Source organism: Channa argus, chromosome 2 (genome assembly GCF_033026475.1).
Source record: "Channa argus isolate prfri chromosome 2, Channa argus male v1.0, whole genome shotgun sequence".
NCBI lineage: Eukaryota > Metazoa > Chordata > Actinopteri > Anabantiformes > Channidae > Channa > Channa argus.
Window position 1 is genome coordinate 10,760,646 of NC_090198.1, and position 131,272 is coordinate 10,891,917.

General features: G+C 39.0%; 1 protein-coding gene across 5 annotated transcripts; it reads right to left on the reverse strand.

Annotated features, from left to right (window-relative positions):
• Positions 1 to 1,265: 1,265 nt before the first annotated feature.
• insyn1 (inhibitory synaptic factor 1) lies at positions 1,266 to 53,727 on the reverse strand. 5 transcript variants are annotated; one of them, XM_067495307.1, is made up of 4 exons: positions 53,530 to 53,727; positions 52,880 to 53,436; positions 51,006 to 52,715; positions 1,266 to 8,948 (listed from the first exon to the last, which is right to left on the reverse strand). In XM_067495307.1, the coding sequence occupies exons 3-4, from the start codon at positions 51,147 to 51,149 to the stop codon at positions 8,130 to 8,132; spliced, it is 963 nt and encodes a 320-aa protein (XP_067351408.1). In that variant the 5' UTR covers positions 51,150 to 52,715; positions 52,880 to 53,436; positions 53,530 to 53,727; the 3' UTR covers positions 1,266 to 8,129. The 5 variants fall into 5 exon arrangements, with proteins under 5 accessions (XP_067351408.1, XP_067351406.1, XP_067351407.1 ...); XM_067495305.1 differs by having other exon boundaries at positions 51,006 to 52,637; positions 53,139 to 53,727; XM_067495306.1 differs by having other exon boundaries at positions 53,139 to 53,727.
• Positions 53,728 to 131,272: the final 77,545 nt, after the last annotated feature.

A 131,272-nucleotide genomic window follows, 5' to 3' on the forward strand; every position in this document is an offset into this window, starting at 1 on the left:
TACATATAGTTTTATGTCCCTCTGGAAATGACACATTGCTACAGCTGGCTGCTTAGCTCTGTGCAAGATGGAAGATGGTAAATCTGGACCGAAGACTGCAAAGACACAAAGTCTGACATTTGAGAGATTTACACTTTACATGCTCTTAAAGTCCTAGTCCAACACAAAGGATTCCAGAAACCCCTGCCAGATTGCCAGACACCAGGCCAGCAAATCCCCCACACAGCTATTTAACGGCTGTGCTTTCTAGGCTTTATAGCCAATGCTGATGCACCGAGGCCACAAGCAAAAGAGAACACTGATTGACCACTTGGACAAGGCTGTAACTTAAAACTTCGGCCTGATTGCTTTATCCAAGTTGCATTATAGGCCTTTGTTGCCTCAGGATCCATTTTAAGCGATAAACACTGATTTTTATTTGTAATGTAACTCTACTAAGCATACTATATCCTATATTAGCTTTTACTTAATACTACTTTTAGAGTAATATATATTAATAGGAAGAAATGGATTTATCACTGTATTTATTTTACATTGTGGAAACTGCACACTGAAAGTCTTCATAGGTTCATTTGAATTTGGTGAAGTGAGACTTGACCTTGACAGTCCAAATTATACTTATACAAACTGTCTTATAATTATCTCGTTTTAATGCCATCTTTGATCTTTCTTTCAATATGACAAATACCTGAGTAGACCAGATCTGACCACATACATTAGCTGATCATATGGCATATCATAATAATCACAGCAGGATAAAGTTTTTGAAAATCAGTAACCTATAGAAATGATTCCCGTTAAACTATGAATTATTGTGGTTTTACTTAATTCTATAAAATGACAATGAATTGCAAATGGGTTCACAGATTTTAAATTGACTCAAATTATCTTTCTGCCTGTCACCCGTTTGGCTACATAACATTTTATCGTGGGTACAGGGCATGAAAACACATGAACTATATTTCTTTGAAGCATATAAACAAGTCATTTTAGAAATTAGTTTCTGCATTTTTACATTTGTATTTAAGACCTTATTTTATCGCTGCTTGGTATTTGATAGCTCATCAGGCTCTCTATTTTTACTGCCAAAAGTTGGCTGTGTGAAGATGCCCACTACTGACTGTTAGTGACACCGTCAGCCAGCCAACAGCACTCAGATTGAAGAAGTATGTTATATACATATGTATACATTTATCAGGACTTATTAGGACTGATGGTTAAAAGATTCACAGATTTTAAACATTTAACAATGTGAACAAGAAATGCTTGTTGTCAAAGTTTTACACCTCAGTACATAAATATTTTTTATAAAGTGAACATTTTTATTATGTTTTGTAATTGCAACAAATACTTTAATTGATATGACAGTAGTACAGAACTTTTTGATTGGCTGTGACTGGAAACTATAACAAGCCTTGATCAGTTTTTGAAATTGTGCAGATATTTTTGTCACTCTAACTAATTATGTGTTAAACCTTAAGAAAAGCACTGGAGTTTTAATTAATTTGTGTTTATGCCTCCTGTTTCTTTGAAGCACCTGACTTAATGAAATCCCACAGCTATTAATCTTTTGACTTACCTCTGAGCTACTTTGTCAGCAAGCCACCGTGAGAGTGCAAACCAAGCCTGACATATGACTAATTGCAGTCATTTGAGAATGATCACTGCTGTAATGTATTGGAAATGCACAGCAGAATAACACGACAATCAGGCAACCCACTCTGTCTGCTGACCCACTTTAAAGAAAGTCTAAGGAGAAACCTTGTAAACCACTGGAAAACCTCTACTTATCTGAACAAGGTACTGTAAGTACAATAGTAATAATTGCATCGAGACTTTTTCTTACTATTGATCAGTGTGATTTTTGCAAGAAGTTCTAAGGACAGGGCCCAATCCATGGCACAGTCCGTCATCTGGTGCTGCAGTGTAACCAAAGTCCCGATCATTCCCCTTCACTCTATTTCATAGTGCAGTTTTAAAAGAATGACTCTTACCTGTCCTTGGCACCTTGCGAGTTGCTGTGTGTCTGATGAAGACCTCAGTCACAGCCTTCTGGGCTAGAGTGGAGAGCTCATTAGAGCCAGTGGAGACAAGTGCATAGGAACAAATGAACAGAGAAGAGTGTCCATGTGTGAGAGAGACACAGAGAGAGATTACAGGGTGTAGGCTGTGGAGAAAGTAGTAAATATGACTGATGGGGGAAATCCCCTTGTAAGGTGAACTACGGGGCACGTCGGGACTTGCATTGTACATTGTACCTGTCTTATCATCATTTACTTCTTATTTGTTGGTCTTACTAAACTGTCAGCAATTCCCTGCCTTCTTGGCCTTTACCTGTAAAATGCCATGGAAATGCTGACGTGCTGCCATACTGGAGCTGTCGGGAAAGTACTGCTGCCTTTTCTTTCACTTCTGCCATGTATTTTAAGAGTTTGATGTATGCACAATACACCATTTACAGTCCTGTCCAAACGTTTTGGAACAGCAGGGCCAGGTCATTTGTGTTGACTGTACAATGAAGATGTTTGCGTTCAAGATGAATAATTGTAAATATGAGACTAGTGTTTTAAATTTTAGCTTTCCTTTGATGGTACAGTCAGATCACCCAAATTTCAAGTAAGCAAAGCTAGTGGAACATGAAGCATGTTTAAATAAATAAAACTGTGGTTGCATATTCAAGGTTTGTAAAAACGTCATCAAGACTGTGACTCTTTGACATCACCAAATTGTTATTGTCACTGATGTCCAGGCTTTTATGCCAGTGTCTCTGAGTTGTTGTTTTTTGTTGGGGTGTTATCCCTTCAGTCTCCTCATTAGCATGTTAAGTGCATCTTAAATATAGTTAAGGTCTGGAGATTGACTTGGTCAGTCCAAAATGTGTGGCTCATCTTCGTGTAAATTTCAGTCTAGCTTTACTATCCTTACTGCTGATGTTTGCATTTTTTGGGATGGCCCTAATAATTCGGCCCTTAAAGCCTTCTTCAAATGGTATTGTTGATACCCTCACACCTCATCTGTGAAGGTTGTTGGTACTGTGGATGGTGTAGGGGTCTTTCTTCAATGTTCCCACAATGTTCCTGTCATCAACTGTTATTTATCTTTGCCTGTGCTCAGGACACTAGTGTTTTTAGTGTATATCAACTACAAAAGATTTGGCCTTGCCATTCCAATATTTTTCAAGGGAACTTCTCAATTCCAATCTGCCTTTCAAAGACAAATTAATTTAACAGAGATTTTGACAAATTGACTCTTACAAGGAACCAGGAGTAATGCATTTTTCCTGATCGTGCAGTTCTCTGAAACACGTTTTATCAAATTCTGCAGTTTATGTAAGTAATGTTTCCTATAATTGTGTATTTTTCTGGACCATTCAATTGGCTCTTCGTGTATTTCTTGCTCAGCTGAGCATGTTATTACACACATCACTTGTGTGTAAGATAACGCGGCATGCAACAAGGCTACATTTCTAAGGTGGTTCAATTTGAGAGCTTGTTTCATTTCAGCTGCAATTATTTCTCTTACTGTTTCTCTTTTTGCACTCCTTTGCCTTGCTTAGTCATGCCACATTTTCATTAGTTCGCATCGAAAAATGTTCTAGTTGTCAGTCAGACAATGTGCTGAAAATTGTAACCTTTTATCTTGCAACAAGAAATTGTATCCATGTGTTACTTTTAGCTTTTTTAGAAGATACAAATTTTAAGATTGAAAAATATTAGCCCTTACATTCTCACAGTTAGTTTTACGTACCTATGGCTGCTAAAGGGAGTTTGCCACATTAAAGTTGTGTGACCTAATTTGGACAAATTCAGAATAGTAGTCAAAAATCAAGTTTATGTACTATTTTACTGTATGTCCAGTATCTAAATAGTAATTTGGTAGCTTCAGCCTATTAATAACTATTTTCTTTTTCTTTGTTTTGTTTGCTCAATCACAATGTCATAGTTTATATGAAAGTGACAAGGTTCTCATTACCTTTAATTACTGTAAGCCAAGTCATTCAGAGGCGGTGTTGGGTCCCAGGAACAGGTCAAACCACCCACACACAGCCACAGGCCCTGTCCTTCATCACCTGTGAAGGTGTAATCTTATCTGCAGCTGTTGCATGGCCCTTCATTAATCACTCCTCCAGCCCAGTCAAATGGTGACTCATGGTTGATATGGCCTTGTCCAGCCATCCCTCAGGTGCTGGAAGGTTCCCTTTGGCTGGATTGCCCACAATGCAGAATAGATCCTGTGGCTGATTGTCACCAGTGTCTGCGTTTGCATACAAACAATTGTTTCCTCTACGTTGGGTGCACATTTTACCATATTAACGTGTGCCACCCGTCTGGGTGCCTGAAGTTCAACCCATTATTCTGCTTCTGTTGATCTTGCCTCTGGTACTATGTGCTCTTTTTTTCATTGTGTGACCTGAGTACTATAAAGTTTTGATCAGTGACACAAAGCTTTCAGTTTTTGACCAAAACCGAGACACTAAATTTTTATCCCATCTCTTGGTGAACTCAATTTTAAGATGTGCAGTGATAGAAATATCACAAATGGGAAGAGGTGTCTACACTTTAAGGGGTTGCAGGTAGGAGAAGGAGTTACGAGATGGAATAGAAATAGTTTGTTCTTGTAATGGCAGGATAAAAATGGCACAAAGATAAAACACATCAACTCTAGGTAGCCCCGGCCGTTAGCCAATCCATAGTAATCAGTGAGACTGTATTGAGCTCTCCGCTTCATGGACCCTTACAAGCAGGAGAGAAAGCACAGATCTATCATTGCTTTTCCTCTGTTCACAGATAAAAGCAAGGGGCAGTTAGAGTGAAGTGTGCTAATTATATATGAGGTGTGAGTAAGCAGGGGGTTAGGGAAGTATATATTTCTGTGTCTTTTTTTGAAGTGTTTTTGCTCCACACTCAACTTATGTGGGATGACTTATCAGTTACTTAACACAGAGTGTCCTACTGGCCATGAGTAGAGGATTGATCAGCGATATGAACTAATACATGCCCACTGGTGATGTCAAAACGCAGATGGCGTGGCTCACTTTGCAGCCTCCAAAAAGATTTAGTTTAATCTTGTCTTATGGACAAGTCTGGCCAAATGACTTCTAGGGGGATGTGCAGTGTCTGTTTGTATTGATTTCCATTAATTGCTGTGACACAAAAATGTGAAATTAAGCATGAGGTGATATATAATTCAGAAAATATCACTTTTCCACTCCCATCAAGTGCAGACACAAAGACTATGAACATATAGATCAAAGACACACACTTGTACGCACATACAAGCAGAACATCTGTTTTGTACTCAGTGGTATCTCAAAATGATCTTACTGGTATGCACATGATTTGGCATCGCTGTGTGGAGGTTTTCATAACCTTTGGATGCCTCCCATCCTTGTCCTACAGAGAACCGAGGACAAAGCTCTGCCCTATTAGAAATGAATAATGAGCCTGTTGGCAAAAGAGACGTTGCTAATGTTTTGCCCAAATATCTCAGATCTGTCCTCAATGATAATGTATTCAGCACCAGTGCCTTATATTTGAAGGGGTGATTTCATCAAAGATATGATTTATAAAATCTTTAGACTGGAAAATGGAAGGAAAAACTATCCTCTCACATTGAAATGTCTGGCAGGTGTATTGGCATCACAATAAGGACTTAGTTTGTTTTCCTGTAATTGATGCTTTTCCTGTGTGGCCGTATAGCTTTGTGTGTTTATGCTAATGGCTCTGATGACCTGTTGGTCCCCAATCTAGCAGGGAAATGGCAGCCAGTGCTTTCGGGAGTGAGCCATTGATCTTTCTTCAGGGACTCTTTCTTCACAGGTACATAAACTGAGCCAGAGCAAGACAAAAGAAATGTTAAAAACTGAAAAAAGTAAGAAAATAAATAAAATCACCAAATTACTCCTGCATATGCATGTGTTGCACATCAGCTTCAGGCTAATTGATGCTTGTGCAGCATCTACCAAGCTACTTGGTAAAAGTGCTCACTCTGCTTCTCCTATATTGGACTCTAGAGGTTTGATGCTGCCTAAACAGCACAGCTGTAATTCCCCTAAGCAGTGCACTTTTCAATAAATGTTATGTATGAACAAACAAAAACAAAGTGGTGGGCTGGCAAAGATGTGGTTCTACAGAACACACCATGACCTATATCACGGTGCTCAGTTGTAGTAGATTGGGCACTATCCAATCCATGATTTAGGGAAAGAATCACTGAGAAACTCTAGTTCAGTCACCAGTGCTGGTATCATCAAATCACAAATAGTCAGTAGAATCAGCAGGATTTGGTAATTGGTTAACTGTAAAGCTGGTTTTAATACACTGCTTTTATTCAACATGCACAACTATGTGCATTGCAATAGGATATAAATTGTCTAAGAGATGCTACCTTATCCTGCTGTTATGAAATATGTCCATATATGCTAGTTTACAATAGCATATTTTCAATTTCCTTTATTAGTATAAAGTTGTGGATGTTGCTTTGACCAGTTGTTGATCATTTCATGACATACTATCTGCTGACAAAACTTGTCTTATCTATGTGATTTACTAATAAATGATAAATTTACTTGTTAGTTGTAGTAAAAAGAAAAACACACATACAAAGTATGTGATTTGGAGATAAAAACAAGATAGCTTGCATATGTATTTTACTGCATATGAAGAGGAAACCATTACACTGCCTGCCTCACTGCAAAAACAAATTGACCAAACTCCCAATAAGAAGGAAGCATTAAATATGTTAGAGTAAGAAAGAGTTCCATTCTATGTAAATAAATAAGATGCTTCGGCCATTTCTTCCTAAGCCCACATTAGGTGATCAGAGGCACAAAGGTCAGCTTCACAGGAGTCAGCAAAGATTTTCCTCTTTCACACTATGGCATTTTACTTTTCAAACCGAAAACCACCCCCCCACAACATTAGGAAAGTAAGGATGTGGCGACCAGCGGAGCAGGCTCACAAAGCCAATCCCCAGGGTAGATTATTGCTTGGTAAAAAAAATCTTTTAACAGGAACACTTTTTTTCCCCACCATTAGCGCTCACTTCTGGACACACATTTTTCTAAATGTCAGTTCTTTAGGGCCACAGTTCTAATTTTTGTTCCACTCAGTGTAAATAAATAGGTCTGACTGTGAGTTTTTGTTCACAGATCCCAGGGGAGTGGCATGCATGCTCAGCAGAGAGACCTCTCACTGCAACCTCCCTCTAACATATTGATCAGGAATGGCTATTGGCGTTAGCCCTGTGAATAAAACGCTGCTCTGCTCAGTTCAACCCCCACTGTGCGACCGAATGGAGAGATAAAACCTTTAGCACTTTTTTTGTGATCTGCTATTTGGCTCGAATCCTGAGTCTAATGACGTCACCACCAGGCACAGAGGAAGTGAAAATGTCACTTTTGTGGACCACGCATTCTAAAATTACTTTGTGTATCTGTTTTTCTGTCTGTCACTCTAATGTTCTAGCCTATATGCAGCAGACCAAGTAGAGATCACAGTGAGATGATTTATAAAATCAAGAGCAGGTAAATAGTGTTTTCTGGCTGTGCGCTCAAAGTTATTTGTTGACATCAAAGAGAGGAAGAGGCTTGACATGTAGATATACATTTCTCTGCTGAAAGCATTAATCCCCTTGACATTTAAAATAACAGGAACATGAAACAAGACAATGTTTATACAGATTCAGATTACAGAAAGTGAAGTGTTTTGTATCCACATTATGGAACAAGTTTTTTTTTTTTTTGTGAATTATATCATTGTATGACAAGGAGAACCTTTTCAAATTCTTCATACTTCACTTCCAGTGTTGAACTCTATTAAAAATTATTGTTTTTGTAATCTTTGTCAATGTCTTACATGATTTCATGGGTAATCCATTCACTGAATCTTTGAAAATTAGAACAGGCACAAACCTTTTGGTCTACTGGTAAGTTTGATCCTAATGATCTGCTTTGCTTCATGTCACTGTGTTTTCCCTGAGCCTCAGAATGACTTTAGTCGAGTGATTTCCCATATATCATTTATTTATTTAGTAATTAATTTACTTGGGTATTAATCTATGAGCTATGTCTTTAATATTAAATAATGCACAGTCCTCTTCATGGGATTTATGATAAACGTAGGGCTTTCTCAGTGGTCCTTCGTTTTCTGTTTGTTTGGAATATAGGGCAGTACAGTTTGAGTGCTCTTGTCAGAGACAGTTTGTGTGCTGCTATTTCGTAACAGTTTTTTGCGGCAGCTGGGGTTTAAGAGACCTTTCCTGGGTAGTGTGTGTGCTCCTGTCATCCCCTTCACTGGCGAGGAGATGTACAAAGGGTCCAGACAGTTATGAAGGAGTGAGTGCTCAGAGGAAGAACGTTTGGGTGCAACTGAACTGGCCAGGAGGCTGGGCTCAGTATCGTTATCTGGTGTAGCATAGCCACTCTTGTCCTCCTGTAACTCCTCTTGCTCCTCCTCATCATCATCGTCACAGCACAATGCATGGTACAGAATTTTGTCACTGAAACGGACTCTCTCCCTTGTGCCAGAGGTACGGGAAGTCTTGTGGCTGTGCGTGGAGCTGCTGGCCTCCTCGCTGGATGAATCTGGGGTAATGATGTGGGGTCCGTTGGGGATGGGCAGCCCGCCATTCATCTGGGAGTAGACCGAGGCAGTGGTGGGCGGCTGGCTGGGGGCCTGTGTCTGGGTCGGGATGGTCCCGCGGCCCAGCTCTGGTCGTAGATCTCCGGGCTGTTCACCAGCTCTGCGGGCTGCAGCGCCAGCGGCCTCCAGATAGCTGCAAAACTCCCAGCTATCAGAAAGCACATCTGCATTGAGGAAGTCGAGCCTGAATGCCTCTCCCAAACCCCGCTCACTGCTGGATGTGCTGCTGGCTGTGGCCACCGTCCAGTCATCTGGCTCCAGGTCAAAATCAAAGTCGGACGTTAGTTTATCGATCTGACCCACCACCTTCAATAGAAAGGAGAGAGTACAGGAGTGAGGAACAGAAGAGCTAATGTAAAGAGAAGCAAACTTTAGGCTAAGATTGGAATAGAAAGCAGTGTGTGAGAACTGGCACTTATGTGCGTTGATTGCTCCGTGGTCAACCACTTTGGTCAAGAGAAATACTGTATCTTTAACACCAAAGTGATGATTTGCCAGTCACATTCCTCTCAGATTAAATGGGAAAAACTTGTGATCATGATCCATGTGACTTTTCACCTAACACAATAGTCTGTTCTGTTTTTTTACTTTTGCACATGCAAAACTGTGAAATAAACTTAGTGAACCAAACTTACTTTGTTATAAATCTCAGTTGTGACAGTTTACCTAATGCTGCATTACATTGAATTTCCAGATGTTTTACAGCCTACTGGTTTGCCCCCCCACAGGCATGTTAAACAAAAGCAAAAATGTATACACAGCTGCTAATTGATCTTGCGTTTGCCATTACAGCTTGAAATTACACTACCTTTTATCCATAAATCCTTAATTGTTTGTTCATTGTATTAAAAGTGTTTTTGTTCCTGCCAAAGTCTCTGACTGACAGATGTTGTAAATGAGCTTTATGCTACATGAAAACAAAATTATATGAGGGTGTAGCATTGAAGACGTGTCACGACTCATCAAAGAGGCATATTTAGTTTTCTGAAAAGTTGAGAGACTACTACTGAAGACACCTTTTAGATGAATGGTGAAAGCTCCTCAGTGTCCTCAGTCTAGAGGCTGATTCATTTCGTCATATTTCTGCAGGATGAATGAGATGAATCTGCTCAGACACACTGTATAGATTTATTGTAAAATCACTTAACCTAGTGCTTTTGATGTTTGACCACTGATGTATATTTTAATGCAGTCAAACAAAAATAAATGTTAAAGTTTACCCACTTTGTAGACACGTATTACATAAATGGATTTCATTTATTGTTACCTAAAATTTATCATCAGTGCTTGTGTCATCAGCAGCCACAGTGTTGAGTGTTTGATGAATAGAAAACACTTCAGCTAAAATCACATTGGTTTGCTGACACCACCTAAAATCCATGCCCCCTATACTTGACATTTTAGCACCTTCAATCAGCATCCATTCATGTAGCTCGTAAATGATACATTTCCCCAAACTATTCTGCAATTAAGGCTAGTGGTTTGAACTCCACAAAGTTTTGTAGAACATGTGCAGTTGCGTTGGCAATGTAATTGCAGCTGTCTAGCACAGAAAGAGTAGTTTTAGCCTGAGATTTGTGGAACATGGTCCCGTCTTTTCCTGCCTTTGTAATTATGCACAGTGTTTGCTTCTTCCTGGCACTTACGACTACAAATGAGTGAGGTTGTATCAACAACAAAAGGTCTTATCCCTGCCTGTAAAACTAAAACCCTTATTCATTCTTTGTCTAACTTAGTGTCAGACTGAAAATGAAAACAAATTGATACAGAAATCTCAGGTGATCTGCAAGCAAAGTGCGGCAACTGATGCCCATGAGGTTGATAATCCCATGCATATATCACAACATAGATTTGCTCACTAAATGAATGAATCCAAAATATCTTATTTTACCTATAAACTTGTTTATACATTTTAAATGGAATTTACCTTTTGTATTATTATGTAGTAGGTGACTGGATGACCTCATGTTACTGCATTCCTGTTACTATACAGCTCCTCAGTCTTTACAGTACATCGTAAAAGAGAGATTGTGTGCTGTAAATTTAAACCACCTGCATTTGAATCTGGCTATGTATGTCTTCATACTTGATATTGGCTCATCAATCAGTGAGCCGCTCTACAGTTCTGTCAGTTGTGGCATTGTACACCACTTCGGTACCTGGACTGTGATTCTCTGTTGGCAGACTGCCCAGAGGGAATTTAGCTGTATGAATCTTCTAATCCTTGAATTACTCAACCTGTTTGCTGGGTGATTTGCTTTTTATTCATGGAGTTGTTCATGTAAGATGTTTCTTAGGGCTAGAGGAGACAGAATAGATTGGTTTACTTGATTAAGTTGAGCTTGAGGAACTACATTTAAAAATTGAGTTAAAAAATGTCCACTCATATGGATTAGACAAGCCTGCACAACGTATTTAACACCTTTTAATGCACAACATAGATCAAAAATGATCTGCATTGACTTTCAATATAGTTTTATCAATGGTTAAATATTTTATTACCTGTAACATTTTTTAATATTATATCATTATGTACGAGATAATCAATTAATTTGATTCTTTTATTATAATTTTATAAGTCATTATATACATTTTACCATCTTGTTATTTCGAAAATAATTAATTGCACATCTGACTAAACTTTGCAGACATGGAACAATAATAATAGCAGCGGCTTTCGGCTTGTCCCTTCAGGGGTCGCCACAGCGGAACGTTTTCCGTGCGAACGTGGGATTTGATCCTGTGGCATTCCACATCCCAACCCCAACTCTACCCATTGAGCCACCAGGCCCCCAGTAATAATAACAACAACAACAAAACCCCTATAACTTGTATTCTTGTGTTGTTGTGTCATCATTGATACATAGATCAAACAGTGAACAACTTCAGAGTGCCTACTGGCACAACATCAGAGGCATGAGACTGCTGCGCTATATTTGCTCACTAGCCTGCCCCGTTACACTTCTGTTGATAAATGTAGCACTTCATTCATTCCAAAAATATGTTGCAGCACGATACAATCCAAGCATTAACTACAGTATGTTCCCCACAAAAGCTTTTTGATATTTAAAGCCCCACAGGCCACCAGCTAGCTTAGTAAAACACCACAGGTTGAGACGTATTTGGCTATAACACAGTAGGTCAGGTGACCACAGTAAGGAAACGTATACATATTTTATTATCCCATCCATAATAATCATGGACACGTTTTCAAAATGGAGGTAAAATATGATAAAACTTGACAATTTGTCCCACAGTTATGTTAGGTCGGCTTTATAATACATTAAACTGTCACCACCCGAGGAGAAAATTGCAATAGAAATAATTCTTGATTACAAAAATAGGTAAATATGTTGACGTTCCTATAAAATTCTATTGAGACAACATACGAGAAATTATTGACGTGTATTGTGTATTTTAAAGTAAAAATGTGATAACCTAAAAGTTAAGTCATCTTCAAGTCATCTTGAATATAGTGACTTGTATTTCAAACTGAACACAAACATACAGAGCTGTATTAAAGATGGGTAACCAGAAATGCAACAATTGCTTTAAAATAGTCAAACATTACCTAATGCTGCTGTTTCTCTGCAGTGGATAATGATCCTGCTTATGTGCATTAAAATGCACTTTGGAGTGTAAGCTGTGCTAACAGTGAGCTGTGCCAGCTTCAACTGCTGCTTAGCCTGACCCCTGCCTGCGGTATGTAGGCTAATTTAGCTTGATAACTCTCTCAGCTTGAACGGTTCTTTCTAGGTCACAATGCAGCACATGCTCTATGCAGCAACATTAAACACAAATCTCTGATTTTTACATCCAGTAAGAGAATGTGTGATGAAGGAGCTATAGTGTGAATTGGAACAGCAGATTGCTTTTGCACAAAGGATGAATGAACACATCAGGAATAAGCCATTAACTGTTTGCACAGTGTGTTTGAAATAGAAAATGCATTATGAAATTCCACAAGAGTCAAAAATAGGAGGCAAAAGTAATTATGAGACTTTACTATGAAACATTCCTCGTCATTATCGGTACAACAGCGGAGAATATGACAATTGTCTCTTCAAGTCTCTACATTAAGTCACATACTGCTACTATGCTGTAACAGGTAAGAGTGGAAAATTAAACACTGCAAGAGCAAACAAGCTGACACCAGTGCTTATTACCTATTCAATAAACCGCTTCTTTTGGCTCTGCCAGTGCTTAATGATCCTGTGCATGTGCATGAGCTTCGGTAACAGAGTTACATGTTGGAATTGACTGAAATCCCCTTGACAGTGGGTATGATAATTTTTATCAATGTCCAGAATGTAGGTCTTTTGATTTCTGTGTTTACCTAAAATTTAAAAGTTTGAACATGCAGCTTAATGCTGTGAGAAATCTCTGGAGTCGAGCTGTATATCCCCCATGGACTTTATGGCACTGTCACTCTACAGAGTTTATGGCACAGTGATGGCAAATCCCTGTGACTGAAAAGACTCCATTTGCAACACAGTCAAATAGCAAGATAAATTCTGCCATGAATTTTACTACTTTTACAAGTTAAAATTCCAATTATAAAATTAAAAACTAAAAAATTCTAATCTTGTAAAAGTAGAATCTACAGTATGACAGAGGTGCTGTGTTCAATTGCATTAGATAGTGCAGTTATACCTAATAAGTTGGCCAGTGAGTGTATAATATACTAATAGGGGATTGAGTTTAACTTTAGGCTTCAGTTTTCTCCTAATGTCCTCACTGATAACTTACTTACTTTCATAACTGTAAGTGCTGCTTAATTGAAGCTACTGAAAAGTATTAGTGCAAGGGGATGGTTTAACAACATATGGTTAGCAATAAATACATATTTTTTTATCAGCACTATTTAAGATTGATGTTTATTGCCAAGCTACCACTAAGCTGATGTTTCTATTGTACATATTGAGAAATAAGTGCTATAGTCATTTTTTTTCAGTGTACACTATAAGCTGGCAGCCACTAGTCAACTGTGGTCACAGCACCTGATCAACACACAGTTCAGTCATTCCAGCGTTCTCAGATGTACTTTAAAAGAGGCTGCCTCAGCAGCATCAGGCGAGGGTTTATTACTGTACCTCTACACCTGTCTGAGATGATTGGACTGGGTAATTGAGGGTCAGAGTGAAAGAGGGCACTTGAAGCCTTGTTTGTGGCAGAAGGGTACAGTGATGGAAACACAGGTAACAATAATCTAGCACAGAGTGATGGTCAGTAATATAAAAACTCTGAAGAGCCTCTTCTCAGGCAGAGTGGTGATTTGGGAAATAGATTCAGTACTGTCCAGTATCATTATACGAGTCCTCTCTAATATTCAGCTCTACCCGGTATCATGATGCATTTATCATTAGTCAGTATCTATTCCTTTTTCCCCCAATTGAACACCTGTCTTCTGTTAATGATAATTGAAAATGTACTAGGACATTAGTAAAGCAATAAGAAGGTTTAATTGTTGATGAAACACAAAGACTGAGGTCAAAGTCGGCAAGAAGAAAAGTTTGGGTGCAAAATTGTCTGTAATGAGGAGAAGAATATTCCAAGTCCTCCTGCCTTTACGCCCATACCCTATAGGCCATTCATCCTCACCCTCTCACATGTCCAACAGGAGCATTTGTTGAAAAAGAGCCCCCGTGTGTTGAAATCTCACTATTTTGCCACCCGGCATGACGTGTGATGTGGCCGGTTACAATCACAGTAGTTCCTCTCTGGACTTTAACTTTCCTATGTTGTCCTGCTGATCCACCCTAACTTCTTCCTGATGTGTGTCTAAATACTAAGTGACAGTCTTATGTTCACTACACCCGCTAGACGTCTCCCAACAGTAATGCGTTTTGTTGCTTTTGACCACTGGTACTAATGACCTTTGTAGTCGAATGTCTCCAGATTATAGCCTTTGATAATTATCGTGTTTCAATCACTCTTAATCTGTAAAAGTTTTTTATTCATTTAGTTATTTTTACATTTTTTTTTACCTTTGTTGCACCAGGATAACCTCTTGTTTTCAAGGGTGTTATTGAGTTTAACCATGTTTAACGGGGATAGCTTATTTTGTTGAGCACTTTACAGTACATAACATCTTTGTTAACTGTGTAGTACAGTAAATACACAGATTGCAATGCTTTACAAGTCTTTTACAGTGCATGCTAGGGATGTGAAAGTGAATCGTTAACATGTTTTTAGTGATGCAGCTGAAAGGATTTATTTTTTTTCAAGGCTGTATTACATATTCTAGTATTTATCAGAAAATTAAAAAAAAAAAGCAGCTCAGAAATATGGCATCTGTAGCTTTGCTGTTGGTACATATGTAAAAAATACATCAGGTGTGAGTTACAAAAAATAAATAAGACATAACGCCCACAGGGTTCATTTGAAATGCATAACTGTATGAGTGAATTTTCTAAGGATTGCTTCATTACTCTGTGTTCAAGTGGCCGCTCTCCATCTGTTTCTGTGCCACCCATTCTTCCGGAGTCATTTGTAGCGCTGACTGAGTGAAGTTTGCAGTCCTTGTTTGTTAATTATGCAGCACTCAGTGCCTTGCATAGCTTTGCTTGTTCATGGGAAAATCTGAAATGTGTTCAGTGGAGCCATTCAGACATATCTAAGTGTTATTTCTTTCTCAACATGTCACACAAGATTTCCAGCCTACCCCTGTGCTGTACTTCCAGTGCTGCAAGTGGCTTATGCCAGTTAGGAAGCCTCAGCAATTATCAAAATGGCCTTTCATGCTGGCATCTTAAGTAAAACTTGGAAAAATATTGTTTTAAAGCATTAAGTCCCCGCTGTTTTGCAGTTTTTTCTTACTCTGTGCCCAATGCTTACATCCCCACTTTGTAATTCTCCTCAAGATGTGAAGAAAGGAGCATCCAAGCCCCTCACATTGTGGTAATACTTTTTAACCTTTTCAGAAGAAGCTAATTGAAGAACACATTTATTGTATTTACAAGAAATAGAAAACACTATCTAGTGACTAGTAAATCTGTGCAACAGACATCTTATTCACTACTGGATGAAACAGCCTTCATTTTGAATTTCTTGTTACATACCTGCAGTAATATTGCCTAGCTGTTTGTGAAGAACATGCTGAATATTCTATATCCTTCACATTGTCACAAGCATTGTTGCCTTTAAAGGCCAAATTACACAAACACTTACGGCAGTATTGCAGAGCAGCATATTTAAACATATTTTGCTAAAAGTATGTATTTAGAACAAGCTGAGCACATAGAGGCAGGGTTCAAATATAGTTGAAGATGTACTTCAGTTTCACGTTAAAATTCCATTTCCCAAACAAAATCAAAGAGGAATACATGCAACACGTATACCTTAATTATATATACTTTAATTTTTCTTTTTCTTTTTTATTACTTTTTTATATTTCATTAACATTCCATCATTTAGTACAACTCAGTTCATATTTCCAGTTCTGAATATTTAAAAAAAAAAAAATTAAAGAGTGAAACCAAATGAGAATTCAAAGGAAGGTAAATATTTTTACACAAGAAATACAATAGCTCAACAAATAATAGCTGCATTTTCCTATTCTCAAACATTTTTTGCTCTTGACATAGCAGATTCCCATTGTGACTTTACATTTTCAATAATTCCACTTTTATTTGTATTTTTGCTGTGACCTCTTCACTGTTTTATGTCGTGGTGTTGCCATAGAATTGTAATCTTTTGTTTTTTCATAACAGAAAAAAAAGAAATACCGTTAAAAGACTTAATTGTCATCATTTGATTTTAGAAATTCAGTTTTAAAAATATATAACTTTTTATCAAAATTGTATCTAATATAGGTTTAACCTTCTTTAATAATCAAAGCTTTAGAAATAGGAGAAAAGGTTGATAGGCACTCTCTCTAATGGTACAATGAATTTCCTACATTTTTCTACACCTTTGCTATAACTGGACCACTGCCCTTCTGATCCCTCATTATCATCTTTGGCCACTTTTTGTGCAAGTTGCACAGATATTCACTACTTTAGTATTGTTGAGTTTGGTATTTTACATGATTTATTTGCTCTCTGCATAGGACTGTATGTAACATTATATTTCATTGAGAGTAACTTGTCAATGGGTTCCTGCAGCAAAGTCAGACTAACTATTGTTTGCTTATTTTACTAGTCAAGTATATTGAGTGTGGTTGTGATTTTAGTGCAGTAGTTGACTCTGCAAAAGACCAATGAGTCAGTGGGCAGGCAACATTGCAGAGAAGCCAAGGGGACCTGATTTAGGTCAGGCCATCTTGACTGGTGCGATGTGTTGCGTGGTGTTGGCACAGGGATGAAGTGTACTTTGAAGTGTTTGCTGGAAGCATTTGGTGTAATTACCCTGTCATGAGAGGGGCTATAAGCCTGAGACTTCATTAGGCACATGCCTCCTGCTTTTTCATCTTTTCTCAAAAAAAACACTCATCTTTATGGAGGCCTTAAAGTGCTAAACAACGCTGTGATGAGCGTCGGGCCAATACCTCCTGACATCTCACTAATCAAAAGCATCATTACAAACTTCACTGCATAATGGGCCTCATTTATCCCTTTGGGGCGTTAGAAGAGGTGGGCTTCTCCAGTCCTTGAGGCCTGTGATATCAAACACTTCCTTTGCCAAATTTAGGTCATTAGACTGGGCAAACTCATTTACCCGCTGCATGGCAAATTTGGAAGGTTTATACTGTTATCGTGGAGAGGGTTATGGGTTGTAAAATCAGTGAGGGAACAAGATGGAAAGCCTGTCGTCTTGCAACAGGGAGGCAGCAGATGCAGCATGCGTTGGTGCTGGCAGGGCACACTGATCATTTATTGAGGTTCTCCTTCATTGCTTCTATCCGTGTTGAGAGGCCCAGCACTGGTAATAACCAGAAAAAGATGGTAGTTCCACTCTGTGGGGCTCCTCAGTCCGTCTGCTTCTCTGAGATAGCACCCGGATTAGGTCTGAGTACAGGCAGGTCAAGCTGGTCACATGCAAGGAAGAACGGTGTGCATGTGAGCACAGCCAGGCAACACTACAACAGATGTGATAATGACATGGTTGAGTTATCATTAATAGCCATGTCTTTGTTCAGAAGGCTAGTGAAGATCTAAAGTCATCATAGTTTGTCACAGCAAATGTGTATGTGGTGTGTTTGGGGAGTGAACAAAAAGGGAAGAATACAACGTTGCAGGAACCAACTAAGCCCACTGCAACAATAAATCCCTCATCCTGATTCTTCTCACAGCCAGTTTATCTACAGGACAAACCAGTAACTAGATAACAGCAAGCTTACCTCATAAAAATAAAACACACAGTGCAGTTCTATACCTATGTTTATCCCATTCAATGGTGATAACTAAAGCTGCAACAATGTTAGTCCATCAGAAATATCACACTATAATTTATTAAAATATATTTCGTGGCATTTTAAAGCATGTTCACATCTCATGCCATGTTTGGCAAAGCAAAGCAAAAGCTTTAGGTGCAATAAGAGTCTATTTCACTTTTCACATATTAATAAATGGCCACTGTGTTACACATGCCACATGCAATGAATGGCTCATGTTCACAGAGAAACAAAAGTGTTCAGTTCAAAACCATTGGGTACGGTATTATTTCAGTTTTTATTTGTCTGATCATGCATATTTGTTTAAAAGACAACACACAGCTAGATTGGTTAAAACGGGAGCACGTCAGATGTGCGATGTGCATCTCAAAAAAGGGGCTAGTAAGCTTTTGGCGCAGCATTACAGTAGGTTGTTTATTGGCCCTGTATTAAAATCATGATAAAAAACAATTGTTTTTTTTTGTTTGTTTGTTTTTTTTTATACATCTCCCCTTGATTTTTTGGAAATGGGCATTTAAGGCCTGTTTAATCGGGCACATGTAAATGTCGAGAGTCACGTGCAAATATAGTCACCTTTCTTTGTCATAACACTTAACAATCACTTGTAAAAAAACTTTTGAATATTTTAGGTGTAGTTAATAAGGTTAGTTAATCAGGCATAACCCATGACAGCGTCTAACTGTCAGTTCAGTTGCTGAAATAACTGTACAATAATGTCAATAAGTGATAGTTACTGTCATTATTTATTTAGTTGGAGTAGATCACAGTCAGTAAAAGAAGTTATTGTTTTCTTGCTGGGCTGTATGTGTCTGACATTTGTATTTCGTGTTGTCAAATGTCTATAATGTCATTGTGTGTAAAGCAAGTAGCAACTACACTTGCTCTGTAGTGGGGAAGGGCCTAAAGCAACAGTTTCTAAAGCTGCAAGATGTTAGCTGCTAGGAAATGCTTGACTACACTGCTGAAAGTAGTAAAAGCCTCAAGTCAGTAAAAAGAGTTGTATTTCTTCATGTATTTCAAAGAGCCTGCAGGAGTTTGTTTTGCATAATGAGTCCTTACTATAACATTATTTAATACATTTTTTGATCAGAAGTTAAAAAAAGGTCAAGACATGTATAAATCCGTATAATAATTAATGAGAAATTATATTAGTGTAAATGACACAGTATACAGCACCAATTCCAAAAATGTTGAGACATCTCAACTTTTGTAAGATGTGTGCCATCAAATTCAAGTCATCAAGTCAAGTGCTCCACAGAACGCCACAGGAGATACTTTCTCCAAGTGGCCATTAAACTGTTCAACTCATCCCCCTTCTGTAAAGAGGGAGGGGGACTAAATGGTCCAAACAGACAAATAGTATTGTTTTTATTTCATTTATTATTTTTATTTAATTTATGTTTACTTGATTATAGTCTTGGTTTGGTGGAAGCTTTTTCCTTACTTTTCTACGTTTCACGTGGAGAGCAGCTGTAACAAGGCAACACAATTTCCGTGTGTTAATAAAGTTGTTTGAATCTTGAAAAATGAGCTAATATTTTATTTTTAACATCTGATATGTTGTTTATATTATATAGTGAATAAAATATGGGTTGATGAGATTTGCATTCTGTTTTTATTTACGTTTTATGCTTTTTTTGGAATCGGTTTTGTAATTGCAAAGTACCACCACCAGCCCCCACATACCCCCAACATAACAACATAATAGTTGTTCATACTTAACATACTTAATTAGTTGCACATACCAATAAAATATTTCCATGTTTTTCCATTGAGATCTCATTGTACAACATCCAGTTTGACTACAACATTAATGCGATTTCTTTTTTAGCTTAGACACACACGTCACTTAATGTTAGAGAAGGGTTGCGTTCTGTCCTATTCAATAAAACTTAAGGTTTTATAGACACATTGTGTTTATTTAACCTCTACTAAATCACAGTCTTTTTTTAAACTTAACCAAAGTGCCTTTGTTTCCCAAACCTTTCAACATATGGGACAGTCATGCATTGCATTCAACCTATGTACCTTCTTCCAACTTTGTTTCCACTGATTAATTTAAAAAACAACATTGCATTGACTTGCCATCTTGTGCATTTAATTCTTTTGCAACTGTCTTTTCTGTTTTAAACACTTAAGGCTACATTTCATTGCTGCTCACTGTTGTCAGACCACAGCTTTGGATGAAGTGTCCAGACTGAGAGAGCAGCTGCTAACCCTACTACATTATATTAACACAGGGCATGCAATCAAAATGCCGCTGGTATTTCTAGGTTTTCCTGGCCTGCAGAAGTTATCTTAATTATAGTTTGCTCCCATTTTCTTTTATTGCCTGAACTCATATATAATTTCCCTCCTAATATATCTGGTTCTGCTAAACTGAATTGAATACATGGGGCTAATTTATTCTTATTTCAACCACCTCGCTGCTGTTTTATGGCAGTAGTGATAGACCTGAGGAATATATGTGTAGCTAATTCTACTTCGTTTTTTGTCTTTTCCCTCGACTTTCTCAGTCAGTGTTTACAGCAATATTATTCTTTATGAATTATGTCACAGCATGCTGTGTAGTATGTTAAGGGCTTAATATACAATGGCAGAAAAAAAAGATTTGTGTGGACTGGTATTTTCAGCCCCTTTGCTTCCTGCTCCACTGCAATACTCTCCATAATACTCTTATTATTCTGAAAATATATGGCCAAAAAGCAATGCATTTAATCAAGAATGCAAAATGTTTTTTTGCTTTAAAACCTCAGCTGATAGTAACACAGCACATACCATGTTCATTATTTTACTTTCTGTGACAGTGACCCGCTCTCTCCATTTCACAACAAACCCTGAGATCTTTGTCGATCTTCTATTAAATGAGTTAGCAAGCAAGAGCCTAGGAAGCCTTATACTTGGGGTTCAGTAACACAAGTTAAACCTAGAATAGTTTAATACTGTCAAAGACCATCCAGGCTTATTCAAGGCTCAGTGATGTGTTTATTCTGGAATGCCTCTTTTCACACTTTTATTGCACTAAGTACTTACTTGGAGCTACTCTGTTAGCGTGAAGAGATCTCCTGTGACCTCTCATCAACAAAGCATTTTCGCCTTCAGGCATGTGACTGTGACTCACTGTCTGGAGGAGTGTGCTGTTTAAAATAAGCACTTTATTTTACCTTACCACGGTAATGGATATGATATGATATCTCTGATTAACAGTGATGCATCATCCCAAGGCATTTTCTTTCTTTTAAACAGACGGTAAATTGTACTCAATTTTAAAAAAAAAGGCAAAAGTGTCCCACATCCTTCACTCAAAAAATATAAATTTCCACAATTAATCTAGAACAGATAGAAAACAAGAGAATCCTAAGTATAAAAGACTTTAGGACATAAAAATCTGTTGCTGCTCTATGAAAAATAACTGAAAAATTGACATTTAATTTGTGTACTTGTGAATTGTTTCAGCTTATAAAGCCAAATGAGGCTTATTTGTTGTGGCGCTAGCAGTTATGTACCAGAAAATGTGCCCAAATCTCTGTGAAATCACTCTGGCTTGTTCACAGTGTTGTTCTTGCACTCAGGTGGATCAGATCAGGGATTGTGTTGTCTTGATGGCAATTCGATTTTTGACTTCTGCCATCTATATAATATATAAAAATAGTATCGTGCACATAATATATATGTATCTGGATAAGGATAAGCTTTGACTGGTCTCCTTTCACAGCAAGCTTTTCATGCTGTCCCCTGTCCACAACAACATTAACACCACCAGCGTGTTTTAATGTTGTGTCTGATCTGTGTACATACTGTATGTACACATATGGATATGAACAGATTTTCATCTCACAGCCTCAGATGAGGACGCTTCCCAAATTGTCAAACATTGACGGATATTAGTTCATTAGTTCATACAATGGAAACTTTAAATACCTACATACTATACAATAAAAACATTACACATGTTTTACTTCCCTACTATAATAAATGGGTACAACATAGTGGATAATGAATCATTCATCATTAAAGTGCGTCTCACACTGGAGTTGGAGACACTGGGGAAGTCCTGTGTCTTGCTGTACCATTCAACCACCCTAACCAGCTCCCAAAGCCAACTTTTGTCTCAATATATTAGGTTATTGCTTTAGATGTCAAATATTGATGCCCCATTGTACTTGACTGACAGCCCAGTGCATCTCATACCAACACAAAGGGGTACCTTTAGTGTCAATATGTAAAGCCAAAAGCCTTGACAAAGTGGCCACTTTTTGAAACCTTGGGAATGAGATTGGGCTGCATGTGACCATCACGGTGTGGGCATAATATACTATACATAGAATAAATGTAAGGGATGCTCCCATTGTCACATTCAAACTAGATGTGCCTTTTTAAAGAAATTTAAATACATTGCCCAGTTTGACTGAAACAGCAGTCTAAATGGTTTTAGGCAGTTAAAAGTTAAAACCTATTTAATTTACTAGTTTAGCTCTTCATACTGTAAATTACATTCTTGACTAATATTGATGGCTGTAGAAAATTTAGGACACCGATTAAGGTGTCTTATCTGTTATTTTCTATTTTTTTTACATGCTGACTAGAGGTATAAATATTACATGAAACTTAGATACAGATTTATTTCAATATCATTTAGTATTTGGATTTTCTTTTTTCCCCCCAAATTTGGATATTAGTAAATGCAAACTACAGAATATCTTCCAGCACACTCTGATATGTAATATATTTATCAATTGAGGTTTGTGTGTGTGTGTGTGTGTGGGTGTGTGTAAGGGGGCGAGGGGGCCACTCTCCCTGAACTACCCGAACACCTCACATAGAGCTGCTTAAAAAACAAAGATTACCCACATTTTGTTTTGTTCCTGATCACACTTTGCCTGTGGACCTGCAGCTTTGGAAAGAAGAAGATGCTATGAGTTGTCTCTATCATCTAGACCCCACACGCTAAGGGAAATGATCCAGTTACAGTCCAATTACAGTAAGAAAAGAGGAAGTGTCCACTTCAAGTACCATCCTGACTTTAAGATACAGATACATTTTTAATTAGCTCTGTGATTAGCTTACTGATACTCACCTGTCACAAAACATTTGGCTTAAGTTGCTCTGCAAAAAAAACTGTGTCATGGACAGCCAAAACTACCAAAGTCATGTCTATATAGACTACGATAAGTTGAAAATGTAATTATTAAGACAGGACCATCTCTGGGCTTGGTTACACCTTTTATGTGTCTCCACATATCTCTTTTAATTTACATCTCCACCATCTACCACAGGGAGGTCTTTTTTTACACAGTAATGTGTTCTCAGACAGTAGCCTTATGTGATACGCGAAACTTTCTGCAATTTATGCTTACATATATCATACAAACTCAGCATAGATGACATAAATATTTTTAGCCGGAGTTTAAAGTAATATTATTTAAAAGTAATTTGAAACCATCTCGCTTGAATAAGCAACATGTTATTAGTGATTTAATGAGAAAGCATTTGTTATTACTGGTTATCTGTCATATGGCTTTTTTGCAGAATTATTTTGCTGAGGTTTGCAAAATGTGTTCAGGTACTGGTACCTCATCTGGTTTATGCTTGTCGTGGACAGATGACTAAGAAAGGTTTTAATATTCCGTATATTTTATGATGGTGAATTTTTGACATACTCATAAATGTGAGTAAACACATTGTTAAAGCAACAATTAAGACATTGTTGTAGTTGATATTTATGGTAAGTGTCTAACTTATAAAATTGGACATGTGCTACCACCATAATTTTGTCTTCCAGGTTTGGAAGTATGAATTGAAGTGCTAATTGTGATACTTTTGCACAAAAAATTTGCAATTGTTTGACCAGTTTCTCATTTAATTAGCAGCATGAGGGATTCCCACAGCTGTAACAGCATATGGCAAGAAAACGGGAGGGGTTGACAGTAAACCCTGTCAATCCATTTGGTTTTCAGACATGGAAGAAGAAAAGAACTAATAATCAAATGAGGTACTGCCAGAGTCTTGAATATTACATGACTAGTTTTACCAAAACACATGAACCCTAAAGTTTAATACTGAGTTCAGTGTCTTGGAGGAGCTGAGGATCAAACAAGCAGTAGTGGACAACATACTCTACCTCCTAAACCATGGCTACCTCAACATGTTAGAATTCTCAGTTACTGCAATCAGCAGAGGCAACCGCAGTCACAAAGGTTCATGACACCCACACATAAGGTTATTGGAAGTGAAAAGAATGATCTGGAGTGATGGCTTGCTTCCCTCCTTCCCCACCACCACACTGAAGTAGGCCACAGACATTGGCACATCTTGCTCTTCTACTTCTTTTTCTCGAAACAATTTATCATTGCTTCGGGGTTCTGCCATTTCTATCTGTGGCAATCTGCAGGGCCGTCGCCTCAGAGAGTGACAAAACCTGTCACAGTGCGTCACTTTCACTCTCTGTCTGGCAAGCGGCAGGCCATCTTTGAGTCTACGGCACCTTTATCAGATATGGCAGTTCCTAAAGCTCTGCCTATAACAGCAGGCAAGTCAGAGGAGAGGAGCCGGTGACTTTAGAGAGACCTATTTGCAAACAAAATCACTGGGAGACATTCCCCACAAGGCACCATCTGGCTGCCGCACATACCTACCGGCATCACTCCCTCACCATCGCCGGCTTCTCTATTTATAGACGCTCTCCTGTCCACCCACCCACCCACACACTGCATCTTGTAAAACAGCAGCAAAATGTAGCAAATTGAAGAATCTCCTTCAGGCATTCAATCATCAGCGTGGCAGATGTCAACTCATCCCCCTGTAATGTGTGGATAACATCTTCATAACAAGTTTGCCGTCGCTAACAATAGAAATTAACAATCAGCCAACTCCTTGCCAGAACTCGTAGGGATAGGGAGACCTGGAACGACCTTTGTCATTATCTGAGCCCGTTTCATATTTTTAGCTTGGCCGTGTTTGACTAACTAGTGATATGAGCTAGAAAGTACCTCATAAAGTAGTAGAAAGAAAAACCCTAATGTGAGGTAAAACATACTGCAGGGGCTGGTGGGGGCATATGGTGAGGGTATTGGATGTGATCTAATCTTTGTGTAATCCCAAGCACAATTTGTGATGATGGGGGATGTCAGCCGTCAACCACCAGTGGGCAGAGTTGTCAATAAAGCAATTAGTCTCTCATCTCTGAGGGGAGTTGGCTGAATTCTGATCATTGATATCACGTTATTGAACAAGCATTCCCCAGCGAGGGAGTGATATTGAGAGCTCTAACACGGAACACAGGCGTGCACTTGCAAGCTAGTCAGGCATTTGCAGGCATTTTGATAAGGTCCACTGTGACTATATTTTGAATGCTTAAAAAACCCTCACACCAATGCACTACTATGACTGCAATGCTCAAATGCCACATACTGTATAATTAAACTTAAAGCCACAATATGAAACTTAAGCTACCACTTACTTAATTCTCAAAATGAATCCACAGTGCTCCACCCAGCTGACTTTTTTCAGTGAAATAGCTATTTATTACTTATTATAAAAGTAAAATGAACTTGAATGCACCAAAATGTTTTGATCAAACAGAAATTAGCTAAATTCTCTCATTGGTGAGTGTCACTCACCAACTTTTAGAAGTACTTTAGAAGAATTTTTCTGCATAGGTGCCAGGCATCTCTTACATTAGCATGTTTGGGAGCATTTTTCTCCAAAAAAAACTATCAAACAAAATTGACAGATGATTAATGAGGCGAAGTCTTTAAGATACCACCATGCAAACGCGTTGCCAATGCAAGTAAACACATGTTCTCCTTTCTTAAGTATCCTCCCTCGATTGAGTGCTGTAAGCTTTATTCACTTAAGAGCAATAATGAACTTTCATAAAATTCCAATGTAAAATACAGTCTTTGAATTTGAAATTAGTATTCCTTATTCAGTTATCCTGGCATAGTTCTCCACTAAGAAGCTGTAACAGTCACTATCCATCTCATTGTGGGTGTGGGTGAGTGGGTGGGTGAGTGTGTGTGTGCGAGGTTGGGGAAGGGGGGAATTTCATCAGCTATCTTCTTGAAAGAACAATTAGCCAATGTGCAGGGATCATCTGCTTTAATTACATATTGAAATATTACTCATAAGCTCAAAAACATATTGATTACCTCCTTGAAATTTGCAGAGAATACCTATATTTTCCCCTCAGTGCAAGACCACTACGTATTTCCTTCTCAACAAGTCTCTAGATTTGCATTTGCTTGTGTGTGTGTGTGTGTGTGTGTGTGTGTGTGTGTGTGTGTGTGTGTGCCTGTGTCTTGATAATTATATGTTGCAGAGTTGGCAGGGAAACATGGCGATGTGTGTGAGGAAACGCTACCTCACACACAAGCTATTCCACGAAGAGGAGCCTGGTAAATTAATCTCATTATTGTGAGAGAGAAAAAAAATCTTTTTTAATTAGGGCAATATTTTTGTTCAGTACTCTTATTTTATTTTTTCTACTGGGGGTGGTGTCCAGATAACGGTGTATGGTTTCAGCATGCATAATTACCAAAAAAAAAAAAACACAAAAAACCACAATAAAACTGGACAGCATAGGATAAGGTTGAGATACTATAGATGTAGATGTAAAGATGAAGCATGTGGTGACTAGTGTAATTCATCCATCCATCAGATTTTCTCTTATCTGCCTCATTTTGCTGCGCAAAATAAATAAATAAACAAATAAAAACACCTGCAATTCCGAGGAACATTAAAAAGGCCAATTACTACAGACAAATAAGATATGTACAGTGAAGGTGAAGGACAGGAAATTTTCCATCTTTGTCTTCTCACTTCATCTCTTGCAAGTCACACTTTAAATTGCCAGTCCATAAACAGTGAGGCTATTGTATTGTGCTTTTGACGCAAGCTTAGAATGAAGAACGTATATGTATTGCTTCTTAGGACCACATTCATCTTTTGAATACCGTTGGTATTAGTACGGAAGAGGAGGTTTGAAGCCGGCACAACCTGTAATTAGTAGGGTGAGGTATAGTACGGGAAATTCATCGAAGTATCCAGGGAACATTTGTGAGGATTTCTGCAACTGAGCTCCCCACGCTTCTTTGTCTTTACCTGCCCCTTACTGCGACCCTCTCTCTTTGCTCTGTGTGCAGCCAGCCTGCAAATCGTCTCCACTAAACCAACTGTATGCTTTTATGCAAGTGTGGATGATGCTATAACCAGTTTTTGCTAAGACACCTTCTGATGCAAGCTTCTTGCTTTTCACACACTATTCGGCATGGTTCCTGGAAACATTTGAAAAGGGGCTACATTAATAATCCATGGATTCTGAGTCCATGTGTGAATGCAGCACCAACCTACAAGTGCAAGTCCTTAGTTGGCCACTGTTTTGACACCTTTCAGGGTGTCTCCCTCTCTCTCTCTAGCAGCCGAGCTTTGATTGATGACAACAAAAGTAGTGGTGAAATCTGAAGGCTGGATAGAGAGATAAGTGACTGGCTGAGAATGACTCAGTCTGTAGCAGAGAGTCGGACTGCTGCAGCCTCCAGGAAGAGCGTGAGACAGGAGTGCAGGATTGAGAGCAGGGAAGGGAGAAGGTATCACAGGGTAAATGAGGCCTCACAGTTTGGTAGTGCATATAGCTTCATCATCCATGTTTGGGAGGCAAACATGACTGGGGTAATGTTGCTTTATTTGAGAAGAGAAACATCACCGACAGCCATAGTAATGTGACCAAACACAAAGTGGGGCCTCATCAACAGCGCTTTATCTAATCAATCCACAGTGGGAAGACACACAAACAGCATGCACTCACACAGGAACACACATCCACAGTAAGCACGCACAGTACTACAGTATGTGCACTCACACTCCCAAACACACAGCCAATGTCATATTTTCTGGCAGATACTCATACACCCACGGAAACACGCATCAATCATCAGCTCTTTTTTTCTCCTCCCAAATAAAAACACACTGTCGTACACACACAGTGGATACATGCACTGTACATCTCACGCTAAATCAATCTGACTGCCGAGCTCGTGCTATTTTGATATTGATAGGAAACAGTGATTATTGTGATGGCAGCTTGTATGTCTAACCTCTGAGTTAGAGTTTTATTTATAGCCTAACAGTAACGCTTAATAATGGGTACCACATCTGACTGCATCTCTGGCACCCTCACGCAAATTCATTCTCCTGTGACCTTGGCTGTTTATATGGTGAATCTACACGGACGCGGACAAACAAGGTGATCAGGTCGGTCACAGCAAATCAAAATACCCACCCCCACATCCCACCTCCTGTGCAGCCATCATTCAAGCTTCTTTTTTTTTTTCTTTTTTTTTTTTAATTATAAGGTGATGACTGCCAGTGATGTCAGAGTGGCGGTGGGTGCAGTGTTGACACTGGCATTGGGGGCTTTGGTGTGTTCTCCCTCTTTAAATAGCCCCAGATCTAATTTGCAGACAACAGCAGAGTTCTGACAGATCCTGCCTCGGTGCCTCCTCCCACTAGGTGACACATTCTTTATTTATTTTTCCTTTCCTCCGCTCTGGTATTCACTCCATGGAGCACTGGTCCCTCAAGCTATTGTCAGTTCCGTTCTTCTTCCATGTCTGAAAAACCAAATGGATTTACATGGTTTACTGTCAGCCCCTCCCTTTTTCTGGCCTTATGAATGTGGCAAAGTCTTCTATTTCTACTTTTTTATTTGCACACTCTCCATCCCTTTATATCTTGGTCTCTCTCTCAATGTTGGCCTATGCTGTTGAGACTCTAGATTTACTTTGTGTAAGCCTGTTTCATTGGTGACATCCTAACTTGTCTTGGCTTGTGTACAATATACTGCAATACTTTGTGTTTTTCTTCTAAAGTTTAAACGCCACTCGAACAGTTATGACTATTTCAGAGATAGTAAATCTGACTTATTTAAATATTTAACAATCATTAACTAGTTGGCGTGAGAGAAACATAAAATAAATGCTGTTGTATGAGGCTCTCATTGCAAGAAAAACAAGAGAGTTGGTTAATCAAGCCTAGAAGTTAGCCCAAAACATATTTTTATATAGCAAACCCCACTATGCTGTGGTTAGTTTTTATGACATGAGCAAAACAGAAAGTCAGGTGACGCTATTATAGAGCAAAAGGTTCTATGTTACCTACATAGAACCAAGGTCTGAGTAAATGGAAGGTTTATAATTATAACCTTGGCTTCACCCACCTATTCAGAAATGTTAGATACCTGTCACACATAATGTGTACTCCATTAATCCATCCATTGGGCAACACAGCTCTATGGCACAGATGGAGATGCTGATCCAGTACATGAGATTCAATTTTGTTTTTAGCCTTTGTATGGTGACTGTTGACAATAAGATTTATTTAGAAAATTACCCAAATTATCCTTGAACAAAAAAGGACCTTTAACCAATGCTGAAATGGTATTAATCTTCTTAAAAGCAAAACTATGAAGTTTCCTAAATCTAACACGATGTCTACAAAGGAAGTGCATCAGCTGTGTTTTCTCACGCAACCAATACACAGAATTATAATATTAACTCCGAATTGTATGGGACAGTTTTACACAGAATTAAATAGTTTTTTTAACCCACTTTAATATGACTCAGGCATCATGTCTTTGCCTTAATTTGGATTTTCAGACTTCAACTTTCAGTGAATATAATCTTTAGTAAATACACATGCACGCACACACACACACTTTATAGGCTTTATAGAACCTTTTCTGATATCTATGAATAGTTTTCCTAAAGTCTGACACTCACAATTTTCACTCACTATTATTAAATCCTGACAATTTTCAGCTTGTGACTAAATCGTTCGGGCCACAAGTAACACTGCACCAACAGAATATTTCAAAGTCTAATCCCGAGGCAATCTCATCATGCGTTGGCTTGCGGTCTCAATGTAAAAGCCGTGAACACCATTTCCCTGCACACCATGCTGACGAGTCTGGAAATTAGCTTACATGTGATGCAGCACAATATCTCTTTACCATATTCTGTATTCTAGTGGAGGCAGCCACTGTGTGGACTGGGATGAAAAAGATGAAAACAAGGAATATAGTTTTACTTTACGCAACTGTGTGATGACACGGTGAAATCCATTTCTGTGAGATACTGTATTCTCTCGACCCTCCTCACTCCATGCACAATTAATTTGATACAAGCTAGAAGCATAAATCCTAGATGATTATGCTGAGTTCAGGACAACAGCAATGAATATTTTCATCTTCTCAGGACTCAAGAACAGCAGGAGACCGGGAAATTAGTTTTGTTGTATTATGTAGATGCCGGCCCATTCTGCAGCATCGACACGATTGTGTGTGTTTGTGTGTGTGTCTCTCTCTCTTTGCGTCCGTGTGTCGGGGGGTTAAAATTAAGACAAGTAAACATTGTTTCATAAGTTTTATATGTTTTCAATATTTAAAGCCAGTCCATGTTTTTGTCCATAGAAATATTTTAATGACTGTTCTGTCTAAGAGCTGGTTGCATAGCCTACAGGTGTTACTGTGTCTCTTGAGCGGTTATTCCATGAGGCGAGACTCTTTGGTAATGATCAAAAATGTAAATGTAATCTTAGCACCCTTCCTCCTCTCCACTCCTAAAACACAAACACAATTAAAACCACAGTCGTTCATGCTGGAAAGTGACCAGCTGTTCTGGGTTAATAGATGGGCTTGGCCAGACGTCTGCGAGGTGACCGCTAGCTGGCAGCCTGTTGGATAAGGTTGCAGATTGTAAGTGGACATGTACTTTGTTTCCCTCAGCGTGCTGTTGTCAGTGAAGATGATGAAGCACCCTGAATCTCCCTCCTCCGTCTTTAGCTCCCTCGTCTCGCCGTTATGCTAACCTTCCTAACCTTCTTTCTCACTCCAAGGCTGAAGCAAGTGTATTGCTGACACGTGGGTACCATCTCCCTGGCCCCCTGACTTCCAAAATCAGAGTGGAGTGTTTCAACTGACTAAGGGGACCTGAAGGACTAAGAAAGCATGATAATAAGATCCACAGAAAGGGGAAGAAGGACACAGCAGGAGGCAGGGCTCATGCCCTTTGATAACTCATGCCCCATCTCTCAAATTAACAAACCGTTGTCAGCAATATTTACTTGGCTGTGCCTTACTGTACTTTTACACACATGCTTTCAAACCAGCAGTTAAGTCAGTGCAGGCACAGATGTGATTCAAGTTGGCCTGAAATGACATTAAAAAGCATGCTAAAATATGTACATTGCTCTAAATATTCATCCAGTGTGTCCCGGTTACAGCTATTTTATTTTTTATTTTTTTATATTTCAGAACTGCTCTGCTTAGTGATTTCATTTATCTTCTCTCATTTCCAAAGTGAAAAAAGGAGAAAAGGAAAGTGAGCAGGATGGGGGTTGGTGTGCTCGGTCAGCCACAAATGCTACTCTGGCTTGTCCTGTAGTTTTGGAGTAGAGCCTTGTTATTGATGATGAAACAAGCAGTAAAAGTCCTACTGACTTATTGCCTCATAAGTAGCCAGAAAAGCTGCCCATGCAAGTAAAGAAGGTAAAATGAATTATCAATGCCTTATTGTACATTATTAAAAATCAAAGACTAGAACATGCTAATACTTGACTGACAGATGGTGTATATAGGAGCAACCATTAGATCACAAGTCTGTTTTATAATGTTATAAAAAGTTAGTCTGCATCAGCAATGCTGGTAAATATTGTAGTGAAAAGAAAAAAATGTACAGAATATTATGAAATATGAACAATTCAAAAACAAAAATGCTGATTTTTCCATGTTCAACTGAACTGTAAATAATGAATGTGAAAATACTGTACCTACTCAATAATTTAGATAGTCAAACAAATGACTCATTGGGCCATAAAAGTTTTCACTCTCTTTAATGCAAAATAGAAGGGAAAGAGTATGTGAGCAGGACAATAAATAATAGGTAATGTTTGCCGAGTCTCTGATGGATCCCATCAAAATGCATATGAAATATTCATTTAATGGGTCACACTTTATTTAGATAGTCCAGTGATGAAATTCAGCATTCCATTTAATGACTTTAATGTGTCACTAAAATGCGTTGGGGGTTTCAAATGCTGCTCATAACTGTGTGAGAAATAGTCAATATATATCTCTGGGCTACAGTTAAACTTGTGGTTGAGGCTACTTCAGTTGTACAGTGTCTTGAAGGCCTGAAAGCTTTAATACAGTAGAGATGGTAGAGGAAAACAGGAGTACAGCCTCTTGCAGCTCTCTCCTTGGCTTTGCACTGGCCTGATTAGTATTCTATCTGCAGAGCAGGACACTGGTCTAAATTTAACCGATAAAAAAATAAGGAACCACTTCCAACTAGGAGAGAGCAGTGCTGACGAGACCTGAACTGCTGCTTTAGCTGCTGGAGGACCAGTATTTGTGTTTTCTCACCTTCTGACCACAATTCCAACACCTGAGTAACAGTCTTGGGCCTGGCCTTTATTTGGGTGGTTCTAATGACATGCCTCATTGCTCCTGGCACAGTGAGGTACTGTACGGTTGGTCCACACGCACAACCGCACAGCCCTGCTTCTGTAATGGTGGGATCAACATAAATAAATCACATTTAATTATGCTGATAAAATGTTGCAGTCAAAAGTTATAGAGCTAGGATTTAAAGTTTTCACTGACTAAAAGCTGAAAAAACTAACAAAACAGGTGCTGTAACAATTCATTCAGAGGAAGCAAGGGACAGGCAGGCTATTCGAGACCATCATGCGCTTAGAAAACTGGGTGGTGTAAGGTGTTCTCTCCTTTTGGTCCTGCTGAGCACGTGGGTAGGAGACGTTTGAATAAGCTCGAACTAATTGATAAACTTATCAGCCACGGCCTGAAATCCTGATGGTGGACAGGGGTCAGCATGAGAACAGTTTAAAGCCTGGTATGAGCGACAGGTGTCAGAACACAGACTTCCTTCCACCACTCATTGGTACAACTTGGTTAGACCAGATATAAAAGCATCACAGTAGTCCCATCTGCTGGATTTTAAAGCGATAGTAAAAGATTATTCAAGGAATAAATGCACATAAATAGAAGAAAAAAGATGAATGTGGCTGATACCCAGTAATATGTCAATGCAGCAGAAGCTTTTAGTTCCTCACTTTTCCATTGTCACTCTGAACATGTCATTAAGTGTCCTCAGATAGCGAAGGCACATGCTCCTGCAATCACTGCAGTCCACCCAATTCATTAGCCTCCAGATACCCAGCACTGATCTCAAAAACTCACCGTTCAGCTCAGAGTAATGAAAGTGGCAATAAATGGATAGCTTTGGTTGGGAGAAGAGAAAGTGAAAAAAGTGTGCATCTGTCAATTAAATGACAGGGCGAGAGTGTGTGCTGTGAATTAAGAGAATCCGATGGCCTATTTTTCCTCTCTCATTGGAAATCATCATCCCTAAATACAGCAAGAGCAGACAAAAGGAAGGGAATCCAATAAAGTATGAAATGGATGGAAAATACAGCCACTGGTTTTCACAGAAGTTTACAGTGAGTTTGTCATCAGAAGAATTCTACACTGCTCCAAAATTAGGTCTGGCTGTTAGAAATTGTTTAGGCTGTGGTTCACCTGTCATCAAACAAATTATATTTCTAACTTCAACTTCCTATAACTGATTGTTGCTTTCTTCATTGTTTTCATTACTGTGCACATCACCTCCCACAACGTCCAACACTGTCTCCCGCAGTTCTGAGGCATGAAACCATTCAGATTTTTATTTTGACAATGCGGTCGGAGGGAGGGTAAAGAGTGGGTGGGTGGGATGACTGATGGCATTGTTCCTTGTGCCACCATGGCCTTTGCCTTCCTTTTCCTGAAACTTGTTTTTGCCTTTTAATGGCTCAATGCCCCTCAAAGAGATAATACCTCAGACAGCCTTTAATTGTTTGTTTTCTCTTTTCCTTTCTGTTCCTTGTTTAATTAAAGTAAATCAGGATGAAATGATGTGCTGCTATTATATTTGTCAATTCAAGATAAAGCACATGCGTATTGAGAGTTGTACATGATTAGAAAATTAAAATCTAATCTTAAGAATCTTCAGGGATCAGAGCCGAGACCATGTGAAGTCCGTTATCCTGAGAGAACATGCTGGCAGATTTGTTTCAGCACACCTCATTATAGTGCAAAACTATTGACATTGCAGGGCATTCCTTATTTATTTCTTTCCCCCAGAACGTAAGGCTTGGTTGCACCTGATTATGGTGCAGCTTCAACAGTGTTTTTTTATAAGCTACGTGTTCAATAAAGTTTTGTTTTCAAGTTATGGCTCTGCAATATAGTTTGTAATTCCTCAAGGATATTTACTGGTGCCCTAGAGTCAGAGATCAATAAGGTATCCTCTCTCTCTGTTAGCTAACCAAATAAACTAAAAAATGTTTTGTTTTGTTTTTGTTTAACTGCATATGGTTTCAATTATTTTGCCAGCAAGCTGCATGCAGGGTCCAGCTGAATGCTTATACAAATAGAACTACTATATGTAAGACATTACACATATTGGTGAAAGGAGTCAAAGCATGTAATTGATGGGAAACATTAGGAAAACCTGTGTTCACGAAGGCTAGTTTTGGGTGGATGCTACTCATTCTTTCTTCCTGAGCTTACACTTCTACATTTGCAGTGCTGCAGCTGGCAGACTGATGTGGGTTCAGATCTGTGTTGGGCTATTTTTCATGCTGAGTTTATCTAGTCGATTGACCACCAACAGCTACAGTACAGCCAGATTTAACTCTGTGTGCTACATGTTTCCTGAGTTGTTCTCCACACTCCAACCCCAAAGTCAACCGCCCGAGAGCCCTGTGGGGGTGGGGGCAGCAGTCCATCTACCTGCTATTAGACAAGGCCACAGCCAACCTGTCAATCAGGCAAGCACTGCAGGAATGTAATTCAGAGCATCAAACCCTGGGTGCCTCTCTTGTTATGCCAATGCAATTAGGCTGATAGGAGAGGTAATAGTGTCACCCTCCTCCAGGTGTCTGGACACACTGCATCTGGTCAAGTAGAGTAGAGGGCATTTGACAGAGTGCAAACTCTTAGAGGTGCATTTGTTCACAAGTGCCTCTAAATGCTCACATGTACAGGAGGTGTCAGAGCCGCAATTTTTTTCCACCATTTTTGCTGCAGGCATCAATTAGTGGAGTTAAAGAGCTTTGCGTGAGATTTATATTCACAGCTATATTATGGGAAAAGGTCACAAAGTCTTCTGCTTGTGTTAAAGAAGCCAGAATACCTTGCCTCTCTCAGTCTTTTATTTTATTTCTCTAGCGACACATCACTACCACATTGAGCACACTATTACACAATTTTTCTGAGCCTTAATGACAAAATAGATGTCATATGTTTATCTTTAGTTATTTAACACTCTGAAGTTCTAACACAGTGGCTAGGACACAGCTTGAACTGACAAATTCAGCTTTGTAAGGATAAAATGTCTTTATTTAGAAAAATCAAAGTGGGGCATCATAATGGCAACTTAGCTCTGAAGACAAAGCACTGTGGGACTTTCTCCTAAGCAAAAAGAGAGGGCACATTGATCTGAGCAGTTGTATGATAAGTATGGAAATGAGGTTTTCATTTACATAGAAAAAGTGGAGACATGCGACTAGAGATTACTCACAGCATTAGCAAGAGTTGCTTAATTGATTTAGTAATATTGTGCCTGACAACGCATAATTTTGTGCTTGTGTGTTCATGTTGTGGTGTCATGTTCAAGTTCCTAATGCACTTGAAAATTTGTTGACATTTATTGACATTCATGTTGTATTAAACATTTAGCTTGAGTGATGATAATTGAAAATATGTTTTAAAATGAACAATTAGGTATCGCTCTTGATCCCCCCCTTAATTTATAAACATGTATTGCTTTAAAGAGTGTGCGCCACAATACATTTAGCTACTCACAGCCCATTTAATATTGCCTCAATTTAGGTCATAGCAGATGTCATTGACTAAATGTAGACCAATGCTATTTTTGGTTGTTACAAATTACTCTGTAAAGCAATAGTGACAAGAGGCAGATGGTTCTGATGCGTGTTAGGGGCACAGGACTTGTGAAATTCAGCATTACTTAAAAATAAGTGAGTTCTGAAAAAAAGGGGGGGAAATACAAGCACACAGATGGAAGAAGAGAACTCTTTCATGCTCCTTTGTGAACCCTTGCAAATATGCTCTTGCTAACAGACACTAGTCAGCTCCCAGTGCAGATGCAGGAATGACAGGTGTTAAATAGCTAGACCCAGTTTTTTTATTGCCGTGCATCTGGACTGACTTGCAGCCACAGAATTATGGGATGAACTGCTGACCCTCTGGCTCACGCACCCCGAAGAGGAACACACTCCACCCCCCCACCCCCCCACCCCCCCCAAGGGCCTTGTGCATACAGCTCCAGCTCTGAAAAAGAACTGTTAACTGCAGGCCAAAAGATAAGCCTTCTCTCTGCGAGTCTTTTTTCCTTTTCACTGTCACTTTCTCTTTTCACTCTGCCTCCATCTCTTTTCCTCATTTTCCACATCATCTCTTGATTCTCTGTCTCTAAATATTTTCCCTACACACAGACACCCATACAAACCGCGGCAGACACTGGATGCCCTGCTGTGCTTTACCCTTGTCCTTTTGTTTTATGCTGACAGAAGTCTCCCCCCTCAAACCCAACAATGGATGACCTGTGTGTCTTCAACCTCACCTGACTCTGAAAGTACTGACTGTGGGTAAGGCAGTCCATCAAGCTGCCTTCTTTGCCAACACAAACAGCTGATTCCATGCGTTATTGTTAGAGCTATGACCTTGATGCCACTGTGAAGGTCATCATTTGCAGTGTCCTTTAGCTTCCTCTTTATGATGCTCTAAATATTGGGTTAAGTGATCCTGTATTTTGGCTTTTGGGCAAGTCATAATGCTATGCTCTGAAATGGTCACTGCAGTCATGATTAATCTTACATCCGTGGTAACACATTGCAACAAATATTGTAAAGTAATACTTTACAATACTAATAAACACTACACTGAATTCATTGACTACTTAAGAGCTTTACTGATATTCTAAGTACACATGCAGTACAAGATAAGAGTAAAGTTATTCTAGAAGTTGACAATGGCATGTGGCAGCTTTTCTGTTTCTCACACAAACTGCCCAAGTGTATTTGGACAAATATATATTTTTTATCTGTCCATTAAAACAACAACATCCATGGCCAACCAATAGGGGAATATTTCCCCTTGCTCTGCTACACCTGTAGTCTACTTGTTTGCAGCTTAAAATGACAAACAGCAGTTCAGATCACCTGTCGGGAAACTTCTATGGGCTGTATTCTATGATTTGAATTGACGACAGGAAAACAAAGTGTGTGTTCCGCGTCTTTGTGCTCTGCACATTGTTGAAAAACCGATTTCAACACTGCTGTCTGTGCCAAACATTGTCTATGTAAGTTAAGACATATCACTCTGTAACAACTCTGAACAACCAGTGGGCTACTGTAGTATTGGTCGGCCAATTAATCGAACAATCTTTGACATTTTTAAAAATCCCAGCTGTCATAGGTAAGAGGCAGGGTAAACCCTGGACAGGTCACCAGTCTATTTCAGGACCAACACAGAGAGACATACACAGACAGAGGACCATTTACACTCACGTTCACACCTTTCTTTGGATTGTGGAAGGAAACCAGAGTACCCTGAGGAAACCCACGCAAGCACGGGGAGAACATGCAAACTGCACACAGAAAGGCCACGGTCGGCCATAGTCCCGAAACCCTAACCTTCTATCTGTGAGGTGGCAGAGCTAACCGCTCTACTGTGCTACAAACAAGTATTATTATATATACAATTTTAGAAATAAATGAATTCTAATGTGGTTCTGAATTTGCTTAGTTTGCTCACTTAAATTGTGTATTTTAAATTACTTGAAATAATTTTGACATTGACAAACCCATAATGGTCAACCAGTACTCTGTAGTCCCAAAATCTCTCAAAGCAGAGTAACACTTATTCCCATTTAAATGTTCATATCATGTCAAGAAATCAATACATCTCTATCCTTTTTAAAGAAAGTACCTGTGCTAAAGTCAGTAGGCTGTAAAAATCTAAATAGAAACAATTAACATACAATCAATATTTGCACTATTTACATTAAGGATCCCCTCAGCTATTTAATAGCCGTTGCCCTCTTGACAGCTGACCCTGCTCCTGGTGATGGGTCTAAAGCAAAACCAAAAACTACCATTATGCTGCTGTCCTTTGTTGGAGAAACTATCCACTTATTAAAATGTACTTACATTATATAAATGTAACTTTTAAAATATTTTACTACTTCACACTTTTACAAAAGGACCCCACACCCTACATAATGTACAAGAATGGATTTACCAGCTCCTCCAGGAAGTGCAATAGAAACACATTTTTTAACAGTCTCCTGTAAATTCTGTGTGACCTTGCAATTTCAAACATCATAGAGACATTGTAACGTGTCACAATTTTTTAGATTAGCTCTCACAAAATCAGGCATTTTATGCCACACCAATCACAAAAACATCTATAAATTCCCGGACAGACTGATTTACTTAGGATATACATAAAATATATTCAATCACATTTGCAAGCACTGCAACAAAGTGTGTTACAGTAATTTCCTGAAAACAAACAAACAAGAATAATATGTGGTCACTGCCTGGGAACAGAAAACTGTGAGTCATAGTTAACTTGGTGACACTGGAGAGGCTTTACTGTTGAGCCATTTCATACTTTCCTTATCGCACGCAGCATGCAAATATAGATTCTGCTGTGTGTTGGACTGAATGTACTATCTACTAATACTATGCATACATGTACATTCCTTGCAGCTGTGCATGTGATTCAGCATGGACAAACATGAGCATATCTTCTGTAACGGATTAACAGTGCAAATTACTATTAACTAAGTTGGGTTTAATAGTTTTTTTTGTTACAAGCTCTACAGTGGCATGAGACTTGAAATCGGCCCACTTTGCTCCACCCAGCCCTCCGTCTCTCTCTCTGCCCCTGTAGTAGTAGTACAATAAGGTGGTAATAATTGTTGTTGGGATTAGGCAAACACGAACAGATCAGAACCCCTGTCATGATTTACTTGTTGATTAATTGTTGTAGTTGTGATGGTATTTCAGGGCATATACAGGTCTTGTGCTAACAAATGTCCCATCGTTATATGTTCTTTAATTCATCAATTTATTATCAAGTGGCAGCTTTAATGTTGTGGTAGACAAGTTTAAGCATGTAAAAAAATGTAATGGTGGGCATGATCAGCTGTTAGGGCACATCACAACATGTTGCATATATAAAAGTATGTCACTACTCAAATTTACTTTCAAAACTTGTTGTTTGATTGTATCATTTAATGCAGTGATATATTTGACATGTCTATGTGTTTAAGTTCTCAGACAGCCCTTAGAAATTAGAAAACTGGCCAAAAAGACTAAATGTAATTGCTGGCATGTTAACGTTTGAGGAAGCATGTAGCCACCTGACACTAGACACATCTTCCCATTATTGGAAAATGTAGCAAATACTATAGAAAGTAAACCATATTATAATTTCTCCTTATGGAAGAGTATGTGTAAATGTTTGACATGGCATCGCCATAAGGTTATTAACCTTCAGAGCTTCCCAAAAGGTGTTCATCAGTAAAATTATCAGTAAATCCATTTTATCCCAATCTGCTTTTTTGCATAATCATAATTAGGATATGTCACTCTAATCAGAACCTGCAGCACATGGTCCAACATAAGTGTGGTCCCATCCCTAGTTAATATCCTTGAAAATAACAGCAGAGCTGAAGTCTAATTATATGTTTCACCCTCATAGACCTTCGTGAATCATCTACTTTGCATAAAAGTCAGAAATATCTGACTTCATCATTCTTGGCCATAAACTGCCAACTGCACAAATGACTGCACCGATGACAAAAAATATTAATCACGCAAACAGTTTGTTGACACGTTCTCTCCCCCGTCTGCTCTTAGGTGTGTGTCTGAATAATTAGCCTGTCCTTTCTGCTGTGCCTCTTTCATCTTGCCCTGCCCTGCATTAGATGGTGCGTTGTCATGCTATTGACAATGACAGTGGTGGCAGCCATCCATGCCGAGCCACTAGCAGAGTGTGAGCTGCCAGTACAAGGCAATGAAAGGGAGAGGGAGATGGGGGACATTCCAGAAACATGGAGAGCTGTCTTCAAATGCAGTCGACATGGTTTAATTCTGTTGTTTTACATCTAGGATTCCTAGATTTTAAAGGTGCTGCCCTTTGCAGAGAATCACACTGACTGTGGTGAAACATGTACAAACATATAATTATGACAAAGGCCACTTATAATCAGCTGACTAGAAAGGGCTCTTCTTTCAAAAACAAGCTGAATTCATACTGAAAGTATAACTCATTATCATGGCTAGTTTATTCACCTGCAGCCTCAACACCTGCTCCACCAACGCTTATTGGCAGACACCTTGTCCATGTTGGACAGATGACTTCCTCTTGGGTATCATCCTAAATAATTTTACCACAGTCAGTTGAATTTGCAGGCCAATAACCTGCCATCTAGCCAAAACAACAACAAACAAAAAAAACACCCAACCCCCAGCATGCAAAGATGCTTTATGAGTGAACAGTGTTATGCCTCGTTACTGTTTCATTCAGCTATGTCGCAGTTTTATTTGGCTCATTTTGCACGTATAATTTTTGTAATTCATGGATTTAGTAGCTGTCACTTGCCAGGACTCACTGTTTTCTTGACAATTGGTAATCTCAGTGCCAGCTCAGTGTTAGGTGGCCAAACTGGTGTAAGGCTATGATATTCCAAAAAAAAAAAAATTACTTAAAGTTAAAAATCTTGCATAATTTTTCACATTTATTTCATAGAGATATGATCCGACACTTACTCTTACTATCTATTCATTATCTGCAACCACTTATCCTGTTTATGGTCATGGGGGGCTGGAGCCTATCCCAGCTGTCATAGGGTGAAAGGCGGGGTACTTACTGTATCTTAATATGTTAATATTTAGATATGTAATTAATTATGGACCCCTTCACCATTTGTGTCACTTGTGATGATGAAGTAACATTTGTACTAGTTAAATTTGCATCAAACATTAAGTTGATGAAAGATTTTTTTTTTTTACATTAATTTTGCCATATAAGTGTAAGGGGATGTAAATAATATATAATTTTAAATTTAGAAAAAAATGTCCATGTTTTAATTCCATCCATTATCTGTATCTGGGAAACCAGATGCTAACCACTCCACCACTGTGCTGACCTCATGTTTTATAAAATGAACAGTGCTTTGCCTGAGAAAGTTTTTATTTTTTTTATTTTACCTAAATGTTTACACAGGTAATTGTAATTTTATCACAGTAACAGTAGTACTATAAATTCAGGACTTTTACCACCTCCAGAGAACAGGAACAATTTTTTCTTCATTAGTAAGTTTTGGATCACTTACTGTAACTTAAAAACTGAGACTATCTGAAGGGTTTTGCAGTACGTTGGAACCTAACGAGTGAAGCAAAGCTGTATCAGAGCAAGAAGAGGGAGTGGTGGGCAAAGAGGATTATTTTGGAGTTTTGGAGCACTATCTTAAGTTGCATACTGTAGTTTTAATGTTGATAAACCTATAATGGATTATACCAGTATCATTGCATGTGAAATTAAAATCTTCGCTTGAATAAATTGTACAACCAAAAATAACAGGTCAAGTCAGGTCCACATCACAGATTATCTATGGCAACCTAGGCCAAACTCAGAGAGATCTCGTCCAAACTCAGGCAGAGTTTTTCTGTCTGAATATCTAAGTGTTCAGACAGACAAGCTCTGCACAATGCAAAGTAATTAATGACATTCAAATGTTAAATGAATCTCTGTCGATTTTGCATTAATTAGAAGGATTAGAAGCAAATCCCAGTAAGAGAATCCAATGTTGTGGCATTTCTAGAGTTTGGTTGCTTACATGGCAAGGTGCATTATCTTTGTATTACCTTATTATTCCCTCCAGGAGTCTGTGATCTTGGAATGAGAGACATTAGCTAATGCAAATTCAACCAATACCTGTATAATTTGCCAAAACTTATTATAATTCTCTGCAGTATTTCCTTTCAATTTTACAACTTTACAACTAAATTATTAAATGAATGAATTTTGACTTACTCATCTGCCAAAATTCATTTTAATTAGTAATTAATCACAAAGCATGTAATTGTTAGATTATTTGTTTTTATCGGTTGACAACCCTAATAAAGACATATATAAAATCATATAAAAATTTTACTGTGCCTGTAACTTTTTTCAACCTATGTCATTCTGCAGCTGAGATCTTTAAACCTTTTTGCAATGTAAAGAAGATCGTTACTTTGCTGTTGAGGTGTCTGGCCTTCAACACAATCAGAGAGGAGAACTTGGTTTTACTAATTTATAGACCCTAAAAAATTGTTTTTCATAGTTGTGTCTTATTAATTATGACCTCTTTGTATGTTTTTAGTATTATAATTTGTCTCGCGGAAATGTGCTTAAATAAAAACCAGATACATGACAGATGCATGTTATAAATGATCAGAGTCTATGCTAATGTATAACTCATGACAATTTCCTTATATAATCATTCAACATTTGTGTTTTGAGATAATATGGTCAGTACTTTAGTATGACAATGGATTTTCAGTGTGTGTCATCTACAAGCACAAATCAATTCGTGTGACTCTATAAGAGGATTTTTGTCATGTTTTACTTTAACAATTGCTTATTATAACAAATTACTAACTGATTTTAGACTTCTTTTTATTACAAGCCATTTGTTTGCTGCTTTAGCATTTTAATAAACCACATTCCCTGTATAAAAACAATTATAAAAAATCTTACATAAGTTAGTTGGAGGAGGAGCCACACCATATTTTATTATGAAATAGAAGTGATAAAATTAGGCCATAGTAGGAAACCAAAGAGCTGATAAGAAAAACTCCCAGTTTGTGGACTGGGCCTTTTTATAAGAATACTTATAATACCCTACAGTATACAGTACACACTTTTACACAAACACATGTATATGTACTTTACAAAGTACATTGTTTAGTTAGTATAGTATAATTCCTACTTTTCTCTTGCCTCCTTTTCAGTTTTTCCACACTATTCACTATAACAGACTCCTGCATAAGATCCAGAGACGTGATTCATACCGTATAACTTTTCATTCTCTTTTTAGCAACTTTCCACACCACGCACAACAAACTAACAGATGTGCTGTACTTTTTCCATGATTTACACATCAGAAATAGGAAATAGTTATAACAAAAAAAAAATTACTTACATGCTAAATGTTTGACATCATACACAATTTAATGTTTATCGAAATCCTTTAAAAGGCCTTTAAAATTAGCCTAAGGCCAGAAGGTCACCTGCTAAGTTGTGCACCATTTCATTTCTAAATATATTTCTGTGGGTTAAAGTTGCTTTAAAATCACTTTTGACAAATGTGTTGATTCATGATGCACAAAATAAAAGGAAGGACAAAAAAAAAGCCTCCCTATGATCCCTCAGCATAAAACAGTTCTAAAGATTGTAGCTGGATTAAGCTGCTACACTGGTGAGTGGGTTGGCCCTCACTGCCCTGAGCACTTTCACGGACTGTCGAAGTGGAAGAAAGGAAAACACATCATCAAAATCAGATCACATTATTAATTTGTAACATTATGCTTCGTGCCCATCGGTACTCTTGGTAAAAAAAATTGTACCCACACCTGGTAACAGAGACAGTCAGTCTGAAGGCCTAATGGAGAGCAAGCTGTCCCTCTGAGTACAGTATGCTTTGACACAATGAAATGATGTAGCTATTCTTAGAGGCTGCTTGTGCACTTCGATGGATGCCATTTTTCACACCATTAACTACAGCCTACTGGTTTTATTCACAGCACAGAGATAGGCCAAAACAATCCTAAACACGCCCACGAATGAGCACAATTGCAACAATTGATCTAAGCTGTTCCACCCAGTCTGTCGCAATCCTGAGCAGCAGGAGAAACCATTATGTCCGTCCACCCTTCATCCTCTCTCTCTCTTTCTCTCTTGCACACAGTCTTTGCTCTTCCTTTAACTCCTTTCTTCATCTGATTTAGGTCTATCCTTGCCTAGGGACAAGCAAAAGGGTCCGCGGCTGAAACAGAAAGTACAAACATGCATGGTGAAAACTCTCACTGCTTTATCTGTATCTAGCCCACAGTAGGCGTGTTAGTTGATAAAAATCAATGAGCACGACAAGTGCAATTTTTGGAGTGTGGAGTGTAAAGCCCTCATTACAGTCAATGCTGAGCGCAGGGTTCACGGGAGGGAGGCAGAGATCAAAGGGCCAGCTAATCCAATGGGTCTTACAGGCATGATGGGCTAGTCAATATGCTAGGCCTGCATCCTACAGAAGCTGGAGCTCCACAGCAGACTTAGGTAAAAGAGGCTCAGGGGAACGTTTCACATGGTGCAGTTTTATTCGCTTCACACTTCTCAAGGTTAGATGCTGCTAAAACCTTAACTCGTTGTTTACTATTGTGCCCTCCTGGCTCCGAGTTTACTCCGTTTTCTGTCCTCAGTAGTGCTTACTTTTCCATGGGGATGTAGGTATTACCCATTATTCTAATATTGTTCCCATTGCAAGCTATTTTCAGTAAATCAGCAGCTAAATGCACAGTGTTTAATATCCCCTGCTTTTATTAAAGCAACAGGGACCTATATGTGTATCCGATTATGTGTATGGTTCACCGTGATTTGTCTCCCAAACAAGAGCATGACTGTAGATTAACCTAAAAATGATCTGACATTCTACTTCAAATTGTGACACTGCGTTTCATCAGTCCTGAGAATAATTGAGCCTCTGATTTATTCCAAGAACTGACACATTTATGTGGAGTTCAGCTCGAGGCAGCAGCACAGGTGTGGAGATGGCAGGGAGTTCTGTATTCAGCGAAGAATAGATAAGGCTTGAGGTACCTTGTTCTTGTTGTTTTCCTGAGCAAAGAGAACTCCGCTGGAGGCATGCCACCAAGTTTAATTTAGGAATTTAATTTCCACACACAAAAGAGGTCAGGCAAGGAGGAACAAATTGACAGACACAGGAGGGTGGGTACTTGTCATTTCTTCCAAATGGCTTTTAATGAGAAGAAACCCTTTGGCCCAGGTTTGTCAGGTTGAAAGGTAATTTACTGTGTGACTGGGTAAGCTTTCAGCATTGGCCACTGAGTGTTGCCTGCGAGAACAGCTGGTTTGCATGTTCACAGGTTTGGGACTGGGCAAAAACCCTGCCTTAATCTAAAGTAAATTGTCCGGTGGAGACTAGGCTGAGCAATCCTCAATGGGAATGATTGGGCTGTGGTCAACTAGGCAGTGAACCCACAACGCTGGTGGCCAGAATGGTTACTTCGTGGGAAATGATCCAACAGGACACAGCTTTGCGACTTATTGTAATTTCTGACTGTAGGCTTTAATTTGCATAAACAGGGACAACCACAGTCACATTAGAAAAGTATGTGTTAGGATTAAGGGATTTTATTTACTTTATCATCAAGTGCACAAGGGCAATATCTAAGCTGTATTTTTAGTAAAAGTACAGCTTGTTTTCCTGAATTCTAAAACTATAAAATTACACATTATTTTTTTGAGATCAATTTCATAAATGGAGGACGAATCTGATATTTGCAAATACATGCAAATATTATATTATGTGCTTTTGGAGTGACCCATTTTTCCTAATACAGTATTATTCCAATGCCCTTAAATATCCCACAAAATATTCCTTGATAAGAGGATCAGCTATTTCAGGGAATGAGATTGTGTTTACCAGTATATATTATTCTACTCCCTCAGTGAAAGCACAAGTGATTTGAAGAGTCCCTCGTCATGGTTAAATGTTGAAGTGTTGTAGGCTCAGTCTTCTGTTTCCTGCCCTGCTCAGCTGCAGCAGCAGAATGAGGAGAGGATATGGCGACTGCAGAAAAAAAACTGCCCCTTTGATTTTGTTTTCGGTCTCCCTTGGGCTGCCTCTGCGTTTGGAAGAGATTTGGTTCAGTGCTCCGCAGTAGCTTCAGCCAAAAGGGATCGTGGATCCCCCTTGACGTGAATGTGTCATAACTGGTTTCTGTCTCGATCAGGAGACACCACTGGCTGACTCGCAGGCTGCTTGTTAGGCTGACTGATCTGGGGCCAGCTGTTTGGATACCTCACCATCCATGCAGGGCTTTAACTATGCAGCATTAAAGTGTATCTTGTGTTTGAAAGAGTACCGGGCGATGGCCTTTTTGATCAGATGGTTTGGGTAATGAATAGAAATTGAACAGATTACTCCATTTGTGCCACATGTGTATGAGTGAACCTATCGAGTACAAAGTAGTCTCCTCCATAAAAAAAACAAAAAGTGAGGTATGATAGTCCTGCTGCTGCTACACACAGGGGAGATCACTATGACTGCATTTTTCTGTAGATCAAAAACATACATGACACAGTTTCACAGATCCATTACATAATTCTGCATGATGGTCAGTGTAATTAATAAAGCTGTTGCTCAGTACGTCATTTCTATAAAGCTGACACAGTTTGCATCTGACACCAGAGATTTCTTGCTGCCTCTCTCCTCTCTCTTCATCCCTACTGTAACTCACTAGAAAAAGTAAGTCAGTCTCCAGCATTAGAATGATGATGTGCAGTCCGCTACCACAAGGCTGGACGATACAGGCCAGCATCCTGCAGCCACTGTACTCTGTTACTGATAATTGCTTTTTGTTCAGCTCATATTCACTTTCTCCTTTGGAGCTTTAATTTCACAATTTAAGATTGCCTCCCTGTGTCCATTTGTCTTGAGCTGAGCACAGACGGTCTGCATTGTCTGCTCATGGTGTACTTCTGAATACATTACCAATACCGACATGAAAACATTCCATCTTTCCTATTTGGGTCCTTATAAAGATGTGTAGCTCATTGCCAACCCCCGTCCCTGCTAGTTCAAAGCATTGCCTCTTCTCCCTGTCTTTCTTCCTTTGCTCCTTTATCCAGTTTACAAGTCTGTATCTGTGTTAAAACCCACATAGATGTTCTCTGACATTTGCATTTCCATAGTTACCATTTTTTTTAGTAATTAGGTTTGGGCAGAGAGAAGCACTCAACTTTCCAAATTTTTGTTTTGCAAAAAATGCAGCTGCCATTACTTCCCTTGTTTATCCTCAGACGTCCAAGTCCAAGGTTGATGTGATACCTAAATGAATTATTTCCTCTAGAGTTGCCACTCCTGCCAGTATTATTATAACAAATGGAGTAGTTTATCAGTATGTTGCCTTCCAATGTCCTTCCTTTACATCCTTTTCATTTTACTTGTCGCGAAGCCTGTAATGGGATTCACAAGTAAGACAGGCTGCATTCGACTGTAATAGGCTTTAGAAGGGAGGGAAAACTACATGCTTTGTGTTACATTTTTCTTTGACAATTAAAGGAGATTTACTGCCTGTACTAAATTGTACTGCAGCATAGATGGACAACACTGTTACTTTTATATGTTTCAGTTAAAAAGATCTCTATAATAACCCTGTTTTGTGTACACTTATAGAGACTTTGTAGTACACAGAATTGAGATTATACTCTCTGGTCACTCATTAGTAACATCTGTACAATCGTATGCAATCTATTACAGCAGCTCTGCCATGAATTCTACTTTTACATGGTTATAATTTCTCCCTTTTTAAGTTGAAACTATTAGAAATAGGTGGCCAAAACATTAAAACCATCTCTTAATTTAATCCACTCCAGCACAACTCCAACACACACTATGACCTCAATAAACATATACTTATAAGCTGAGAAATTGTGACCTTGTAAAAGCTGGGTTGCATTAGGTTGTACAGGTGAACCTTATGAAGTTTGAGTACGTAACATGGTAATGAAAGCACGGACATAAGTGCAAGGGAATTGAGTTTTAGTTCAGTTTAGTTTAATTTTATTTCTGTTGTGATCACTTATTTTCTGAGTATCTGTTCACCCCAATAGCAGTAAGAAAGCTGGCTTTGGAGTAGGTAGCCACATTGATTGGTTGGCAGTTGTGTGTGCAGATTTTAACAGATTTTAGATGACAACACACCTTCACACTTCCTGCATGTTATTGACCTTCAGATTGGCCAGTCATATACTGCTACATTGGCTGCTATGTCTATCCTGTGGATTAAAAATGTTTGCAGTTACAGGACCTCTGGACGAGGTAAAATCCCAAGCTAGCACTGGTGTGCTTGGGGACCGGAAGAGAAGAAAGGGTAAAAACTGCTGCATGCTGTATGGAAGGTTTCGGAGTCAGAGTCCTTAACTGGAAATTTCCTTAGTATTTATTATTTTATTAATTCATTACTGCACTTTTTTCAGGTTGTGTTCAGTGAATATAAGTTAAAATGTTGATGTACTGAATGCCACACCCTGGCCACATGGAAAAGAGGTTTCCAATTACATGACAGTGATTAAAGTTTAATGTTAGGTTTACCACATAACTGTGGTGCTCGCAGTCGGTCCAACCGTCTTCTACAACTGATTATCCAATTTTTTCCAGTATTTAGGATGTGAGTTGAGATGTTTAGCAGTGAGGACCCATGAGAGAATCTTTTTCAAACTACTATGCATTTATGAAATTAAAAGCCACTTTAGGGTCCAGCCAGTGGACGTGAATAAGTGGTCCTTATTATTATTTGAACCTGTTTTTCAGTTTAGGTCATCAGTATTCAGTTAATTAATATTGATAAAAAAGGCACTTGCTGGTGCTTGCTATAAGAAACCTAATACCACATGGAAGAAAACAACTAGTCATCTTAGATGGATTATTCTCCCATTTGAATGATCCTAAATTTGCAACTGTACACAGTGTTTGAAAAACATCCTACTCTGTGTTGAACTGCAGTTTTAGCAACAGGATGTGAGGTTCCCCACTGGCCTTGTTCAGCTTGGGCCTCGTCTAAGTAGCCACTTTGTGAATCCCAGTGTAAAATGTAGCTTATAATTTCCTAGACTCTAATGACCTATAAAAATGTGCAGATTATGTATTATTTAATGGCTGATGCATCAAGCCACGAAGACCAAATCTCTACATTTTAATTAAAGGTGCGAACCAAATAGTCTTAATGAAATTTAAACATAGGCAGGTTCTACTGCAGTGTGACTAATAATGGGTTGAAATTAAGTGATTTAATCCCTTCTTGGATTCGGCTTTTGACCAGTTCGCACAATGACTCTCTGTGTATTCTGAGCTATGAAAGCCGTACTGTGAAGTAAGTAAAGTAACCAGTAACCTCTTAATTTCCAGACAACGTTTTGCTCTAAGTGTCAGCTTTACCCTTCCAGAGCACAGCAGTATCTCCAGGTCCAGTTATTTATCTCACCACATTCACACAGCAATTCATCATTTATTTATGTGACAGTTGTTATCTATTGCGCTGGTCCTTTCATGTGACCAAGAAGGACATACTGTATTTTATGGAACATTAGGTTTTTGTACATCTGATGAGGCTACACTGATTCTCTTTTTTTATCTCCTTTTTCATACCCTCTGCAATCTCACAGGTCAGTTAATTGCAGGATATTGATACCAGCATTATGACTGTCACTGCAGCTATAATATGATTCCTTTGCTATTTCAATATGTGGGATTGCGCACTCCCAATAAAAAATTACATTTGAACCAGTGTGCAAGGCCTTCGCTAATGGGGTCTGGGATAAGAATGGTAATATGCGTTGGAGCTGGCAGAGGCACAGGCTGTGTTTTTGTTTATAAATAGCTCCAGCCAGCATTATTCCACTTGCAGTTGTCCCATAATCATCAATCACTCCCGCACGCAGGCAGCCTTCTCCTGCTAACCAGAGAGAAGGTGCACTGTGAGCTGTGCCCTTGCACCTCAAATTGTGCAAGTGCATAAAGTAGAGCGTAGTGAGTGGGACAGAGCTGGGAGTCAGGGAGACGCTGGTCACTCTGTCAAGGCACAGGTGATGGAGTGAGTTATGACACTTTACTGCACGGCTGTTCGAAACCCTCCTCCTCATTTAGGTCAACGCATGTGTCAACATGAAGTGTTTAGCCTTTTCAGGGCATTTAGAAACACACGTACACTCCTTCTGCGTCCCTGATCAGAAGTAGGTGGGAGGCTAATCATGTGATGTGCTGGGTGATGTGGGATGGGTTAGACACAGCTGTTTGCCGAGGTTTCATTTGTCTCTGTCGCTCTGTCTGCCTTTATCTCTCACTTTGCAAGAAGAGCTCACAGCTTAAGGGACACTGCAGGGGAAGATCCCAAAGAGATGATGATGAGGGCCATTTTGTACCCGCACACATGAACAGATGTACTCTGATTATCAGTCATCACACGGTTATTTAGTGCGTATACTGAGGTGAACGTAAGAATTCATGCACACATGCAGGGTCTCTCTTTGCTGAATCTTGTTTAAACTGTGTGCGGTATATGCAGACACACAAATCTCTGTGTTACCATGGCAGTTGCAAAAATACAGTGGGAATCCAGATGATCCTTAACAAAATGGTTATATAACTAGTGTGGCGCTAAGTCTTGTATCTTATCTAAGCCTGCCTCTGTGTTTCCTTTCAGCTTGGCTTTGCTGCTTTTCAGCTCCTCTTCACATATACTGTACCTCCCACAAGACACCACTGAAGACATGAAGGACATTTGTAATTGGTGATAGGTGGCTGTTCGATTGGAGAAGGAGACAGCCTCTGTCTGTGTGCTGTGTTCCCTTTCCACTGTGGTAGAACTATATTCTCTTGTTACAACAACAAAAAAGTGAGATCTCATCACTATCAAATCTTAATGAAAATCTCCATGCTGCGTAAAGAATTTTACACTTAGTTAAATTCAGCCTGCTTGAGGAGCACACCCACCTGGCCCCCCTATTCTCTCCCTTTCACTGTTTCATCCTTCCTCCGTCCCTCAATAAATCCCCCCGGAAGCTGAAACAAATGGAAGCTGATTTTGAACCTCACCTCCCGGAGTTCCTTGGCCACATCCTTAAGCTCTTTGAGAATGCCTTCCAGCTGGTCGATCACCATCTTCATGTGGCTGCGGATGCGTTCTCTCGGGCTGGGGGTCTCAGAGGTGTCCCGGGCCGGAGCTCTGCTGAGGGACATCCTTTACAAGGCGACGTGGGGCCAGTGGCCAACAGGCTGAGGGCGTGGGGGAGCCGAGTCGGGGTCCATGTCTTTGGCTACAAGGAGCCTCAGTGCTACTGATCCGAACAGGGGCCCCGGCCACGCAGGGAGACCTCAACATCTTAAAAGCACCTGGGCAGCCAAAACACCTTGCCTCGCCCACACACTCGGCACAGTGTCACACTCGGACATCCATGCCTTCTTATAGACACTTCCAAAAATGACGAGAAACTGAACATGGGAGAAGTCAAATGCAGTAAATCCATGGAAAAGGAAGAGGCAAAATACATGGGCTAAAGCTGGTATGAAACTCTTACATAATCATGTTGAACCAACTCATCTCATGTGTCAGTGTGTACATTGGAAATTGTTCCCAAGGAGATGCTATTTAAAACGCCTGTCTATACATGGACGAGGCTTTTTCCACATGTCCTGGATAATCCTTTTTTAGTTGTGGAGCACAGTGACACAATGACAGGCAAACATACAAAAGTGAAAGCAGAAAAAGGGGTTCATACTGTCTTAACCATTTATAGAGTTAAGCTATCTGACACAGAAAAAAAAATAAAACTTCCAGCAATGGCCCAATTTTCAAAATTATTGTTGTGTTCTACATTATTGGTGAACAGCACAGGCAAGAATTGCCTTCTAAATATAGTCCCGCAGTAAGGGCTACTGTCATTACAGAGAGAAAGGACAGATCCTGTTTAAAAAAGGGGTCTATTCCACTGTGCAGTGTGCCGTTTGCTCTTCCAGGAAAAATAGACTTCAGTTGAAACTCACATCAACGTAAATGGTAAATAAACTTTGCTTTACACCCATTTTCTTTGCAGATGATGACTTATTCACATTGTAAACGAGATAAATGAGACCAAGGTAGGTGTGAGTCTTTGCACGTCCAGTCCCACCCTCACCCCCCCACAGCAGGGTTTATTCCAGGTGGCGTGGGATCCAGATAAATGGATTTCTAAGCCAGGAGAACGTGACTTGTGATGAAGATTTGTGGAAGTAAAACAAAAAGAAACATGGTGCCGATGTGACACAGTTACAGGAAAGCTGGGGGGCGAGCAAGCACCTACTCCTGGAATTTGGGTGGCAGCTTGTCTTATGCAACTGCGCTCTTCAAGTCCTCTCACAGAACACTGACCCACAGCTGTCCACAGGGGTGTGCCCAAAAACCAAAGGAGCAGAAAGAGAAAAGGATTCTCTTCTTTCTTTCAGTTGTTGCTAAGGGAACCCGGTCTGCCTCCTTGTGCTGTGATTGGATAATTATTTTACTTCTTATCCGTGCAGTGTGTGTTTTCACTGTAGACTCTTTTCAGAGAGGCAGAAAGCTCCGTGCCATCCAGCAGGACTGGATAAATCCCATGAAAGCTTCCCAGAGGAGCCTGAGAGAACAAGCAGCTTCTCTCCAAATCCAGGGCGATGCCACTGCCACGGGATGCGTTGGCCAATCACACATGGCACCTGGACAGATGGGAAGGAAAGCAGTCACTTATTCTCTCATGTCTAAGGCTTCTCTCCTTTCAGTTCCTCCATTTGTCTCTACATCGTAGCAACATGTAAAGAGGAAACAACACAATTAAGGAAACTCCGAGATGGAGAGAAATGAACTGCGTTGACAATTTTGCTGTTAAATCTTGTTCAGGTGCACTTGTCTCACCTAAACACACACGCACGCACACACACCAGAACTCACTCCTACTCACCTTTCCTGTGCATCACTTTGCTGTTGCTATGCCCAGAGATCACTGTCCACGCACACCAGGATCATTCAAGCTACACACAGCCCTGCTGGTTCTTTAGCAGTCCCTCTGTCGCACGCACTAACATCTTTTCTTCTCGCCGCCTTGCTGTTCTGTCTTCCTCTCTTTTTCTTTCCGTCTCACAGACACATCCACACACTTTCTCCCTCTCTCTTCCTCAGATACACATGCACACACTTCTCTCCCTCCCTCTTCTACTTACTGTCTTGATATAGAGAGAAGCTTCTTTCAGCAGGGTTATTTCACTCTGAGGCTGTGGCTCATCAGAGGAGGGGGAGAAGTGGAGGATGAAGCTGTGGAGGAGGCGGAGGCATGAGGTTGGAACAATGAATGGCCCTGATAAAACTCTGAGAAGGGAAGGAAGAGGCTGAAGATGACTAAGAGCAGAATGGCAAGGAGTGGTCCTGCTCCAGATTGTGATGCCACCACGGCTGCCGCCGTCACTCAGATAACTGCGCTGCCAAAAACACGCCACCCGTCATCCCCCCGTCAGTGCACACCTGCATTGGGAGGAAGGAGATGGAACGGCTTAGCTGCTGCTGTAAAAAAAGGAGCTGTGTGATTCCTGTGACAGCCTGTCCTTCTCACTCTACCTGTTTTACATCTCTCTCTCTCTCTCTACCTCCTCTCTGTCACTCTTTCTCTTTCTCCTTTCCTGTCTCCTCTGCCCCTGCGCCCTCACTGTGTCCTCACTGACTGCCGGATGAAGTGAAGCTGATGCCAGAGTTTATCGTGGGGCTCAGGCTCCTGCCAGCACCACTCGGCTGTTCTGCACAGCTCTGAAGAGGAGGGGCTTGGGGGTTTAAAGGCACAGTGTATCACACAATCCCTACTCCTCCTCCTCTTCCTAACTCCTCTCCTGTCTCCTCCTCTCTGCTGGCGTCTTTACTCCCTCACTATCTCCTCTCACACTGCCTATCTAGCCTTTGTCACAGTTTTATCGAGGGTGTTATCTCTCTCTTAAATCAAGATGAAGTCTTTCTCTGCCGCCAGCCAAGCAGTCTCTAGGGATGGGGTGTCCAAAAATCCTGTGCTGTTACATCATTAATATACAAAGCAGGTTGGTGTTTGATGACCTCATCTGACTGAGAGACAGAAATAGGGAGGGAGGGCAAGCTTTACTTTTTCTCTTGCCCATCCTCTCCATCAGGATGTTTTTTTCCAACACATCCCTGCATCACCCAACCAGAGGCAATTTCTAATATGAAATTAGTTTTCTAAAGGAGATAATGTAACATTAAAGAAAATTCATAATGACAACTTCTTGAGCAATGCACGCCCGTTACCAGAGGGTTTTGGCAGATAGTGAACAGCCAGGGGCTCAGTGCATTCCTTAGCATAATTGTAAAGTGAAATGCAAAGTGGATTCAGGTTACGTGGATCTTTCATGAAGATGAATTTGTTCTGGGCTCCTCTGTGGTTTCCACTACTAGGATCACAGACGTTATGCTAATACTGTAAGGCTAATTGGGGGAATATTCAGCGGTATAATAAATTATCTTTTGCCTGCTATTGTTGATTACTAAATAATTGAATTTGGCTTTTAAAAAAGATAATATGGAAACGCTTCATATTCAGTATTATTGTTTTCTAAGTATACAGTCATGTTGTGTCATCCCAGGACTCATCAAAATTTTAGTATGTTGTCATATTTTTAAGTATGTTGTGGTTCTATGTGGGTTTGACTGCAATGGGATCCTATGCTTTTCTGTGCATTTACACATGGTTGGTGCAGTGCTGCAAAGACAAGATGCTTCTCACAAATTGCTCCCTGAAAGAAACAGGTGTTCTTGAGCATGTCATGAGCATGTTTCCTTTGTAGCTTCAGTACTTAGTCTCTCTGCACATATGGGAGGCTACCATCTTAGAACACAGCTTGCAACATTTATTTGTTTATTTTTGTCCTAGTTTTCTTTGTTATTTCTTGACACTGCAAAGTTTCTATTTTGCTTATATAACTTTGATATTTATGGTCTATTTAGGAGCTGTCCCTATAAGACATATATATGTATATATATGTATATATATGTATATATATATATATATATAATGTATGCTAAGTGACCTCTCAGAGGAAAGGTGCAGATAAGGGATTTATTTACTCAATTCTCACTCCAAAATTACAAAAGGAGTAAGTTAGTTACTCTTTAGTAAAAATGTTCATCAACAGAAATACCGAAAATATTCAAGGAGCATAAAGTGAATGCGAATCATGACTTTCAAATGACTCCCACACCAGATCGGTCGGGGCTAAGGGTTAACAGCGAATGCCACCGGTGCTGTTGACCTACAGGGTACCGGTGGAAATTGGACTACTGTTGGTCAAAGAAGGAGAGGAGGAAGGTGTGTTTGTAGGCAGAGAGAGAAGAGGAAAGCCAAGAATGTAGGACTGACAGTAGGGACTTTGAATGCTGGGACTATGACAGGGAAGGCTAGAGAGTTGATTGACATGATGCAGAGAAGGAAGGTGGACATACTGTGTGTCTAGGAGAGCAGGTGGAAAGATAGCAAGACTCGAAGCTTAGGAGCAGGGTTCAAGATGTTTTACCGTGGTGTGGATGGGAAGAGAAATGGATTAGGAGTTATCATGAAAAGAGGAGTTTGTGAGGAATATTCTAGAGGTGAAAAAGAGTATCAAATGGGTAGATGAGTCTGAAGCTGGAAATTGAAGGCGTGATGTTCAATGTTGTTAATGCCCCAAAGGTAGGATGTCAGTTGGAAAAGAAGGAGACATTCTGTAGGGAGTTAGATGAAGTGATTCAGAGCATCCCCAGAGGTGAGAGAGTGGTGATTGGTGCAGATTTCAGAGGACATGTAGGTGAAGTGAACAGGGGTGATGAGATCGTGATGGGCAGATTTAGTCTTCAGGACAGGAACGCAGAAGGACAGATGGTGGTACACTTTGCAAAGAGGATGGAAATGGCTGTAGTGAACACTTTCTTCCAGATGAGGTAGGAAAATAGGGTGACATGTAAGAGTGGAGTCAGAAACACTCAGGTGGACGACATCTTATGCCGACATTATAATCTGAAAGAGATCAGTGACTGTAAAGCATTGGTAGGGGAGAGTGTAGCCAGAGAACACAGGATGGTGGTGTGTAAAATTACTCTGCTGGTGAGGAAGATGAAGAGGACAAAGGCAGAGCAGAGGATGAAGTAGTGGAAGTTGAAAAAGGAAGAATGTCGTGTAGTTTTCAGGGAGGAGCTGAGACAGACTCTGGGTGCTTTGGAGGTGTTTCCATGACTGGATCACTACAGCTAATGTGATCATGGAGATAGGTAGGAGGGTACTTTGTGGGTCATTTAGAAAGAGGAAAGTGGACAAGGAGACTTGGTGGTGGAATGAGGAAGTTCAGGAGTGTATACAGAGAAAGAGGTTAGGAAGTAGCAAACAATTGGTAAGAGTGAAGTGAGGAGGACGCTGAAGAGGATGAAGAGTGGAAAGGCAGTTGGTCCTGATGACATACCTGTGGAGGAGAGGTGGCAGTAGAGTTTCTGACTAGTTTGTTTAACAAGATCTTGGAGAGTGAGAGGATGCCAGAGGACTGGAGGAGAAGTGTACTGGTGCCTATTTTTAAGAACAAGGGGGATGTGCAGAGCTGTGGCAACTACAGAGGAAAAAAGCTGATGAGCCAAACAATGAAGTTGTGGGAAAGAGTAGTGGAAGCTAGGCTAAGGGCAGAGGTGAGCATTTGTGAGCAGCAGTATGGTTTCCTGTGTAGAAAGAGTCCAACAGATGCAGTATTTGCTTTGAGAATGCTGATGGAGAAGTACAGAGAAGGTCAGAGGAAGTTGCATTTTGTCTTCGTAGGTTTAAAGAAAGCGTATGACAGGGTGCAGAGAGAGGAGCTGTGGTATTGTGTGAGGACGTCTGGAGTGGCAGAGAAGTATGTTAGAGTGGTGCAGGACATGCATGAGAGCTGTAAGACCGTGGTGAGGTGGGCTGTAGGTGTGACAGAGGAGTTCAAGGTGGAGGTGGGTCTGCATGAAGCATCGGCTCTGAGGCCCTTCTTGTTTGCTCTAGTGATAGACAGGCTGATAGATTGTGATTTGTAGTGGGAGCAGGTGGAGGAAATCTAGAGAGGTGGAGGTCTGCTCTGGAAAATTCACTGTGGCGATTCCTGAAAGGGAAGAGCCGAAAGGAAAAGAAGATTCAAGGAGCGTAAAGAAATAAATTTCGTATCTGATAATCGTATAAATATAGTATCTACTTAAATATTGCAAAATATAAGAAACTTATGTCATTGAATCCTCTAGGTAATTAACTTTAATATTGAAAATCTGGAGTCTGATCCTTAAAAAAGAGTCTCAACACTTAATATTTCATGAGTGGCACCAAGCGGGTTAAATTGGGCCAGCACTTGCATTTACAGTTACCAATACCAGCTTTGAAGACTTTAATTAAAAAATGGAAGAAACATGGACAAACTAAAACTAATCCAAGAAGGAGCTAAGGAGCATGTGAACAAACCGAATAAGTTGTGGAACGAGTTCGTATTGTCTGATGACACCAGAGTTTATTATTATATTACATTATTATAAGTTCTGTGTGGTGAGAAAAAGAACTCTGTGAGATGAGGAACACCATCCCGCAGTCAAACATGGTAGATGCTAGCTAATGTTTTTGGTGGCACATCAGCACACAGTGTCCTACCAGCCAAAGACGAACAAAGTAATACAGAACATTTAATAAAGGGGGATGCAAAATTTTACAATGATACAATTTTTTTATTATTTCACTATAACTTTTTTATTTTATTTTTACTTTTACTTTTTACTATTATGTTTTTGCCAATTTGAATTAAAGGCAAGCGTTTCTTTTTTTGTTTTGTTTTTTGCACTCGGCTGTACCTTCAAGTCAGTAATTCCTTCTTTGAAAGGAATCAGATTACTTCCCCCACTAAAGCAGACTTGTTTAATGTTAAGGGCAGACTCTTAAGCTTTACTAGGAATCTGGAGAAGGTCCAGCGAAATATTGAATCCACTTAATATTTCTGCTTTGGATTTATTGTGCTACACTCTTTATAGAGATGTTTTATAGAAGGTAATTTTTTTCTAGTTGGCCACAGCCTCACAAAGATGCATAAAGACACAATACACAAAGTCATACACAGTCAGAGACCCCTAAGCACACGCATCAAACACACACACATAAATGCCAGACTGCACATTGCTATCTAAACTATATTGGTAATTTGGTGCCCTGAGAATAAAGTTCAGGAGAGATTTTATTTGACATGCATTGTTTACCTCCAAATAAGCTATTATACTCATTTGATATAGTGGGGATCTTTTGGTTTTATTTTCAGGCTACCTTCCCCATGGGTTTCATTGACACTCACATACTGTAGGATGCACACATTGTTTTTATGAAACGTGGAGAAATGGGAACAACGGGAATCAATACAGAAATTCTGTATATCCCTGTGTCCACACAGCATACACATGTGAAAACATGGATGGGTAGGGTGAGCGTCTTCCCGAACAGGCAGTTTAATAAATTATAGGAACACTTAATCTGTACATTAAAGCTAGTAAATATAAAGTTATAGTAAGCATGTGGCTAGCTTAGCATAAGGATACTGGCCATCACCACTGCACGGCCCTCGGCAAGACTCCAAGAAGTCCTGACACAGGTTAGCACTTTCCACTCTTAATGATAAGATTAGAATACAGTAAATATTTAAAAGAGTATATTTAATAAAAATAATAATGATATTGGGCAGCACAGGGGTGGAGCGGTGAGTACTGCTGCCTGACTGCTAGAAAGGTCACCGGTTTGATTCCTTGGACAGCTGCAGCCCTTTTGTGTGGACCTTTCGTGTTTCCCATGTACTTGTGAGTTTCCTCCAAGTACTCCAATTTCCTTCTACTGACTTATGAAAATAAAACAATAGAAGTGGAGTGCTGCAGATGATACTCCAATGTCTCTACAATTTTATATCATACATGTGTATAAAACACAAATACCCCGCTCAATGCTAACCCAATGATGTTAGAAAATGTATATATAATATATACAGTATATAGGAAGCACAGACCTATAAGATATCTTGATATCAGCATTATTTAGGTATACATATTATTTTCTGCACTACTCAAAAATCTACATAACACTCATCTGTTCTGCAAGAAAATTTACTTTTGAGAGCTTAAAACAATTGCGTGTTTATGACCATCATTTAGAATTCTCATTTCCTTTCATTCAAACTGGCTTCTCCATCCACCCTTGTCAATTTTTAATTCCACAGTCGTCCCCAACAATGTTCCTGCACCCATCTTTGAACTTTAAGGTGGAATTAATTTGCATAAATGTCCGGCACACATCATCACCATGTGCATAATTCATAAATCACTCCTTTTCTAGTCTGCAGCTGTAGCCTGTAGCAGAGTAACCTGACAGAGGTACAATACCTAACAATACCTAGATATGTTCCTAGATATTATCAGATGTGCAGCCCTCATAATAGCGGATGTTTGTTTTTTTTTTGACGGTGAAAATAGCATGTTTTTATCACCTGGATGTGGAACCACAAGCCAAACATATGTAATTGTAGAAATCCTGTTGATCTCTGATTCATGCGCCAAATACTGTATTTCTATAGAATTTAAGTTGTCATTTCTAGATTTTTTTTTCTTATTTGATTTTTGATTGGATTTCTTCTTTCTTTGATAGTTTGCTAGCAGACAAAGAAGAAAAAGAACTATTTTCTCTCTTTGTTAACAGACATTTTTCAGTTTGTGACATTATCTCTTTAATTACCCAATATCCTCTATGCTTTTCTTCTCCTGGCCATTGTGTGGCACTGTGGTGTAGTTGTGACATGTTGCTTTTCCTCAGGTTTGTCCAGGGACTGAAATGGTGGACAGAAAAAGTTGTTATCCAAGCACATGAGCACACTCTCCTGATTTTACAATTTATTCTTCAAATTTCCAAATCATTACCCTGTGTTTGAATTTTTGCCTTTATGATGAGCTGAGCAGTAATAAGATGGCACATCCGGCATCTACAATAATTACACTTACCAGTTATGTCCTTGCATTTACACAGACAAACACTAGTCTCTCTCACTATAACTCCAGTCTCTTCTCATGCCTGTCTGATGACCTTTTGATATTTTAATCTCTTTCTGTGTGTGTGTTGAGTGGAGATGCGGCATGCACGGGGGCAGAGGATGTCTCAGACCATCCACCCTGTGATGGATCAGTGCTCTTATACAATGAAATGAAGCCTAAGTGTTTGATTGATTTCTCATTTACTTTCCTCACTAGCAGAGAAATATGGACAGTACCTGCAGCTACACTGGGGGCCCTGGTCTAAGAGGGTCTGGGGTCTCATTGTAAAGTGTGGCCCTGTGTCATAGTAAGGACATGCTTGGAGCTTGAATTACTCAACAGTGTCACAACAACAATTACTTCACTCTGCCTGATTATTTTGGATCAATGCAGACCTCCATAATTTAGAGTGGGCTTGAATCTGTACTGCAGAAGAATTTTAAATGCACTCTTAGAAAGACATAAAAAATAACACCTGTCACACAGCTGCTGAGCAAACCAGTGTAAGTGTGTGTGTAAGTGTTCAGCACTAGTGTGTCTAATGTTGTACTTTTTGTCACCTCCACAAATAGTATTTACGGTTGATGTAGCTAAGCATGTTGGTCCAATTTTTTTTGTCAGTTTTTTTTTTTTTTATAAAAGTGACATACTATAACCAACACATGGTTGGACAACAGCAGTGGCATAGAAAAAAACGGTGTGGACATATAATAGGGACTTTGGTTACATGACACTGAAAAAAGTCGAAAATATGCCTCAAATTAAATGAAGGCAGCGTATTCTTCGGTGTAGTGATTTTTTTGGTTGTACATGTTTGAAAGATTGGGACTGTCATGATTTACACCTGCTTGTTATGGGTCAGTCTGGTCGTTTCCTGCTATAAGGATGCTTTGGAATTGATAAAGCCATTCACAGAGAATCATGCCACTGGTGCGCTGTATCACACATTTGTTTGTAGTTATAACAGAAATCCATGTCATTATATTTGCTCAAATATGTCAGTCTCTCGGTGTCTGTAATGTAAATTACTCTCGCGCATTTTGCCCTCCCTAATCTCAGTCAAGTAAAAGCTACAGTTTAGTAAACAGACACCTTTGCTATTTACAATAGAAAGCATAGACCGAATAATCATTTTAAATGTTTAGATATTATTCTGATGTTTTTGTGCTTTCGAATGCTAATTGTGACTTGTTTCCCTGATTAGTTTTACATGAGCTCACAACAAATAGATCTTATATTATCCCTAATATAAGGTTATTCAGTCTATAGGTGTATAAATTATTCAGTAATTCAATTTTCAATTTAGTGTGCGGGGTTTTGTGTTGGTTCATGGGAGCTCAGGTTACATCATCTTTCTCTCACAAACACCCAGATACACACTTTTCCCTATGGGTCTGTGTGCATGTGTGTGACAAGAGTTGCTAATTTGCAGGTGCAACTATCATCCTCAGTCTGCTGAACAAGGAGCATAGAGTAACCAGTTCTGCTTTACACTAGCTGTGACAGTTATCTCTCAAACTGGCACAGCACTTGCGAAAGGATGAAGGGATGTCATTCAAAAACATTCTCAATATTCATGCAGAGCAGGGACATTTGTTTAATACAAATCCTCTCAAATTGTGCTACGGATAGAACATAAAGGTTCAAATTCACAAAAAGATTAGAAAAATAAAGCCTAATCTATAATAACATTTAATCTCATAGTGTTGCACTGTCATTCCAATTACCAAGCATCAGTACAGTCAGCCCACTTATATCTGTATTTTTCAATCTGTTGCAGCCTCACTTGCCTTCCATGTTCACTTTGCTCAGGATGCCCTCTTTGTCTCCTTGTGAAATGCTAAGTAGTCGTCCCTCTTTTAACCTACCCTTCTCTTAGAAGCTAAAGTATCTTTGGTGTGCTGTTTGCCAAGAGCTATAAACAAGTGTAATAGAATTGCAGAGGGGTTAGCTGAGATAGTCTGCTATGCATCTCCCATCATCCCTGGCTCCCCAGCCATGTGCTAACAAGCCTAGCAGCATCATTGGGAATTCATAACGAGTCGCCCCGATGTGGGTCATCTCTGCTGCCTCTACATCTTTCTCGTTCCCCCTCCTTCTCCCTCTTTCCCTCTCCATACTTTCCATTGCACACCTGTTTGACAAACATTATTTGTCTCTACTGTGCTGGAGACTTGAGTAGATACATTTTATTCTCCTGCACATTGAACCCACTGAAAAGAAGTAAAATCATTGCTAATTTGTTTGTCACCTGCACAAGCAAGAGCTTAAATGAAAGAGAGCACTTAAAAGTAGAATGTTTTTGATCAAATATGTTTAAAAGAAAGCCTTTGAGAAACACTACCATTCTTCCTGTTTGAAATAGGTTTGATTTGTTGAGCAACATACTGAATCTTCTGTTACCTCGATGAATATAAACATTTAGTCCAGAACAGCAAAACACTATTGTTGTGACACACCTGTTATCACCTGTTAAAGATGACAGCATCAAGGAAGCTGAAGTGACATGGGAAAAATAAGTATGTCGTACAGCTTTGGGTTAATTACTCTAATACACCATTTGCACAACTCAAAGAGCATGTTTGGCTATTTGTAGTTTTACAGAAGCTGCCACACAGCCTCTGCAGTGTAAATGTCACTCATAAGCAGATGGACATTTTATCTGCTGAAAGCCAGTGTGCAAGCTATCAAACACATTAAAATGTTTACATTCTTTACTCTGTGCTTCTGCCATCTATTGGATGAAGTGGAAACCAATGACTAGACAGCACAGTGCAAAGGTTTGCATTGTATGCCAGAAACAGCTCATCTTTAATACTTGTGTCAACAGAAGTTAAAAGGGAAATGCTGCACATTATATGTGTGCCTGGTTTGTTGATTATATGTGACTTTGCTGTGATACTGATCAACCCCTGACACTGTTTTCCTAATCAGCATTGACAAAGTCCTCGCAGAACATCAGACCCAACCTCCAGGTGCTCACTAATGATGCCTTTTTAATTCCTCAAGAGGAGTCATTAGTTGATTCAGATATTTATGGGGTCTAAAGAGGAAGATGCATTCAGGCAGAAGAGGGAAGGATTGCTCAGATAAATGTGCCAGCGAAAATATGAATATGAAAATGCACTGTGATCCATGGACTGAATTATTCAACTTGGCCCTGATGCCTATCACCACTCTTGTTTCATTGCCCAAGGCAGCCCAAGTTTCCTCTCTCAATGCCATAGTCGGCAATCTATCAGTTGACACCCGACGAAGATTGCTGTCCTCTAGTTAGCCTTTGTATAGTAGCAGTAGAGGCTCTTATGCAGGGAACTTTGAATCATCAAATCACTTCGTTATGATCTTGCGCACTTTATGAGAGTAGATGCTCTACCTTGCTTTTGTCTCCTGGAAAGCTCTGTCTTGTGCTGCGAGATCACATTCATCAGCTATATATTAATCTACTTAAGGTAATGCACAGCATCAATTCCTGAAATATTAATAATTAGTAACATATATTTTATTAAATATAATCCCCCCCCACACACATATATACTCTACATACACATTTATACATGCAACAATATACGCCTTATTTGTGTGTGGTGGGTTATATATATCTGTGTGTGTGCAGGGGAAAACACCAGCCGCACCAGTTTAGCTTTTAATTGACTCACATGTTGCAACTAATAGATATTTAATCAGTCACTTCAAAGCTGTGACATTAGTTTGAGCCAGAACAGACCACAATTCTGTGGCTAATGTTGATGCATTAATTCATCAATTTCTATTGTATCAAATGAAGTAGGATAGTTACATGTGCATATACAGTACTTGCTAATGTTGAGCCATCACTTTAGTCCAGTAGAAAAGATCTCAATTATTACTAGATGGACGGGATTTAAACTTACAGTCATTTATGGTCCACACTTATTGAAATTTGTTACAGATGGTCAAGTCCCCTTGACAATATTCTCTATACACTTAAGTATTCCTGCATTTTGTTTGGTGCTAAGGAGCAAATAATAGTTTGCCCACTAATGGGTAATGTTTATAAAATATACTCAAAACCTTTCTAACTGCATGTCCAGCCGATTTGACTGTTAACATGCCATTTAAATATCAACCCATAGTTCTGCTTTGGTCTGTTGCCTACTTACTGACATAGCAATGAGCCTTGTCTTTGTATGAAGGAGGTACGGGTGGAGGGGTGTTGACAAAACATAGGGTTATGAAATGAGTGTAGCAAAAATGCACATAATCAAATCATTTATCCTCTTTATAATGCACTAGATCAGTTATTAGAGGTGGTCGCTCTTTAATACAGGTTAAACATTGATTTACCAAAATGAATACTCAAGCTTACATCACAGGCAGTGGGTTCTTCACATAATTGTTCTCTGTCGTCTTTTAACAAAAGAACAGACAGCACTAGGTCTAAGCAAATTATAATTTTTTGATTATATCAACTAATAACTACAAACATATAGATTAGTAAATAAATGGTAAGCAATTAAAAATGGGTGATAATGTTCTGTATAGGAAATTTAATGGCAAAGTAAAGTAGTTGATGGAGAAGGAAAAATAAGACTAATCCTTAACAATATCGCTGAACAAATACATTTGGATACATTTAATGGAACTTTAAATGAATAAAGCTACGGTTTGGTTACAGTTGAGGTATTAGTCACAGATATTTCTAGACGTCATCCTTTCATCAGATTACACTGATGGAATTTAGCTACTGTACCCTACTTGATGGTGTCACTGTAGATTCAGAGCCCAGCTTGGGCAGGTGTTCCACAAGGGCTCTCTGGTTTTGCTTCCATGGAGCTTTGCTTGTCATCAGGCAACCAAGCACCTTCACAGTGGTTCAGCAAAGAGGGAGAAACAGTGTTTTCTCCTTGTTGACAACAAAGAGAAATAGGCAGGGTTCTGATAGCTGTGCAATGAGCCATGATGCATTTAGAGTTACCTTGATTAAGGTGGATCTTGAAAGAAAATGAAAAAGAAAATCTGTGATCTCAAACAGGCAAACAATGATCGAGAATAGAGAAATATACTATAGCATGCTCAGAAAACTTGGACTACTATGACTTTCCAATTCTTTTAAGAGAGACGGCTTGTATTGTAATGTCAGCAGTAAAAGTAATGCTAAGACTTATACCATTAATAAAGAGTGAACTAGTAGTAATCACAATTGAGAATATCATAAGCACTCAGAAGTTATTTTGGTGAGAAGACTGTTGATAATTACCATTTATAAAGTCATGGCTCCTGGACACCTGTATGTATGTATGTCAAAAACAGAGACAGAAAATAAATATCTTCTCTTGTGAAGACAGTTAAGTGTTAAAGCTTTCAAAAGCCAAGGAGCTTGAAAGGGGGAAATCCTCACTCACTCCTCTTGGAGAAAGGTCAAAGGTTATTAGGCTTTGTTGCTATTGTGGATTAATCAGGAATTTTTCTCTGCAGCTTTATGTGTGCTACAAGAGACTTTTGTGTCCTGTTTGATCTCTTTTAACAGTCTTGTTACTTTAGTTAATTTTGTCTGGTTATTTTACCCTCCTCAGGATGTTCCCTAACAATGACGAGTGTTTTTTATTATTGTGCCAGAACCAAAAGATATTGTGCCATTTAACATTATATACCAATGACCTACTGATCTTACCAGGACTAGGACTACTAGGCCATAAGTATGTTGCTGCATCAGATCATGGCAACTGAATAATGTGATGCAGAAATGTCAATTCTGCTGTTCTGTTTGTTCACTGAATTGCTCAAAACAATTTGTTAACACTTTATTGATCACACAGCAGCAGATGTGATACATTTGTTTCATCTACAGTCTAAGATTTGACAGTGGTGCTGTGTATGATGCTGACATAGCAGTGTATTCAAATTATTCAAATCTCTGCATTGGTCGGAATTCAAAGGTGAATGATGTCCTCATTTTTAAGACAAGACTAAAACTAGACTAAAATCCCCTGAAGTAATGCAACTTTTTTCAAAATGAGTCTTAAGCTCCATCAGACCATTAAGGACATTTTTTATTAAACAAAAAATCCAAAGTCTGATGATTTATGTTGCATGAAATAAATGATTAAAGGGAATTTTTCCCCCTATGTTTTCCCCCCTTCAAATCATATTAAAGCTACAGTATGTAACCTTTTTTATAAATAGCTTTATTATTAGAAATATGCATTAAAACTCATTTGAAAAACTATGTCAAGGCAATAAATGTCAGAGCAGAATCCTGCATGGGTCCATTTATCTCATGATGAACCATTAGCAAGGATTGTCTCTAAATCAGTCTTGGGCCTGACTTGACCTACTAATTCAATAACTGAATAAATTGGCAAAATGTAATACATTATAATGAAAAAATAAGTTATTATCTTTTTCTTTTTTGTCCTTTCAGCTTTTCCTTTTAGTTCATGGTCGCCAGAGCTGATCATTGTCCACATGTTGATTTGGCACAGTTTTTGCGCTTGATGCCTTCCTGAAGCAACCCTTCTCAATTTCTACCGGGTTGGAGCGGCACTGCACAGCTGGGGATGGGAATGGGCTGTTGGGGGGTTCAGGGTCTTGCCCAGACACACTTCGACATACACGGACGACTGCCCTACCAACTGAGCTACAGCCGCCCCCGATAAAAAAATAAAATAAAATACATGCCATTGGTTTTCTCCCCTAGTCCAAAAACATGCATGTTAGGTTAACGGGTGAAGTGTAAACATGAGTGTAAATGGTTGTCTGTCTAGGTCAACATGACAGCTGATAATATACAGGCTGAATGGATAATGGATGCATACAGAAACAGAAAGTCATGTTATGAGTTTACACTGAAAGTGGCAGTTGGACTTCCCAGTAGTAATGACACTGGTACTTATTTCTACTCATTCCCAAACAGGTTAGCACAGCAGCGACCTCCAGTCTTGGTACATCAGATTTCAAGCTGAACAGGGTTTCCGCCCTCCGATTCTTTCTGCTCTCATCAACACATCACAAAGACAAAGTGCGATGCTCCCCTATCCCGCCCACCCCTCGTCACTGACTCATCACAGCCTCTCAGCATGTGTCAGGCTGGCCAGCGGCCTCCATCTGTCTCCCCTAGAGCCAGCCAGCCATGTCCATCCCAGAGAGCCACACAGGCAGAGAAAAAGTGATTCCCAAGACAAAGTGCATTATGCCATGCAGCCGTTCCCCTTGAAAATGAGAACTCCATTTGGGGAGCTGGGGTAGTTTAGCAGGCAGGCAGCTTGCCTGTGTGAGAGGCTGAGAAACATGGCCCTGGCCACTCAGTATAGAGCTGCATAGCTGTAGATAGTGAAAGGAGATTTGTCATCCTGAGCCACATGCTGAAGTGTTGTTAGGCTTTTTTAGAAGAACAAACAAACACAAGCACACACACACACAGGGACAAACATATGTATATAAATTTAAAGTTAATTTATGAAGCAGACATTAATGTCTCCATGCGTGGTGCTAATGAGAGCATGAATAACACGGTCAATGATAAGGAGCATAGGACAAGGAGTGTGTGGCTGTGGGAAGTCTGCAGAACCACAGCATTCATGGGAAAGGCCTGCTAATGCTAGATAGGGTGCATTTTTAAAGAAATATGAGTGTACTTTCCTTATTCTAGTCACGTAAATAATGAGTTTAACTGGCTTCTGAATCTGAAGTCGTGCAGCCACCCAGGGTTTTTATCTCCCAAAACTAATCCAGAACTGTAGCTTTGTTGATAACACGCTGAGGTGGAGCCGTCGCCAAACCTTTGGCGATTATCAAGTTGCGCCGAACATCCACAAAAGAGTAGAGCATCTCTGGATTTAGTTTATTTTTTATAGTTGGTATCTTCAAATGTGTTTTCTTAACTGTTAGTATATTGATAAAAGGGGGTTCCTTTGTTTCTTGACTGTCACATCCTGTACGTTTCTGCTGTGACCTGAGTTAAGGTAATAACTTAAAGTAATTTTGCTTGACTGAAAATGTATCACAATTTGATTAATCCATGTCGACAGTAGAGATTGTCAGGGAAGATATTAAAATAGGGGTTAGAGAAATGAAGGACAGACAGGAAATTCCTCAGTCCCCAACAAATATCACTGCCACTTGCCCAATGACAGCGGTATAAAACACTCACAAAACCCTTATCGCCATTCTGCTTATAATTAATCTCGTACCTGTGATTTATTCTGAATGACAGAGTTTCTTGAAAACTCAAGGCAACTGAGATAGCATTGGAAAGGGTTGCATTACCTCTTTTTACTTGCAGTGTAATCATTTATTCATAATCATATTTCAATGCAGGATGCAGAATTAAAATTCCTATTAAAATGTTTTAAAGAACTCTACATTGTCACAGCTTTCACTTTGGATATGGAATGATGGCTTGGGAACAAACTATTAAATCTCATGCAGACCATGAACTCACTAAAGCATTACATCGTCTTTCATGAGGTGCTGTCACTCACACTATGGATGTAAAAATTTCCTCTAAATTCCTCTAATGTGGAAGTAAAATAAGCTCAGACTTGCACTGAACTTTTCACTAGTTTTTTCCAGCAGAGATTACACATAAAAACAGAAGCAGGGTGTGAATATCCCTTTTTAGTATGTTATGATGTTCACTGACCTCTTCGTTACATATCTAGAATATCTATCAGATCGTCTCATTGAAATTCTTCATCTCACCAACCAAATTCATTATATTTTAAGATTAACACCATGGGGTTGTCTGAAACTGGTTTATGCAGTGAATGTTCGAGCTGAGAGTTTTCTTGCTGTACTTTGTTGTCAGTCTTCTAAAGTAACAGCTGAATCTCTGACAGGCACTGCTGCTTTCCTGTTCACAGTCCTCTGTGTATTACAGCTTGCTGAGTGATGATGCTGATGGTTTTTTTGTGGACTGAGAATGAGCTAGGAGGCAAGTTTGCTCACACAAATGGTAAAACACAGCTTTGCTAAAGTCTAATAAACCCAAGGAGGGACCGTTTATTACAGCGTCCTCCGAACTTCATACATGCTTTGGCTAGATCACAGACGTTACACTAAAGGTCTTGTCAGTTTAAGAACAGTTTATTGTGTTGATAAGATGATAAATGCACAGGTTTCTTTGGGTTTGTTTGTTTGCATTTGGAAATGTTGCTGTTATACAGCATTCACAGGGCTGTGTATGTGCATGTAACAAGTATGACTCTTGCATGCAATTACATTTCTTCCCGAAAGAAAAAAGTGATGAAGTGCTGGTGGTGTCTGAAGGTGGCCTATAATGACTTGTGCATGAAGGCCACAGCTGTGAGGAATATCAATAGCAAGGAGACAACAGTGCAATTGTTTTCTTGGTGTACAAAAGTGTGTGCGTGTGTATGTGTTTGAGAATCCAATCATTTGGGTTGTTGCCTGTGCATGTGTGGCTGTGTGAGTATTTGCATTATTGCAAGCTGATTCACATTAGCTGCTGATATGTCTGCATGTGAGTGCGGACATGTGGGCGTTTGAATGTGTAGTGTAGATGTGCAGCACTGCTTCTCCCTGTTTATATACCACATGCGGACCATGCTTCCCATGAAGACAACATAGGTCTTAATAGGCCACAGTCACGCAATGCCAGAGTCTGTCACTCAACACCAAGACTCCCCCAATCTCCTCACTGCTCATACGCTGCCCTCTGCTCAGCTGTCTCAATGACCAACAAATGATGAGAAGTGACAGCCAAGGACAGCCCTGTGCTCAGCCACAGCCTTGGAATTGAGTCACTATGTGAAGAAGCAGCATACCCACAAACACAGACATGCACACACATTTAGGCAGGCTTACATGTGCACGTGCAGCCCTGCACACTCAAGCTCTTGCACAGACCCCCATATTGTATGCATAATACTATTGTTAGTTTTCCCTTTGTATCTCTGAATTTGACAATAAACTGATTCACTTTCCTTATGACAAAAACAATATCAAATCAAATAAACTGCCAGGTCTTTATTAATTGTAGACTCCAGTAAAATACATCTATGTAGGATAGAAAATGTGCCCAACTGTATTAAAGTGTTTTTAATAACACTTAATAAAATGGAATAATCATTATTATTAAATAATGATCATTATTTAATAATAATAATGATAATTTCATATCATTATGTATATGATATGAAATAAAAATTGTACCAAACATAAAATACCAATTCAAGTGCCCTTAAAAGAACAAGCATTTGTATGCAGTGAAATAAACAACAGGAGTGCTGTGTTTATCTTGTTGATGCAATATTGATCAAATACATCCCTCCTATTACTTTGGGCCAAAACGTGAGTTGTGAGTCTCCCAGATGCCAAAGTGAAACTAATGAAACTACATCTTATTCATAATGAGACAGCGCTATGGGTCCTTCAAAGGCAAGGTTGGTTATATTAAAATTTTATCACTGAAAAAAACCTCTCCAACATGGGAGCATGATGCACTGCTGAACTGGTAAAGTATTTAAAAAAAATCCAACACAGATCACATTTAGGCAATCTGGGGAAAGTGCAAACCTCGCATTGGTCCAATTTAATGCTAGCAGTGCTAAATAAAAGGTGACATAACAGACAATAACATGAGCACAAGGCAGTAAAATCACCAATTATTAATGGACACAGACTTTTGCTTCTGCTGGTGAAACTTGACTTTGTAATTTCCCTTCTTCATTATGTGGGATTGTGTATTTCTAAAAGCCAGCGCAAATTTTAAAAGCCAGGGGAATTGGTGATACAGATTTTAATGGCAGAATCTGCAGTACCTTTGCATATGCTTTAGAGGACAATTTAAGTGGAAGCTTTATGAGACCCTTAATTTAAGCCACGTGGGCAGTGCAGAAGATTCAATAAAGTGAACAGACCTTTTAGTGTAGGGGAATACAAAAGCCTTGTTTCTCAGAGACAGGTGAAATGAGAGAAAAAAATAAATGCTAACCTTTGTAGTGAATAAAGATACTCCAGATGGCTGTACTAAGATCTTGCTGAGACACTGACACATCTAGACATGAAAGAAGTGAGTCTAGGATGACTTCACAAACTTTGGTGAGCTCCAGCAGTGGCGAGCTCCCTGGGGCACCAAAATAGATCGTGCCTCATACAAGCTGGATTGCATGAGGCCAGAGAGATGTTTGGCCTTGGTACACAGGAGCTGAGGCCTTGAGGGCTGAAAACACCAGGCAACAGACAATGACGTCCTCTGTCCGTCTCTGTTCTCCAAGCCGAGTAGAGTGGTAGGAGCCTAGGAGAAGTGACTATATCGCCCGTCTGTCTGAAGACAGCTTTTTCTCAGCCAGACCTCCAGACACAAACTGACAGAGCTCTGAGGGAAGCAGCTAAGATAAAAAAGAGTAGCACAGTCTTTAGGAAACTTTGCATTGATGTAGAGTGGTTGGGGGGCGGGGGTTGTTTATTACCTCAATCAATCAGTCTATAATATTGACATATAAAAACAATCTCAACAGGCAGTTTCAGTTTGGAAAAATGTGTCTGAGAGCTGGTTGTGTTATTTAAGCTCTGTCAAAAGGAATGACAAATGTGCACAATCACTGTGGATCACTACTGAGGTAATACCTAAGTTTTATATTTGAGTGGGGAGAACTCATTTTTCACTGACACCTCCACTTCCCTGTCCTTCAAAAATATAGAGGTCTCCCTCAAACAGACCAAAATAGAATGTCTAGAAATGTCCTTTCACTGAATTTGGACCAGACTTGTCTGGGAGGGAGTCAAATGGGCCAAACTTTTAATTTTATTTTTCTCTCCTTGCAGCCACTGTTCCATCCAAGGATAGAGGGGGAGGTGCACCTGCTTTTAAAATTACACTCTTGGCAAGTGCTACCAAAAAGAAATAAAACAATTTGAGAATTGACAATATATATGTATATTTTTAGACATAGATAAAAAGGGTGAACAAAATGTGATCAATATATTTGGCACAGATCAACAGAGTGTAACTGTCCCACTGACAAATATCTTTACAATATAACATCATACAACTTCATATCTAATCTCTATCTAGACCATTAACCAAGGCAGACCAGTAGCCTTTTCTAAAGAAGCTGTCAAAAAAATAATGCATTTTCGGCTCCTTCAATTAAACAAAAAAAGTCTGTGAAATCCCGGAGGCACTGATTTTACTTGGCCTGTTTCAGCAATCCGTCCTTTCTAAGCCCAGTTCTGTCACTGACTTCCTGTTTGTTAGAGTGGCTCGTTGTTGGCCACGGCTACAAACTTGCTTTCACAGAAATTCAAACTCCAAGAAAAACATTCATGCATTCTCATAGATTTTGAAGTAAATATTACACAAAATCCTGATATGAACAGACCTTGAGCTGTCTCTCTTTCTGGCCTGCTCTCTGACTACAATCTACCAGGTTAGATAATTCACCAATCAATGCAATATAAAGTGGTGTTTTTTGTCTAACAGATCATGTTTGGCAGAATATACAGGAAGTGTCTGTCCACCTGTCAACTGTATCTATCTATCTATTGTCTGACTCTGTGTTTGCTTATCTGTGTATCTGTCTGATGTAACTATCTAGAAATAGCTTGTAGAATCGAAAGGACCAAAGCAGTCCCCTCATCCTTTGTTCTGTGAGCCCAGAGGAAGAAACAAAACCAGTCTGCTTTGTTACCACTCCAGTCAGACCTGCAGTACTTTTCTAAGGTGGAACCAAACCTGAAAACATTCACCCCACACTCCCCCTCTGTGTCCGGCTTGTTCTTGTTAACCTTTATCCTTGACACTTTTACATCTTCCTTTCACACACAAAACAAAAGTATAGGTCCATGATCAAATGTTTCACACACATACTTCATCATTCAAACATATCACTATTGAAGTACATAGTTGAAGTAAATAAATATGTTTTAATTTTCTCAGATGTATTTTTCCTATGTACTTTTAATTTTCAGAGCTGACTTTTAATTTTCAGGAAGACGGAATAAATATTGATTCCAACTTGACATACTGTGTATAATCCACAGCAATGTATGAAAGATCATGTATGTATGTATGTATGAAAGTGTTTTTACCACAGGACGCCATGCTACCAATTGCTTGGAAAAAAAATGACCATTTGGTATGAAGAGAGTTTTACGCCTTGCATAACATTTATTAAATGTATGTAGTAGTTGTGTCTAGTGATATGGTGTGCAATTGAAAAATTAGGCCTCTAACAGACTCTTTTGGATAAACTACTAAATGAAGACTGTTGGTTTCAATAGGAAGTGCCACTCACACGTACTCAGGCTAGTGCAGGGGTTAAAGTAGCGGAGGACCTTTTACAAATGGAGCTCATTGTGGCTGGTTGTGTTCGCGGTCTTATTGTTTTAGCCACCACCCAGAGCTCATGACCATAAGTGAGGGGTGATATATAGACTCACTGGATTGGGAGCTTTGCCTTTGAAGCTCAGCTACCTCTTCACCATGACGGTCCTGTACAATGTCTGCATGACTGCTGATGCTGCACCACTCCAACTATCAGTCACTCAACAAGCAGAGTAGTGGCTCTACACCTGACTTAAAGAATATTTGAAGACCCCATTTTCTATAATTTGCCAGTGGTGAAAAAATAAGTAATATCATTCAGAAATAATGTACTAAAATTATGAATTAGTGCATTTTTAAGTTGACTTTAATGGTTTACTGTGGTGACTGCGGCGCAGGAAGGTGGAGCAGTTGTCCACCAATCTCACAGTTGTTGGTTCAATCCCCGGCTCCTCCGGTCACATGTCGAAGTGTCCTTGAGCAAGACACTGAACCCCAACTTAATTGCTCCCCGTGAGTGTTGGCCAGCTGCATAGCAGCTCCCCTACCGGTGTATGAGTGTGTGTGTGAATGGGTGAATGAGAAGCAGTGTAAAGCGCTCGAGTGCCAATAGGTAGAAAAGCACTATATAAGTGCAGAGCATTTACCATTTACTATAATCTCAATTCAATACTGGGGCAGCGAGTTCTTTAGCCTTTCTGGCAAAACTCCATGAGAGCTGTAGATTACTGAAAGCTAACAAATTGTCTTTGTTTTATGCGTTTGTCAAAAATAAGTATATTACAATAGCAGCTAATATAAAAAAACAGTAATTTATCTCTGAATATGCATACTTTTTTCAGACCAGTGAAAGATACTTTAGTGACACCCTGTCACAAGATCTAGTAAAATGGCATCTAGTTAGGCAGTGGCAAAAGAGCCTCTTTTGTGTATATGTTTTTCTAAAACCTGTAAAAGAAAACATCATATGAGCTGTATAATAATCCTGCCTGAAATGTTGTGTTAGTGCGAAGTAGAAATATACATAAATGTCCTCACAGCTAATGTGATGAACTTTTGAGCCAAATATATTAATAACGGAGTTGAAGTTAAATGTCATGTAAATGCCTACAGTATATGGCATTTTGTTTTTTGATCCAGCTTCTGGCAGAATTGTTTTGTTCTGCTGCCACCTTTCCACCCATTCAGGTTCACTTACAGTTAATCAACTTCCCATCAATGTTGAGGGACCTGTACAGCAGTAGGAAACAATAAGTGGAAGGAGTTGAGTGCAAGGCCCACTAATAGGGCTATTTCATTCCATTTAAAAGGGCAATATTTAGCCCAACTGTTTAAATAAGCATTGCTAATGTACCTCAGGGGCTTGGTGATGGGCATTATCTAGCAAACAGGACCCCATCTGGCAGAGGCACTGGTTTTAATTTTTCTTTCCTACTGTTTAACTCTGGTTTGTCTGCAGAGAACAGGGCAGCCATACCTTTTACACCTGCTATGTAATTTGAGGATGATACGGGTTCTTGTCTGAGCAAAGCTGTGCCTGAACTGAGCCCAATGAAGACTTCTTTCCCAACTTGCCCTCTACAAACTAATCAAGACTGTCTTCACACTCATTCAAGCAAATCCGTGACTGAAAACAACAGGTAATCTCACCAAAGACTGAAATTTGCCTTCCACAGGAGATTTTGCATGCCAGCTGGGAAAACATGGATGAGATTGCAGCCCCCAGAGCAAGGTTTTTAAATGAGGCTGCCACATCTGTGTTTGTTCAGCTACAGGGGGTAGATCTTGCTACAAGCCAAGGAGCCTGAGGCTGGGATGATGAGCTTGTGAGGTCTGTGTTCAGCTTGGTCAGTCCCTCTCTGAGTTCAATCAGATTCTCTGTTAGAGGAATTTAATTTGCATCATACGCCTCACTGGTCAAGTATCCCATTTTATCAAAGCATTTTCAGAGGCGTCACCCTACTGACTTCTCTCAGGCTGGTCTGAAATGCACCTCAGCATTTAGCCTTTAAAATGGACTCCAGTGGTGAAAGTGATGCCTCAGCTATTTTGTTTCACAACAGAGAAATAACTTAAATTTTTTTTCTATTTTTATGATTTTGGTCAATGTATATTGAGACATAGTGTCAGTATTACTTAACCCACTGGAGAGCTGATTTTGACCCATTCTGTTAACCAGGCCAGGTATGTCTCCTCCCTGTCTGCCAGAGCCTGCCTATCATGAGGAAGGGGCTGTGTTAGGGAGATGCACAAGCATCAACTAACCTAATAGGACATGAAATGCTATTAGCCCCCTAGCTACTGAAGTTCAAGTTGATTGGGGCCTGTCATTACAGATTCTCGTCTCCTGATTGGGGATAGGCGAGAATAAATTATCATCACTGGTTGATGCTACGTCTGTACACTTTGGCCCCATTCCGTGTTCCATCACGGTGACACATGTATATGAGGAGGAGCAAGGTTTTGCAAACTCTGGCATGTATAATTTGTATAATCTATCCCCACTTCTCCTTCATCCCTTTCTGAAGTCCTCACCACGCAAACCGCAATGATCAGCTATCGCACACACACATTATTTATACAGTATGTACTTGTATGTATCAGATTTTCCACAAAGGCTAAAGTTTGTTACATATTTAGCTAAATGATAGATTGTATCAAAAATGCACAATACTGTGCTAATGTTTTAGACTAAAAAGTGTCCTCTGTCTCTGTGTCTAATCCCAGATTGACCTTCATGATGTTGAGATCCGTGATCTGTTTGGACCAATCCGTCTGATGCAGGACTACCTGTTCTTCTTGTCCTTGAAGATAGTTATTTATGTAGCTGGCTGTATGCCTGGAGCAATTGTCATACTACAGAGCGACATTGAGATATTGCACCACTTGGCTAGTTGACACTGTCATATGCTTTGTTTTAAATGGTGTGCTTATATAGTTTATGTGGTCTGCCAAAGCACTTTAAATGTTGCTTCTCATTCACCCATTCATACACAGATGGCAATGGCAAGGTGCTTTTCGACATGTCGCCATCTCTTTGATATCGTACATGTTGAAATGAAACTGAATGTTTACAGATTGGTAAGTATAACCGCATGGTTTTCTATTTCAACACTGCAGGAATGACTTACCTCACTGATTGGACTTGGAGAGTAACACATTCAAACAATACATTTTGTTTGGGACTTTATTTTAAGTTCCCTCGTACAGTATATCCAAATCAGTTTTCAACAAAGTTTACGAAATTAAAACTAAGGCTAAAATGAATCAACTTGTTGTTTGAATGCATTTAAAAATTCTAAGCTTATTGTCTTATTATCTTATTCATTTTATTTTATCGCACAATAAGAGATCATCATATATATATACACACACACACACCAGAAGTTGATAGGATTGATTTAACAAACAAACACTTTGCATATTTATTCAGTTTGACACCCCCAAACACCAACTCTCTGCAGCCTAATGCTCTATAGTTTTGCCATTCATTTTGCTGTTATTTGCTTCTCCTCGTATTTCCCTTCTGGCTGGTTTTGCCTTTTCTCTGAGTTCATGTGAGCAGTGATGCATGTTGACCAGACGGAATAATTACCCAATTTCAGCTCCATTGTGCAGGAGTGCTCTTTGCCTCTGCTGAAGCCATGGCACAACATAGTGTTGTGCAATCAGCAGACAGATTAAGAAATCACATGTTGAGTTGTGGTTCACTTGAAATTTACCTCTGGATGTCAAAACGAATGCTGTGACCATTACTCTGATTGATAGGTGACATCATTTCCTGATGGATTGGGTCCTCAGCCAGGTTGTTGATGAGTATAACTTTGGTCTGTCTCTGTGTGTTTGAGTGTATGCCTGTGTGTGGAAGAGCTCAACATGGGCATCAGAGAGTGATGAGCCGTAGAAAGTATTAGACATGTAATCAGTGGGGCTGTTCATCTCTCCATTTGGGTAAATGAAATCCTAAGGGCCATGCGGAGTGCGGATACCCCCTGAGGGCATGGAGCACTGTAGCCTCTCATGCCTGCCTTTGTAGAGCCTTGTAATGCTCACACCAGAGAGGAGCTGATGCAACAAGAAAGGCCCCTACAGAGTAGATTTTCTTTCATATCACTCTACTTCTTTTTGCATCTGCTCTGCACTGCAAACAATCTTGCACAGTCTCTTCTACTTTGCCCCGTAAGACTCTCTACCTATCCCAGCTTGTCTTCTCTCTCTTGCTGATACAACCCCTCCTCTTTCTGTCAGGCCATTTCATTATGCTGTTGCTGAATATGCTGCAACCAATTGTGCCGAAGGAGTTGGTTTACTATAATATGAAAATCCGACCTCATCTTGCAGAGGTCGTAAGCAATAAACACCTGACAAGAGGGTGGGCTGACAGAGCTTCAAATTCTAATCTTCTCTTAGTACCCTGTTGGTTTGCGGTGTTACCAGGGTCAGCTCACTTTCCCCTCCCAGTGGTCAGTTTGTGCCAGAAGAGAGTAGAGCATTTTATATCTATGCCTTTGCCTTCCTCACTTTGCTAGCATCCAGATTTATTGATATTGACCTTTTGCTGAAATTAAGCGTGTAGATCCCTGAGCAGCAAGAGCAAAGTTTAAACCAATTAAAGAGCACTTCACCAATCAGAAAGGCAAGGCTAGAGCTGTCGCACATGCTGGCCTGGTGAAATTAAAATCATTTGCACTGTATCAAAACCTGTTCACAGGGCAAACAGTGCCTAAGTAATCTGATTAGGTGAGCCATCTAAAAAGAGCAAAAGATCTCCTTGTGTCTCTCAACTTTATATGATGGCAATGACAATAAAGACTCTGGGCACATACAGTCCACTTCAGGGACTTGAAATGATTCCTACGTTGCTGTCTGAATGCAAAACAAATGTGATTAGTCTATCAATGTCTGAGCATCCAGTGATTTGGATTGTCTCACATTTTGACTAAAATACTTGTTGCTGAGAGGAGATAGTAATCCACAAGAAGACTTAGTTGACAGCTGACATTATACCTGGAACGTACGTCTTATAGCAACCCAAAAGCAGATTTTCTTCCAGTTGTCATTAAATTTAGGTGAAATAAGTGTAAACACATCTTCATTTCAAGAGTATTACTCAACATGAGACGACAATGGAAGTGCAAGAGGTCAAGCTCCTAAATGAAGGTTTGAACTAAATATATTTATTCATTGGCATCACGGTGGTGTGGTGGTTGGTGCTGCCACCTCACAGCTAGAAGGTTGCAGATTGATGTCCCCGGATGGCTGCAGCCTTTCTCTGTGGAGTTTACATGTTTTCCCCCATTCGAGTTGCATACGGTTGGCAGGTTTACTTTGTCTGCTACCAAGTGTCAGATTTCATGCCTAGCAGTGATGGTGTGTTATTCGTTTGGAAATGGACTCTGAAACTGGCTGAAGTGCGATTGCAGGTGGTTGCAGTGCTCAGTCTATGGATATGCAGTATATCCAGCAGGTTGCATACATGTTGCTTTGAGTTCATGTTGCAATACATTTCTGTGGCTCTTTTGAAATATATGATCAGGATTCATCTGAATGTAACTTTCAAAGTGGAAATGTGTGACGTCCGCACAAACAGAGACCGTCTATCAAGAACTTGGGGCCAATGGGAAGGAATTTAAGACTATAGGAAGACTATATTATAGGAGGCAATCAGATTTAAATTTAATATCTATTAGTCAGACATGTCTGTTCAGAGTAATCTCATTCCAAATGGTAGTTTAATGTCAAATCAGATTTATAATAAACCTTATTTCATCACAACATTAAAGGTCACCTCTTCAGAAGACACCAAAAGTGAGATGTCCTATGAATGTGAATTCTTCAGGTGGCACCCTTTCTCATCCAGACTTGTTGCCATTTCAGGATATGTGGAGGCAGGTATGTTATAACGGTGTAGTAAGCAGTAGCAGCAGACACCACCTTTCACCTTCTCACTTTGTGGTTGCTGGCCGAGAGCCTGGTGGCCACTTTTCAAAGTAATTCTCTTAGTTCCCATTTTGCTGCTATGACAGTCCTTGTTGTCAGGCTCCTTGGTCATTCATGCATGTCAGTCCTTCCTCACACTTCAGTCTAGTCTTTTTAATGTCATTACCCCTGAGATTTTTTAAAAGGCTTCTGCTTATGTCTTCCTAATGTAGATCCCCTTTTGTAACAGCTCAGTTGGAGGAGACTGGTCATTCACATCCATTGACATCCATTAACCTGTATGCTTTGTGCCACTTGTGCATACAATTGTGCCCCTTTTGTGTCTGTTTTATATACAGTAGTCCTGCTTGTACATCTAGGAGTGGTTGAACAAGTGTGAACTTTCCTTTTCTGCTCTGAGGCCCAGCTGCTCCCCAGGTGATGTCTGTGTGTGTTCTGCATACAAAAAAGCCTGTCAACCTGAAAGACACAGTATATAGTTCAACACGGCGCCCTGCTACTGTCAGAATACAGACGCGCCTTTACCAGTGCAATGCAAACAGAAGAAAAGAACACAGGACTGAGCCTTAAGTGCATTTTGATTTCAAACGGGGTCCTGGGGTTGTAGTCGAGTCTTTCTGAGGGCCAGCAGGGGTGCCCTGCTCAACAGTGCATCAGCAGTGGGCCAAAGCTCTGACTCCAACCACCTCTTGTCATCAGACTAGCATGGTGTGGCTTATATATGTGCATATTTATCTCCATTTGCATTTATTCATGAGTTTATTTGTTCCCTCTTTGTTATGAAAAGCTACCTTTGGTAGTCGCAGTGAATAATACACTGGATTGGGTATTTGTTTTATATATATATATAAATTAAAGGTTTGGTCTATTAGCAATACTCATAGTAACCCAGACGTTAAATTGAAAATATACAAATCACGAGTCATTTGTTACCCTATGAAATAATCAGAATTATAAAAGAAACAATACAAACAAGAAACACTTCTCAGTCTGTAGCACAAGTCTAAATGATCCAGTCATTTCATAGATGGCTAATTTCAAAACGGACCCTTTTCATCACTGTCTGGTTCAAATGTCCCACCTATGAAATCAGCATTGCTTGGGTTCTCAAATAACAATGCATCACTGTAGGTCATTTCACCCAAGTTGGTCCAAACAAAAATGTACAGCTATTGCCATGAAGTTTTCTACTGTTAATTATATTTCCCAGAGAATGGTTTCAACTGTATGCTCGGATGACCTTTCTTGTAGCACCACTGTGAAGATGACAACTAATTGCTATCATCAGGTCAAACTTACTTTTGTTTTTTAATCTAAAACTTGAAATACAAATGTACAAACAAGGCAATTTTTGGGCATACAAACATAACTCTAAATTGATTTTAGCATTTTATGCAATGCTGAATCATAGCCTGAAAGAGCTACGTGTTTTTTGTTGTTTATTGCATAGTATTAGTTTTACAAGAAAGAAACATTCGTGTCTAGCCTACTTAAAAACAGTAACTGACCTTGCTTTGACTTTAATGTATTATACTTACTTAATTGTGAATGTCATTTATTTAACAGACTATTGATATCTTCCAATTAGGTTAAAGGAACAAGGTATTTTCTTAGATTTATGACCCCAGGATACTGTAAGCAACTTTTCGATTTCTGTAGAAGAGGACACTGCTTATTTGATGTCAAAGCAGGAACCAGGTCAAGAAAAAAAAGTTGGAACTCAATCTTTCAGTAGTGCACATCAAAAAAAGCAGATCAGAGTCAATCATTAGAAACAAGAATTCATCTTTGACGTTTTTTCCCCTCTGTAAGTGTGTGCAGATCTGAGTCTGCCTGTGTGTCTATTTGTCTGTTCTTGTGTGTGTGTGTGTGTGTGTGTGTTTCTTTTCTTATCTCACTGACATTGAAATAGAAACATCAAAAAAGAAATGTTGCTTAAAGAATTTTGTCTGTCACATAAAAGTATTCACATCCATTAGTTTTCCAGTGTATCTCTTTCTCTCTGTAAATCAAACTACCACTATGTGTGAGGGTTGTTTTGCAAGATTGTCAACATTTTCTTTTTAATTCCATATCAAAACCGCTTCTCTTTCATCCCAAACTCATGCTGCTTGGTGTCTTTTGCAATCCAATGCAAGGCTACAGGGTGATTCAGTTGGATATTTACAGCCTTCTCATATTGATTGACACTGCATGGCTGCACATGAGGCTTAGTACACACTCTGTATGCTTGGTGGTGTAGGGCTCCTGACCTACTATTGACAGTCCTTATACTAGGTGTCACCTTGTGGATCAATTCCCCCCTCCATAGCAGAAAACTGAATGCCCCCCCTCGCTTCTGGGGAGCCGCTGTACACACTATGTCAAAATTCCATATGGATGAGGCTGGGGGTGGAACTCTAATCATTCCCCCAATGTTCCAAATAAATCTGCCTGCAAAGCATTATTCCAATCAAAAACATAATCTCCTAAATGTTTGTATTCATCAACTCTGTCACCTCTGCTAATCCGTGCCTCTGCTTACTTCTCGTTGGCATCCTGAACCTAAATGCTGCTTTCCACATAAAGTCATGAATATTTAACATCGTTTCTGACTCATAGGAGAATGATTTTCATGCCAGTACCTAACAAAAGATTTCCATTTTTTAACATGTAAATATGGCAGAGACAATTACAAAGCAACAACAAGAGGCTTTTATTCCATCAGTGATTCACAACCCTAATCCCTCCTCTCAGGCGATTTGTCCTCCCACTGGTAGCGATTGAAAATGTGATGTGTCTCAAGCTTATGGCCCAAACTGCCATATCCTATTCATACAGTATTTGTTTATTATTCTGTCCGACCTTTATTTTCCCTTGGCCCCGTGACAAACTGTGTTTAATATGAAATGTCTTGACTGATATACAGCCCAATGTGGATGAATGCAATGAATACAAAGTACACTAAACCTCAGCTGGTTCTGTATTCTTGTTTAACATTTACTTTGAGGGCAAATGATCCAAATTACTCGTTGTGAGGAAGAGGAAAATGTTTCAAGTGGGAAGTCAAAGGCGTACATTATGCAACTTCTTTAGAGGATCTGGAGGTTGGTGTCTTGGTTGATTAACACCGACCAGCATGGCACGTGCTAAAACCCACAGGTGCTGTTTGGAGATTGAATGATCTCATTCTGGTGTGGGTTTCCTGCCGGTACTCCGGTTTCCTCCTACTGTGTGTTGAACCTGAGATAGAATGGAGACCTTCTATCTCCAGGGTGTAGCCCGTCTCTCCCAGAATAGGCTCCAGACCCCCTCGGCCCTGAACAGGATAGGCGGTTACAGAAAAGAGATGGATTGATGGTTCTGGCTTGATCTCTCTGCTGGCCCGATATCACCCTGGCTCTACTTGATTCCCCACTTTTGCAATGCTACACTTTGCCAGTCACCTGCACATTCACTTTACCTGTTTTCGCTGTATTTAACCTGCCTGTTTGAAGTTCTCTCTATGCCACATTGTTTAATGCCATGAGCTCAACTCTCCAGTCAGTTTATCTGTCTCCAAAGATCCTGTGATAAACTGGACCTGTTTCTGCTCTGACTGTTCAAATTTCAGATTATGGATTGAAGTCATGGATTATGTAGGAAATTGTGAATAAGTGCTCTTGAGTGTTATTTGGACTTGGAGTTTGGATTGTGGATTTTGGACATTCTGATGTTTAATAAACTGTTGGCCTGACCCTAGAATCCCTTCATGGTTTATACATGCTGTTGCTTCGGATCCTGCATTCTACTTACTTCTGATCTGCCTTAATCACCGTGTGTGCTGATGTTCTGGCGTCTCTCTCCAGGCTTTCTACTCAGTTTATCAGCTTGTCGTCCTCCATCACTCAACTTTTACATCCTGCCATTTCCACTATTCACTTACTGAAACCAACATTTCTTCTACTCATCTGCTTTACTTTGCTGCTTCAACACTCGCTTGCTGCACATCGACATTCTTCCTACCCACTGCTGGACTCTGACATCTCCCTTATCTCAGCCTTATTACTTTATCACATACTTTGAATGAACTACTGTGAACTGTCTTTGGGGAGTTTTCTTCTGTGTTAGGTTTATTTGGTTTATGTTACTCCCCACCGACTCACCACTGCTCCACCACCATTGGTAAGGACAAGGCAGGATCAACAGGAAGGCCTTCAGGGAATATGTTGCGCATGTTGATTTGGCATGAGTTTTTATGCCCTTCATGCCGCAACCCTACCATTTTATCTGAGCTCGGGACCAGCACCAAGGTAGCCCGTTATGGGTGGGCGGAGCCACAGCTGGTGGGGTGGGATTCTATCCTGAGGGGTCAGGACAAGGCAGGAATGGCAGTAAACCAGTGTTGCAGTGGATACAACAGCCTATGATTCTTTTGCTCTAACCTGAGTTTACAGTAGATGGACAATTTATAGTTGACTACAATAACTTTAATCACCATTAGTAGTATGAGTTTCACTAGCTGGTTCCATGAGCCGTCAAAATGCACCTCACACACTCTGTATTCACTTCCCATAACAAAGTGCCTAAGGGCTATTTCACTCACACATTCGCATAAAAGCACTAGCACAGATAATTAGAAAAATCTCCTCTAAAGGTTTCTGAGTGAGGCTCACCCTTCTAATCAATCACAGAATGTCAAGTTCTGTGCGTCACTAGGTGATGTGAAACTGTATCTGTGAGCTGATCCAGACTTTGTTAGAACATCATTGTTTAACATCCTACGCATTTCCAATTACAATATAATACACAACATATACATACAATTTGTAACTCATCTGCTAACATATTTACAAAATACAAAAACTAGATTTAAAGGCACATAAATAGAATCGTAATGTCTGATCCATCGGGGTGTTTTCTTTTCCCCCTAGAATAGACTAGTGAGTTAGAGCCTGTTACATTTGTTTGTGAAAAATCTTTGTTGTGTCCTCAATGAGAGGATAGACTTTATTTGTCACATATTGACTTATATTTTTGTTTCTTAATTCTGCTCAGGATGAAAGACAGTGCCCTATGATGTGGTTCACCAGCTGTGTAGGATGCAGCATTCTCATGCTTTAACATTTATATTATGCAGTGCATTGCCCCGCAGTGATTGAATAATATAAGTACCACACTGTGTCCCCGCTACAGTGATATTACTCCTTTAGGGAATGGAAAACTACTCATGCCTTGAAAAATATCTTGCTTTGTTCAGCTTGAAATGACCTGAGAATATACAAGAAATAACTAAGAGCTTTATTCTATTTTTTAACAAAAAAATTGGCACAACAAATCATATTAGAATCAGCAATCGACGAAACCTTAAGATTATTGCATCTTTGTGGCATATTGATTCATATACCAAAACACTACTGCCTATGTCAATTTACTACTCAAAAGCATGAATAATCTTATGTGCTCAGGGGTTAATGAGGGGCTTTTTGTTTGTTAGTGGACTTGCTACGCCTCAGGCAAACCTGTGCATTAATAACATTAACTCCAAGCAATTCGCTTGCCTCAGCTTTCTCCCTCAGGCAATGATTTATAATAAAACATAGGTCCAAAACTATATTAGACATTCAAGATGTATATATGCATAAGACATACATTTCTAGCAGATTGAAGACCAGAGTCCATTGCACCCAACTTGAACTGTGCAGTTGGAGTATTCATTTTAATGGTGGTCTAGCCCTTGATAGAACATGAACTCGTCTGCAATGAACCTTGTGAAAAAGTCAGTGACTTTGCATCAATCCATCTGATGTAAACATCAGCTATTAAAGATATATCGACCCAAGGTGAGGAGAAGAGAAGAGATCAAATATAAATCAGTAAATACTGTTGCAGAATCACTTTTCTTGCACAGTGGAAAATAGCTACAGTGCTACAAGCAAGCTGTGAGTTGCACTTCAACATAAAGTTATTGTTGTAAATACATGTAGTATGTACTGTATTTTCAGATAAGGGTGTGTCTGCTTCCTAATCTAGAAAAAAATTGCTGTTCTCTGAAACAGCAAATGAGCGAGCCTCAAATAAAACACTTTTGGAAGCAAATATCTCTGCACTGCTGCACCTCACAATAAGATAAATGTTGGAGCATATGTCTATTAAAATAGTATGTGAAAAATGAACTGAAGTCAAATTGGGGTTTATTATTCATCCTGATGTTTGCTGTTTTACAGAAACTTTTTCTGCCTCGGGCACAGTACACGTCAGTTTACACGGGACTGTATGTGTGACCAAATTTGTATGACATTACTTTTGCATTACTTTGCAAATCAATGTGATATTATTATTATTAGTAGTAGTAGTGGTATTGTTGTTGTTGTTATTATTATTATAATAATATTTTATAATATTTCTGTCCTATTACCTAGTTATTTTCAGTGCTACCAAATATTGAAAGTAAAAGTACTGCTTTAAGCCTAATTAAATAGATAAGTCCCTGTGCAGTTAGTTTCTGGTTGAGTTGGCTTATCATCTCGACCTTCCAATCATTAGTAGAAGCCACTTTTATCTTCTTTGGATCAGTTTTACACCATGCTCTAAGCCGCTCTCCTTCTATTGATTACCATGGATCTCCATCTAAGCTCGCACTGCCTGCATTGTTGAAGAGCACGATAGATTTTCCCCATCCTTAGCTTTTTATTTCACCTTATCTCTGTGTCACTTGTGCCTTTTTTAGTTAAATTAAGACAAGTGTGGGGTTCATACACTTGTCCTTTTAAAGTGGACATTGACTTGTTCATTAAGACGCAAAAGGGGACGGTTTTCTCTAATGAACTTGACTGACAACACGGCTCTTCTCTCCCTTTGTCTTACCTCTATAATCTGTCACAGCTCTGTTCATGTCAGTTATATCCCACCAACTATCTCACCCTGGATCAAAAGAATAAACCCTTAGCAGGAAAGCATTTGCACTGTATCACAGGGGGTCTGGAGAGTAAATAACCAAAATATAAATAGGAAAGGACATGCTGATTAAAACCAAGGAGTTTTTTTTTCTAATCATGCAAAATGTATTTAAACATTAATTTTATTCAACAGTATTTTCAGAGAATTTAGATTTGAGTTGTTTTGACAGTGACACAACATTAAGAAAAAAACACCTTGAACATCATGTCATACATCATGTCAAAACCTGTAATAGTATAGTCATAACTGCCAAGCCAGAAATTAGGGTGTCTGTGATAGATCATTTGTATTTAACATATAATATTTTAAATCTTTTTTGTAACATAATGTTCTTTTGGCCATTTAATTACTATATACTCCATTTTAATCCCAAACCAGGTATGGTTTTATTTTGGTGAATTGGTGAACAAAGAGTCTTTCTGAAAGAATCACAATACAGTGGGCCATACACAGAACCATATTCACATTCACGAACAATTCTCTTTGTAGCCCAGTGGCCGAACTAGTTATCGTACCATTCAAAAATACACTATATGTTTAATCTTCTGGCCTCATTTAGGACTTGTACAGACAGACACACGTTATTAGTATTTGGTTATCAGGCACTGGTGTAATGCCAGGGGCATTTGATGGGGAAATGATGTGAAAATCTATTTTGTGAGACATTGGGTCTGGAAAAACAAAATGGCAAATATTTGTTGCTACGTGTTTGTTTGGCCTTGGTTAACCTTTCAGTTATTGTTTTGTTATTTGTTTTCAAGCCAGGCACCAGGGGCTGTAGATGTTGTTTTTCTTTTCTTCAGTTTCCAGTGGAAAGGAGCCAACAAATGTTTAAAAATGATGGAAGAATGATGGCATTAAAATCATTTATAAACAGGAACATTCTTGGAAAATGCCCTGAATATTATGACTGTGTGTGTGTGTGTGTTTGTGTGTGTTTGTGTGTGTGTGTGTGTGTGTGTGTGTGTGTGTGTGTGTGTGTGTGTGTGTGTGAGACGTTTTCATGGAAGCATAGATGCATTTGTGTGTGCTGTAGCATCCATGCTATATTATTTCTTTTTCAGCTGTGCCTGCTCCTTACAAAAATCCCAAGAAAATCTAATCGGAAAAAGCTAAGTCATCTTTTTTATTTTCACCCTGAAACACCTTTTTAATTTGTTGGTAGATGCCTGCATTTGTATGGTGTGATGACACTGATTGTATGAACAGTGACTGCTTTGCAAAGATCTTGACGGTCGTGTAAATGGGAAATTTCCATTGACATAATACAGTAGATTAAAGATTAAGTGATGGAGGTCTGAATAGGGAATGTGGACTTCTTGCTGGATTGCAAAAGCTTTAAATAGTGTCTGATATTTAAAATGGACCCTTTTGTTCATGCAGGAGCAAGAACTCCTACAGCAATTTATTATGATAGGCTCTACAGAGAGAGGAGGCTTGACAGCACTGCTCACTGGTATTATAATATGCAAGTACTGCATATTAAAATCTTTCCTATGTTGCTGCTGTATTAAAAAAATAAATTTTCAGCAAAGTGTTGAACAACAAAATGTGATGACAGAGCTTTCTACCATACATCAAAATCTGTTTAACTATATTACAAATAGTGTATTAGAGTACATAACAGAGACAAGGGTCAAATTTTCCATCAGCTTGTTTAAATCTTTTTTTATTCCATGTATGGCATTTCTGTATGAGATAGCACAAAGTCCAAAGCAAATGTTTTCTTCATTATAATATTCATCACATACTGTAGTTGTTTTACTTAAAGCAAAAACTACAGTGTCACAGGGAGATCTGCTCCCCATTTAACTGATAGATGCCACACATTTTCAGAAAATGTATTTAGTCATGTCACACAATAATCCTTTCACTATTTTGATTATTGGACTTTTGGCTTTTTAGTTTTACTACAATCTTGAGGCAGAAGTCAAACCAGATCTGGGTTGTTTTAGTCATAAACATGTCTGCTCTTCTCTGAGAAATGATTTTTTTTCTTTCTTTTTTAATAGATAATTAATACAAGACAGTACATTTTTAAGCCACACTGCTCTTTCACAAGGCACTTTGTGCTGATGGTCTAAAACCCGTTAAAGTACTGACAAAGTTTAGCTTTAAGCAGTGCAGTAGGAGACAAACTGACTTCCCTTGGCGTTTATCATAGCTGTGTCTGCTGGCTGCTAAGTATGTCTGTACAAACTTGTTCAAACTTGAATGAGATGATGCTAGAAAGTGTTACAATGTCCCGTTCTTTTGAATTACATGCTGACGCTTAAGGTGTCCATTTGTGTTGGTACTTTACACATGGGGCTTTCAGTCAAGTGTAATGGAAGCCCTGGCACTTAAATTTTTGAAGCCTACAACAGTGACATAGTAAAAAGTCTTGTAGGAAAGTGGACAGGTTTGTAGACTTCAGTACAATACGCAGGACTTTCTCATGGAAGACCGGGTTAGACACCAGTGCGAGATGCTGTGCATCTAATGCTGATCGTTACAGAACATGTTTAGGATGTACGTTTGTGTCCGTACTCTTTATTTTGTTGTTATGTAATTTACTTGCGTTTATGTTAAGTTTTTGTGCCTAATCCTAACCCATGTTGTCTCTTAACGTAACCTTACCCTGAAGTAAGGCGAAGGGCACCTGTGGACGGAGATGGAGATGTCCAAGGGTGTAAAAAAGAGATGAGAATGTGTTTAGTCTGTTAAGCTGCAGCCCATTGGACTAATGGCAGCAGTTTACTGTTTGTTAGGCTGTTAGCTTGCGTTTTGGTTAGGACTTTTGGTCCTGTACCAAGTTATACATGAAAAGTGTGCAACATTTGCTATTTGCTGGCACGTATGTATAATAGGGTCAGATGGTTTTATATTATTTATTATTATAAAAATCATGCAAAACAATTGGATTCTGGAATTTATAGCATGTATACTAAAATAATTTTAGTTTTAGTCATACACACATGCTGAACCAAGTTTGAATCATAGCTAAATTTGGCTAATTTATAAAAAGCCAAAGTTAAAGTAGCAGAGCCGAACAGTCTGACTCACTACATGGAGCCGGGGTTCCCATCACTCCTGCACGCTGAGCTGACAGTCAATTTAATAGAGCAAGGATTGGATCTAACAGAGATCTTCATCACACACTGGTAACTGAGCACCACAAAGTGCCTGAAAGCAGGAACTGTAAAGACACTAACAGTCACCACTGAGGTGGCTGGAAATCACTCTCAGCCTGGACCAATCAAGAAAGAGCTTGTTGATTAAGTGGTAGCCATGGCTCAATATTTCTTTTCTCAATAACCAATAACCCATTGACACCAGATTAACATTTCCCTCAACAAACAAGCCCCATCTTTTGGGTCTGGGTTTTAAAAGAAGCTGCATAATGGGTTAGATCTGTCCTGTTAGGCTCGGGGAGCAACTCAGATTTAAGTGTCAGTCACAGAAATGATGATAGTAGTGACTTTAATTTACTCACATTATTTACATAATGTGCATACTTATAACATTACTTATAAGGTGGTCATTCAGGAGAAATGGGTAAATGCTAAGAAAGATCTCCCTCATTTGTTTTGCCTTTTCAGTTTCAAGGGTAAATTTCAATAGTAGCTGTTGCTTAATATTTCTTTTAAGGTAGGTTGAAGAGGAAATGCTCAGAAACCCATACATTCAAAAGAAGAACATGATTTATTTCTCAGGAGACAGATGTGCTTGCACCGTTTTCCTCTGGGTGAATCTAAAAATGTGGGTGTGTTCAGATTGGAATGAGCAACTGAGAGAATGAGTAGCCTACAAATTTTGACATAATCAGGTGTTAAGAATTTCAATGTACTTTGTTTGCTTTCATGAGATGTGTTTCACAGCCGCTGCTGCAGCTCCAGCTGCTGTCTGTGTTGGTGAGCTGCCAGATCAGAGGGCCAAACTACACCGACTAATGCACAGGCATCATAATCCCATGAAATAGCATCTTTTCTTTATAGGACTGGTACTGTGATGCTCACTTAATGGATTAGATTGAGGGTGTGTTACCCAAAAATGTATTCATTATGTTGAATTTGGTATAGGAGTAAACAAGCATTACATGTCCTGCAGTTCAGGTGCAACTGCATCAAAATAACCCAGATGCTCAGACTCTGGGTGAAAAACTGTTGAGGGAAGTTCTTGTGATGAAAACGAAAGGAGCAACATACTAGTGATTTGACAGGTTTATAAAAAAATGTGAAAGGTCTTAATAACATTAAGCTTTAAGCTCTGTTGCTGCAAAGGCCTGTGGGATAAATCATGCAGTGGTTTCCAGATGGTGCATGACAGACCACACAGCACTCAAGATCAATGGAGTTTCATTCCTTGTATTAAACTGTGATTGCAGGATCATTTTGTTTAAAAGAAATGTGGAGAGGAAAAAAAGAGAAGATATAATAGCAAATATTTGGTATATGGTGAAGGCCAGATGTAGGAAAATATACATTTATAATACCAATCTACTCATATTTAAGAATTTAATAATATAACCTTATTCTAACACAACAAACTATTGTTCTGGGAGATTTCTGCTAGAGAAGAAGCCCTTTGTAAACATAAACTGAATCTAAGATAGTGTTGTAAACATATATGTTGTATCAGCTGCTTTCGGCTTGTCCCTTCAGGGGTCGCCTCAGCGGAATGTGTTCCGCATGTTGATTTGGGATTTGTTTTTACGCCGGATGCCCTTCCTCCCAAATCCCTGCCATTTTATCCGGGCTCGGGGCCGGTACCAAGGTGACCCTTGGTGGCTAGGCCTGGCCACACCCGGTGGGAACACCTAGGGGGAACACCTAGGGGGAACCCTGCGGCGTTCTGTATTCCCAACCCAATGCTCTACCACTGAGACACCAGGCCCCTTATATTGTATCAGTGTTGATGCATTAATCATATACCCCGGTTAGGTATTTAAAATTAATATAAACTATAGAAAAAGAAAAGAGATACTTCAGACACTCGCTTCATCTGCCTTTCGTTCTCCTCTGACTCTCATAGTCCTAGAAATATTGAAGCAGAATGTTCTTTGGAAGCGTTTGATATAAGTTTTCCATGGCATATAAGAAGTTTTTGCAAATATGGATCAATGAATTGGTGAAAAAATCTTTGCTCAATTCGGCGATAGGGACAAGTGACCTCTCTGCTGCTCTCAGGCCCTAGATAGTGGTTGTACTGACCCATGCAAATATACATTTCATACTAAATTCATAAGATATCTGTGTTACACATTATTTTGTAGCCATGCTAGCAGCACGAATCTATGATTGACAATTTTTCTATCACTTTGGTTCAGACTAAAATATCTAAACAAATGGATCAAGATAAAATTTTGAACATTAAGTCCTGGTCCCTGAAGTCTGTGGTACTGGCTTAAGCTGCTAAAAAGGAAGCTCTTGATAATTAACTACTTAGTAGACAAAGTACCAGGCTCCTACTGCAACAGAGCAATGAGAATTAAAACAATATTTGGCAAAAGCAATAGTATAATGATTTATTTCTTTTGAAACATGAGTAATGCTTTTTTAAAAGGGAATATTCATCTTTTATTCATAACAAGGGGAATAATGACTGTGCTAACATAGTCATGAAATACAAGTAATGCTATGATACTGTAATTCTGTGGCCAAATAACAAGCATTGGTAGGTTATTCAGTCCCTCTAGAGTTTTGCTGACTTTTTGCGATTGCTGCAGCCTAAAATTTATGATTTTGTGGCAGCTTTTCTAAAAACAACTGTGACACATGTCGCAATGTTTTAATGATGTTTTAAATTGCAAGGTCGCACCCAATTCACGGGGGATTGGTTGAATTAATTGTTGCTATCCCAACGTCGCAAATTCCTGGAGGGACTGGCTATTGTTACCATATTTCAGTTTACTATTTGGTTCACTGCTACCTTCCAATGTTTGCCGTGGGCTGCAGCTGTACACAGGGGAGAGTGAGCAGTTCCGCTTTGATTGCTGTATTGAAAAAGAGGCTGCACTGCCTCAGGTAAGGAAGCATGCTAGTGTATTTGCATTTCCTTAATATCCTCACTGGAACAAGTTTGCAGCAAACTGTGAAATGTGTAGAGTGACTATTTGAATGACACAGCTAACATCTCCTAACAGCTACAATCTGAGTTTAAACCACAATCTCTGTCTGCAGAGCTCTCTTCAATCATGTGCAACATTTCACATTTTAAGTGGAGCTATTGTATATCAATTATATCATATGTATGTCATGATACTGTGACCTATGTTTATTCTTTAATTATTTTTTATTTTATTAATCAAAATCTGACATGCTGGATCATAGAATAAAAAATGAAAAGGAAAGGATTCTGGATATCAGTTCAGTGGATTTTAATGAATCATAAAATTAATGCAGTATGATGTAAAAGTTTAGCCATGAGTAGGGCAATCATCCCTGACTGACAATGGCATTTCTTATGCATCAAATTCGACTTGTTCGCATTATAAGCAGAAGCCAGGTTGGTGTTCAATATGTTAATGTTGATATCACAGCAGAGAAAATGAAACTATGAAATTAAATGGCAGGGATGTAGATGCAGGTAGCTGTGAAAAAGCCAAGTTTTCCCCAGGAGCTATCACTGCTGTTACTTGTGATATAAGGCTGCTAATTTCTGATAACATGCACAGGCTATGCGAGGTTGCGATTTTGCATTAACAACCAGTATATCAGACAGTTCATCGCTGTTATTGTAGCAGTGTATCTTGGCACTGCAATACACAAACGTCACAACACAGTGGATTTTCTTAATTGCTGGTTTAACACCTGGGCCCCTAGGAGGTCTCAGGGTAGGTTAATGTACATCGGACCAGTGTCTAGGCTTGTAGGGAGAGCTTGGTGAAAAGTGATGGGCACAATAAGTAACTGGAGCCAACAATAAGGTAAGTTAAAGGAAATAAGTTTGGCATAAAATAACTTAAATTATTAAAACCTAGCCGGCACCTTTAAATATGTAACCAGTTCAACACGAGTGGTGCATGCAGTTGGTGTAACAACCCTTCAAAGTAAGACAAATAGAATGAATTAGTTCAGTTCCTTTGAAGTCTTGTCTTTCACTTGAGTAAGGAATGTTCCATAAATGCAGTTCAAATCCTTATGTTTGTAGTTCTCCTCTGTTCAGTTTAAGTTTATGGGGTCATGTCTTCATTCTTTATTCAAGTTAGTTTCATTGTTAGTTTGTCTTTCGTCTTAGTCACGTCCAATCTCAGTCAATGTAATTTCAGTCGAATGCACCCTTTTCCCAGTCAAATTATTCAATTCAATTCAATTCAATTCAACTTTATTTATATAGCGCCAATTCACAACAAACTCATCTCAGGGCACTTTACAGAATAAAGTCAGTTATGCGCCTGAGTCGGCTTCACCATACTGGTATAGCATCACTCAAGAAACATCCATGTCTCATGATGGCTCGCTATCTATTTCATCAAGGAGAGAATCCAAAATCCAGTTAGTTCAGGGGATCTCAAAAACCTAGCCTGTATAACAACAAGACTTAATATCTATGAAAGGTTTTACCTGTACAATTGCCTTTTTCATGGAATATTTTATGTCAGTGATTTTTACATCAATTATCTTCAGCTTTTTAACCATAAATTATGATTTACATAATATAGTTAAACATGGACTTAACATGCTTAAACGTTTTTAAACATGAACTCCAAGTGCGTTTCAGCTGTCAAATGCCTTAAGGAATGCCAGTAAGGAAATCCTTCAAATGGACCCATTTCAGTACAGTAATTAAAGTTTTATCTATCACTCACATAATTATGTAAATGATGTAACCAATGCACATTTTTTTAGAACTTCAGCACTCTCAGTGTCTTTGAACGATAGAAGTACGATGATGGCTCGCAAAATAGCAAGACACACGTACACACACATTTACCGTAACGCGTGCTGACAGTTAACATCGATACTGCAGCCAGCTATGCTAACTCACTCACATAAGACAAACACAGCTCCGCAGAATAAATTAACCTCCATGTTCATAGTAATCTCTGTTTTTTTTTTTTTAGCCTATTTTGTTTGTGGGTTTCCACGTCTTTGTAGTTACTGTATGTTGTGCCTAGTTAACTTGTTTGGGGTTCTTTCGTGGTCATTTTATGTCTAGCCTTTCTAGTTTTGAGCCTTTTATAGTTATGTAATGTACTTGAGTAATATTAATAGACACTTCATTCAGGGGGTGAGATCAAGTGCTTCACTGATACTATGTCCCCTGGGTCTTTGCCTGAAAGGTCCATTTCTCCAAGTCTATAACTTGACTGAGTTAGTAGATTTGACTGTGAGACTATAATTCCAAACATATAGATTGTAATGTAATAGAGCATCAAACATGGTATTTTGTCTTATTTTCTTACATTTTTTAAATAAAAATCGGTCTGAATCACAATAATCACAGACTTTGCATAAATTTACTTCTTATAATTTCTGTTAAGCCACAATAGTAACAGAACTTTCTGTCTCATTCAATTTTTCATATTCCTTTTGCATTATAAGCCTAAACATTCTTAGCATAGAGCAAAAACAAATGAACAACAATATCATTTTATCATTCTACCAGGATGTTGCAGTGAAACTCTCAGATGGTTCCTTTCTGATAAAGTATTTAAGATCACTTTAGGTCTTGTAATTGTGATGGGACTGTGCTTCTTCAGCCAATAATTGATTTTATAGTTGCTCTGCATTAGAGCCTCTAAAACTACTATTATAAAAGCAATTTTAGTTCCTATGTCTAAACCTCCAAAGGTCAGCCAGAGACCCCCACCACCACCCAATTATCTCATCAATTGAGTTCCTAAGAGCATGTGCGGAGTTAATTAGGAAAGTGTCTATATTGGTAAGATGCTCTTACCCAAAGCTGTCAACTCCAGAAATGGTGACACCATCCAATGAGGTCTTCACCTCCTCCCCAGAGGGCTGAACCATCATGTCAGCTCTCGCAGCCTGGTAAAATCCTAAACTGTTTTCTAAATCAAATGCAGAAAACACAAGCAAATAGAAAAAAACATTTTTGTAGACAAGTGTCATAGCAATGGTTCCATAGGACAGTGATGTGATGGACTCCCGGAACATTTCTAAATCCACTGCTGTCCCCTCTGCTGCTCAAGTAATCCTTACTATTTCATCATCAGTAAAAGCAAAAAAAGTATCATCAAGTTCACTATAGTTTTTGTAGTTGTATCTTACAGTTTAAAAGAAGTCTGACTCTTATCTACACAGAGATCGAAAAAATATATACTTTTGTTATTATTATATGTGCTATATTACCGGCATATTGATTACCATTTTCAAGCATGATCTTAAAAGAAAGCCCCATGTTGGATAAACCCAGTTTCCAGAAGTCTAAAAACTTTTTTTGTGGGCTTTTAGTCAAATTATTTAAATAAGATCTGTGGGAAACAAACAATTTTTTATTTTTATTTTTGAGCTTTTGCACGTCTTAAAAAGGGTGGTTGTTAATAGGTGGCTAAATGACACCAGAGGGTGTAAGGAACATTAAATGCCCTGGACAGCGAGACTCATCTACTCACTAACCTGCCTTTACAGGATCGTTGAGCTTATAACTTATCGGGTCACTAGAAGAAGAAAGGATTTTGTCAAGTGACCATGAGATCACATTTTACTTGCCAACTGTATTAAGCCTATAAAGTGTTCATCTGTTAAGAATATCTTACTGAAAATGTTTGTCATGGAGTTTATTTTCCACAAAAATCTAGAAGCCAAATTTAAAAACACCACTGGATTTTTGTTCAGAAAACCATGAAGATGTTAACTAATGGCACTCTACGTATAATAATTTTATATTTTTTCCTCAAATATGTCAACAAAATGTTTAAAGTCTAAAACAATTTTACCACCACGTGCAATGTGTAGAGAACAGATGATGAAAGGGTTGGAGATACAAACCTCATCAATCATCATCTGTGTCTCAATACTGTAGAATCAAAACAGGTATAACTGGATATAATAGCAACACTAATAACAAAAAGAGATTTTTAAAATTGTACGACTGGGAGATTTCTAAAAAACACAAATAGACAAAGTTTAATCAGCCCTTATCTGTATTGTTATACAATATTCCCCAGGACAAAAATGCCTATAGGTTGTGGTTATCAAAGACTCAATAGTGCTGATATTCTGTAACCAGAGTACGTCAGTAAGCAGACATGTCAACAAACCTGCAACAGCCCATCAAAGTGTTACACTTTTTTCATTTACAATAGACAAGGAATCAAAGCACCCACCCTTCGAACTCAGGGCCAGTTACACAATGTCTTCTGTTACCCCCACCTCAGTATCTGTGTGCCTTTCATCCCATTCTCTTCGAGAGGGACAGCCGATTCTCTTTCTTCTGCTCCTCGGCCTATCTGTTTGATCTCGGTAATTCAGCTAATGAGGCTGGGCCTCTGGCAGGCAGCTGGCACACGCACTAAAGGCAGCAGCACTGAGATGTGCCCCTAGATCTTAGTTAGCCTCTGAGCACCACCCATTCTGACTCAGCAGCCAACTCTGAACCTACCAGGGCCTCATTGAACAAGATGGAAGAATCAACATTACACACTGTTAGAAAATCAGCAAAATTTAGAAATAATGGAGACTTGCTCAGCTTGATGTAAGCAGGAAAACTAGAGACAGAGTAAAACATATCATGGTGATGCTGGCAAAGCCATTTGACTCTTTTTTTATATATATTCAGAGAATGCAATGATCAATCTTGTTTTGCTGGGGCTAATTCATCATGTAATTTGCTTTGCATGATGAAATAGTGGTGAAATGCTCCACTATAAAGAAAGATTTTCATTAGATTGAAATTTTCAATGCGCAGCCAGTCATCCTATCAGTCACACGCCGTTATGAAATTGGTGGTGTCCCCATCAATTCAAGTTTTGCACATGTCAGCAGCAACATACATTCTCAGAAAAAAAATACGTTATTTGTAGTGTAGAATGTGAAATATGCCAGACAGATTTGTCTCTGGTAGTAAGGAGGGCTAGGGAACATCTGAGTCAGCAGTCTTTCAGGCAAACCTCTCAAAAATGCAAATCTTTGATTTCTTCCAGATTAGTGGAGCTCCAGCTAAGCTGAAGATGCAAAAAGATAAGTAACTGGTGGCTTTCTTGCTAGCTTTCTATGAATCTGATTAAAACAGCACCTGATGGTATCTCCTTCTATTGTCCTTCTTGAGAAGAGGACAGTCCCTGGTGATGTCATACAATAGGCTTGTTTTCTGTCAGGTTTTATCACAACTTTTTTCTTAGATATCTAAATCTAGAAATTCTGTTTCGCTTTGAACTAGAAGATGATAATGCCAAACTGAGGCACACGTATAATCAAGTGTGATATAACAATAATTATCTGTCCCTTGAACAGTATTTTCATTGTTGACACTCTGAATTATGAAAATAAACAGCTTATCCATGACTGGCTGTAGAATGGGTTTTTATAGTCACTGCTATTAATGCCATGTCTGTTTGCTCTAGTAGCCATCTGACCTGGGTTTTAATCACACAGAGTGTAGGCTTCCAGCTTGTTTGGAGCTGGGGTACAGAAGCCCTGCCTGCTCTGAGCCCTGCATGAATGCCATGTCTTGGAGCCAGGCACAGATGGCCTGAAAGAAACCCTGAATTGTAGGGAAAACCCAAGGCACCCACCTGGGGGCCCAAAGGGTGTCATCATGGTGGAACAAACAAATATTCATACCACCAGGAGTAAGGTCTATTCAGTTCACACCACTCTCTGATTTACTTTTTTCTTCTACAAATATGCAGACTACAAAAAAGAAAGAAATTATGGACTTGAGTCAACGTATATAAAATGCCATGATTAACCTAACCCTAATCCCAACAAAGCATTCAGCAGCCAAGGGTAGAAACCCATCCCCGGTGTGATCTCACACAGATTTACTAAAAAGGTTATTTAGAGGAAATAAAAAAGTTTTGATTAATCAAGTGATTCATTTATTCAATCAGACACAGTTGTCTATATTTACATATTTATTCAACTAGGAAAACATTATGTCAGAGCCCTCAGCACAAATGTCATCAAAAGCAGAAAAGTAAAATTAAAGTTCTCTGCATGGGAGGTATCACGATAGGGAGCAACGCTGGGGAGAGGAGAAACAAATAGATAATCAGGCAAAGCATTTACTCAGAAACTTGCTGCAGGTCTCAGATGACTTATCAGTTTTGCTAGGTAAAGACCTGTGTGATTGTGCAAACATTCTCTGAAATACAGAAGACACAGAAAAACTGGAGTATTTGATGGAAAAAGGTTGATGTACAATTGCCTTTCAGGCGAATGTGGTAATTAAAGTCAATGCATGTGCAAACATTTAAATATAGACTTGTAACATCGGTAATGCAATTGATGCAAAGCAACTTAAAGATGGAAATAAAGGGGAAGGCTGTAGCTCAGCTGGTAAGGCAGTCGTCCTCGGACCACAAGGTCAGTGGCTCAATCCCCAGGCTATATGTCGAACTGTCTCTGGGCAAGACACTGAACCCCCAACAGCCCTTTCACATCCCCAGCTGTGCAGTGCCGGTCCAAGCCCGGTAGAAAATTGGGGAGGGTTGTTACAGGAAGGGCGTCCGGCGTAAAAACTGTACCAAATCAACATGCGGACAATGATCTACTGTGGTGACTATGAACTCACAGGATAAACCAAAAGGACCAAACAAACAAAATAAAAACTTAAAGATGACAATAAAATAACGATGTTGTTGCCTGTGCAAAAGATTTTGTCATCTCAAGTGCTTCATCCAATTTAAGACCTGTTTACAACTCCAACACAGCTGGTGAATTCCGATTAGATCCCCTCCTTTTGTGAACAACTCTGGAAATGGAGGCAGATTAGCTCATATCAATGTGTCAGACTTCAGATAAAGAGCTAGTGCACAGGGTTTCCCCCCAACAATCCTGCTGCTAGAATTGGACCTACTGCACAAACTACAGCTCTATTCTGAGAGGTGACAGCCCAGATGTATAGACATAGCTACACTTCCTCCCTCCTTTAGGGAGGAGAAAGATAAAAAAATGTACCTACTAAAATATTCCAAGATAATTTAGCTAATAAAAATTATTTTCTGTACAACTAAACTAATTACAACTAATATACAAAACAACAAAAGATTCCCATACAATGTATTTTTGTGCACAGACAGAAGGAGATGATATTTAGCAGAACAACATCACTTCTTGGTATTACTGCACCAACTCTGGCAGAGTGGACCCAACTGATTTATACATTGATATCATTGATTGACACAATTTTTGTTCACAGCTGCTTTATAATACTCTGTGTGAAACATTTCTTGAACTTCAGGCAGGACGGCACATGCAATAGTGCACAGTGTGGTTATGTACAATCATCCACTGTGTTTACCTACATTAAATCGGGTGCAAACAATACAAAATAACACAACAACAACATGGCCACATACCTTTCTGAATCCTCACCGTGCCTCGTGTTTTTTTTTTTTGGTGGTATTTCTGTTGCTGGTCAGAGGTGCTGACCTGACCCTGGAGAAAACTTGGAGAAGTTGACCTTTTTGGCGCAATGAAATCCATTGTTGATGTGAAATGTGCGGTAGCTCCAGGGCACTGCAAATCAAGAAAGCACAATCAAATGCAGAAAACACAAGCAAATAAACAAAACACATTTTTGTAGACAACTGTCATAGCAATGGTTCCATAGGACAGTGATGTGATGGACATTTAGATATGTAAATGCAGTTTTAGTTGCTCCCGGAACCATTTCTGAAATCTTTGATTTGTTCCGGATTAGTGGAACACCAGCTAAAATAAAGATGCATAAGTGTCTGGTGGCGTGAGCTCTAAGGGCCACTGTAGAAATGGCTTATTGAAAGATTGTTCAAAAAATATATTTTTGAACAATGAATCCAAAATTACCCGAAGGTTTGAATGCGCGTGCAAATGGTTGTCTGTCTGCGTAGGTCTCTCTGAAGCCCTGAGATAGACTGGTGACCTGTTGAGGGAGTACCCCGCCTCTCGCCCAATGGCAGCTGGGATAGGCTCCAACCCCTCTGCGACCCAAATAGGATGAGCAGTGATAGATAATGGATGGATGGATGGATTTATGAACAGCAAGAGGAAATCACTGGGGAAATTGGTTAGAGTTTGGGCGGTGGTGGAGTGGTTAGTGCTGCCATTTCCCAGCGAGAAGGTCTCTGATTCAAATCCCTGGCCCACTGTGACCTTTCCGTGTGCATACTTTTTAAATTTAAACTATTTTTACTTCACTTTAAATCGTACAGGGGGACTTGTCCTTGTCCCCTTGCATCTCTCTGTTTGCAAAAAAAATGTCATTGAGAGTATCAGTATGTTAGTACATTTATCATGCTCAGTTGTGACAGTTTCTGTAATGCAAAATTTGGAATTTAATTAAAATTAACTGGTGTCATTTTAGGTGGCTGTAGTGGTTGTGGGCATGAACAGCCAACCATACATGGCCCCACAATAATGAGTTGGAGTAAGCCATCAGTGGGTGTGGTGTAGAAGTGCTGAGCAGGGAAAATGAAGGTGAGCCCCACAGGGCTCATTTGAGAGGAACATGGTGCTGAGAACAGCTCAGAGGCCACACACAAATCCCAATTAAACATAATTACAGCTTGAAAACTGTGGGCAAAGGGGCTCTTTATATCCACCTATATTGGCTGCACTGTGCCTCTTAATTGCTACTCTCGTGCTGGTGCATATCACTTTATGTGCCAATTCTCACATACTGTTGGCATGAAGCACAGCTTCAGTATACTCTGTTTGGAATCTTTGCAATGTTTTGTTTGCAATGATGTTTCAGTTTTACATATTTGTCCAATTTGTACACGGGGCTTGCATGATTTAAATTTTTAAATTTAGCACTAACACTGGGTTGTGTCAAAAGATGTTTTTGTTTTTGCTTTATATATCATCCAGAACACAGTAGTGTGTGTTAACAAAGACATGGCAATAGCACTTCAAACAAACCCAATTACAAGAATGTGAAGTGGTCACTTTTGTAAAACAAATGTTTCACTGTACATTAAAGCTGTCGCCTTTTCCAAAAATCATGTTTGAACAGCATCAATTTGTTCAAAATTATTCAACCCACATAGTGTAATGCTCCACTACCCCTTCCTATCACCTCTCTGTTGAAACAATCCACTTAACTTGGAAAGTTTATTTAACAAAGCAGTTCTACAGCATAGACCCCCCCCCCCTTCCCACACACACACGCACACACACACACACACACAGCTTTTGAGATGGTTCGGTGACGCTATTGTCATATCAGCATGGTTTTGCTTGCAATTACCTCCCACTTACTCATAACATGCCATTACCTTAGATCACTCAGAGGTCACTCAGGGCAAATCAATTGCAACTACAGATGTACAATATATAGATTCGAGCAGGTCGATACAGTTTGAATATTTTTGTCTTTCCAATGAAACCTGAATAAAAACAGACAGCTCCACTGTACATATCTATGAACCCAGGATATGTGTGCATCACTGACTGTGTTTATGTGCAAATGAATCCCATTCTCCTGATAAAATGTCGGACATCTAAGGCTCTGTACACTACATTTGTCATGTGGCAATAACATTTGGCTTCTCGGGTGGCCATTCAGTACTGGCCAATTTCTACCTGATCACCTTGTGCACTGTTATATAACACCAACAAGCATTATCACATGCATAGTACAAGTTTTGCTTCCCCTTATCGGCCTTTCTAAGTGCATGGATGCATATTTTTCACATGCCCATCGTAGCTTGTGACTAAGAAAAAATTATATAATTATATATATAATTAATTATAATTATATACTTATATATATATATATAATTATATAATTCTAAATAAATCAGAGGTGGCCGAACCTTAGTGGACATCATTATGCAAATTCGTAATTTGCATTGGTTTTGGCATCATCTCATACATGTGGTTTCACTAACTTCTCTGCTTTTCTTTTCTCACCAATTGTCCCATTGGGTTTTATGCTCTGCCCCAGCTCCATGTAATTTTTGTTCTCCTCTCCTGTGTCTGAACCTGAATGGTTCTCAACCCCATGCACTAAGATTGCATATGTCATCACCACTACCAGCTTGTAATGACGGCTTGACGTTCATCCTGTGCCAGCTTGTCGTCGTTCATGTAGATTGTTACCTACCATTGTTCTCTGTGCTTCGGAGCATCGCCCAGCTCTTTTCTGGAAATTCCTCATCGCCACATGGAAATCCACTCTTTGCTCACAGTGTCAGTGCCTGTGTGCGCCTTTGGCAAAGGGTCTTTTGGCCCTTTGCCATTCTTCACGAGTAGCACCATTTTGCTGTTGCAACTTTGTGCTCACTCTGCTGTTTTGATTGAAAAACTGCTTTGCTCATGGAGTATATCATATACAATATAATACAAATTTATTTATTTATAGTTTAAGATTTGGTCAGCTGATCAATCAGATTTTGGGGGTGGCCAGGGACAGTGTTTGTTTTATTCTGGTCAGTGCTCAAGTTTGTATTTGTTTACCTTGGTGAGATCTTCTCTCATTCCACCCGGAAGCATATTCGGCATATGTTCTATAAGTACCTTAATTCCATATATACGTTAGTTGTAATCTTTTTTCTCCTGGGCCCACAGCTGCACAACACAACACTCCAACACTAAATAACTGCCTAGATGGGGTCTCGTTTGTGCCAGTTCATCATACATCAGAGGCAATCCAGTGGGAGAACTCCCTATGTTTGATATTAAGGGGCTACACAATATATCACTTTTCTAGTAATGCAGTACAATAACACGTTACTTCATATGTTTAGTCAAATTAATATTAGTTACTTTATTTAGTAACACATTACCAAGTTCAGAAACCATACTGTGATTTTTGTTAACGTTTAATAAGTAACTTATCAAATACTGACCCACCATAGACTCAGAGAGCATTCAGTGCATAGTATTGCAGGTGTTTAAAGATATAATCCTTAATAGAAAATACATCCACTGGGGCCTTTTCTAAGTGCTGCGAAGTTTAATGTTCAGGTCACAGTAATTCACAAAGCTGTCCACCACTGACTGGTGCCTGACAGTACTGATGTCCACACTAAGAACAACAGCAGAGTCATCAAAGACCCTCTGAAGATGGCAGGAGTCTGAGTTGTGACCAACAAGTTACAAATAGTAGGAAGACAGCACTGCCCCCTGTGCAGTATCTGTGCTGCCGACCACTGTGTCAATCACACAGTTCCACAGGCGGATGTTGTGGGCAGGTCCAGTGAAATAATCCATAATCCAACAAACCTTGGGAGTGTCTACCTGCATGTTTTTTAAATTTCTTCCCTAGCAAAGTAGAACGGATAATTTTTAAGGCACTGGGCAAATCAAAAAATATAATCCTCACAGTGCCCCCACTCCATGTGTAGGCTGGTAGACAAACTGGAGGATGCTAAGTAAGGACCAGTCTCTCAAAGCCTCTTAGAATGTTAATGCCAACGGTTTGTAGTTGTGGAGACACTAGGACATGCTTTTTTTTGGTACGCCAAAGTGTGTTCCACAAGACGGGGCCCCTGTCTAGATGCAGGCTCAGGTTGAAGATTTGCTGCTATGAAACATTAAACTTGACTGAACTGAGAGTGAACTGTTGGCAGTCATCATGAATCAGTGTAAAAGCTCTGATAGCTCATCTTTTAATAATTAATAATCAGGGCACATTTTGAAGGTGACTGAAACATTCATAAAACAAATCTTTGCTGTTAGATAATGAATAATAACCCTTAAATTGTAAGTATTTTTTGTTTACTTTTCCTCTGGGTCTAACGTTTAATTGAAACCAATAGCATAGTGGCGAGACTCCCGTTAACTGTGTCCACTTGGTACAATAAGTTAAAAATGCTATACAAAGTAAAAGCAATGAAGAATAAGTACTTCAACACCCTAAATACTTGGTTAGTATTGGCATTAAAAGACTAAAAAGACTAAAAGACTAAAAGACAAGATTAAAAGCCTTTGGGTAACTATTAACCAAAATTACAATCTTCCCCTAATCTTCTAAATTGATTGTGGTGGATTAGCTCAGTCCCCAGTGTCAAAGTCTTGTGCTTTGAGTGCCCATCCATTTATGTTGACAGTGTAAAGACTTTACACTTCCTTAATTGGGAAAAAACTAATTAAAAAAAAAACTGGAAATGTAAATGAGGAGTAACCAAGTAAATACTTAGTTTGAAAAATGTATTCAAGTTTGTTTCACACAGTCACTGGAGATGCATGTGTTACTATTGATGTACATTCTTTATCCATTCTATTGATGTGTGACATTTTGTTTTTTCTCTTTGGTCTTGTTTTGTCATTGTTTCCCTGTTTCTTATGTTACCCTGACCCATTTGCTCTTCACAGTGAAATCCAATATTTGTAGACACGCTCACTGCCTCAGCCAGTTTTCAAAATCCCAATGATGTGTTTTTCTTTCCCCCTATGCAAATCGAAAGCTTGTAATTAGATTGATTATTTTAATGCATTTGGACCGGATTAAAGCTCTCTGCAAAAAAAAACAAAAACAACAAAAATACACAAATTTAGAAGTCATGGACTTTAATATATTTATGGCCCATAGATACAGACAGTGAGACAATGTTTCTATTGAATGCAGACTTAGCATTATGCATGCAGCCATGGTGAATGAATAATGTGCATGCCTTTGGTCTCTGCTCATCTTCTGATCTGAGGCGTTAGTGACATAAATCCATCTGTCGCTTGATGGAAGAAAATGTAAATCTTCCACCCCTTTGCATATCATGTCTAATTGGCTTTAGTCTTCAAACAGCTCTGCCTTTGAGATGAATCTTTATAAGATGGAAAAGCATGGTCCTCTCGTTTAACAGCCCTCTGTCAGATCCCAAATGGACACAATCTAACCAAACGTCTGAAAAAATGCATCTAAAACAAAGCACGGGGTCCAAATACTACATCTACTATGTCCCTATGCAGGCATTGTTGATTATCCATTGCACTGAGGCTATGTGACATCAAAGATACAGTGCAGTCAACATAATGAAACATTAATAAATATGACATGCAAGTGATTTGAAAGAAAGCACTCAACAGGTTTCTCAGACTTAAAAATTTAGTTTAACTCAAATTGATAATTTCCAACACAAATTACCAGACCCTCTATATGAGTTACATACAACTAGCCTGGTTACTTAAAGAATGTCCTTCAATGTTAGGTTTTGTGCCTTTTATTGCCATGTCTGCTTAGATCCAGATCTACTATGCAAAGAAACAAACATATAAGCCCAAGATCTAGAAATGCCAATGAGTCGAACCTTATTTAAGACGGTGTTAATATTCTAAAATATTTTGTTAATTTAACAGTGTTCTCTATGTTAAAATGGAAAAGTTGAGCGTAATTAATGGACCAAATGTAGGTAATATTGGTCAAAAACCAACAATCAACAAAGCCCTGATTGTCGATGTCCATGTGTTGTCCCATTTGCACTAGATTTATCAGAAACTAAACATTTTATTAATAGCACTTCAATCACTATCACAACCTAACATAGAAGCCTAAAGGTATATTTAGTATTTCGTGAACTTCGGAAAATGACAGGAGCTTTGAAGGAGATGGCGAATTAATCTAAAAAATGCTATTGTTCTTTTTTTTTTCTCTAAATAATATCAGGCATTTAAATTGTGAGAGACAAGTCAGGGCCAATCCACAGTTGTCTTCTCTAATTATATAACAATTTGAGTAATGTAATGTGAATAATTAAATATAAATTCTAATGGTATAAAATTTTAATTCTAAAATAAAATTCCTGGTTGTGACCTTTAGAACAGGCAGGGATACATACAGTGCTTGATCCCATCACGTCTGCAGGGAGTTTCCATTTCCTGATCACTTTCACAGTGTTCAAGCAGGAGAAGCCAGGAAATGTAATATTCCGCTTCATGGATATGGAACAGACCAGGCAACTGCTCATGGTTTAGCAGTCTTTAATTGCATCGGGGAAAACCATGCAATGTACATTTTGCTCCCTGACTCCAACTCATGAGCCTAATGTATATATTAATGTAGGCAGGTAGGGGAGTCAGTGCAGCTACAGCTGTCAGCGTTACTGCAAGGTAGATTGGAGAAGGGGAACCCCACGGGTACAGGGCTCAATCCTTTTTTTGCTAAGACTCTGCACCTTTGCATACAAATCCTTAGTTTGCTTCAGTCTGTAGTTAAGTGCTTTTATATACAGATATGAGAGATTATCAACTGTCATATGAATTGAATGAGTAACACAAATAAAGGAGTCCTTGTTAAAGCACTAGTGTGTCCCAGATCCTCTGAATGCCTGTTACAGTGTTAATAAAGTACAAGATATGTGTTTTTGCATATTCCATGCAGTGAAACTGTTCTCCACATTTTACAGAATGTACACTAAAGGGTGAACTAAAGTGCATGTTGAAACTGCACTGTGGCCCTTTTACAGACTTGGTAAAAATAAAAAAAGAAGATGGGTATATACTGTATGTGTCCGTATCGAGCACAGCTTTGAATTTATTTATAACCTGTAAATAGAACAATTAACATAATTCACATTTAGAAATGGCAGGAGGCACTATAAAGTAAAAGTTGCATCACTTAAAAGAGACATATTTATTTGGAGGTTATTAGTTGTAATTTAAGTCTAGACTAGTAAATGTTAGCATACCCCAATGTTTATAAAATATGCCCTGATGTCTATGTTTGGCCCAACAATAGGTCATATCAGGATTTTCAAACATAATGGGATAAAATGGGATGCATGTCTCTCTGTGTTGGCTCTGAGAGAGACTGGTGACGTGTCCAGATTGTCCTCTCCTTCTAAAAACAGCTGTGATAGGCTCCAGCCCCCCGTGACCCTATACAGGATAAAATGTTGCAAATAATTTATTTATTTAACTGTTTTAATATATTGCTGTACACATTTTGCCATATTTACCATAATCAGTATTGTTTAAACTATATTGCTTTCTTAGTGGAGTACTTTAATTGTTGTACTTTAAGTAAGTTGTAGATAATCTATAATATAGTATTAATGTTGTGGCTGATAAATTTAGATCTTTTTAAAAGGTGAGAGTCAGCAGCTTTCTCACTCTTGGCAGCAGTTAGGGGATTTCCCCCTATTTGAAATATCCAACTGCTCATGCACTACAGTCTTTGTAACTGCTTGTGTAGACCACCATCTGCTACCTCTGTGGCACACGGTGTCACCAGCCATGCTTGTCTTACCTCCAGCCATGCTTCTCCTAGCCTACCAGCAAACAATTTAAGTGAGAATGAATAGAACCCTCACCTGCTTTAAAACCTGCTGAATATGGCTGCAATGAACAACCAAGCTGATACCTCAAGTGGAATCAAACCGTGGCTCTTACCGTTGGGTAACAGGACATTCACAGCTGTGCTCTGTTTGTTAATATTGTATTTCTGCAGAAAGTATGAGAAGTGAGAGAAAGAAAAGTGTACCACAGAGCCGAAAGGCAATGATAGGCCAGTCATTCTGGTTAAGGGAAGGCAGATCAGAACATTTGACACCTCAATATGTTCATCAGTATCACCAGATCCACTGTGTAATTATGCTCTGACCTGCCCTGTTCATCTGATCTATTACCAGATTGTGTGTGCCAATAGCAACAAAATGAAGGAATACTTTGCAGACTCTACAAAAGCCGAGGCAATCTGTTAGCCTATAGTGATATTCTGCAATCAACAGCGCATGTTGGTCTTGATGGTAAGAAAGGAATTAATGAAGGGCTGAATGTCACCCTCATGTTCAGCACACAGTGTATATTAGGAACCCATGGCAGAGCCTGCGATGCCCATGAGTTTCTCTGGGAGAATCTGTTGCTACGCACCCTTTTATGTCCCACCTTTGAAAAATAACTGTAATCACCAGGGAATCAAACTACCGGGACTGACTGCCCACATACCTGCAGTAGGAATGATATTTGTACATAAAAAGCTGTCTTGGCCATTCTATTCCTGCTGCTCACACACCACACCTGCTGTTTGTTTTGTTGAATTTTTCTTTGTTGCTATTATTTTTTTTTATACTGTTATGAAGCTTTCTTTAGACTGGCTTAAAAAGATATTTTTTAGGGTCACAGGGGTCCTATTGCACAATGGCTGGACGACAAACAACTTACCAGTGAATTCTAGTCTTACACAACTAGGCAGACACTGACATTTGTAGTTACAGGCAATTTAAAGTTTTCAAACTATTTCTCTTGAACGTCTTTGATTTGTGTGAGGAAAATCCCATGAACAAAGGGAGAAGACAGAAAGCAGGCACTAGGAATAAAAGGCCGACCCTTATTGCTGAGAGGCAACAGTCCTAACCTCTGAGTCACTTCAGCTATTTTTAGAAAAGCACTGCACTCCTGCAACTTATCTAGACATCAGATAAGTTCAGCGTTGCATAGCACAGAGCTATATTTGAGATACAGCTCCAGATGAGAATGTAAATGTCTGACGCAGTGGGAGCGGACATTAAATTAACTGTACTCTGCCCAGTTCCCAAATACAAAGTGCATGGACTGTATGTCTGAGTGAGCACATGTGTAAATAGAGCAGGTCATTCTCAAGACAATCACAGCAGGCGAGTGGCCATGTTGATGCTTCATTGTACTGTAAAGAAAACATTTTTTTGTCCTTCACTTTATATGTAATTTCCTTCTTCCTGCATGCACCACCCTCCACCTAAACCGAATCGGGTATTTAAAGGAGGTGAAAATGTGTCTGACACAGACAACCTCCTGTTGTGAGCTACATGTGTAAACGTTCAGTTACATGGACTTTCTTAGGAAAGCTGATTTCTCAACTGTCATGTAAACGGGAAAACTGTCGGAGAACGCCGATTTCTTTGCCATGTATAGGTAAACCAGGTTTCTCATCAGCTTTCCCCAACTGCACATGTGCAGAACAAAAGGCTACAGACAGGAACATGTAGCTGTGTAAAAGGCTGAGTGAAAAGAGCCTCCTCATTTTAAAAACTAAGTCAGACAGAAAATTTAGCACAAAGTGCCTCGTAGAAGTCTAAATAAGTTACTTTCTCCCGCAGATTTTTAAAATTCAGACAGTTCCTGTTGTGGATCAGTTGCATCCGTCTGTCCTTTTTTTCCTCTCTGTCCCCCCTTGCGGTCACTGTGTTACGACACAAAAACACACAACCATGGACACTGTGATGTGTCCATGGTTTCAGACACTCAGTTTGCATATACACAATATCACAGTAATCTATACGTGGTAGACATGTAGCAGTTACTAACTGTTTTCTTGCTTCAAAAGACAATAAATGTTTATTCCTATAATATCCAAGTGTCAATCTCAGTTTTTTGATGAGGTTGTCAATATGAGGAATACAAATAGAATCTGTAATTAAAACCCTGTGACACTCTCCTTCCAGTTGTTTGAAGTTGCAGATAATTTGAGATTTTGGTTTTCTTTTGGAAAACAACATAAGTTTAGTTTTGTTTAGCATTTAATGATAGTTTAAGCTCACTTAGCTCTGACTGAATACTATTAAATGCTTGTTTGCAGCTTCTCAAGAGCATCATCAACAGTAGGATTATGATGATGATGATGATGATGATGATGATGATTACATAACTGTGTCATCAGCATATAAATCAGCAATACAAATGTACATTTGTAGTGGTTTGGCCAAGTTCATTAATAAAAATAATAAATAAAAGAGAAACCAGTAACCAGTAACCAGTATAGATCTTTGGGGAACGATATTGCAGGTCATTATAGTGTCTAAACAAAGAACTGTGGCTGTTAATACATCTTGTTCATTAAATAATGCTCTTTGAAAATGTGGGATACAAAAAAAATAGTTTGGTAGGAACTACAAACCACGCACATTAACATTTATTAAACAATATCAAATATAGCTTTAATAATTAAGTGTGTTTACTTGTGTTTTAAATATATAGGTCAATCATCTCATTGTTGCAGCCTAAAATGGCTGATTTCACAAAAGCTTTTCTAAAAGAAATTGTGATGCAATTTATTGTTTTTATGATGTTTTAAATTGGTTTAATTTATTGTTGGTATTGAAGTTTCTGAAGGAACTGATATATAATCAATTACAGATACGATGCCACTGTCAACTAGTCAAAAATAGCCAAACTATGTAAAAGGAATATCTTTTATCTGGTTTCATTTGAACGAGTTTGGAGAAAACACATTTTTCTTGCTATGACACTATAAAATTTAGAGCATGACCGGTTTATTATTCACTTTAATCTGGATGGGGTAAAAATGTTAAATACTTGAGTGTTTTGGACTTCTTGAGGTCAGATGAAGACTTTGAATGCCATGGGGAGCTTAGTATAGATGTTGGTGACAGTTTAAATATGAAATATGTAGCTTGGTACAGCTTAAAATAGTAAGTACAGTCAGTAAAATGTCACTAAATGTATGTATTAAATAACTGTACTCTGCACAGTCACTGCTGTTTTTTGGTGGGAATACGTGTAAAATTGAAAGTTCGTATTTTTAAAAAACAACTGTGGACCATAGGTGCCACGTGTAGTGTTATAGCAGATGCAGTGTTGTATGAGTAATTCAGATCAAGCCTATAGAGAAGCTTACATAACCATGAGAAACTGCATCTTTTAAACCACAATATAATTACCTATGTATAAGTAAAAGTAACAGAAAATAGTCAGTGCACCTGTTTCTCATATACAAAAATGTTTACAGTGGTCCGTACTACAATTTTCCTTTGCTTTGTGTAAATATGCACTCTGTATGTTTCACACTGTATAGAGGTTGTAGATGACCCAGATTGAAAAAAATATTCCGTTTTGATGTACCCTAACTCCATGGTACAACATTTATTTATTATATCTAGATTTGTGAAGGCAAATGAGTACACTGATAAGTGTTTTTTCGCTTCAGCTAGTATGTTACTTCTATACTGAGAAGTAAGGGCCTTAGGCCTTTTCTAAGAGTAATCAGCAGTTTGTAAAAGCAATGTGTTTAGATGTACCCTATACTAGAACTGTGACAATCCTATTAAGAAAACACTGTGTGCTGTTAGTGTGACGCAAATTGGCTACAAGTAGTCTGGCTGCTCTCCAGACATGATTCAAGGTGACAGAAGCAACACAAAGGGACAAACTTAGTGTCCAGATCAATACAGGCATATAAAAGTCATGGGGCTATTTGTTTAATGTGGTATTTTGTAAAAAGTCTAAAGAGAGAATTGTTAGAGGAAAACTGAAGGCAAACTACCAGCATATAAAGGCTGCATGGTGCTCAGTTAAGAACAAACAAGACAGATCAAAACCATGATTACCATCATCATTCTTAAGCCAAGCAGGAGTTCCCCCAGCAGACACTTCTCAGAAACTGTATATCAACAATCGCAACAGTAGGACACAGAAAAACACATGTCCAATGCAGTGTGTTCATTTGCCAAAAAAAAGTGTATCACTGTAACACTGTTTGTTAAATTTAAGGCAGTATTTTTTTTTTTTTTCAATTCCTGTGCTGCGATACAGTCTGGAAGCTTACAGAGACAAAACCAAGACACCAGAAAAGAGTTGAGGTCAACCAATGGTCTTGCAGGTCAATACTTGCGTCATGAAAAGAATTATAGTTCATACCTCTGGAGCTATGCTCATGTACCCCTTTGTATTCACTTCTTGTTCACTTTCTTTTATCTTTTAATACGACCATTCATCTCATTGTCTAACTCTGTAGCAGAATAAATAAAGCAGCATCCCATTTCCTCACAAGAGTGAATAAATCATAGATTTTACTTTTACTCCTTCATTTAATCCATTTAAAATCCATGTAGGTTTAGTTAGTAGTCAGACACAATCTAGCTGTTTGTCCTTAAAAAAAATTAATATAGAAAAAAGAATCGATATCTACAGACAATTCATCTTGTTAAAGCCTGTGTAATCCATCATATGATTCTGACAAAACAAAGGTCGTATTTCACAAGCATCTGGTATTTTGGTGGGCTGCTGTGAACTTGACTGCCAGCATACATAAAACATAGAAGAGGGTAGCAGTCGTGCAATGCACTGTTATTTTACTGTTAAGTCATATCAGGCTTTGTGCTTAAATGGTTTTCCTGTTCAGGCCAGTGAAAAATGCAATGGGCATAACATCTAATTTCATTCATTTTTTTAAGTGAAACGCTTATGAACAATAAAAACATCCGATCTGCGCAAATGATTGTAAGGAATGTAATAACCAGATAACATTATTGAGGATTAGAGCAGGGTAACAAGATGAGAATAAGAAAAAGACCTACAGTGTAAGTATTTTGTAGGGGCACTATTACATGATAGGTATGAATATGTATGATGTAACTACTGTGTAACTACAGATAAGAAGATAGTAAGAGGCTGCACTTTAAATTACAGCCCTCAGTTGTTCTACCTACTGTATAACTATATTAATTTTTGACAAGCTAAATAACAATTATGCTTGTACTTTTTTGCCCAATACATGGAAAAGCAATTAAACTTTAGTATTTTAAACTTATATATAAATAATTAAATATTACATAATAGGTGTAATAGGTGTGATAGGTTTAAAGTGGAGCCTCCTACCCTCTTCTTATCTGTAGTTGTATTTGCACCTATCATGTAATATTTAATAAGTACCCCATAACTACAAAATGCTTATACTGTAGGTATTTTTCTTATTCTCATCTTGTTACCCTGTTTTCCCAAAAGTTTGCATATTGTTATTAAGTAACAACAAATATGTATCCATAGGTACTGTCGATGTACACGGGTATTGCTAGTAAGTACACGGTAAGTTTGCTGTACTTACCCTTTAAGTCACAGGCTGTAATCTAAAGCTTTACAAAGTTTTCTAAATTTGTTTTTTTTTGGTTTGTTAAACAAAAAATGTGTCAAGATGACAAAATAACCTAAAAGTATTAGACGTTTTAAAGTTGTTAATTGCGAAGTTGCTTTACTTTCCAACAGCCTCAATTCTCCAATGTTGCTGTAAAATGTACTGGAAGTGTTTACATGGCACCTTCTGCTTTTTTATTTTGAATTTTTAAACAACGGCTACGCAATACATTTTAACAACTGAATAAGTTTGTTCTCACAAAACCTATAGAAATTCTGTATAGCCTCTTTTATTTGGGCCAATACCATACGATCTTTAGGACTGTATGTGTGTTTGAGAGAGAGAGAGAACATGAAATGGTAAACGTGTGTGTGTGTGTGTGAAACAGATCGAGGGGCAGAGGAGACCAAAGAACTAAACAAAAATATAGTCCATGACAATTGAGGTGATAGTGGGTGGTGGAGTCGTACTGGACCGTGTTAAATTAACAGGTGGTTCCAATGTTTTGGTCATCCTATCAAAAATGACTGAAGTATGCAAAAATTAGAAGTACCTTCTAATATGATGCAACATAAACTACTCACAAAAAAATTTCAGAATGCACCTATAATGCACTATAACCTTTGGAGGTGAACTTTGACCTTCTCTAAACTTTTGAGTGCACATGTCCAACTGGTCAATGTTTCAGTACTTTGCAGCAAGAATCACGATGTGATTCTCTGATCCATGAATCGACCACTAAATGTTCTGGTACAATAACTGTATTTGTACTATATATGTACATCACGCGGTTAAATTTTGATGTCATGAGATGAAGATGACACCTAACAATTGACAAAGTTGTAGAGACATTGACATATTTTATTGTGGTATGTAACCACCACTGTTGTTAGCTTTTGTTTCAATAAATTGTTTGAGATGAAGAAATTACCATTGCATGTGTCTATTTAAACTTTGATGATATAATACCACTGTAACATCAACCTTTTAAATTTTCCATACATTTTAATAGAAGGTCAAAATGTCCCTAACTTTTTGTAGTAGTGTATACGTCCTTCTACATTATTTTGCAATATTCATCATAAAATCTGTGGGAAAACTGTAACAAATGCTGAGTCCCAATAAGAAACTCCATAATAAAAGTCCATTATTTTGTCTTCATAGCAAAGGTTCTGCTACAAAAGACAATACTGCCTTTTCATTGTCTTTGGTTAGATTTTTAAGAAAAAAATGAATAGCCTAGGTATTTTAAAAATAGTTCCTGTTGTCTAGATCACTAACTGGAAGACTTTGGTCTTAGTCCAGAGCTGACAAGGCTTCTATCTAAGTCCTTCATATTAAAATGAACATTTTGATGTGATTTTTTTTTAACGGGCAAAGTGTGGCCACAGAGACGACAAGGGAAGACAAATACTGTTGCTGTAAATGTTATTTTTTGTTCCAAATTTAGGAAAGTTGACTCCAAGTGTTCAAACACAGGTGGATACTCAAACTCAACTTCATTTGTCCTAGGACAAACATAGCCAGGCCAGTCATTCTGTAGTGCAGAGTTTGTTTTAACAAGCTAATTCAGATGAAATCTCTGGTCCTGAATCCAACCAACGATATTTAGTTATTTATCGTGTTTTGGTCTGTGTTTGCTCTTAATTAATTATTGAATGAATCTAATCACATTTAATAAACATTACAGCTTAAGACTGTATGCAGGTTTTTTTTTAATGTTTTTGTTATACGTTTAATGCCAGTACAAAATAAAACACTGATGTTTACCCATAAATAATTTAGACATGCAGTTATTTTAAACAAGAACTTGAATTCATCGAACTTACTTGAATTACATGTTGAATTTCTGTTATATGGTTTACTGTTTTTTGAATAGTTTTTCAAGAACATGGAGTATAAAGTACATGGGCCTTCATGTGAACATGCATACAATAGTTCAAAATTATATATTTTTTTAGCCCCTGCACTAGATGAACATTGAACTTAGAAAAATATGTATAAGTAAAATATGAACATGAAGGACGGTTCATTCAGTGTAAGTGGTATAAAATAACAATCACTACACTATACAATGGGATTGAGCTGCTACCTAGGTGACCACCAAGCAGCTCGAGACCTGGCTCAGGACAATACATAAGTTGGATTCACGGGGCACATTGGACATGTGTTTCTACAAATATGACCTTAAATTTCATGGCCCCTGCTGGTGTACGAAGTGCCCCTGTTAACAGTTTAGTATCTAACAAAAAAGATCAACATCTAACTCTAGAGACTGCGGATCTTGCTATCAAACGGTGTTCTACAGCACCAGAATACCAGAGTCCTGTATGGTTAGAGCAGCAAACTGCAGCTTACTTTTAAGGGCGTAGAAGAAGCGATCAGGGTCTCCAGCATAAGAGAAGGGTTCCAGTACAGGGACTCCTGAGACCTAAAAGAAGAAACAGCAGGCATCGAGGTATGGGCAGACAGAAAGGGGAAGGCACCGGAGGACCTGGAGGTGTCAGATTTGTGGCAGAGCCAAAAGGCAGCGGTAGGTACAGTGGAAATTGGAAGAGCAGGGTGGGGTGTCATTCCACAACCCAGCGATGACAAAATTTAAGGCAAGAACAGATGTCATTTAGTGTTGGAGGAAGTGCGTGCTGTCAGGGTCTGATCAACCCTAGTTGGCTCGCCTCAGCAAGGGTGGTATGATGCTGAAAGATCTGAAACACCTGATGACCTCAGGAAACATGAATAGTGATGTGTCCCAGTGCATCCTAGGATGTGTATTTTAAATCTCAAACGGAATATGAGTATGAGTAGGAACAAACATAAATATAAGAGCTTGACTGTCAGCGGGATACAACCACAATGTGGTAATTCTAGTTTAAAATGTAACATTGCCTGCTAAAGCGTACAATGGTGATGTATAAGTCCCAGAAATGAGTGGCTGTGTTTAGGGCACTCTGTATGCTGTGAAACACTCACTGTGCACATATTGAAACACAAACATTGTAATGATCACCTTTTACATGACAGATGTATGCACTTATGTTTGCAGAGATTTATACTGCATAGAATGTGATTCTGTGTGCATTCATGAGTGCATCTGTTTATGTGTCTTGAAGTAATCAGTGTTTCTGAGTGGTAAAGCATGTCCCTAAAGTGTCAAGAGCTGTAGTCAGGCTGAATGCAAAGCTTTGCTGCAATCAGTTTATTTTTACTCAAATAATTTACATTTCTAACACAAAACAAAACATTTCCCTGTAGACTAGTTTATCTATTTAACTTATTCATGCTTTTACCCAGTGACTTGTTGCATAATGTTGCATTGCTTGAATTGGGCTGTCACAGCCATCTGAGTTGGTAGCAATGTGTCCATCAAATCTCTGCCTTCATTCATTTGATGTTTGGATGCAAATAAACAGCAGAGCTAAACTCCAGAGGTCACTGCAGTACAATAAGAAGGCTCCAGCATGCAGAAGGTCTCACAACCAGTCACTCTGTGTGTTATGCTTGTACTGTCAAAACAAATCAATGTTTCACCATCGTCACCCTGCATCCTACCAGATGAGCCTACGGTGAGTCATGGATACTCATGTTGACTGTTCCTGCATTAGTTACTGAGTGACACCAGGAGGACATCAGCCTCTACGGCCTAGAAACAGCCATTAGTGTAACATGATAAATATCATGCAAATTAGGTAATACAATTTCCCCTTTTCATTTGGTGATATGGTTAATATTTACAGGACTCTCCATCTCCATCATAGACCCATTCTGAAACCCAGTGAGATATTGAGATTCATCCTCCTCAAATGATATACCCATTAGAGCAATCCAGCTGATAAATGCCAGGCAGATTTCAAAAAGGGTTGTATCATTTTAACATGCTCCTTAGGCTGCACTCCAAGACAGGTCAAGCCTTTATTCCCCACCCCTTAAATTATACCCTGTTTCTTCACACAATCAACTAAGTCCCTCTGACTTGAAAAATACATCAGGATAATCAGTGCCTCTCAATGGATGCACAGAGCAGAGGAGTGATTGATAAATAAGACAAACAGTCGGCTGCCATGTACTGTATGCTTAAAACATGACTCAATTTCAACATTTTACCTTGTTGACTGAAGGTTTAAATTAAGCCAAGGTGGTAAATAAGAGTGCTCAGAATGCAGCACAGGTGTCACATATTGATACACACACACACACACACACACACACACACACACACACACACACACACAGAGAGACTTCCCTCAGATCAATAGCATACAGTTTTCTGGGTTTGAATTATCTACTGCACTGCAAGATGTAGATTGTCAAGAAAATGGCAGAGCTTTTAATGCCCACTACATCTACACTCCACAATGTCTACTGAAAATTACAATGCAGAAGATAATGTTAGAGGAGTGATCAATCAAGAGCATTCAAGGGGTGCCAATGTCATGTCAAATGTCTCCATACTGTGAAGATCAATCAGATACAAAGCCTGTTCTCCTGCCAGCAGCAGAGGGACAGTCTGTTATCAGTACAACTAGCACTTCAATTATAACAGTAGCAACATTCAGATGCAAGATAAAGCCAGAAACAAAAGAGAACTGAGAGAAACACTAATTTATAGTATTTCTCTCAGGTTTCCTGAGAGAATAAAGCCAGTGTACCTATAATTTATCAAATGAGCCGATCCAAGCATCACTGGATTCAAGAAAATAAAACACCAAAGAGGAAATAGTTTTTGGCTATGAACACAACACAAGACCAGGTCACATTAAAACAAGTAACATATAGAAAGAAAAATGCCACCACATAAAATCTTTCTATCTGTCCTGTATCATTGAGGCATTCATTCAAGTTCATGATTAAAGGGATGTGTTCAGATAATAGAATATAATAATGTACAATGGTTTCCTGTAAACAGGGGTATTTTATTGCAAATCTTAGTGTTTGTTCTCAACCTAGACATTTTTAACCGTTCGGCCCTGGAGGTATTATATCTTATTACTTGGGATTTAAATGTTTAAACCTGTCCAAAAAGACAAAGCATAAACTCTATATTGCGATTAGAAAACGTTACTGTATATAACAATGATATCATTTTTTAGAATGGAATGATTTTCTTTATATTTTGTATTTTTCATATTAACATGGCTTTTTTGTTTTCTTGGTCACTTTTATTGTGATTCACAGTCTATACTTAGATAGTACAATAGATCCTGCTGCAAACCACAAGCTGTGTAATGTTCAGTGATCTGACAACACTCACCTTGTTTAGAAGCCATGATAGTCTGTCTCTATGACTACAGACATTACTACCTCATTGATAGTGTGACTCGTATCAAAAATTGTCTTATAAAAGCAATGGGCTGTTAGTCCCTCAAAAAATGGCGGATGGAACAGCTGGCACATAGCTCCTACTACATAAAATGCACATGATGATGGAAATTGCAAATGTATCTGTACCTTCCTCAACATTTTTGACAAAAAGCACCCTTGTAAAAATATGTAATTGAAATGTAAGTGGCACCTTGGAGTAAACCATGTTCTCTGAAACCAGCAATAAGGAAGTTATGGCTTCAAAACTATTTCAAACTGTTAACCATGCCGGAGATTTCTGGGATCCTGGGGGGACTGATGGACGAGGCAAAGTCTTTAGTCAGAATTTCAGCAAAACTAACTTGAGTATTGTTTATGAGGGATACTCCACTCTGTAGACTGAAACAAACAAGTGTTTTTGTACTTTCAGAAATTTCAACTGAATGAATGTTTTCATTTATATCTATAATTTAAGCTTGTAAAATTAATTTTGGAACTGGGAACCCCAGTAATCGAATCCAGTACAGTAGCTACTGTGTGCATCCTTAATCCTGATGACAGATTCAAGACTGGACTTTGTTTATCAGCAACATTGGTGAACTAGACCATTCAGTCTCAGTGAATGACAGGCTGTTAGGAGCTGTCTGACACCAGTTCACTCATCGCCTCCGCCAGAAACCTAAGTGCATGATTATATATGTCTGTTCAGATTCATATTCTAATTAGTTGACTTTGACCCAGACATTCCTGTGATACACACAATAATACTATAGTATAGTCACAGTGACTTTGAGTTTTGCTCTTTGACTGCTAAAATCTAATCAGTTCCTCTTTGACTCCAAGTAAATGTTTGCGCAAGTTTAGAAATTCCATCAAGGCATTGCTGTGACATTGTGTTCACAAAAATGTAAAACACCGATGACCAATAGTGACGACATAATGCTCCTGCCACAGTTGTCACCAGCATGGAACTAAAATAAAACTGACCATGAGCAATGATGAGTATACCAGTGTTTAAAATATCAGAAATCCTCAATATTAAAAGCTTGAGTTACAGCTGACTTGGGAATCTTGTTCTGACATAGGTCTGATCCAACCCTGTCAGCACAGCTAATGCTGTCTTCACAGGTGCATGGAGAAATGGGAAATATGAAAGCCATCCACAATATGGTATTATTGATTGGTCTTGAACTGTGATTGGTGTCAGCATGAAAAATGCAATTTTCTCACCACCGTCCATTTTGTCCACTTCAATCGCTTAAATCACCCCAATCACACACCCTGTAGTACCTCACAAGAAAATACCTATCCCAGTAAATCCTACCCCCTGTACCAGAGAAGGCAAACAGGTCCAACGTCTGAAGGTGTAGTAGTAACATTAGTACCCATAAAAAAGAAGTAAACCCAACATAATATTTAAAGACGTGACTAAAAATTTTATAGAATTAAAAAAATAATCTAAATTCTAAGAAATTGTCATATGTTATAAAAATGTATCAAAATTACATTAAAATTAAAAACCTATGTTTTATGTTTACATTTACGTTATGTAGTTAAATTATGTAGTTAAATATTATTATTTTTTCAGGTTTCAAGATACGTTTTCTTTCTTGCATTTTAAAATTTTAGCTTTGTGTCTGCAATTTTTTTTCTTTCAAACGGACAAAATATTTCGCTCCATATCTCTTCTCCTTGTGGGATTTTTGATGTGACCAACTTTTTATTTTTCCCAGGAACAGATCACTTGCTTTACTGGCAGTAGTAGGTCTTTTTACATCAGCAGTTAACAACCAATTTCAAATGCAACACATAAAACTGTCTCTAGACCTTTGATCTGACTAAATGAACATAAGGGCCATAGAACATAGGTGATTTCTTCTGGAAACAGCAGCATTAGGTATTTCGGTGCTTGGGACTGTTTTGCTGAAACAAGTTGGTGTAGTTGCTAAAAGTTAGTCTAAAGTAAATAAAGTAAGTATATAGTCTATGGGAGAAAAAAATCGATAACGTCCAGGGCCCAGTATAACATACTTTGCTATGACAAGACTACAAAGTGCCATATACACACAGAAAAAAGCACCGGACCAAAATGCAATTTCCATGCAAATTCGGAATACACTTACAAAGACGATTTCCATATTCAGTGTGATTTTGACTCAAACTCTCTGTTTTCTCTGCTTAACCTTTTGATTTATTTATACTTATTTCTTTTCCCCTTCACTCTATCTCTTCGTCATGTGGTGGCTAAATGCAAGTTTTGTGCACTGACCAGAATCTACAGGCGTGGGGCTGTTTTACCCTCCTGTTCTTTTTTTCTTTACTTATTCATGTGACATCTTGTCCTTTCGCCTCATCCAGCTCAGTGCTTCGCAGGGATACAGATGCTTTAGATAGCAGACACATTTGGGTTGCTCCAGCACTGATCGTATGCCAGCCACTCAGACAACACCATTAATCTCTCTTATCAGCATCTCAGTGGGTGCTCTGGCCCCAGAGTGGTATGTTCTGCATTGGGCTACCATTTCTCAACGGATGCTAAATAAACCACATTGCTTCCCTCAGTACTGACTTACAGCCCTTAACCGAAGAGATGAAAAGGGCCATCACTCTCCAAGTGGCATTGAGCACTTTGTTATTGTTCGTCCCTTCAAACTGTTCCCAGCCTCTTACAACAACAGCTTGACAATTTTGTAATTGCATTGTGTGATAAAAAGCTAATTAAGTTATGGAAGATCTCTTATCGGTTTTATTTTCTTCAGCACTATCCAGAGGATGACCTGATAAAATCAGCTGGCGGCTGACGTTTTTTTTTTTCCACTGGTGTTCTGTCTTAATAGGGACAATGATAACTACTGTGGATGGAGTAAAGAAAGGGCTCCTTGATGACAGTAAGCTTAACACAAGATACAGAGATACTGGCACAGATAAAAGGCAGGGACTGCCTGAGGGATCACCCACCAATAAAGTTCTGTTTTTTTGTGATCCCATAAACAACTGATAAGACTTGGAAGCCTAATGAGTTGAATTATTTTACTGACACTTGGAAAATGCAGGTTGACTGCTGCTTTATGAAGCAAGACAGCATGCTTTCGCTTGCAAATTCAAACCTTAAGCAACATAAAAAATAAACTTTGTAAAACCCCTACTGTTATACAGCATGTACCGAACATGTGTTTACACTGAGCAAACATTAATCTGAGGCACTAGGCAGTACGACACTTCAACATGAAAGGCCAAAACGCAAAAATATTCTTACAAACACTTCTGTACTTGGCAGCTACAGCTAATATCACTTAGTAACTAAAAGGCATAATAGTTGTGCAGATACCCAGGCATACACATCCCTTTCTTTCATACTTTAGCTGTACTGATCTGATAATGACAAAGATTGTGAACTAGAGTAGATTCGAATTGTGTTGTCTGTAGTTAAGGTTTCTTCTCAGATTTATTTCCACGTGTGGCTTGTTTAAGATTAAAAAGCATAGATACGGAGCAATGGTAGCCCCCAGTATAAAGCATCCTTTATTTTAGTAAGGGAATGCCCTGCTGAACATGCTGTATAGGGCACGGGGATGACACTAAATAGCTTTTTCAGTCAGTAGTACACACAAATCAGATATCCCGTATTCCACCCGAGGCAGCACGAGACACTGTACAGTACAAATTTGCACAAAGGGCGCTTTGATCAATGCACACCGCTGAACACCAGTGTCCATCAAGACAGAGTTTAACGTCCGTTATTGCTGCTTTTAAATTTAAAGAAATCGTTTTTTCACAAACCCAGTTTCAAACATCTGAATGCCCATGGGAACCCTTCACCATCAGTGATTATGACAGGATTTGACAAGTTTAGACAATGCACCTTAAATTTCTATTCTTTTAGCTGTGTATGTATCTGGGGGGAATTTTACCAGTGCTTTTGCCAAGCATTACCTAAATGAACTGTTATCCTCAGTACTCAACCAGGCCTTGTTTAGTATTAAATAATTCAGGACAATCTCTGTTGCAGACTTCAGGTGCATGCACATTACGTCTCTGCTTGCTATCTCCCTTGTGTTTCACAGAGGTGTAATATATAAAATCGGCCCATAATGCAGTGGAAACTGTTGCACATACTGTTTGTTATCTGCACTGTGCATGCTCTGTCCCACCCTTGCCTTCACCTGCCCAAAGGTGTGGTTAGAGTATGGTGGAAAAAGAACTACGCTGTAGGGAACAGAAGATGATAAAGAGAGTAATGTCTAAAAAAAGCATACTCTAAATAAAGTTAGATTTACTCAACAGAAAAGATTAAAAAAAATAAAGGGACATATGGAGAGGGTGGACTGTTGTGTCACTTAAAGTTAGTTAGAAATTACGTCCACCTTTTTCTCAATGACTGAATCGTTAGTCTTCATGTAGCAGGGGGTCTGCACTCTAACAAAGTCTCCATCAGCAGGACTCAAACACCTTCTCTAGCAAAAATTTTACTGTCCAACAGGCTAATTACTTATTTGGCATGCACCCGTTCCATTACTGAGAGAAAAAAACAGAGCTGCGTTATCACAGCTACAAGATGACCTGCTGACAGACAGTGTCAGAGACCTTGCTGGGATTAGTGTATTGATTGGATGGAGTAAAAACCCCATCACAGTATGAAGGAACGGTTAACATGTGATTAGACCTTGGGGGGGGGGGGGCAATTAAAAAGGTATATGGCATAGTTAACACAGGTTAGAAAAGACCAAGATTAGCAGAAAAAAGACAGGTAAAGGATTGTAGTAAAAACTTTAATATTTTACAACCCAGCAACAGGTATTGTGCACACAGACTAATAAATAATGCATAGAATGTGCACATTTAGCATCTCTGTACACAACAAACTGCACATCACACTAATTTATAGTAAGATTATTAAGACTGGTTAGACGCTTGACATGGATATCATACTTTTTATTTTAATTAAAGGAAAACACATTGAGTCAACAGAACAGCATATTGACAATTGTGGCTTTGAATGACTAACCCGAGCACCCCGGCATTTGTACTTGACAAATAGGCTCATTATTGAATGACTTAATGAAAGCGTTCCATTCAGAATAGATTTCTGGCTAAGACAAATGACATAGACGTGGCACAGAGAAATTAGAAGTCTGGCGTAGCAGATCGTAGCTTTGTCAGCTCCCACTCAACTAGACAATGTTCAGCATCCATAGGGGCTAATAAGAGCAGATCACTGCAATGATTGTAATTATGTTATTGTTTTGAATCAATTAGTTCTCAACAATGGTCGGTTTCAATATGACAGTTTCACGGTGCCTCTGAAATGGACAAAGCAAAATTCAGAGAGCTAAAAATTGGACTACGCTCAAATACACTCCTATAATTGCAATATTCCATCATATAAAAGACATATATAGATATTCGACAAATCAAGAAATAATTCACTAATCTAAAAAAAATGTATTGACATTGCTGTATTTTTTTTAAGACATATTCCCAAATAAAACACTGAACCACTGCATTAACCACTGACTCTGAAGTTTGTTTGCTAAAATTACACAATAAAATGTGCTATAAACTGGATCAGGATTCCTGTAGAAGCTCAGTGTTCATGTTATGATACTTTGAATGGACGATCATTTGGCTCCCAAGAATAGCAGTAAGTCACAAATCTGCAGGACCTTAAATAAGAAACACCCTTTTTAAGCCCTAACCTATAATAAAGGGGAAGTGATGGAGAGCACATCTGGTGCTTTCATAGACATCATTGCCATGGTGACTACAATAGATTTCAGCATCACCTCTGTCCAGTTACACTGGCTGCAGTGGTGCCATGAATACCTAAACATTGCTTTCAACCTTCCCTACTGTCATACACATTTTTTTGAATATTATTATTTATTTTTTTTTAAGAAGAAAAAAATACAAATAGCAATCTCTCTGATACTCTATCTATCAAACCAACCATTGTGTTAACAAACAACCGGGCCACTTGCTAGCAGCAAGTGGCCCTAGTCACTTAACATTGCATATAACCCAGCCAGACTTCCTCTGCCACCAATTGTGAGCTACTGGTGTTGTCCCTGCCCTGATAATCACTCAAACCTAAAACATCTTCAATAACCTCATGTTAGCTACCTTAAGCTACCACATGAACCACATGAAGTTTTATCTCCACCATTGGCATGTTTCATTTATTAGTTCTTAAAAGCATTCTCTAAATACATCAAGACATCTGTTTTTAATATTACAGATGACAATGAGTAATACCAAAACAGTCAGCCTATTCATTTCAGATTACACAAACAAAGACTGGTGTCCCCCCTTTTTGCTTTTGCCAGGTCAATAATGAAAGCTCTAACAAAAGTAATTTCTCATAATTTGACAACCCACTCTTCTGAACAAACCTGAAATTCAAAACCCTTCCTGTGTGAGACAAAAATGGTGAGGGGCTTCAAATGCCTTCCTTTTACATGCATTGCCAATTACTTTAGACTGCATATTTCATTGTGGCATTAAAATTCACTCTTTTGGCAATTTTAACTAGAGTGTTTTGTTTATTAGCTTGTTTCTTTAAAACTGCAACATGTGATTTTGTTTTTTTCCTTTGGCCAAATGAGGAACAGTTAAATCAATTTTTAAACCCTGAAATGCTCCATTTTCTTTTTTCAAATATATTTCTTAGTAGAAATACATTCTAAATTTATTGTGGAAAGGTGCTGTTTACACCTCCCATGACCTCAGAATTAAATATTACATTGATATTTGCCTTTAAAAAAACTTGTCCCCCAACCATTCAGAGAATTTCATAAGATTAATATGTTTTACAGTATTCTTATATATAGTACTAATAAATGAAGGGCTGTGCAAAGCATTGCATAGTGTAGCACAGAGTAGATGAGCACAGCAGATCAGGGGAGAGAGGGCTTAATGCATGGATTGATTTCAAGTCAAGTACTAGTTTAAGGTCCACACTGTAGCTTAGCCTACTTTCTCTGCTTTTGCTTTACATGAACTCCTGAAGGGAAAATATGATTCTTCAGCTTCTAAATGCTTTAAAACAGTACAGTTGGGAGCCAGAATACCAAAACATTGAGCTTAAACACACTAAAAAGCTCAACAAAGATCTGAGGGGAACTGGGGGGACAGTGACCTGGATTTATTACTGAGAGCAATCTTTTTTTGTTTGATTAACACGCTGTACTGATGAAGACACAAAATATTATCTTTTTAAATTTGTAACTAGTTGCCATCTACTCTGCTCCTGCCATGTGTCACTTCCATCCACAGTCATTATCTGTGTCATGTTAACCTTAAGATAAGTTCACTCTGTATTTAATATACAAAACCACGATTTCCAACAGCAGAAATGGGAAAGTTAACCCAAAGAAACTCATAACTAAGGAATAAGGAGGAAATATAAAGAAATAAATGTCAAGGGGGTAATGGGTGATGCTGGCAGGAAATAACTTTAGCTACAGAAAACATGAGTAGACTTTCTGTGTGGCTGGTTCGGCCTAGTCCATCTGTAAGAACCAGTGAACCAGCTGCAGCAGTTTAAAAACGGCTCTTTAATGCCTTAGACAGGAAGGGAGAATAACACGAATAGAATTAGGGGACACGACAAGCAGAGAGATTCATCAAAACATAACTCTTGTTGAAATGTGTGATTAACTGCTTAAACCAAGTGGGTTTGTATAGCCAGTTATTTTAGTGGGTTTGTGCTTTGCTCTTGTCAGATTAGTAAGTTTATATACACTCACTTGTTGCTAAAGTATCCTTGGAAAAAATGTGGTCTGAATGTAAATTAGCCATGTGCTCTTGTTGTTTTAACGTGAGTAATTGGACACATGGACCTGGTTTGAGGCAGATTGAATTATGACGCTTGTGTTTAAATAGCTGAGTGATAAGTGAAAATAAAATAGTGGAATGATTTCTGTTAAAAGAGGAGAAAGTAAAAATGATAAAAAAATATCCATCCATGTGTCTATTATCGTAACCGCTTATTCCAACTGTCATAGTACGAGAGGTGGGGTACACCCTGGACAGGTCGCCACTCACGTTCACACATATGGACAATTTTAGATTCACCAATTAACCTAACATGCATAATTTTAGACTGTGGGAGGAAACCAGAGTACCTGGAGGAAACCCACACAAGCACAAGGAGAACATGCTAACTCCACACAGAAAGGCCACGGCCAGCCGGGGCGCGAACCCGCAACATTCTAGCTGTGAGGTGGCATAAAAAGATTGAAAACTTTATTGTCTTTTGACCTGTGTGGTTTGTAATATATAGGCCACTGACTTATGAATCCCTTAATCTTTGGATCCTTCACAGTTGACTTAGGCCTTTTAAACTATAAGCAGCTAGAGGCCGTCAGTACTGTACGTCAAAGCAGTTTGGACAGTTGAGTGTAGACTAATCTACAATTAAACATCTGTTGCCCCACCCTGCCCTTACTCACATATTTAGTTGCTTGTTCTCTGCCACACCCACTCTCTCCCAACTATCGGTCTTCCTTCCCCTTTCTCTCCTCCTTACCTTCCAGCCACACTCAGCTGTTCCCACTAAAGTGATTAAAGGCGGAATTATATTTCTGCATCAATAAACCTTAATGTTGACAGATATCCACAGTCATTTACGTCACACGTTTCGTTTATAGTTGCATATTGGGTGTAGATGTCCACAAGAGGGCAGTATTGTGTTTAACAATCCTCAATTTGAAGAAAATGTAAAGATGCAAAAAAGTTAAATGAGCATGTTTTTTGTGTAAACAATTCACAATACTTAGCGCCTGTAAAGGTAAACATAAATTTCAACGATAAAATGGATATGATGATTTTTTTTTTTACCTAACAGCTCCAGGATTGGTTCTTTGGCAGGAAGCTCTGTTGAGGTGTGGGCTACTGAACTGAATTTCACAGAAGTATAGGATGTGATGTATTTGATAGACATAGAGGACTAAAATGATCTATTCTTTGTTGTTATCGAATACACCTATGAATATTTTAAGAGATAACAGGAGTGGTCATTTCAAAGGGTAAATGGTACATTGTTAAACTATTTCAGTTTTCATTAACCAAACAGTTTGTGTCCCATGTGAAGTATAAAATGCTATCAAACCCAGACTTTTTGGAAACAAAAAGTCATAATTTGAAATACAAATCTTAAAACACTCAAGTGGGACCCTGTTACATTCTAATAAAAGTACAGCCTTTCAGTGGTGACATATTTCATTTGGATGGCAACTCAAAACACAGTGAAAACAAATTGAATAAAAAAAGACTGAATGAAGCAGCAGCACAATAGAATATATTTAAAACAACATATATAAAGATATAAAATGAAGTGTGAACATTTCGACAGGTATGAAGCGGTGCGTTTCTTATTCTTTCAGATTCCTTTCACGTTTTGAACCCAGCATTATTTAATCAGCTTGTTCAACACACATCTCTGCACAAAGTGTTGAGATTTGAGAGGTATCCATGTCAGGGCCTCTGTGAGCCTCTGTGGCCTACGGTTACCCATAATTCCCTTCTCTGAGTAGGTCTGCATAGATGTTTATGTGTATCTATGGAGAAGTGTAATTCCACTTTAAGGCCTCCCACACCCATACACCAACTTGCACTCAGCTTCCCCCTGCAGTTCACTTTATTTGGTTTTGCCTCCATTAACTGTATCTAGCCCCTCCTACCCTCACCTGGAGTTCATGTCTCTTAATCAGTTCCTTTACTATTTGAGCTCCTCTCTTGCATCACTCCTTGCGGGTTTGTTTTGTCTACTTCTAAATTCAACCGTTTATCCCTGCTGTCACTCCAGGAACAGTTAAACATTATACATCTACCTACTTCTTCTGTTATTTCTGTGACCTTAGTTAAGAAAATAGCTTATTCTTGTTGTCTTACTTTTTCTCCAGGTGTGTTTTTTTTTTAATTAGTTTTTGCTTGCACTGTAAATGGTGATTTTTACTTAACTAATTTGTTTGAACTCTTGCCTCCCTCTCACTGTCTGTTTACCAGCTTGACCTGAATTCTGCCCAGACAAACAAACAAAACCAGCAGATGTATCACAAGGTGGCAACTGTAGCTCAGTTGGTAGGGCAGTCGTCCACAGACCACTGGGTCAGTGGTTCGACCCATCCCAGCTGTGCAGTGCCGGTCCAAGCCCAGTAGAAATTGGGAAGGGTTGCGTCAGGAAGGGCCTCTGGCGTAAAAACTGTGCCAAATCAACATGTGGACAATGATCCGCTGTGGCGAGGACAAGCCGAAAGGACAAAAAAAAACAAAGTAGTGGTATCACAAAAATGCCAGGTAAAAAAAATAAATCCTTTTATTTATTGAGCATGAAGTCGGGCCATTGTAAGAGCCAGCAGAAGTGGCAACATTGCTCTCAATACAAGCACGCACACACACACACACACACACACACACACCCTCTGTCAGCTCAGTCCATGTTGTAACTTCTGCCTCTCTTTGCCATCAAAGACTTTCTTGTTGCCTGCACGTTGTTGCTACCAAATGTCTATTGAGCAAAGTTACTTACCTCCTTTGTTTGCACACACCACCCTTTGAAACACAAACTGAGAGTAATCGAAACCCTACACCAACGGGCTGAGAGTGTGCCGGCAAAGGGGGAAGGAAAGAAAAATGAACACAAACACATCAAAAAAGCACACAAAACCTGTGGGTGTCCAATCTGGGCAAAACCTCAAACAGATCCAGGAGGAGCATGTCCACAACAGAAAAGAAAGACATGGACAGCAAAGGGAATAATATTGTCATCCCATATGTCGAATTTTCAATAAACACCTCATCCCTGTACATTTAAAACCCAGGAACATGCTGAGGCAAAAACACGGTCCACCCAAAGGATAAAACACTCAGGCATACGGTACGGTACCAGTGTGCTTTATGTTTTTTCTTTTCTTTTTTTGAGGGGGCATTAATAGACATAAATTATGTAACATCACTTAGTGACAGTAACAGTCTAAAAGCACTTTAATTTCAAGAATAAAACACTGAACCACTGATAAAATGCCAGAAGACCTGGAACTACGCTCAGGATGTACAGAACAAAGAGCCACAGAAATCTGTTAACAAGGACAAAGTATAAGAGTAAATGAATGTGGTTCTCTTATAGTGGTATTTTGTTATTTGGACCTGATTTAATCCAAGTAAACACAGTGGATGGTCACGCGTAATCCCACTGTGCACTAGCGCATGTAGCTGCTGCCTTCGGAAGGAGAGGAGAACAAAAAAAATCACTTCAGTCAATCAATCATATGACTGATGTCTGTATGACTAATGTATGACTGATGTATGACTAATGTCTGAATCAGCAGCTCTGCCCCAGTTCTCAGTACAGTAACAACAAGAAGTCGCAAATAACTGCTGTACATCTGTCCCTTTCTGGCTGCGTGGCACCAAGATGGAGGGTTTGCCAACATAAAGTTCATTTAAGAAAAAGATTGTTATATTGTTCAATATAACGATTTTGACATGACGTTCAATGACCTTATTTGAAGTCAAATTTCACAAACTCAGTAGCTGACATGCTACTGAATTTCTGAGTATCTGACAAGGTGCTCACCTGACCCACTGGGAGCAACTTGGGGTTCAGAGCGACACGTAGCCATGCAGGATCGGGAATCGATCCACTGACTCTGTGGTTCGTTTATGACCACCTTACCAACTGAGATACAGCCGCCCTGGGTAAATGCAAACCAATGCAACCAATGCATAAACTTTAACGCTGCTTCACAGACACATAGGGCAACATGAGGATAGGACTCCGCAATCTATTTGCATCTAAAAGAAAAGGCCCACTCCTTTGAAGACACAGCATTCTTGACAGGAAGGACTGCTACTTTGAAAGAGGTGATAAGGGGCAATTTATGCAGAACGGAAGACTGTCCATCCACACAGGCGTTGGTCTATGACACCACGTATCCAACACTTAAACCCCTTTCAGACACGCGCTGGAATTGTGACATTATCCTAAGGAGATGCGTATGTGAATGCAAATGTCCGAGTGAAATGCTGAAACATTATGCGGACGAACCTCCTTATCATGTGCATGAGCCTATACGTATGGCACGCCACTCTGTCCTGAATCATTAGGAGGACTACAAGCGATCACATGGGTGTGTTCATGACGTTTCTATCACTGAATTGCAGTTGTAGTCGAGTGATTGACGCACGACGCCAATGTGCTGTAAACAAAACACTGTTTCCCACAGCATAAGGTTTATCATGTAATGCCCCCTGTGCACGCTGGTCATGCACAGAAATCAAATGGATTTTCACACGTATAGACGCTTGTCACTCGGGCGAGTTACATGTCTGAAACGTCACTCCGGACAATGTCCTAGGCTGAATCCCACTAACATTGACTAGAGTTAATATGTGAAACTGGCTTATGCAGTTCTCTCATCACTTCTGAGATAGCTCAGGGATCATTTACAGACCAAAGCATGTGTCTCCAACAAAAAAGGGGACAAAATCCCCCAGGTGAAGTGTATGATAACCTCATCTCCCTTCACTTTTGTACATCCTGTACAACTGCTATGGCCACAACACAACTTTGTCATTTGACTAAAATTTTATTCTACAACAGTTTCTCAAGCCTCTGACTTCAGGTGAGATAGCTGGACTACTAAGTGAAACACCAAGCTATGTAGCCCTTGTCACAGTCGGAGACTTTTTATATCTCAAGATAAACTCAACAACTGAACTTTGTTGTGGTGTCCAAGGTTGGTTTGATGATTCTTCGTGAAGGATTTGTCCTTTGCCTTCAAACTGTCTCTCCTACTCAGGAGATCCTCAACCTGGGTGTTACCTGTGACTATTTTAAGTCACAAAACCTTGTCAACACATCATCTTCACTGTACAGTACCTCCACTTATTCCCTATCAAGTTTTGTGTGACATTTTAAAATGTCTTTATAACTTGGCTTAGGTCCGAAATACCAGACAAATATCAGACGTTCTGTATTGC

Excerpts from the sequence above, each read along its gene's own strand:
- insyn1 (XM_067495307.1), bottom strand. The coding sequence starts at position 51,149 with ATGTCCCTCAGCAGAGCTCCGGCCCGGGACACCTCTGAGACCCCCAGC. Across the intron at positions 8,949-51,005 it reads TGGCCAAGGAACTCCGGGAG|GTGGTGGGTCAGATCGATAA; the intron begins GTGAGGTTCAAA and ends TTTCTATTGAAG.